At 46.6% G+C, this 127,237-nt stretch overlaps 1 protein-coding gene and 1 pseudogene across 5 annotated transcripts; one reads left to right on the forward strand and one right to left on the reverse strand.

Moving 5' to 3' along the window:
* Positions 1 to 250: 250 nt before the first annotated feature.
* Positions 251 to 101,068, reverse strand: BLM (BLM RecQ like helicase). Of its 5 annotated transcripts, none has more exons than XM_038767463.1 (22): positions 101,049 to 101,068; positions 79,842 to 79,948; positions 75,669 to 76,393; positions 72,958 to 73,171; positions 70,486 to 70,607; positions 66,724 to 66,856; positions 60,436 to 61,208; positions 55,772 to 55,963; positions 49,426 to 49,544; positions 48,660 to 48,773; positions 48,206 to 48,304; positions 47,208 to 47,356; positions 42,106 to 42,212; positions 40,911 to 41,071; positions 31,872 to 32,067; positions 28,436 to 28,626; positions 24,554 to 24,701; positions 23,574 to 23,773; positions 20,912 to 21,104; positions 19,334 to 19,456; positions 11,041 to 11,257; positions 251 to 579 (listed from the first exon to the last, which is right to left on the reverse strand). In XM_038767463.1, exons 2-22 carry the CDS (start codon positions 79,937 to 79,939, stop codon positions 399 to 401), a joined length of 4,455 nt encoding a protein of 1,484 aa, XP_038623391.1. In that variant the 5' UTR covers positions 79,940 to 79,948; positions 101,049 to 101,068; the 3' UTR covers positions 251 to 398. The 5 variants fall into 5 exon arrangements, with proteins under 5 accessions (XP_038623391.1, XP_038623393.1, XP_038623389.1 ...); XM_038767465.1 differs by lacking the exon at positions 101,049 to 101,068 and adding an exon at positions 89,318 to 89,395 and having other exon boundaries at positions 11,041 to 11,254; XM_038767461.1 differs by lacking the exon at positions 101,049 to 101,068 and adding an exon at positions 89,318 to 89,395.
* A 1,169-nt stretch (positions 101,069 to 102,237) lies between these two features.
* Positions 102,238 to 118,045, forward strand: LOC119945830 (annotated as a pseudogene).
* The last annotated feature ends 9,192 nt before the right edge of the window (positions 118,046 to 127,237 follow it).

The raw sequence follows: 127,237 nt of genomic DNA on the forward strand, positions 1-127,237 counted from the left end.
TCCTTGTCCCGCATGGGACTCAGTTTAAGTAGGACTGAACCCGTTTTACAGATGGGGTAACAGAGGCACAGAGAAGTGAAGTGACTTGCCCAAAATCACTCAGCAGACACACGGCAGAGCCAGGATTAGAACCCAGGTTCTTCTGACTCCCAGGCCCGGGCGCTTTTCCACTAGGCCATGCTGCTTCTCAGCGCTGCTTTCCAGAAGACTAGAAAGAACCAACCAAAAATGACCAGCCCCTCCGTTCCTTTCTAGACGTTTATTGAAATGTAAACGCTTCTTGAGGAGCAAAATGACAAGTCGTGTATGCTTAACATGCTCAGTACCTTTTAAACCCATCAGATGGTGAGGGGTGCAGAAGCATTAAGTCCCATAGAAGACACACCTTGGGTCGGCGGTTACAGGAACGTGTACGAAGGCTGGAGGAACTGTCTATTTTTAGGCTTCGGTAGGGCCATCAATCCTAGCTTCCTACCGCTTCCCGATGTCATCTGAATGCCATCTGACGTTGACTGGGAGCCGAGTGAACGGGAAGCTTTGATTTTGGAAGACAGTGTCTTTCTGCAGGTGTTTGGACCCCTGAGGACGTGACGGAGAGAGACCGTTGAATGTTCAGGACCCCCCCAGCCCCAACCGATTACCCAGCAGGCATACTTCCTCTGGGTCCTCCACCAAGCCCTCTCCCCGAGAGGAGCGAGATTAGACCCCCTTGAAGATGGCTCAGATGTCAAGCCCATCAGCCTGCCTTTCTTCCCCAGTCTGCCAGATTTTCTTCTCTGCGGACTGAGCAAGTGGGAAGTTCCCACTTACCCCGATCCCGTTCCGGCAAAGCCCACTCAGCTCACCGGCCCCGCCCCTCCAGATCCCACACGGCCTCCCCCGACCCCCGGAGACAGGAGGGAGATGGAGGAGGCCAGGGGCTTTGGGGTTCTACTGAGGGCAAGGGCAGCACAACTAAATTCGCGGATTCCCCTGGCAAGAGGAGGAAGTGGAGCTGAGTCATTCAGTGGGAATTCTGGGGAGGGGAAGGGGAGACCAGACCCCCCTCCCTTCAATTTGTTCTAGTCCCACCCCTCCAAGCTCCACAATCTGGAACTCCCCTTCCCCACTTCTCCAGCTTTAGTCTCTCTCCATCCTATCCCACCCCAGAGGAAAGTGGAGGGAAAATGGAGGGTGAGAGGGGGGGTGGGGGGGGGGGGGAAGAGAGAGAAGGAGAGAGCGAGAAAGAGAGAGAGAAAGAGAGAGAGAAAGAGAGAGAGAAAGACCTGTCTCACTCAGCCACTACCCCACTGGCCTGATTCCCAAGTCTTCCTCAAACCTCACTTCCCAGCTGCACAAGAAATAGTTTTTTTTCCCCTCTTTAAAAAGAACCTGAGTGGAAAAAAAAAAAAACCCCAAAAACCGAAAACAACTCCTCCCCCCGCCCCATCGCTCCCAGCCAGAAGGCCCACAGCGATAACGGCAGTGTTATCTGCTTGAGGCCTTTCGCCGCAGAGCTATTTCCTGCTCCATTGTGACCACGTTGAATGTGCGCCCAGGCTCAGACGGGTGGCCTTCTGGCCGGCGGGCAGCCAGGGTCCCCGGTCCACCCCCAGGGCGGGAGTGGGGGGTGGGACACTGCGCGCATTCGATCTCAGTGGCCGTGTCACACTTCCTTCATTCATTCATTGGTACGGATTGAACACTTCCTGTGTGCAAAGCACTATACTAAGTGCTTGGGAGAGTACGCTAGAATAATAATAATAATAATGAGAATAATAGTCATATTTGTTAAGCGCTTACTGTGTGCCTGGCACTGTACTAAGCACTGGGGTGGATCCAAGCAAATTGGGTTGACACAGGCCCTGCCCAACATGGGGCTCACAATCTCAATCCTCTATTTTACAGATGAGGGAACTGAGGCACAGAAACAAACACATGAGTGGCTCTTCTGTGGGATGGGTTCAGGACCTTGAAAAGCTTTGGGTCCTCCATCCAAACAGCTACCATGCTGATCCAAGCACTTATCCTATCCCACGTTGATTGTTATGTCAGCCTCCTTGCTGACCTCCCTGCCTCCTGTCTCTCCCAACTCCAGTCCACGCTTCACTCTGCTGCCCGGATCATTTTCCTATAAAAACGTTCAGTCTGGGTTTCCCCACTCCTCAAGAACCTCCAGTGGTTGCCCATCCACCTCTACCTCAAACTCCTTACCATCAGCTTCAGAGGCCTCAATCACCTCGCCCCCCTACTACCTTCATTTCATTCATTCAATCGTATTTATTGAGCGCTTACTGTGTGCAGAACACTGTACTAAGCGCTTGGGAAGTAAAAGTCAGCAACATATAGAGACGGTCCCTACCCAACAATGGGCTCACAGTCTAGAAGGGGAAGACGGACAACAAAACAAAACATGTGGACAGGTGACAAGTCATCAGAACAAATAGAATTAAAGCTAAATGCACATCAATAACAAAATCAATAGTAGAGTAGCTTTTCTACTATGATCAAGTCTGCGCTGCTGCAGGTCACTTCACTTCTCTGTGCCTCCGTTCCCTCATCTGTAAAATGGGGATTAAGTCTGTGAGCCCCATGTGGGACATGGACTGTCTCCAAACTAATGAGTTTCTATCTAACCCAGCATTTAGAACAGTGCCTGGCGTATAGTAAGAGTTTAATAAATATCTTTCAAAAAAACCAAAAACCCACACAAAACCTGGCAGAGAAGTTGCCTCTCAGACAGCTGTGTGCTAAGAGCTTTTGACAGCCAGAATCCTCAGATGAACAACCTGCTGTTTACAGTGGACTGAAGTGAAGTCTCCGTTGGCAAGTAGCAACCTCCGCGTTGCCTGGGGCTAAATCTTCCCTCGCCTTCTGACTGCCAAACAGGCCCATGGCCCGCTGGCCCTGCCCTCCTCCAGGACCTCCTCTAGACTGGAAGCTCACTGTGGGCAAGGAGTGTCATTGTAAAATTGTTCTAGGGGACTCTCCCAAGCGCTCAGTAAATACAAGCTGACTGACCTGTAGAGTGCCTCAGGGCGATAGAGAAGCCCAGGTCAGGGTGCTGGAAGACAGGGCCGGATGTGTACATCCAGTAAGCGCTCAATTAATACAACTGATAATAACTGTGGTATTGTTAAGTGCTTACTTTGTGCCAGGCACTGTAGTATGTGCTGGGATAGATACAAGGTGATTGGGTTGGACGGTCCCTGTCCCATTTAGGGCTTGCAGTCTTAATCCCTATTTTCCAGATGAGCAAACTGAGGCCCAGGGAAGTGAAGTGACTTGCCCAAGGTCACACAGAAGACAGGTGGTGGAGCCAGGATTAGAATCCAGGTCCTTTCGACTTCCAGGCCCAGGCTCTATCCTCTAGGCCACATTGCGTCTCTGACTGATATATTGATGCTCTCTACCCTGGAATCTCCTTGAGGGCAGGGAACATGCCTACCGACTCTGTTGGTAAGTAGGTCCCCGACTAAGCCTCATTTCCTTTTCTCCCACTCCCTTCTGCATCGCGCTGATTTGCTCCTTACATTCACTGCCTCCTCAGTCCCACAGCACTTATGCACGTATCTGTTATTTATTTCTATTAATATCTGTTTCCCCCTCTAGACTGTAAGTTCGCTGTGGGAAGGGAATATGTCTGCCAACTCTGTTTTGTACTCTCCCAAGCATTTAGTACAGTGCTCTGCATACAGGAAGCACTCAACTGGTACCATTGATTGACTGCATGGCATTCTCCCAAGCACTTAGTACAGTGCTGTGCAGACAGCAAGTGCTCAATAAATACCACTGACTGCCAAGCGGGACTACCTCCTCAGCAGGCCTGCCTTTCCCAGTAGTTTTGTCACGATGGTCGAACACACAATATGGATCGCTAGGCCGCCCCACTGGCCGGTGCTCCATGGCAGGGGTGGGGGGAAAAGAAAGACAATTCCTGGTTGGCCGAAAAGGCAGGCTGCAGTAGGGATGAGTGGGTGATGATTGCAGAACGGCCCGAGGGCTCTTCACCGTTTATCGACCAGCTCCAAGTGCCCCTGCTAGACGACCTAGATAACCAAGTCATTTCTGAGGGGCCGGCCAGAGAAAATGAAAAAAAGCCTCCTTTCCCTCTAGCGCTGACCCCCATGTAGGAGCATTCACCTGTTAACCCTTGATTCCCCAGCCTGTCACCCACCCCTCCCCACCCCGAGCAGCAGAGTGATGGAAAAGAAACAAACCTGTTGGCCCCACAGGGTCTCCCCTGCCAGGCTCCGGCGTATTGCAAAATACCGAGTGGTTTAGTGTTTAAAGCCCGGGTCTAGGAGTTCAGAGGACATGGGTTCTAATCCCAGCTCTGCCTCTTGTCTGCTGGGGGACCTTGGGCAAATCACTTCACTTCTCTGGGTCTCGGTTCCCTCATCTGTAAGATGGGGATTAAGACTGTGAACCCCATGCGGGACAGAGACTGTGTTTAACCTCATTAGCTTGTCTCTTTCCCAGCGCTCAGTACGTAGGCTGTAAGCTCATTATGCGCAGGGAACGTATCTGCTTGTTTATATTTTAATAACAATAATGATGGCATTTATTAAGTGCTTACTATGTGCAAAGCACTGTTCTAAGCGCTGGGGAGGTTACAAGGTGATCAGGTTGTCCCACGGGGGACTCACAGTCTTAATCCTCCCCATTTAACAGATGAGGTAACTGAGGCACAGAGAAGTGAAGTGACTTGCCCAAAGTCACATAGCTGACAATTGGCAGAGCCGGGATTTGAACCCATGAGCTCTGACTCCAAAGCCTGTGCTCTTTCCACTGAGCCACGCTGCTCAGTGTACTCTCTCAAGCTCTTAGTACGTTACTCTGCACATAGTAAGTGCTCAATAAATACCACTGATTTGATTGACTGACAATAAGCACTTAAGTACCATTAAAAAAAAGTTCAATCAGCGTTCGGTGATGAGCTCCAATCTCTGGCGGAACGATTAGCGTAGAACACATTTATTTACTTATGGTTCCGGCCAGAAAGAAGCATCACGAGGAACCGTCTGTCCTTCTATCTTTCAATTTTCTCATACGGGCGGAGACTTGGGAGGGGGAAGAGGCTGTATGAGGAAGCACGACAGCTTGTGGAGCGTGAGGAGGACTTTTTTTTTTCTCTCTCCCCGATCTGAAAACAATTCTGTCAAAGTGCCGTTATTTTTAGGGCTGCATTCTAGAACGTTCTGAGACGGCCCATAAAGGCTGCTAGGACCATAACTGAAGAGCAAAAAAAGCGTGACGTTTCTGCAGGTGACAGGGAAGGGCTCTGGTTGGCTGAGAGTGGCCCCGGGTGACAGTCGACCAATCGCATTTATTGAGCGCTTACCGTGTGCAGGGTGCTATACTAAGCGCTTCAGAGAGGATGTTACAACATACTTGGTAGGCACATTCCCTGCCCACAACGAGCTTACTTAGTCTAGAGAGCTACGCGGGGTCACCGCGAGAATGCTATTAGGATTCTTACCTGCCCTTCTCCAGAAAACTTGAAATGGCCGATTTTTTTCCTTCCCGACGTATGACTGAGTTCCAGCTTCTTTCCTCCCTACAGCTTGTCTACTGTCAATTCGCCCTACATACCCCCCGCCAGCTACGCATTCTAAAAGACTCCTCAAAAATACCAAAAGTGTGACAGCAATTTAATGGATCTGAGCGTCTTATCTCAGGCCCCACGGGTGGGTGAGGCTCCTAAGCCCAAAAACCTGTCAGTGCAGGGGGATTTAAACAAAAGTTGTGGTAGTGATGGTATTTATTAAACGCTTACTGTGCACAGATCACGGGCCTGAGCACAGGAGAGAAGAGGCAGGTGGGTCTTAGTCCCCGGTGGAGCAGTGTGGCCTAATGAAAAGAGCATGGACCTAGGAGTCCGAGGACCTGGGTTTGAATCCAAGCTCTGCCAAATGCTTGCTGGGTGACCTGGAGCAAGTCACTGAACTACTCTGTGCCTCAGTTCTCCTGTTCTCCCTCCTACTTAAACTGTGAGCTTCATCTGGGACAGGGACTGTAACCAACCTAATTAAATTTGTATCTACCCCAGGGCTTAGAACAATGTTTGACACACGGTAAGCACTTAAATGCCATAAATATATGGGGTACATATTTTTAATATGTGATGCTTAATGCCACACACAGTATACAGTGAATTAAGAAGCTGTAAGTCTAGGGGAAAACATAATAATAATAATAACAATAATAATGATGGTATTTGTTAAGCGCTTACTATGTGCAAAGCACTGTTCTAAGCACTGGGGGGGATACAAGGTGATCAAGTTGTCCCACGTGGGGCTCACATCCCCATTTTACAGATGAGGGAACTGAGGTTCTGAGAAGTTAAGTGACTTGCCCAAGGTCACACAGCAGACATGTGGCAGAGTTGGGATTCGAACACATGACCTGACTCCAAAGCCCGTGCTCTTGCCACTGAGCCACACTGCTTATCGTGAACACGGTTCACAATACACTCACATTTTCCCAGGTAATCTTTTCCCCCAAATCCCCGCCTGTACGAGAAAGATGAAAGATGGAAGGACAGACGGTTTCTTGTGGTGGTTCTTTTTGGCTCGGACCTTAAGGAAATAGATCTTTTCTATGCTAATCCTTCCGCCGGAGATCACCACCGAACACTGGTTGAATGTTTTGTTTTTTGTTTTTTTTAAATGGTATTTGTTAAGCGCTTGCTATCTTGAGGGACATTCAGGATGGAGGTGGGGAGGCAGGGGGAAAAGGGGTCCAGGAGGGCAGAAGAGTCACTAGGAACAAGGAATGAGGAGAGGGAGCATGACTCAGTGGAAAGAGCACAGGCTTTGGAGTCAGAGATCATAGGTTCGAATCCTGGCTCTGCCACATGTCTGCTGTGTGACTTTGGGTAAATCACTTAACTTCTCTGAGCCTCAGTTCCCTCATCTGTAAAATGGGTATTAAGACTGTGAGCCCCACATGGGACAACCTCATTACCTTGTTTCCCCTCCCAAGCGCTTAGAACAGTGCTTTGCACATAGTAAGCGCTTAACAAATGCCATTATTATTATATATCCTGTATATGTTTGTTCGTATTTATTACTCTATTTATTTATTCTGCTTGTACATATCTATTCAATTTTATTTTGTTAATATGTTTTGTTTTGTTCTCTGTCTCCCCCTTCTAGACTGTGAGCCCACTGTTGGGTAGGGACTGTCTCTATATGTTGCCAACTTGTACTTCCCAAGCGCTTAGTACAGTGCTCTGCACACAGTAAGCGCTCAATAAATACAATTGATTGATTGATCTACACGCAGAGCCTGGCCATGTTGTTTGGACTGGTTCTAGAAGAGAACCTAAAGCTTGGCTCAGTGGAAAGAACATGGGCTTTGGAGTCAGAGGTCATGGGTTCAAATCCCAGCTCTGCCAATTGTCAGCTGTGTGACTTTGGGCAAGTCACTTACCTTCTCTGGGCCTCAATTACCTCATCTGTAAAATGGGGATTAATAATAATAATGATGGCACTTATTAAGCGCTTACTATGTGCAAAGCACTGTACTAAGCCTGGGGAGATTACAAGGAGATCAGGTTGTCCCACGGGGGGCTCACAGTCTTAATCCCCATTTTACAGATGAGGGAACTGAGGCCCAGAGAAGTTAAGTGACTTGCCCAAAGTCACACAGCTGACAATTGGCAGAGCCGGGATTCGAACCCATTACCCCTGACTCCAAAGCCCGGGCTCTTTCCACTGAGCCACGCTGCTTCTCTAAGACTGTGAGACTGCGTAAGACTGTGTAAGACTGTGAGCCCCCCGTGGGACAACCTGATCACCTTGTAACCTCCCCAGCATTTAGAACAGTGCTTTGTACATAGCAACTACTTAATAAATGCCATTATTATTATTATTATTAAGCTGTGTGAAAGTCTATGGAAAGCCAAACCCCATGATATAGCCAAATTTTTGAGGACACATCCTGACTGTAACACGAGGTATTCCTGTATTAATGTCTCGAATCAGTGGTATTTGTGGAGCACTTACCATATGCAGAGCACTGCGCTAAACCCTTGAGAGGGGAAACTGTGTTAGAGGTGGGTACACACTATCCCTGCCCTCATGGAGCTTACAAATCTTAACCCTATGGCCACTTCTTGCCCCTATGTAGCTGTGTGTACCCAACTTCAGCACTTGTGAATCAACTGAACCATGGTGTCATGGTACCATGGTGTCAAGGTAACCATTTATCGAGTGCTTTCTGTGTACAGAGCACTGTACTAGGGGCTTGGGAGTGAACAATAGAGAATTGGTGGACACGTTCCCTGCCCACCAATGAGTTTACAGTCTAGAGGGAACATGACGTTTCTTCAACAGAATGCTCACCTTGGTTTATTCTGATTTCCCTCCTTGTGAATTGTGCCCGTCTCCCTCCTGAGAAATGTGAACTTCCTGTTTCCATTTAGGTCTTGGATCTGTACCCATTAACGCTTTTGATCCCCATCCCGTTCCCAGCCCCACAGCACTGATGTCCACATCTGTACACTCTGCTGCTTCCTCAAACTGGAATTTATTTTAGCGTCTATTACACTGTAACCTTCTTGAGGTCAGAGTTTGTGTCTACCCCTCTACTGTACTGTGCTCTCCCAAGTGCTTAGTACAATGCCCTACACACAATAATCAGCATGGCCTAGTGGAGAGAGCTCGGGGCCTGGAAATCAGAACCTGGGCTCTAATTCTGGCTCCGCCACTAACCAGCTGGATGAGTCACTTTACTTCCTTGTGCCTCAGTTACCTCACCTGCAAAATGGAGATTAAGATTGTGAGCCCCATGTGGGACAGGGACCGTGTCCAACCTTATTAGCTTGTGTCTACCTCGGTGCTCAGTACAGTGCCCATCACATAGCAAACGCTTAGCAAATACCATTAAAAAAAAAAGTAAGCACTCGATTAACTGTACTTTCCAAGCGCTTGGTACGGTGCTCTGCACACAGTAAGCGCTCAATAAATACGAATGAGTAAATAAATACCACTAAATTTGTGAAGCGTTCCATATTTTTCTATTTGTTCTGCCAACTTGACACCTGTCCACATGTTTTGCTTTGTTGTCTGCCTCCCACTTCTAGACTGTGAGCCCATTGTTGGTAGGGACCGTCTCTATATGTTGCCAACTTATACTTCCCAAGCGCTTAGTACAGTGCTCTGCATACAGTAAATGCTCAATAAATACGATTGAATGAATGAATGAATGTAAGCACTTAGTACACTCCATTCAGGAGATACTCCATCAATCAATCAATCGTATTTATTGAGCGCTTACTGTGTGCAGAGCACTGTACTAAGCGCTTGGGAAGTACAAGTTGGCAACATATAGAGACAGTCCCTACCCAACAGTGGGCTCACAGTCTAAAGGGGGAGACTAAGAACAAAACCAGACATATTAACAAAATAAAATAAATAGAATAGATATGTACAAGTAAAATAAATAAATAAATAGAGTAATAAATATGTACAAACATATATACATATATACAGGTGCTGTGGGGAAGGGAAGGAGGCAACGAGGGGGAGAGAAAGGAGGGGGCTCAGTCTGGGAAGGCCTCCTGGAGGAGGTGAGCTCTCAGTAGGGCCTTGAAAGGAGGAAGAGAGCCAGCTTGGCGGATGGGCAGAGGGAGAGGATTCCAGGCCAGGGGGATGACGTGGGCCAGGGGTCAACGGTGGGACAGGCGAGAACGAGGGACGGTGAGGAGATCAGTGGCAGAGGAGCGGAGGGTGCGGATTGGGCTGTAGAAGGAGAGAAGGGAGGTGAGGTAGGAGGGGGTGAGGTGATGGACAGCCTTGAATCCGAGGGTGAGGAGTTTCTGCCTGATGCGCAGATTGATTGGTAGCCACTGGAGATTTTTGATTATTATTACTGGTCGGCTCACCCAACCCTGAGCTCAACTGCATTTGTATTTTCAAAAGCCTCGGGAAGGCATGCAAGAGCAAGATGGAGGCAGCAGGGGGCCTACTGCGTGGCTCAGTGGAAAGAGCACAGGCTTTGGAGTCAGAAGTCATGAGTTCAAATCCCGGCTCTGCCACTTGTCAGCTGTGTGACTCTGGGCAAGTCACTTAACTTCTCTGCGCCCCAGTAACCTCATCGGTAAAATGGGGATTAAGACCGTGAGTCCCCGTGGGACAACCTGATCACCTTGTAACTTCCCCAGCGCTTAGAACAGTGTTTTGCACATAGTGAGTGCTTAATAAATGCCATCATTATTATTATTACTAAGGAGACTTGTGGGTAGGGAATGTCTCTACCGACTTGGCTGGACTGTTCACTCTCAACCGCTCTGTACAGTGCTCTGCACGCATGAGCGCTCAACAAACACCATGGATTGATTGATCAAAGGAGGGGGGAGAAAACAAAGCTCTGGGTTGACTATGAGGATGCACCCACCAGACATCTTTCCTAACAGCTCTGTATTCATCAAAGGGAAGGTGTTATTAAAAACCAAAAAAAGCAACGAAAAAAGATAAAATCATACTTCCCCCACTCCCCACCCTGCAAAAAAAATCAACCACAATAACAAAAAAAACAAAAAACACACCAAACCTGGTATCTGGCTGGGGACAGATACTTTAAGAAGGAGAAATGTATTTAGGTGTAATTTAGTTATATTAACCTTTGTCTCCCCCTTCAGATTGTAAGCTTGTTGAGGGCAGGGAATATGTCTGTTTATTGTTATAGAGCACTACTGTTTAGTGCTCTCCCAAGCACTTAGCACAGGGCTTCGTACTCAGTAAGCGCTCAATAAATACAACCGAATAAATGAAAGATGAGATCTTAGTCTCAATCTATAAGCTTGTCGTGGACAGGGGGTGTGTCTGTTTACTGTTGTATTCTCCCAAGTGCTTAGTACAGTGCTCTGCACACAGGAGGTACTCAATAAATATGACTGACCGATTGACCAGCCTGTTCGTGGGAAGATGAACTTCAAGAGAAAAATTCTAATTACTCGAATACCACCTTCAACTCAAATAGAAACCCCATCAAGCCGACGTCTCTCCCTCACAATTCAGATTGGCAAATGAAGGCCGAGCACAGGAAACCTACCCTTTGGCATTTGACTTCTGGCCGCCAGGTCCGGTTTTCTTCCTCTTGACCCTCTGGAAGGCCGGCGTCCTTTTCCTCTTTGTTCCACTTTCCGTTTTTCTCCCAAAATAGCGAGAAGCGACGTGGACTTCTTCGCCATCCTCTTGGCTGACGGATCTCCCGCCAAATTCTTCCTCGTGGGCACTGACCCAGGAGGGGTCCTTGTCGCCACCACCTGCTAGGGATGGACGGACAGCATCACATTTTAATCCAACGGCAGCAACCGACTGTAAGGTCGACACTTTGTGGGTGTGGGGAAAGTCAGATATAGGCTTCCCTGAGAGTCCGGAGAGAGAATGTAAGCTCACTGTGGGCAGGGAATGTGTCTGTTGATACACTGTACTCTCCCAAGCGCTTAGGTACTGTTCTTTGCACACACTGAGTGCTCAATAAATACGAAGGAATGAAGTGACAAGGACCACTGCCACCTTCAGGATTCATGTACCACTAGGGCAGGGATCACGACTAGCGATTCTATTGTATTAGCCTAAGCGCTTAGTACAGTAAATACTCAGCATATGGTAAGTGGCCAATAAATACCACTGGCTGTCTATCAATCAAATGCTATTTATGGAGCGCTTACCGTGTGCAGAGCACTGTACTGAGCGCTTAGGAGAGAACAATACAGCAGAGCAGGTAGACATTTATTCATTCAATCGTATTTGAGCGCTTACTGTGTGCAAAGCACTGTACTAAGCACTTGGGAGAGTACAACACAGCAATTAGACACATTCCCTGACCCTAACGAGCTTACCGTCTACAGTCTCTCTCCTACTTAGACTGTGAGCCCCATGTGGGGAGAGCGACTCGGTTAGATCTATCTCGTTTAGTTCAGTGCTTTGCACACAGTAAGCGCTCAATAAATATGATTGAATTGAATGAATGAATCTCATATTTAGTCCAGTGTTTAGCACATAGAAAGCACTTAACAAAATATCACTATTCTTTCTATTCACCACAGGGCATTATGTAAAGAGGGATCCAACTACAGCAGTTACCTATTTCTTAGGCTTTTCACAGAGCTGTTAGATATCATGACAGGTAGTATAACATATATACAGTATGTTTCTTCATTTTGACACCTGTCTTCCTGTTTTGTTTTGTTGTGGGTCTCCCCCTTCTAGACTCTGGGACTGTTATTGGGTAGGGACCGTCTCTATATGCTGCCAACTTGTACTTCCCTAGTGCTTAGTACAGCGCTCAATAAATATGACTGAATGAAAACAGTCAATTGATTGATCGATTGAGTTGGAAGAGATGTTCCTGCCCACAATGAGCTTGATTACCAAATGCAGCCAAGGGGCTAGGGGATATGTCATTCATTCATTCATTCAATCAATCGTATTTACTGAGGGCTTACTTTGTGCAGAGCACTGTACTATGCACTTGGAAAGTACAATACAGCAATAAAGAGAAACAATCCTTGCCTACAACGGGCGGTATATCCTGACTGATCTCCTTGTATGGCACAATGGAGTCACCAATGCGCCATTCTTTCCTTGAAACAATCGCAGACAGATTATGGCCCTCCGTGAGCCTTGCATCAATCAATTGTATTTACTGAGCACTTATTGGGCACAGAGCACTGCGCTGAGCACCTGGGAAAGTACGATATAACAATACAACAGACACATTCACTGCCCACAACGAGCTCAAGTCCTATAGGGGGGAGACAGTCATTAACAGAACTAAATCAATCAAGGATATATACGTAAACGCAGTGGGGCTGAAGGAGGGGTGAATCAAAGGAGCATATCCAAGTGCAAGAGTGATGTAGAAGGGAGCAGGAGAAGAGGAAATGAGGGATTAGTCAAGGAAGGCCTCTGGGAGGAGATGGGCCTTTGGTAAGGCTTTAAGGTGAGAAGTGCTAAACAAACAAACCCCCAAAAAGAATTCACAGGACTGGAATTCTCCCTAACTCGACACCATGCCGCTAGCCAATGATAGCAATTATGAAATTCTGATTAGTTCGTATCTACCCCCAGCACTTGGTATACTGCCTGTGACACACTAAGTGCTTAACAAACACCATAAAAAAACAAAACAAAAAAAAATTCACAGGGCTGGGATTCTGCCTAACTCAACACCGTGCTGGTAGCCAACGTTAGCATTTATGAAATTCTCGAGCATCTTTTCCTCTTTTCACGCCCACCCACTCACGCCCATAACAGCTGTGAAGTTTTCCTCATGGCGTAGTCAGAGGCTGACTAGGAATGTACAAACTTCCACTGAGGATCACAATTGGTGAAGCGACTGGTCTCTCCCGACCCTTTGCGATCACTCCATTTCTCCCCTGACACTACCGCGACCGGGCCTCATATTTGGCAGAGAGAATAATCGCTCCGTCTGTGGTCTGGGAGGACGGGTCCCGAGCTCGCCCCGCGGGCCAGGGGCAGAGGTGGGGATCTCGAGGAATCTCAGCTTCCCCTCTGTGTGGTTTTCTTCAGCTGGCAGCTCAAACGGTTGCCCTACCCGGGAAACCTGTCTGGGCCAGGCTTGTGACCTTTTCATATCTGCACAAATGAAAGTCCCCTGTCGAGCACATCCTGGGGCCCGCTGGGAGAGTGCCACAAGTTCTCAGTGCTGGTATTTGTTAAGCTCTTACTATGTGCCAGGCACCGTACTGAGCGCTGAGCAAATACAGTTGGAAACAGTCCCTGTTCCATTTGGGGCTCATAGTCTCAGCTCCCATTTTACAGATGAGGCAACTAAGGCCTAGAGAAGTGAAGTGGCTTGCCCAAAGTCACGCAGCAGACAACCGGCAGAACAGGGATTAGAACCCATAACCTTCTGACTCTCAGGCCTGTGCTCTGCCCACTACGCTACCTCTCCTCAAACATCAAGTGGCAAGACAAACAACCTGAGTGGGGAGGAGGGATTGAACAACTCTTCGAACTGTCCACTTGTGCTAAATATGCTCACAGCCATCTGGCTTTCACTATGAGCAGAGTCTTTACGGGTTTTTTTCTTTTTTGCTGTAATTTGGGCACTTTTCCCACATTCTAATGGTTCTGTTAAAAAAAAAAAAAGAGGAAGGCAAGCATAAAACTTCACAAATGGGGAGAGTCTCAATCCTCTGGTGAGAGCTGAAATGATGGAAAACCTGTCAGAGAGGATAACCCTCAGGGACTGGAGAGGGCCCCCAATTAGCATATTACGATCATGTCTTTTTATATTACATATTTGCATGTACGTATCTTTAAATGGTATTTTACCAATTACCTATTTATAATAATGATAATAATTATGGTACTTGTTAAGCACTTACTATGTGCTGAGCGCTGTTTTAAGCACTGATGTAGATACAAGTTGACCAGGTTGGACACAGTCCCTGTGCCACATGAGATTCACACTCATTCCGCACTCTTCATTTTACAGATGAGGTAACTGAGGTCCAGAAGTCAAATGACTCACCCAAGGTCACACAGCCTGACTTCCAAGCCCACACCCTATCCACTAAGCCAAGCTGCTTCTCATTTTAATGTCTGTCTCCCCCTCTAGTTGGGAAGCTCGCTACGGGCAGGGAGCATGTCTGCTAATTTTGTTGGATTAGAGTCTTCCAAGAGCTTAGTACAGTGCTCTGCACATAGTAGGTGCTCAATAAACACCATTGATTGATTGATCTGCCTGCCCTGAAACGCAACAGATGTGACCGAGGATATTACATCACTCGGTCCCGATGGGTGGCTGGTTGTCCTTCGACCTTTTAACCTCTACGGGCTGAATAGTGTTCTGTAGTCAGGTCTACAGGGTCCTGTCAACTGGGTGTTCTGGGCCTCCATCCTGTCCCCTCGCCGCTTGTCTCCGAGAATCAGCTCCGATTCCCAGGGGCGCTCCCTGAGGTCTGTTATGGAGCAACAAGCTCAGATTGCAGGGAGAATATTCCCCTATGTTTGTTTTTGTTTTTTTTTTAAATGGTATTTGTTAAGCACTTACAATGTCCCAGGCACTGTACTAAGCGCTGGGGTGGACACAAGCTCATCGGGTTGGACACATGGGGCTCGCAGTCTTCATCTCCATTTTACAGATGAGGGAAGTGAAGTGACTCACCCAAGGTGTCACAGCAGATGAGTGGCGGAGCCGGGATTGGAACTCAGTTCCTCTGACTCCCAGGCTCAGGCTCTATCCGCTAAGCCACTCTACTTTTCAACTTGAGACAACTGTGAGACCAAGGACTTGAACTCCTTGTAATCATCACCTCCCTCTCCTCCATCCTGGTGGTTGTGGTGCTTAATTTTCTAAGATTTAAGTCATTCATTTATCTCCATCCATTTGACTGCTCTACTGGACCTCTGGAGGAAGGTCTTACTTTTATGGTAGTCTCTTTTAGTGCTCTATTTTTATGAAAGAGCACATGGAAGGCACCCAAAAAATACCACTGAGGGAAGGACTCCCCTAAGCTTGTTCTCTAGACTGCAAGCTCGTTGCAGGAACGTGCCTACCAACTATGTTGTATTGTACTTCAGGAGCTGAGTATAGTGCTCTGCACATAGTCAGAACTCAAACACCACTGACTGTAAGCTTGTCTCTAGACTGTAAACTTGTTACGGGCCAGGAACACGACTACCAACTCTGTTGTATTGGACTCCCCCAAGTGCTTAGTACGGTGCTCTGCACAGAGTAGGAGCTCAATAAATATGCCTGATTTCTTCCAAATAAGGTCTACTCCCAATTGATTAAACTCCCCTCCAGGGGGTCCTTCCCAGAGGCCTGGAGAAAGCGCTCACCCACCCCGCTCCAAGGGCAGACCCCTACACCGCTACCCAACTTAGACCAGGAAAACGAATCCCTCTGTCCCACTGTCCTCTGGCCGCTGGGAGGGGAGGGGGCACGAAAACCACAAACACCCCAAAAACATGAGACGGAAGACCCATGGGGCTCAGAGAGGAGAGAATGTACTGCAGGTTTTTTGTGTGGGCTCAGCTAGATTCATTTGAAGTCGAACTCAATACAGGCTATGACTGATTCAAACAAGTCCCAGGAAATTGAGACTATTACATTACAACTGTATAATTAACAAAAAGAGTTTTGATTTTCTATAAAGCGTTAGTACCATTCAAATAATGATTACTCAGCTGAAAATCCCACTTCGAACAAATATTTAACATTATGAGAGGCCCAAGTACCTTTTTTAAAAGAAAGTTTGAAATAATTCAATCACGAAAGTCGGTGCCACTGAAAGTACCGGGCTGGAGTAAGGCTGTTAGCCTCATTGTAGCTTGCTAGAGTGATGGGCCGGGCCAAATTCATCCATGGTCCTTTCAACTAATCAGTGGTATTTATTGAGCGCTTACCATGTCCTAGGCACTGTATTAAGCACTTGGGAAAGTACAATACACCAGAATTACCAACACATTCCCTGCCCATAATGATCTTACAGTCTAGGGGGAGAAGCAGCATAGCCTAGCAGATAGAGCACGGGCCTGGGAGTCAGAAGGATCTGGGTTCTAATCCCAGCTCAGCCACTTGTCTGCTGTGTGACTTTGGGCAAGTCACTCCACTTCTCTCATTTGGATAACGGGGATTAAGGCTGTGCACCCCATGTGGGACAAAGACTGTGTCCAACCTGATTAGCTTGTAATGACCCCAGCGCTTAGTACGGTGCCCGGCACATAGTAAGTGCTTAACAGATACGATTACAGAAAAAAACCCCCACAAAACAAAACAAAAAAACCAAAAAACCACAGATTTGATAGGCATAATCCCTGTGCCTTGCCTTCCCTCTGGCTGAAAGTTCTCTACCAGTATCCTCTCAGGATACCGGGGTGGGGGAGAGCAAAACGATAAACTCCTGTCCCGACTGATCAATCAATGTGTGTTCAACATTGTACTAAGAGCTTGGGAGAGTCCAATACAATAGAGTTGGCAGACACGAACCCTGCCCACAAGGAGTTTACAGCCCACAGGGGAATGAAAACCATGCAGACTTCCAAATTGAGGGAGGGCCCTCTGTTTTAGTTTGTTTTTATGGTATTTGTTGAGCACTTACTATGTGCCAGGCACTGTACTGAGCGCTTAGGCCAATCAGGTTGGACATGATACTTATCCCACCTGGGGCTCACAGTCATCACCCCCGTTTTCCAGATGAGGGAACTGAGGGCCAGAGAAGAGAAGTGCCTTGCACACAGCAGACAAGTGGTGGAGGTGGGATTAGAAACCAGGTCCTCTTGACTCCCAGGCCCGGGCTCTATCTACTAGGCTTTGCTGCTTCTCACGCTAGGCCACGCTGCTTCGCATGCTATTCTTCCCGTCAGCACACTGCTTTAGTCCCAGAGGGCTCGCCGCTGGAACTTAACAGGCAAATTTCTGTACCCGAATAAATCTGATCGTGTCCAGAGGGAGCTTGGCAGGACTTAGTATTGCTAGATCCCAGCATTTCTATCCATTCATTCATTCAATCGTATTTATTGAGTGCTTACTGTGTGCAGAGCACTGTACTAAGCGCTTGGGAAGTACAAGTTGTCAACATATAGAGATGGTCCCTAGCCTACAATGGGCTCACAGTCTAGGGGTTCTTGAGGAGTGAGGAGAACTGGACTGAACTTTTTGGAGAAACATGATCCAGGCAGCAGAGTGAAGTATGAACTGGAATGGGGAAAGACAGGAGGTAGGGAGGCCAGTGAGGAGGCTGATGCAGTAGTCAGGGCAGGAAATGGGGATCAATCTGTGGTATTTACTGAGCACTTACTGCGGGCAGAGCGCTTCGAGTACAGTACAACAGAGTTAGTAGACGCATTCCCTGTGATGTGTGCTTGGATCACTGCAGAAGCAGTTTGGAAGCGTTTCTCTGCGAGCCTCCCTGGCCCCTTGGGCCTTGAGCTTTCCACCCCTCTTTAATAATAATAATAATAATAATAATAATAATAATAAGATTTATTAAGCACTTTTTATGTACCAAGCACTGTTCTAGAGATCGTGTCCCAGTGTTAGCACTTGTCCACCTTTCCCACACTTTCATTTTCAGATGGCGGGGTCCTTTAGAGTCTGGGACTCTTCCACACTTTGATCTCTCCCTCAGAGCCGGTTCTTGAACCCTCTTTGACTGACTGTTGGTTTTTGGGTTTGGTTTTTGTTAGGTTTTTTTGGTATTTGTTAAGCGCTTATTATGTGCCAGGCACTGTACCAAGCTCTGGGGTAGACACAAGCTAATCGGGTTGGACACGGTCCATGTCTCTTGTGGGGCTCCCAGTCTTAATCCCCATTTTCCAGATGAGGGGACTGAGGTACAGAGAAGTGAAGTGACTCGCCCAAGGTCACAGCGCAGACAAGTGGCAGAGCTGGGATTAGAACCAAGGTCCTTCGGACTCCCAGGCCCGGGCTCTATCAAGTATGCCATGCTGCTTCTCAGGGTTGCTTGATAATAATAAGAACAATAATAATAATGATGATGGTATTTGTTAAGTACTTACTGTGTGCCAAGCACTGTTTTAAGCGCTGGGGCAGATACAAGGTAATCAGGTTGTCCCACTTGGGGCTCACAGTCTTAATCCCCATTTTACAGATGAGGGAACTGAGGCACAGAGAATCTAAGTGACTTGCCCAAGCTCACACAGCAGACAGCAATGGTAATGATGGCATTTGTTAAGTGCTATGTGCACAGCACTGTTCTAAGCGCTGGGGAGGATACAAGGTGATCAGATTGTCCCACGTGAGGCTCACAGTCTTCATCCCCATTTTACAGATGAGGTAACTGAGGCCCAGAAGTTAAGTGACTTGTCCCAAGTCACACAGCTGACAAATGGCAGAGCCGGGATTAGAACCCAAGATCTCTGACTCCCAAGCCTGTGCTCTTTCCTCTAAGCCACACTGTTTGATGCTATTCACCTCTGCCTCATTGCCATCAGCGGGGGAAAGAATAAAATAAAAAAAACAACAGTACTTGAGAAGCAGAAGCCGAGGCAATGGAAATGGAAATGACGTGTGAATTATTGAGCAGTTCAGTGGATCAGACTCTCTCCCTCCTGAGACGCTCTCTTTTTAAAGCCAGGGCATCTTGAGAAGCAGTGTGAAGTCACTCAGACCACTGAGGCACTACACTTCAAGCTCTGTGTATTAGTGCTTTGGTGATTAAAATAGCACTCATGATTCCGGGTGGCTTTCAGAGGTGCCTAGCAGGAAACCACTCAACTAGACACCCCTCACTTAACAGCCCAGAACAGATATGTCCCTAACCAGAGGAGGTTTGCAAACATGCTGTTTACAGAAGTTCAGAAACCAGATGTCCCATGTTCAGTTATATTTAGAGATAGTAAACCTGGTAATGTCCAGTCGGAATATTTCTGCAGGACTCCAATCACTTCAGCACCGTATTTCTCTAGTTTATCTTCCGTAACTCCGTCGATCTGAAGCAAAACCTCAGGGTCGGACGATAGAGATTCTGTGAATGGAGACAAAAGAAACGACCGTTTGAGAGACCCTGATCTCTCTTCGGGTATCAACTGTACCCAAGACGCTTTCTGTAAAACAAGAAACTTCCAGTTTCTCATCGAGATGAAAACGGGCATCATTCAGAGGAAGGACAACCCAACTTCTCCAGAGACTTCACTTGAGGATTTGGGAAGGGAACATCAAAGGCTCAGCTAATTCGGTCGGGAATCTGGCCAATGGCCTTTCATGTTTCCCAGTTTTTTTGTTAAATTTTATCTGTTAAGTGCTTACTCTGTGCCAGGCACTGTACTAAGCATTGGGCTAGATAAAAGTTAATCAGTTGGACACAGTCCACGTCCAACATGGGGCTCAAAGTCTTCACCCCCATTTTCCAGATGAAGGAACTGAGGTCAAAGAAGTGAAGTGACTTGTCCGAGATCGCACAGCAGACATGTGGAGGAGCTGGGATTAGAACCCAAGTCCTCTGACTCCCAGGCCAGTGCCCTTTCCGCTAGGCCTCATTGCTTCTCTTCTTGCCTGCTGCATGACTCAGACTAGTTGCTTTACTTCTCTGGGCCTCAGTTTCCTAACCTGTAAAATGGGAATTCATTACCTGTTCATTCCTCCTCCCTAGACTGTGAAGTCCCATATGTGAGACGAGGATGGTGTCTGTCCTGCTTTGTATTGTGCAGGGAATGCGTCTGTTTATTGTTATATTGTACTCTCCCAAGTGCTTAGTACAGTGCTCTGCCCCACAGTAAGCGCTCAGTAAATATGACAATGAATGAATGAACTTGTACCTATGGGATCTAGCACTTAAATACTTTAAAAAAAAACGTGGACAAAATTCACATTTGTCTTTGAACTCCGACACCAAGAACTTTTTTTTTTTTATATATGGTATTTGTTAAGCACTTATTATGTGCCAGACACTATTTTAAGTGCTGGGGACGATACAAGCTAACTAGGTTGGACACTGTCCTTGTCTCTCGTGGGGCTCAGAGTCTTAATCCTCATTTTCCAGGTAAGTCAACTGAGGCCCAGAGAAGTGAAGTGACTTGCCCAAGGTAACATGGCAGACAAGCGGCAGAGCCAGGTTGAGAACTCAGGGCCTTCCGACTCCCAGGCCTGGGCTCTAGCCACTAAGCCACTGGAGAAGCAGCATGGCTCAATGGAAAGAGCACGGGCTGTAGAGTATCAACTGTGGAGGTCATGGGTTCAAATCCCAGCTCCGCCAATTGTCAGCTGTGTGACTTTGGGCAAGGCACTTCAGTTCTCTGTGCCTCAGTGACCTCATCTGTAAAATGGGGATGAAGACTGTGACCCCCCCGTGGGACAACCTGATCACCTTGTAACCTCCCCAGCGCTTAGAACAGTGCTTTGCACATAGTAAGCGCTTAACAAATACCATCATTAGTATTATTATTATTATTATAAGCCACGCTGCTTGGGGACCCATCTTTACCTGCAATCTTCTTGAGAGTAACGGTATTAAAAATATTGAAGTAATGGACACCAAACACTTTGCCCAGAGCTTTGCAGACTTCTGTCAGTTCCCCGAGGCACTTTTTCACCATTTCTTCTCGTTCGGACACCTTGGCCACTAGTGCTTTCTGCTTTCTGATGCTGCTTGCGTTCTCCGTCTCTATAAAGTCCACCTTCATAAAAGCGGGGGGAGAGAAGGCACAAAAGGCAACGATACAGGCATGTCAACGGAAAGCTCTGAAAGGCTACGTGTCGCTTAATAATGATGCTATGCTCTGCCATCAGTTTAGAGGTTTATCTATCACTTAATAACGGGTTTGATTTTTGGCCAAGGCTGCCGTGAACACATTTCACCCTTGCGAGTCACGAAGGGGGACACCCCTCCTCCCCCGGCCTCCACCCCTACTTGGCTCTTCAGTTTCTTTAATGATATTTGTGAAGCACTTACTACGTGCCAGGCCCTATTCTACGCACTGGGGTAGATACAAGGTAATAAGGCTGGACTCAGTGCATGTCCCACATGGGATTCACGGTCACAATCCCCATTTTCCACATGAGGGAACTGAGGCCCAGAGAAGTGACGTGAGTTGCCCAAGGTCCCTCAACAGACAAGTGGCAAAACTGGGGGCCAGAACCCAGGTCCTTCTGACTCCCAAGTCCAGGCCCATCCCCTAGGCCAAGCTGCTTTGAAACAGAAATGCTGTCTTTCAGAGAATAATCACTACTCAGGCAGTGATCATTTATGGCTGCTTGGCTTGCAACGCCAAGCCCCTACGTTTGTTTGCCAGGGGTTTTCATTTTTGATTCTCCACAGTTCCCCTTTTGAAAGAGCAGGGCTTGGTTTGCAGGAGAGGCTTGCCTCTTAGGGATTGGAATGGCATCTGGTTTGCGCCTGGGGCGAGAATGTGTCCTACTGGGTGCGGTTCCCCCACCATCCCGTTCCCCAATTCTCCTAATGCAGCAGAACTGCCCCTTTCTTCAGGCCCCGGGGCCGTGAGCCCGTCTGGAGAAGACACGTTCACTGGCCTCACCCCAAACACGGCCGTGGCAGCCCAGGTGTGTGGCCTAGTGAATCGAGCACAGGCCTGGAAGTCAGAAGGGCCTGGGTTCTAATCCTGTCTCCGCCACTTGTCTCCTGTGTGACCTTGGGCAAGTCACTTCACTTCTCTGTTGCCTCATCTGTAGAAATGGGGATTAAAACTGTGAGCCCCATATGGGATGGGGACTGTGTCCAGCCTGATTAACTTGTATCTAACCTAGTGCTTAGAACAGTGCTTGGCACACAGTAAGTACTTAATATGTCACACAATAATGATTATTTCCCCAAAATAAGGAGGCCTGTGTTGGAATGTTAGGGATGGGACTTATCTCCCTGCCCAGCCCCCAATCCCCTCCTCTGGCACCCCTAATCTTCACTCTTCTTGCATAAAGCCGATATACACGTTTCCCTTATCCTCCATGGGTCGGTGGGGGGAGGGTGGCAGTTTCCTGTACAGTGCCTGTGATGGACAAAACCACATATTGCCAAGAGAAAAGGCCGATGGATTAAAGGGAGCCGGGGACTGCTCCTAATGAACTAGGTGAAATTCACGGTTTGTGGAAAGGCAACCCTCAAAACAACATTCTCAGGTTAACTGCGGCTCTGGAAAACCATGGCTACGCAAAACCATACACGTTTCAGAAGGATGTTGGCTATTTTAGGTGCAGAATAAGTAGGTGGGGATGTAAGCAGGCAGGAGGCCGGATTCTGAACAGCGCTTGACACATGATAAGAGCTTAACCATGAGAAGCATGAGAAAGAGCATGGCGTAATGGATAGAGCACGGGCCTGGGAGGCAGAAGGTCATGGGTTCTAATCCTGGCTCCACCATTTGTCTGCTGTGTGACGTTGGGCAAGGCACTTCGCTTCTCTGGGCCTCAGTTACCTCTTCCATAAAACAGGATCGAGACTGGGAGCCCTAAAAGGGACAGCGACTGTGACAAGCCGATTTGCTTATATCCACCCCAGTGCTTAGTACAGTGCCTGACACACAGTAAGCACTTAAATACAATTACTATTATTGTTAATAACCAATATCCTAATTACTAAAACCAGATTCATCAGAGCGTGAATGAGGCACGTTAGAAGACGCCTTATTTATTTACATTAATGTCAGTCTCCCCTGTAGACTGTAAGCTCATTTGTGGGCAGGGAATGTGTCTGTCATATTGTTATTTAGTCCTCTCCCAAATGCTTACTACAGTGCTCTGCACACAGTAAGTGCTCAGTAAATATGACTTACTGACTGACTGATTCAACTCTTAAGCCAAAGCAAGAGGAAAAAAGTAGAGAAAAATCCAAAGTGGATTCTTGCAAACCCACTGGAAAATTCCCTGGCTGGGAAGGATTTATTCTAGCCTGGTCACCTCTCCTGCAGGAAGGAGAAGAGTCACATTAATCTGCACCCTGAAATCCTTCTAGACTGCATGCTTCTTGTGGGCAGGAAATCTGTCTGTTTAGTGTTCTATTATACTCTCCCAAGAGCTCAGTACTGTGATCTTAACCCAGTAAGCGTTCAATAAACACGACTGAATGAACGAACTTCACCTCTAGTTTTGTCTTGAGATTACAGACCCGAGAAGGAAGCACGGACTGAAATTACCTTCAAATACCCATTAAGGACAGCCTGGGCTCTCTCTCCGGCTATGATATAGGCGATCGGTTGGTCATTAGCATTGATGAACAAATCTTCATCCAGAATCTTGTCCAGGACCAGTTTTTTGAAAAGCCTTTCAGCATTGTGCCTGGAGTACGAACTCCCCTTCCCAAATATACCTGACTGAACCTTGGCACTTTTGCTACCTGATCAGAAAGAAAATACACTTGGTCATTCATTCACAAGTACCGGCACTGAAACATTCGCCATTCATAAACAGATCCTCAAGATACGGATCTGGACACATCTTCTATGTGCAGCCTCGGTTTCTGGAGCGACCCAAAGTGGAAAACTGGACTTCGGGAAAGTGACCTTTTTCTGTTATGGAGCAAACTGCTCGAAAAGCGGGGAGTATGTAAGATTCAAAATACTAAGATTGCCCAGACTTTTTATAAATGGAAACCAGCATATTGCTCCCACTTCCCATCAATGAAGGCATTCATACAAGGCTGATGACTTCTTCACCAAAACTGCATTAGCTTTTGTGACCTCAAAATGAATCGTTCCTAAGCCATGAAAAATAACTTTTGCCAAAATGCGCATAACACATCTGAATGAATACCTATACATTACATATTGTGAATTCTTTATTTCTATCGATGTCTTTCTCCCCCTCTTCATCGTAAGCTCGTTGTGGGCAGGGAACGTGTCTGCCAAGCCTGTACTCTCCCAAGTGCTTTGCACATAGTAAATGCTCGATCATAATAATAATAATAATAATAATGGCATTTATTAAGCGCTTACTATGTGCAAAGCACTGTTCTAAGCACTGGGGAGGTTACAAGGTGATCAGGTTGTCCCACAGGGGACTCACAGTATTAATCCCCATTTTACAGTTGAGGTTACTGAGGCACAGAGAAGTTAAGTGACTTGCCCAAAGTCACTTAATAAATACCACTGAATGAATGAATCATTATGGGCCTTACCCAAGAAAATATCGACCAACATGTTCATGGTAAATCTTCCAGGGGAAGTTAAATTTCTCATATTTCTTCTTCCCTGCAGTAAATCAAGTTCCTGGACAAATCTGACAATATTTTTCACATCCTCTGTCACATCTCTTGATTTGTAATCCTATGAGCAAGAATACAATTTTGTTCTTGAGGTTTACGACTGATTTTCAAACCTATAAAACTTTACCAAGGTGACGCTTAATCCGATGACATCCTTTTACTCTATATTCCGTTTCTCAAGACATCCATTCCCACAAGGCCACAAATCATGGCTTTTAAGATGAATGCACATCATTTCAGCTGCTGAAGAATTAGCTGAGGACATTGATAGACAGGCCAGGGGGCTGGATTCTGAGCAGTGCTTGACACACAGTGAGTGCTTAATAAATGTCACAATGACTCTAAGCCAGATTCAGACTGAAAGTGAGGCACGTTTCAAGGTGCATTTACTCTTTCAAGCCAAGTAGACCTAAAATGCACATGGGGAATAAACAAAACAGCTCCCTTGTAGCCCCTGCCAATAGCTTGCATTGATTTTCCTGTCATTCCGCATTGGTCGACATGATATGCAGCATTAACACACCATTATTAAGCACCTTCTGCCAGAGGCTTTCTATTTCATTGGACTCGGCTAATTTCATCTGCTCTTGCCTTTGCTGTTCCTCTTCGATTGAAGCTGGGTATTTTTTTGGAATGTAGAAGTCCGTGCTTTCCCTTCTTTCAAAAACAACTGGGTAATTTACTGCAGTTTTATAAAGTTCAGAATTCTTATGCGTTTACATTTTTTATGGTATTTTTTAAGCATTGAGTGCTGGGGTAAATACAAGCCATTCAGGTTGGACACACTCTACGCCTCACAGAGGGCTCACAGTCAATCTCCATTTTACAGATGAGATAACTGAGGCACAGGGAAATGCAGTGACTTATCTGAGGTCACAGAAGACAAGTGGCAGAGCCAGGATCAGAACCCAGGTCCTTTTGACTCCCAAGCCCGTGCTCTAGGCCACTAGGCCATGCTGCTTCAACTCTAAAAACTAATGATTACATTTAATGTTTCTTTTTCCTCACACAAGACTGGATCGTAAACAGCCATATTCATTCAATCGCATTTATGGAAATTATAGCCCGATGATATTACCAGGGAAAACCACTAAGGATTATGTGAAACATTAAGAAACTGAGAAGCAACTGGAGAGCCTTTCTTCTGACTCACTCTTCCTAAATGACACAAAGATAAACATCAACTTACATTCTCTAACCTGTATGCTTCTTGTGGGCAGGGAATGTGTCACCTGACTGTTCTTTTGTCCTCTCCCAAGCGCTCAGTACAGTGCTCTGCACATAGTAAGCGCTCAATAAATATCACTTGATTGATTAAGAAAAATATTCAACTTCCCAGGATCATGGGGGGTGGGGGTGGGGGGAGAGAAAGAGAGAGATATGTTGGGGCTCCCGTGAATAGCAGCCCAACGCGTACTACAGGGCCTGAGGAGCCGTGGCTTTTGGAAAGAGTCTGGGCCTTGGACTCAGGAGAGCTGGGTTCTAATCCCAGCTCCACCACTTGTCTGCTATGTGACCTTGGGCAAGTCACTTCACTTCTCTGGGCCTCTGTTTCCTCATCTCTAGAAAGGGGGATTCAATCCCTGTCCTCCTTCCTACTTCAGACTGTGAGCTTCATGCGGGATTTGATAATTTTGTCTGTACCCCAGTGCTTAGTATAGTGCTTGGCACAAAGAAAATGCTTTCATATACCGGTTCCTCCCCCTCCTCCTTCCCTCACTCCCAACGATCTGGCCTCCTACGTCATTAACAAAATTAAATCCATCAGGTCCGATCTCCCCAATGTCACTTCCCCCCCATCTCCAACCCCCTGGCTCTCAACACTCTCTGCTACTCTCCCATCCTTCCCAGCAGCATCCTCAGAGGAGCTCTCCTCCCTCCTCTCAAGTGCTACTCCGGCCACCTGTGCTTCTGACCCCATTCCCTCTCATCTCATGAAATCTCTCGCTCCATCCCTTCTCCCCTCCTTAACTTCCACCTTCAACTGCTCACTCTCCACTGGTTCCTTCCCCTCTGCCTTCAAACTTGCCCATGTCTCTCCCATCCTAAAAAAACCCTCTCTTGACCCCACCTCACCTTCTAGTTATCGCCCCATATCCCTCCTACCATTCCTTTCCAAACTCCTTGAACGAGTTGTCTACACGCGCTGCCTCGAATTCCTCAACACCAACTCTCTCCTCGACCCCCTCCAGTCTGGCTTCCGTCCCCTACATTCCATGGAAACTGCCCTCTCAAAGGTCACCAATGACCTCCTGCTTGCCAAATCGAACGGCTCATACTCCATCCTAATCCTCCTCAACCTCTCAGCTGCCTTCGACACTGTGGACCACCCCCTTCTCCTCAACACACTATCTGACCATGGCTTCACAGACTCCGTCCTCTCCTGGTTCTCCTCTTATCTCTCCGGTCGTTCATTCTCAGTCTCTTTTGCAGGCTCCTCCTCCCCCTCCCATCCCCTTACTGTGGGGGTTCCCCAAGGTTCAGTGTTTGGTCCCCTTCTGTTCTCGATCTACACGCACTCCCTTGGTGACCTCATTCGCTCCCACGGCTTCACCTATCATCTCTACACTGATGACACCCAGATCTACATCTCTGCCCCTGCTCTCTCCCCCTCCCTCCAAGCTCGCATCTCCTCCTGCCTTCAGGACATCTCCATCTGGATGTCTGCCAGCCACCTAAAGCTCAACATGTCCAAGACTGAACTCCTTGTCTTCCCTCCCAAACCCTGCCCTCTCCCTGACTTTCCCATCTCTGTTGACGGCACTACCATCCTTCCCGTCTCACAAGCCCGCAACCTTGGTGTCATCCTCGACTCCGCTCTCTCATTCACTCCTCACATCCAAGCCGTCACCAAAACCTGCCAGTCTCAGCTCCGCAACATTGCCAAGATTCGCCCTTTCCTCTCCATCCAAACCGCTACCCTGCTCATTCAAGCTCTCATCCTATCCTGTCTGGACTACTGCATCAGCCTTCTCTCTGATCTTCCATCCTCGTGTCTCTCCCCACTTCAATCCATACTTCATGCTGCTGCCCAGATTGTCTTTGTCCAGAAACGCTCTGGGCATGTTACTCCCCTCCTCAAAAATCTCTGGTGGTTACCAATCAATCTGCGCATCAGTCAGAAACTCCTCCCCCTGGGCTTCAAGGCTCTCCATCACCTCGCCCCCTCCTACCTCACCTCCCTTCTCTCCTTCTACAGCCCACCCCACACCCTCCGCTCCTCTGCTGCTAATGTCCTCAACGTACCTGGTTCTAGCCTGTCTCGCCATCGACCCCCGGCCCATGTCATCCCCCGGGCCTGGAATGCCCTCCCTCTGCCCATCCGCCAAGCTAGCTCTCTTCCTCCCTTCAAGGCCCTGCTGAGAGCTCACCTCCTCCAGGAGGCCTTCCCAGACTGAGCCCCTTCCTTCCTCTCCCCCTCGTCCCCCTCTCCATCCCCCCATCTTACCTCCTTCCCTTCCCCACAGCACCTGTATATATGTATATATGTTTGTACTTATTTATTACTCTATTTATTTATTTTACCTGTACATATCTATTCTATTTATTTTATTTTGTTAGTATGTTTGGTTTTGTTCTCTGTCTCCCCCTTTTAGACTGTGAGCCCACTGTTGGGTAGGGACTGTCTCTATATGTTCCCAAGCGCTTAGTACAGTGCTCTGCACACAGTAAGTGCTCAATAAATACGATTGATTGATACCACAGTTATTAGATCATCAAAAAGCAAACTTATGAGAGAGAGACAGAGAGAGAGAGAAAACACTTCCCATTTTCACCCCAAATTGCAACGTCTACCTTCTTCTGGCAGCAGTTATCGCAAGCCACATCCAGATGTTCCTTACAAAAATTCGGATTGAACCCATTTTCCCCAAAGTAGGACAAAAGCTGTATCCTCCGGCATTCTGCGATGTTTTCACAATAATGCACCATGCTATACAGGTTATTAAAGTGGGTTTGTCGGGTGTGACTATTTCCATCTTTCTCCACTGAAAGAAACAAAAATATCTAATCAATCCATCAATGGTAATAGTAATAATAATAATAACAATTATGGCCTTTGTTAAATACTTACTATGTGCCAGGGCTGGATACAAGCAAATTGGGTTGGACACAGTCCCTGTTCCACTTGGGGCTCACAGTCTCAATCCCCATTTTACAGAGGAGGGAACTAAGGCCCAGAGAAATGAAGTGACTTGCCCAAGGTCACAGCAGACAAGTGGCGGAGCCAGGATTAGAACTCATGACCTTCTGACTCCCAGGCCCGCGCTCTATGCACTATGCCAAGTATTTACTGAGCGCTTAGTGTGTGCAGAGCACTGTACTAAGCTCTCGGGAGAGTACAATATAACAATATTTATTCATCTAATTACATTTATTGAGTGTTTATTGTGTGCAGAATGCTACACTAAGTGCTTGGGTCTGGACTGTGAGCCCATTGTTGGGTAGGGACCATCTCTATATGTTGTCAACTTGTACTTCCCAAGCGCTTAGTACAGTGCTCTGCACACAGTAAGCACTCAATAAATACGACTGAATGAATGAATGAATAAGCAGACACATTCCCTGCCCACAATGAACTTAAGAGTCAAGAGGGGGAGACAGGCATTAATAGAAATAAATTACAGATATGTACATAAGTGATGTAACGGAACATTACTGATGAGCTGCTAGAAAGGCAGATGGCAGACCTAAATGGAAATGAAGTTAACGTACGATAACCGTGAACAAATAGTGATTGAGTACTTGGTTGGGGAATGTTATCGTTGAGAGACCAGAGCCAAGGGAGATCGACGGCTTGGCCGTTTTTCTGTTCTATCTAGTTCCCCGCCCCTTCTCCAGGTGCAGATACCCAAACTTGGGGCTGGGGGAAGGAGGGGTATGTGAAAGCCAGTCCATGTTTCTCGTCCCCATGCTTACTATTATTATGATTATTACTAATAATAACAGTATCTGTTAAGCACTTATTATGTGCCAAAAACTATTATGTGCCAACAAGTACTGTTTCCTTCTCATTTCGGCAGGATTCATTCATTCATTCAATCGCATTTATTGAGCGCTTACTGGGTGCAGAGCACTGTACTAAGCGCTTAATTCCAATGAAATAGGGGGCTTTTCTATCACAGTATCATGGACTGGGCCTTCACAAGCACAGCTAAAAGGGACCCAGCTGCCTGGTCTGATTTGCATGGCATACCAGATAGAGCATGGGACTGGGAGTAAGGTCATGGGTCCTAATCCCAGCTCCAGAACACATCTGCTGTGTGACCTTTGTGACACTTCACTTCTCTGTGCCTCAGTTTCTTCACCCTTAAAGTGGGGGTTGAGACTGTGAGCCCCACGTGGGACAGGGACTGCGTCCAACCTGATTTGCTTGTATCTTCTTAATATGGTGCTTGGCAAATAGTAAGTGCTTAACTAATACCAAAGAGTTCAAGAACTCTTCAGTCCTCCCATGGGAGGGCCTCACCATCGGATACGATCACGATATGCTCCTGTGGCCTAGAAAAGTAGTGTAGCCTACTGGCTAGAGCCTGGGCCTGGTAGTCAGAAGAACCTGGGTTCTAGTTCTGGCTCTGCCACTTGTTTGCTGTGTGACCTTGGGCAATTCACTTGACTTCTCTGGGCCTCACTTCCCTCATCTGGAAAATGGGGGTGGTGAAGACTTTGAGTCCCATGTGGGACATGGATGGTGTCCAGCCTGATTAGCTTGTATCTACCCCAGCACTTAGAACAGTGCCTAGCACGTAGAAAGCACTTAACGTACCATTTTAAAAAAAAAAAAGAAAGAAGAAGAAACCAGTTGGGGGAAATGTTCTCTTCGCAACAGTCCGCTTAGCTGGACTTGTGAAGAAATGGGCAGTAGTGTGGTTCAGAAGGCACCCTGGAGAGAAAAAACATACTCGCCTTTGGAAGTTCACCACCAAAGCACCAAAAGGGCAAGATTTACTGTGCCAGGCTGAATAACAGGTGTGTTATTCTCAAGGTAATATGACTACGTCCAACAAGTCATTGCCAATGGGATTAGATTCCTGTTATAGAATGGAAGGACACCATAATGTCCCGCAGAGAGAAGCTGGACTTACCTAATATAAGCCTTTTAACACTGAGACTTGCAAAGAACTGTGGCTGGCTCTCTGATAATCTTGTGCCTTGGCCAAATGCAATTACAAATATGACATTTCTGATTACAGAACTATCATGCTCTAGATAGAAAAATCAGGCTCCAACTCACTTTAAGTGGTATGAGAAAAAGTCATTTACACGCCCTCCCCACCCTAACCTCAGTTACGTTTCCATGTCTACTCTAGTCATAGGAAACTGGTTAATTTCACCACATCCATAAATCTTTCGGTTGATTTTCTCCATATCTGATCATTTCAACTCTGTTTTCTCTTTTTTTAAAAAAATGGTATTTCGTAAACGCTTACTATGTGCCAGGCACTGTCGTAAGCGCTGGGGTAGATACACGCTATTCAGGTTGGATACAGTTCACGAGAAGCAGCGTGGCTCAGTGGAAAGAGCCCAGGCTTTGGAGTCAGAGGTCGTGGGTTCAAATCTCAGCTCCGCCAATTCTCAGCTGTGTGACTTTGGGCAAGTCACTTAACTTCTCTAGGCCTCAGTTCTCTCATCTGTAAAATGGGGATGAAGACTGTGAGCCCCCCTTGGGACAACTTGATCACCTTGTAACCTCCCCAGCGCTTAGAACAGTGCTTTGCACATAGTGAGTGCTTAATAAATGCCATCATTATTTATTTATTATTATTCATGTCCCAAAGGGGGCTCACAATCTAAATCCCCATTTTGCAAATGTGGTAACTAAAGTTCAGAGAAGTGAAGTGACGTGCCCAGGGTCACACAGCAGATGAGTGGCAGAGCCGAGATTAGAACAGCATGGCTAGTGGATGGAGCCTGGGCCTGGCACTCAGAAAGAGCCTGGTTTCTAATCCCAGCTCCACCACATGTCTGCTGAGTGACCTGAGGCTGTGTCTGACCTGATTAACTTGTATCTACCCCAGTGCTTAGAACAATGCTTGTCACATGTATGCACTTAACAAGTACCATAATTATTAACCAAGGTCCTTCCGACTCCCAGGCCCGTACCCTATCCACTAGGCCACAGTGCTTCTCAAGGTAATATGATTGTATCCAGCAAATCATTGCCAATAGGATTAGATTCCTGTTTTGGTATGGAAGGACAACATAGTGTCCTGCACAGGGAAGTTGTGCTTACTTAATATAAGCCTTTTAAGCCGGATTACATCATGGTAGCTGTAGAAGAGGAGACAGCGAGACATTTCACCATCTCGCCCGGCTCGTCCAGATTCCTGATAGTAACCTTCCACGGATTTCGGGAGCGAGGCGTGGATGACATAGCGCACATCTGGTTTGTCAATCCCCATCCCAAAAGCGATCGTCGCACAGATAACCTGAAACAAAAATATGAAAATCAGACGCTGCTAGTGTTACAATTTGCATGTAATAGAGGCCTCCAATAATAATGATGATTTTGGTATTTGTTAAGAGCTTACTCTGTGCCTGGCACTGTGCTAAGCACCGAAGTAGATACAGGGTAATCAGGTTGGAAGTGAAGTGACTTGCCCGAGGTCACACAGCAGACATGTGGAGGAGCCAGGATTATAACTCATGACCTTCTGACTCCCAGGCCTGGGCTCTATCCATTAAGCCACGGTGCTTCTCCAGTGAGCCCTGTATGGCGACCTAATTATTTTGCCTCTACCCCAGTGCTTAATGCACTTGTCCTGAGGACTTGGATGAGTACAATGCAAAGAAGTTAGCAGATATATTCCCTGTTATTGAACGTTTACAATGTGCAAACAACTGTATGAAGAGTACAGTGCAAAGGAGTTAGCAGACAAGGAGCAGGGTAAGCGCTTAAATGCCACACTTATTCTAAGAGTTGGATTGAAAAAAAGTCTAAGCATGAAAAAGTTAGATGTCTCCTGTCCTTCTGTCGCAAGAAGAAAATAGTAAATCCCAGAATATGATTGTCCCACAAACGCCCATCTCATAACGGGTGAGTTTATTCTAGGAATTCATTTGGGAATAAAACCACAAAAAAACAGAAACAACTGTTGCAAAACTGATTCTCCCATTGCTAACTTGCCAACTCAGTAAGCCTCACAAAGTCGTCAGGAGAAGGGACCGTGCTCCCTGACTCTACTATACTCTCCCAAGTGCTCATTCCAGTGCTCTGCACGGAGCAAGCGCTCAATAAATATGACCAATTAACAAGCTTGATGATGTAGAGACGAGGTATCTCACCAGTTCTCCCTGATCGGAATGAGTCCTGCAATGACAAGCCAGCCCTAAAATCAATCAGAATTAACCCGTGGTGACCTGTTACCATCTGTTTCCTCAGCTTTCGGTACTATGGAACGGATGGGGCGAGGGGGTGCTCTCTCAGCCGCTAGTAGCATTTAAGCACTTGCTGCGACTGTTCATCAGTGTGAAGTGGTGTGGTCTAGTGAAAAGAACATGGGCTTTGAGTAAGAGGACCCAGGCTCAAATCCTGGCTTCGACACATGTCTGCTGTGTGACTGGGAAAGTCGCTTTACATCTCTGGGCCTCAATCTCCTCATCCGGAAAACGGGGATTAAGACGGTGAGCTCCTTGTGGGACAGGGACTGTGTCTGACCCTATTATCTTGTATCTACCGCAGCCCTTGGTACAGTGCCTGGCACATAGTAAGTGCTTAACAAATACAAACATTATTAGTTGTTATTATCATTAGTTCTCAGCCAGTTTTCGGTGGGGTGATAGTTCTGGGAGCTTGTTGCTGTTTTTCAATAACACAGAGTCCACCTGCCTTTCTCACCCACTCCGGTTTTTCCGGACATCTTAGCTCGGGGGCTTGTTTGTTATTTGATTTAGCTGTTTCCGTTATTTATTTATACATGTTTTGTTTTGTTGTCTGTCTCCCCCTTCTAGACTGTGAGCCCGTTGTTGGGTAGGGACCGTCTCTATATGTTGCCAACTTGTACTTCCCAAGCACTTAGTACAGTGCTTTGCACACAGTAAGCGCTCAATAAATATGATTGAATGAATAGCTATTTTCTCCCCCTCAACTCTGGTTCATGCACAAATGTAGATGGCTTCTGTTTCTCCCCATTAGATGGCAAGCTCCTTGAGGGCAGGGATAATCATCATCATCATCACGGGGATTTTTTGAGCACTTACTTGGGAGAGAACAATACTGAGTTTGTACCCACGTTCCCGCCCACAACGACCACCTCTTTTACATCTCCATCCCTTTTTAAAACTTCTGTACACTCCCCAAGTACCTTGTTTGGTGTTTTGCACTCAGATGAATTCTGTGGACACATTCAGATCTCTTAGAATGTGGGGCTTATGTAAGAAACAGCCCCCTCTCCACCTCCTGATCCCCCACCCCTGCATTAAGAAAAAACACTTACCTCTGCTTGAACCATGCACATGGGCATTATTATTTCTTCCACCATCACTGTATGATGAATTCTTTTCAGGCTTGTATGATCTGAAGAACTTTCTCAACTAACCTAACAGTGGCCTAAGAGGTGCAGTGTACTGTGCTAAGAACTAGGGAACAAAAAGTGACACGTTCCCTGCATACAAGTAGCTTACACAAGTCACTTCACTTGTCTGGGCCTCAGTTCTCTCAAATGCAAAATGGGGATTCAATCCCTGTTCTCCCTTCCACTTAGAATGTGAGCTCCCTCCACCCACAGTGGGATGTGATTATCAGTCCCCTCATCTGTCAAATGGGGATGAAGACTGTGAGCCCCATGTGGAACGGGCAAACCTGTGTCAAGATGATCTGTGCCTGGGCGTGTGGTAGAGGTTGGAGTGCGGAATAGGCCAGAGGCTAGGAGGCCGGTGAGGAGGCCGACGGAATAGTCGAGGACTCTCATACCAGGGTGACACCACGCAGGGCAAGGCAGGATGTGATTTGAATGAGAGCGAAGGGTAGAGGCCAGTGCCGCTATCCTAATAATAACGATAATAATAACTGTGGCATCTGTTAAGCGCCTACCACCAGCTGGGCACTGTACTAAGTGCTGGCAGTGGGGAATACAAGCAAACTGGGTTGGACACACAGTCCCTGTCCCCTGTGGGGTTCATGGTCTCAATCCATGACGGAACTGTGGCCCAGAGAAGGCCCAGGTAAGTGGTTACCATGTGCCGGGCACTGTACTAAGTGCTGGCAGCAGGAGAATACAAGCAAATCGGGTTGGACACAGTCCTTGTCCCACTTGAGGTTCACAGAGGCTCAGGGAAGACCTTTGACTTGCCCAAGGTCACACAGCAGACAAGTGGCGGAGTCGGGATTAGAACCCATGACCTTCTGACTCCCAGGCCTGGGCTCTATCTATTAGGCCTTGCTACTTCCCTAAACCCCAGGACAGGGAAGGGGGAAGATGGGAAGGAGGTGATAGAGGAGTTCTGTGTTAAATGTGTTGACCTGAAGGTGCCGGCAGCTCATCGATGGGGAGATGCGGGTTCAATGAAAGGACTAGGTGGGAGAGATTTGGGAGTCATCCGTATAAAGATGTGCTCCAGCTCAAAATGACACCTTTTAATGGTGACCATATTCTGAGCTTTAGGGTTGGCGAGTTCAATAAGGATGAATGCAAGGGATATGCACAGATCAATCAGTGGCATTTGTTGAGGGCTTACTATGTGCAGGATACTGTACTAAGCGCTTGGGAGAGTCCAATGAAACAGTGAGCAGACACGTTCCCTGCCCATAGTGAGCTTACAGTCTAGAGGGAACATACAGTCTTGAGGCCCTGGTTTTCTCAGAAAACAAAAACAACCTAACTACTGGATAGGGGGGAAAAGCTATCTATCTATATATGGTATATATATATATATATATATATATATATATATATATATATATATATATATAATATATATATATCTGAGCACAAGAACAGCCAAAAAAGATCCAGCATGGGGCAGTAGATAGAACACAGGCCTGGGAGTCAGAAGGTCATGGGTTCTAATCCCCGCTCTGCCACTTGTCTGCTGTGTGACCTTGGGCAAGTCACTTCACTTCTCTGGGCCTCAGTTACCTCATCTGTAAAATGGGGATTGAGACTGAGCCCCACGTGGGACAGGGACTGTGTCCACCTGATTTGCTTGTTTCCACCCCAGCGTTTAGTCCAGAGCCTGACACATAGTAAGCGCTTAGCAAGTACCATAATTATTATTATTAATAATAATAATTTAATTATAATTATAATAATAATATATTATATTTCATGTATAATATATAATAATTATTATTATCCAGGGATCAGAATGGACCACAAGATAAGCCTTGGGTATATATATTTTTAAATGGCATTTGTTTAGCACTATTCAATCGTATTTATTGAGCGCTTACTGTGTGTACAGCACTGTACTAAGCGCTTGGGAAGTACAAGTTGGCAACATATAGAGACGGTCCCTATCCAACAGTGGGCTCACTATCTAGTTATATGCCAAGTGCTGTTCTAAGTGCAGGGGAAGTTACAAGTTAATCAGGTTGAACACAGTCTCTGCCCCAGATGGGGCTCATAGTCTTAATCTCCATTTTACAGATGAGGTAAATGAGGCCCAGAGGAAGTGACGGTGACTTGCTCAAGGTCAGACAAGTGGTGGACCTGGGATTAGAACCAGGTCCTGACTCCCAGGCCCAGGCTCTAGCCACTAATAATTATGGTACTTGGTGAGCACTTACTATGTGCCAAGTACTGCTCTAAGCACCGGGGTAGATACAACTTAATCAGGTTGGACCCAATCCCTGTCCCACATGAGGCTCAGTCTTAATTCCCATTTTACAGATGAGGTAACTGAGGCCCAGAGAAGTGAAGTGACTTGCCCAAGATCAGCCAACAGTCAAGTGGAGGAGCCAGAATTAGAACCCACTATCGTTATATCCCACAGGCTCTATCCACTGGGTCGTGTGCCCCCACAGGGGGCACCGCTATCGTTATAACCAAGGAGCCAGGAGACAAACCCCGTTTTGCCAAACATTAAGGATCTGGGGACCCCAATCTAGCTGGGAAAGGCAATTCCACCACGACCAAAGGGCTCGTTTAAGACGGAAAGAAGAACTTTGGAACTGAAGGGTGATCGGACCCTGAGAGGCAAACTCTGGAGTTTGCCGGAGTTACGAAATACCTGTCCGGGGAGATCTCGCAAACCGCAAACCGAAGGGACAATACTGTGCTTTGTAAGGGCTTGCTCTTCTTTTGCCAGCATGCTGGGGATAGGACCTCTGGGATTCTGGCCAGCCTTTGAAGCGGATAGAGCGGGCACATGAAAGCCCAGGGTGGCTGATCAGGGCAGACTGCATTTCAAAGGGAAAGTGAATGCTGTTTGTCCAGAGTACAAAAGTTTTAATGACTCCATTAGCCATGAGACCCTTTGTCTTGTGAAAAGAAGTGACACATTTTCCCCCCTTAAAAAGTCACTGAATCATCAACTCCAGAACATTTTTTTTTTAAATAGTATCTGCTAAGCTCTTACTATGTACCAGGAACTGTTCTAAGCGCTGGGGTAGATACAAGGTAATCAGGTTGGACATACTCTCTGTCCCACATTGGGCTCACAGTTGTAATCCCCAGTTCCCAGATTAGGGGATTGAGAGCACAGAGAAGTCACCCAGTTGCCCAAGGTCACCCAGCAGATGAGTGGCAGAGACAGAACCAGAACCCAGGTCCTTCTGACTCCCAGACCCCTGCTCTTTCCACAAGACCATTTGTTCCTCCGCTTAAGCACTCATTAAGTGCCAGGTACTGTACTAAGCACTGGCATTGATACAAGCTAAGCAGGTTGGACACAGTCCAGGTTCTACAATGGGGCTCACCACCTTAACCCCCATTGCACAGATGAGGTGACTGAGGCCCAGAGAACTGATGTCTAGCCAAGATTAGAACTCAGGTCCTTCTGATTCCCAGGCCCGGGCGCTACCCACTAGCCCACGCTGCCCCACATCCCCACTGTCCTCCGTGAACGCGATTTGGCCGGTTTTGGCAGGCGGGTCTCCCACCTTCGAGAAACACGCTGCCGTGGCTGCAGGGATGCCTTCTCTAGACTGGAAGCTTGTCATGGTCAGGGAATGTGACTTTGTTGCTCTGTTGTCATCTCCCAAGTGCTTAGTACAGTACTCTGCACACAGTAAGCGCTCAATAAATATGACTGAATGAAGGTGCTGGTGGTCTGACCGAGGCTGAAGATACCGTGACTGATGTCACGGGGAAAGAACTGCAGATGGGCTACTGCGGCTAGTGAATGCAGACACTGGACACTCCTTGCTCTCTGTCCTTCCAAAACCTTGGGGTGCCGTACCAAGGTCGAATTTCCTTGAAGGGACGAGAATCCCGGAGCCTCTCATCATTCAATCAATTGTATTTAATGAGCGCTAACTGCATGCACAGCACCATACTAAGTGCTTGGGAAAGGACAATACTGCAATATAGAGAGACAATCCCTGCCTACAACGAGTTCACAGTCTGGGGTGGGGGTGGGGGGGCCCAGAGACAGAGATGGAGTCAAAGACAGGTTCAGTGACAGAGTCGGGTTCAGAGACACGGTTAGTGATGGAGACAGGGTTAGATACAGAGATGGAATAAGAGACAGGGTCAGAGATGGAGACAGGTAAGCTATAGGGTCGGGGTAGAGATAGGGTTAGAGAAAGACGGGGGTCAGAGACAGAAAGGGTCAGTGATAGGATAAGGGGCAGAGACAGGTTTAGAGACAGGCTCAATGACAGAGTTAGGTTCAGAGACACGGTCAGTGATGGAGACAGGGTTAGAAACAGAGATAATAATAATAATGGCATTTGTTAAGCGCTTACTATGTGCAAAGCACTATTCTAAGTGCTGGGGGGGATACAAGGTGATCAAGTTGTCCCACGTGGGGCTCACAGTCTTAATCCCCATTTTACAGATGAGGCAACAGAGAAGTTAAGTGACTTGCCCAAGGTCACACAGCAGACGTGGCAGAGGCAGGATTCGAACCCATGATTTACTCCAAAGCCCAGGTTCTTTCCACTGAGCCACGTGGGACCAGAGACAGGGTCAGAAACAAAGAAAGGTCAGCGATTGGGTTGGGATAGAGATAGGGTTAGAGAAAGAGACGGGTCAGAGAGACTGGGTCAGCGATAGGTTAAGGGGCAGAGACATGTTTAGAGACAGACGGGGTCAGAAGCGGGGTCAGTGACAGAGTTGGGTCAGAGACAAGGTCTGTAAGAGACAGAGTCAGAGATAGCCTCAGGGACAGAGACAAGGTCAGGGACAGGGTCGTGGACAGAGACTAAGACAGAGACAGAGAAGTGGAACCTGTCTCCCTCATGCAGCCCCAACCTCAGTTTCCCAACCCCAATCTTTTCTGCTCCTACCTGCAGTTTGGCCTCCCTTGGCTACCCCCGCCCTGCTGCTCTTGTTGACCCCCGCTGACCTCGCTGACCCCAACCCTCCCTGCCGACCACGCTGACCACTGCTGAGCCCCGTTCTCATGAGAAGCAGCGTGGCTTAGTGGATAGAGCCCAGGCCTGGGAGTCAGAAGGACCTGGGTTCTAGTCCCGCACTGCTGCTTGTCTGCTGGGTGACCTTGGGCAACTCGCTACACTTCTCTGGGCCTCAGTTACCTCACCTGGAAAATGGGGATGAAGATTGTGAGCCCCATGTGGGAGATATGGACTGTGTCCAACTTGATTACCTTGTATCTACTGCAGCACGTAGAAGAGTGCCTGGCACATAATAAGTGTGGCATATAATACATATTTATATATATATATATATAAATATATATATAAATATAAATATATATATATATATATATATGTATACATATTAAGTGCTTGGCATATAATAATAGAGAAGCAGCGTGACTCAGTGGAAAGAGCACAGGCTTTGGAGTCAGAGGTCAGGGGTTGAAATCCTGGCTCTGCCAATTGTGTGACTTTGGGCAAGTCATTTCACTTCGCTGTGCCTCAGTTCCCTCATCTGTAAAATGGGGATTAAGACTGTGAGCCCCACATGGGACAACCTGATCACCGTGTATCACCCCAGTGCTTGGAACAGCACTTTGCACATAGTAAGCGCTTAACAAATACCATCATTATTATTATTAAGTCAGCGTGGCTCAGTGGAAAGAGCATGGGCTTTGGAGTCAGAGGTTGTGAGTTCAAATCCCGGCTCCGTCACTTGTCAGCTGTGTGACTTTGGGCAAGTCACTTAACTTCTCTGGGCCTCAGTTCCCTCATCTGGAAAATGGGGATTGAGACCGTGAGCCCCCCGTGGGACAACCTGATTACTTTGTATCTACCCCAGAGCTTAGAACAGTGCTTTGCACATAGTAAGCGCTTAACAAATACCAAATAACAAATACCATAAAAAAATATGGCAGATGAAGGGGGAGCTGGGTATCCAGGAAGCATCTGCCCAAACAATTCTGATTCTGGCGGAGGGAGCAAGTGAGGTTTACATCAAGGGTTGGCTGCGAGTTTAAGGTCATTCTTGAGCATAAGATTTTGGGAGGGGAAGGGGGAGAGAAAGGGGAAGGAGTCCCAGAACCACTAGCTTCCTGAAAGTCTGTGTTTCTGGGAAATTGGGAAATCGTCCTTGCTTAGTCTCTACTTCCCATTTTCATCCCTGACTGACCCGCTCCCATTCTGGCAAACCCCAAACCACTTGTGCCAGAATCACTTGATGGGGAGGTTTGAATGGAGAATGAAAAAGCAGCGAAAACCAGAAATTTTCACCCCTGTGGGAAGTCCAGCAAGCCTAGAAGGTTGGCTCATCGAGGGCAGGGAACATGTCTGTTGTATCGTCCTCTCCCAAGAACTCAGTACAGTGCTCTGCATGCAGTTAGCATTCAACACTGAATAATGTTGATCGACTGAAAGGCAACTCAGCCAGACTGCCCTTTAACTGTGAGTTCACTGTGGGTAGGGAATCTATCTGCTAATTCTATCGTACTGTATGCTCCCAAGCGCTTAATCCAGTGCTCTGCACATAAACAGTTGGGTGAAGCGGGCTCCCTGCCCGAACGAGGAAGCTAGGACTTAAAACAGCATTTCCTAGTAGGCCGACTAAGTTTTGCACTGGGCCGGTCCTTCAAAATGGTATTTTTCCCATCTAAAATCATTCCCATATTTGAACGGCACTCTTGTTTGGATGCGTGCTGCCACGAAAATGTAAATATTTGTAGTTTTTGCTCAGGCTCTTGCCTGGAAACTGTGCACTCCAGCACATTTTTGCATGTCTCTCCCCGTTACCTGGCAGCCATCCTGATTAATCCATTTGTGCTGTACTTCGTCTCGAGCGGAATCGCTGAGACCAGCGTGGTAAGCCAGGGCGGCGAGGCCGTCCTTCTGCAGAGTGAGAGCCATTGTGTCACATTCACGCCTGGAAAGGCAGTAAATTATCCCTGAATCATCTGTAAATAGACCAAAATAGCCTATATTGAGAAAAGGGCTCTTTTACAGAGGAACATCAACTCTGACATATTGATACAACTGAGAGAGGTGTTAGCATATTAAACAGTGCACACTGAAAAACTTCAGAGAAAATAGAAAAATGAATCACCTGTCAATTCTGTTGCCTTTTCTGTTGGTGGGGGGAGGAGAGAAAAGATGAAGCAATAATCATGGTGGTATCTGCTTTAAGCGCTCACTATGTGCCAAGCACTCTACTAAGCGCTTGGGTGCATACGAGCAGATTCAATCAGCCCAGACAAAGTCCCTGTCCCACAAGTGTAAGGAGCAGGGAGGATGGTACTGAAGCCCCATCTTAAAGATGAGGAAACCGAGGCATATAATCGGATCAGAGGCAGTCCCTGTCCCACAAGGGACTCAAAGTATCAAGGGAAGGGAGAATGGGTATGAAAGCCCCATTTTACAGATGAGGAAACTGAGGCCCAGAGAAGGCAAGAAGGACGAGGTGGTCATCTTCGTCCTGGCAGGGATAACGGGTCAGGGGGTACGGGCCGGTTTGACCCACTGTGCCCATAGCTTAGCGAGGCTGATCCGCGAGCACCTGTCCTCGACACAATTACCCATGTAGGACTGCAGCTCTATATCTTCCTGGGATTATTCCTGCTGGGAGTTTTCAAATTTCAGGAATTTAAGAATCAAACTATATATCACATTTCCATATAGCGGAAAGAGCACCGGCCTGGGAGTCAGAGGACCTGGGTTCTAATTCTGACTCTGTCGCTTGTCTGCTGAGTTACTTTGGGCAAGTCACTTCACTTCTCTGGACCTTGGTTTCCTCATCTTGAAAATAGGGATTAAGACTGTGAGTCTTTTGTGAGACAGGGACTGCGTCCAACTTGAGAACCATGATTCTACCCCTGCGCTTAGTACAGTGCTTGGCCCATAGTAAGTGCTTAACAAAGACCAGAAAACAAACAAACACACACCAAACAAGAGAGCGAGCATTCACAAAATCAAGTCATGGATTTATACTCACATGGATGATGTTTTCTGATCCATGACAAACAGTCAAAGGCTACCTTTTTTGGCTTTTTGGGAAGTACATCATATTTCAGGTTATGCCTATTAAAGCTCATACTAAACCTGAAAAAAATCCAAAGTTCAAAATTTATATTACAAGTCAAATGAATTTCAATTCAGTTGTCGACTTCAGAAGACAAGGCCCCCCATTTCCTACAGTGAGAACTCCAGGTGTTCCAGACCACTGATTTAGCCCTTATTTGAACCTCTAACCAAAAGAGCCACGGTGCCCATGTTTACACAGAGTAGCAGGAAAGTGGATAAAGACGTCTGAACCCTGGGTTTAACTTACCCAGGAATCTAAAACAATCCTGCATAGCTACAGAATGGATCATCATCAATAGTATTTATTGAGAGCTTACTGTGTGCAGAGCACTGTACTAAGCGCTTGGGAAGTACAAATTGGGAACATATAGAGACAGTCCCTACCCAACAGTGGGCTCACAGTCTAAAAGATGCCGCGTACCACGTTTTGTTTTTTGTTTTTTACAATTCTTGTTTCACAATTTTTAATGGATACCACTCCACTTGGATACCCAAGTGCTGTGGGATTGGACATGGGGCAAATAAGTGTCATTTGCCCAGCTTCCCACCCCACAGCACTTATATACATATCTTTAAATTACATTTTATACACTATTTATTCATAATAATAATAATAATAATGGTATTTGTTAAGCATTTATTATGTGCCTGGCACTGTACTAAACACTGGGGGAGATATAAACAAATCGGGTTGGACACAGTCCCTGTCTCAGATGGGTCTCACAGTCTTCATCCCCATTTTCCATATGCGGTAACTGGAACAGAGAAGTGAAGTGGCTTGCCCAAGACCACACAGCAGACAAGTGGCGGAGCTGGGATTAGAACCCATGACCTCCTGACTCCCAGGCCCACGCTCTATTCCATGTTCTACTAATGTCGGTCTCCCCCTCAAGACTGTAAACTCGTTATGGGCAGGGAATCTGTCTGCTAATTCTGTTGTGGTGGACTTTCCCAAGTGCTTAGTACAGTGCTCTGCACACAGTAAGCACCCAATAAATATGATTGAATGAATGAATGAAGACCTGAGTTCTCATTCCAGCCCTGCCATTGTTCTGCTACGCGAACCAGGATTAGTCACTTTACTTCTCTGGGCCTCGGTTTCCTCATCTGTAAAAAGGGGATTGAAACCCTTTTTGATTGAAATGGGGACTGTTTACAGCCGATTACCTTGCATTTACCCCAGTGCTTAGTGCAACACTGGGCAAATAGCAAGTACTTAATAACTGCCAAAGTTATTTTATTACAAGTCAAGGAATGTGTCTGTTACATTGCATTCAATATACACTGTATATTGCACAGTGCTCTGCACAAAGGGCTCAAAAAATTATTTATTTAATCATATTTATTGAGTGCTCACTGTGTGCAGAGCACTGTACGAAGCACTTGGGAGAGTTCACTACAACAATAAACAGATGCATTCCCTGGCCACAACAAACATACAATGGACCGATTGATTGCTAAGTGGATAGAGTCAAACTGCCTTACATAGTCAAACCCACTTTGGATTGGTGATCTGAATCTGCTGAATACCTGAACCAGCCCTGGAATCTGCCGATATGGAAAAATTGACCCTCTGCTGTGCCCACCTCTTTGGCAGCAAGGTATAATTACGATCAACTCTGCTGCCAGTGTCACAGGAGAACAGGTGGTCTTGAGACTGGGTAAGTATGCCCGTGAGGCCGGAAAGGACAAAGGAGGGAGGAGAAGGAATACCTTCTTTCCACTGTACCTGGCCCAAGGACTTTTGGAGAACCCCAGGAATCTGGACACTTCCCACCCCTCTAGAATGGAAACTAGGAGCCTGGGACAGAACAGAATCCCCTGGGGAAGGTGATGACAATCATGGTCTCTTGGTTGCTCCTGGAAGACTGAAGGCTACAGTCAACAGCCTAGACTGTAGGCTCGATTTTTTCTTTAAAATGGTATTTGTTAAGCGCTCGCTATGTGGCAGATGCTTTACTAAGCACGGGGGTAGGTTCAAGCTAATCACATTAGACACAGTCTGGGTTCCACATGGGGTTCCCAGTCTTAATCCTCGTTTTACAGATGAGGTAACTGAGACTTGTTCTCTGGAACCTGATGCTGGTTGGAACTTCCCTAGCTGGACTGTAACTGAGACTTGAGAAATGAAGTGACTTGCCCAAGGTCACACAGCAGACAAATAGAGCCCAGGTCCTTCTGACTCCTAGGCCGGGGTTCTACCCATTAGACCATGCTGTTCTTTGTGGGCAGGGAACGTGTCTACCAAATCTGTGGTACTATGCTCTCCCGAGCAGTTAGTACAGTGCTTTGCACATGCTAAGCACTCAACAAATACCATTGATTGACTGAATGGTTGTTGAAGGTGCCACTTTGTCTGACTCTCAAGAGGAACTTGCGAGAGTGGAGAGCTACCTACCTGCCTTTGTCTTTGCTGGGTGGGTCTCCTCACTTTCTCCTGAGACCCCTCACATTCTCCAACGTAGCAGGGAGGACAGCAGAGTAAATAATAATAATAATTCTTGTGGCATTTGTTAAGCGCTTACTTTGTGCTAAGGACTGTACTAAGTGCTGGGGCAGACACAAGATCATCAGTCCCCATGTGAGGCTCCCAGTCTAAGTTGGAGGGAGAACAGGGATTGAATCCCCATGTGGAGAAGCAGTTGGCTAGAGCCCAGTCCTGGGAGTCAGAGGGACCTGAGTTCTACTCCCAGATCTGCCACTCATCTCCTGTGTGATCTCGGATGAGTCACTTCACATCTCTGTGCCTCATCTGTAACAATGGGGATTAAGACTGTGAGTGCCAGGTGGGACAGGTACTATGTCCAACCCGATGCTTGTATTCACCCCAGGGCTTAGTACAGTGCCTGACACGTAGTAAGCACTTATCATTAGTATAATTATTATCTGGCAGATGAGGGAACCGAGGCCCGGAGAAGTGAACTGACTTGCCCAAGGTTCACACAGCAGATGAGTGATGGAGCTGGGCTGGGAACCTAGGTCCTCTGACTCCCAGGCCCAGGCTCTTTCCACTAGGCCACACTGCTTCTCAGAGAAGCTGTGGACCTACCCCGACCCTTCTGAATTCTTGTCTTCCCAGTGCTCTTTCTGGGCTGACCCGGGGTGCTAACTGCCTGAGTAGTAGTGATAGTAATAGTATTGATTAATCAATCAATCAATCAGTGGTATTGACTTGAGTGCTCACTATGTGCACAGCTCTGTACTAAGCATCTTTTTTATAATGGCATTTATTAAGCGCTTACTATGTGCACTGTTCTAAGCGCTGGGAAGTTTGTAAGGTGATTAGGTTGTCCCATGTGGGGCTCACAGTCTTAATCCCCATTTTACAGATGAGGTAACAGGCACAGAGAAGTTAAGTGACTTGCCCAAAGTCACACAGCTGACAAGTGGCAGAGCCAGGATTTGAACCCATGATCTCTGACTCGAAAGCCCATGCTATTTCCACTGAGCCACGCTGCTTCTCTAAGCACTTAGGAGAGGACAATTCAACAGGATTTTAAACAGACAGACAAGTGCCCTTACCCATAACGAGCTGAGGGTCTAGAGAAGCACTATGTGCAGAACACTGTACTAAGCACTTGGGAGAGTCCAATCCAACAAAATGGGCAGACATGATTCCTGCCCAAAACGAACTGACAGTCTACAGATGAGCGAGCTGTGCGCAGAGCACTGTACTGAGCGCTGGGGAGAGAATTCGCAGGTGGGAATTCAACTTAGTCCCTGTCCCTCTGGAGGTGAGGGGCTCGCATCTGAAGTTAAGTAAATATGTCCAGCTAGGGAAGTTCCAACCAGCATCAGGTTCCAGAGAACACATGGAGCACAATCGGCTCTCTCATCTGTTCATGCATGAGGGGAAAACACCAGGACTAAGTGTGCTCAGCAAATGTCAACAGCCACCGCACCTGGGTTAGCAAAGGGAGAAAAGTGTTGTTTTTTTTTTAAATGAAAAACAAGGAACTCTCTTCCCCTGCTCTGAACAAAATGCTGTTCAGAGCCCCCATGTACAGGGTCCAGGGCAACTGATGAAACTTGCTCTCTATATTATCTCGCGGCCAAACTCAGACCGAGACGATCGAGAAGTTGGCGATTCTGGGATCTCGCGATGAGGAGGACTACCGAAGGCACTGAAGGACGTTTTCCCTCAAGATTTTTTTATATTTATCAGCAACTCTGGGGGCAGAGAGGAACGTTTTGGTCCTGAAATGTGAACAAGGTTTAAAAAAAAAAGTATTTTTACATGGTGACCTGGTGACCGGTGATTTTCCAAAATGTTTCAAACCTCGTTGGGAGCAGGAATCCTGTCTGTCAACTCTGTTGTACTGTACCCTATCTCGTTGCGGACATCTCGCCTGCATCCTGCCTCTGGTTTGGAAATCCCTCCCTCCCCACATCACATCCGGCAGACCATCACTCTCCCCACCTTCAAAGCACGCCTATTCCAAGAGGCCTTCCCTGACTAAGCCCTCATTTCCTCTTATCCTACTCCCTTCTGCATTTGGATTTACACCCTGTGTTCACCCCATCCTCAGCCCCACAGCACTTCTGAACATATCCACAATTAATTCATATTAATACCCGTCTCCCCCTCTCAACTGTAACCTTGTCCTGAGCAGGAGATGTGTCTACCAACTCGATAAAACTGTAGCGTGCCAACCGCTGCAAAAGAAGCAGCATGGCCTGGTGGATAGAGCATGGGCCCAGGACTCAGAAGGTCGTGGGTTCTACTAGCAGCTCCGCCACTTGTCTGCTGTGTGACTTTGGGCAAGTCACTTCACTTCTCCAGGCCTCAGTTACCTCGTTTATAAAATGGGGATTGAGCCTGTGAGCCCCTCATGGGACAGGGACTGTGTCCAACCTGATTTGCTTGTATCTATCTCAGTGCTTGGCACAGAGTAAATGCTTAACAAATACTGCAATTATTATTACACCTCTAAGGATTATCTAAGCCGAGGGGGAGGTACACTTCAGCCTCTAGGGTTTAAGGCATTACCACAATTTCCAATGGTCACTTACACTTGGGGTTTGAGAATCTTCAGCTGAGTGAGAATGTCCTTCTGCACCCTGGGGTTAGCAGTGGCGGTGAGGGCCATCACGGGGACCAAAGGGAACTTCTGACGCAGCACGTTCATCCGCTTGTAGTCCTGCCGGAAATCATGGCCCCACTGGTTGAAAGAGGAAAAAGATACTGTTTTTCAGTTCAGCGGGCAGGCCCTGAAAAGAAGCCTCTAGCTATCCCGATACCTTATTGGGCAATACTAATAATAAAGTCTCCAGACTGTAAGTTCATCATGGGCAGGGAATTTGTTTATTGTTGCATTGTACTCTCCCAAGCGCTTAGTACAGTGCCCCATACACGGTAAGCACTCAATAAATATGAGTGACCGACAGAAACGGCAACATTTAGAAAAGGAATGTTAAGGTACTGAGTAACATCATTTACACATTCTTTTGAAAAGCAAGAAAAGCAAATTTCACCAGCAAAGCATTTTCATTAAAAAAAGAATTTACTCCCAAGGAGTTCATTTGACTTTTTTTTTTATTTGAAACGGTATTAGTGAGTGTTTGCTATGTGCCAGGAACTGCTCTAATTGCTGGGGTAGATACAAAGTAATCAGCTTGGACCCGAGCCGTGTTCCACAGGGGGCTCACAGTCTTATTCCCCATTTTCTAGATGAGGCCCAGAGAAGTCAAGTAACTTGCCCAAGGTCACCCAGTGGGCAAGTGTCGGAGCCGAAATTAGAACCCAGGTCCTTCCGGCTCCCAGGCCTAGGCTCTATCCACTAGGCCAGCCTCCTTCTCCCCCTCTAGACTGTACAGGCAGGCTACACCTCCTCCGATTCTGTTGGATTGTACTCTCCCAAGTGGTTAGTTCAGTGCTCTGCACATAGTAAACACTCAACGAACAGTATTGATCAATTGACTGATTTGACTTCTACTTTGGAAAACAGTGTGGCAGTTGCCCCTCTAGGATTTCGACTATTTCAGAGCCTAAATTAGGAAGCAGTCGTTACCTGACTGACACAGTGTGCTTCATCAATAACAAAACGGGCCAAAAATTTCCTTTCGTACAAGTTTTCCAGGGTAGAAATTAGCCGGTTACTTGCACAGACCTGGAAGAAAATGCAAGAAGGAATACTTTGGTCGATCGAAAAATTAAAGACGTGGGTACTAGCCTGAATGTTTTCCCTTCCGTTTCAACAACAATTTATGTTGCACTACAGTTCATTTGATAAACAGTTCCCCCTTTCAGGACAGAGTAGGTTACATTAGCAATAAAACATAGAAGGGAGGGGTTTTCCTCATGAAAATCTGGCTCATAAAATATTCAGGTTAAGTGTTCAGTACAGTACCATTTCCTAAGAACAACGGTACACAGGAAAACAGATGCTAAGATTTCTTGATCAGCAGCAAAAAGGCATTTTGTGAGCTTTGGCCTCTTCTTCGAAAAGAGCTTTACAAACACACCTTCTCCGGAGTAACGTATAGAAGTTTTATTATGGGATCCTTCTTGGATAATTGCAGGTAGATACTGGCAGCTTCAGAATCTGTCTTATCACCAGTGAGATAAGTCGCTGGAATCTGAGGTATAAAATATAAACCAACTGAATTTTGCCAATCCAGTTTCCCCAAAATCAAATTTACCCCCAGGTTCAAATAGTTTCTTTAAAACATTTACTGCATGAAGACTATAATAATAATAATGATGGCATTTATTAAGCGCTTACTATGTGCAAAGCACTGTTCTAAGCGCTGGGGAGGTTACAAGGTGATCAGTTTGTCCCCCGGGGGGCTCACAGTCTTAATCCCCATTTTATAGATGAGGTAACAGGTGCAGAGAAGAGTGCGTGGCTCAGTGGAAAGAGCCCAGGCTTTGGAGTCAGTGTTCATGGGTTCAAATCCCAGCTCTGCCAACTGTCAGCTGTGTGACTTTGGGCAAGTCACTTAACTTCTCTGTGCCTGTTTCCTCATCTGTAAAACGGGGGTTAAGACTGAGCCCCATGTGGGACAACCTGATCACCTTGTAACCTCCCCAGTGCTTAGAACAGTGCTTTGCACACAGTAAGCACTTAATAAATGCCATTATTATTATTATTACTCCTCGCACAGAAAATCCTCAATAAATAAAACTGATTGACTTTGTTCAAACCCGTTCTGTTATGAGGGCGCACCTCTGCGGCTTTTATTAATCACTTGAGAAAGATTAAAAAAAAAAGTTTCTGTTTGAACTTACATCTAAGGAAGTTAGCTTCTGGACTTGATCCACGATCAGCGATCTCAACGGGGAGATGATGATAGAGACTCCAGGAGAAACACAGGCCGGTAGCTGATAACAAAGACTTTTGCCTCCACCTGAAGAAAAAATTAAGGCACAGAATTTTTCACTGGGCTAGGTCTTGGAGCCATGGAGCCAAAAGGGTCATGGCTATGATTTGGTCGTGTGATTTCGGACTTCTGGGCCTGAATGGAGCAATATGATACAGAGGGAAAAGGTTAATGCCTCAGGGAGGCACCCGGAATCCAGACGCGTCCACGAGGAGTGCACAAAAGGTCAAATTGGAACAATGATTGAGTGTTCACTGTGTGCAGAGCACTGGTGCTAAGCACCTGGGAGAGTCCACTACAACACAGAGCCAGCAGATCCGTTCCTAAGTATTCGGGCTGGATGTTGGAGTGCTAACTGCTTACCTCTCCCAAGAGCCAAGCCTACAGACCTCTCAGGTACCATCTCAATTGCCAAACAGATCACTACAATTCGCTTGGTTGAGGATTTCAACTACCCCCAGCGACTGTCCGAGGTTCTGCCGGCTCCAGCATCGAAGGGTACAGAACGTTGGCTGGACAGCTCTTAAACCAGATCCAAGAATAACGGCTGACCCCAGATTTGGTACTTGCTCCCAGTTTACAGCCCCCTTCCACCAGAGTGGCCTGTTGGGAAGAGCTTGGGTCTGGGTTCTAATCCTGATTCTGCCAACTGCTTGCTGTCTTGGGCAAGTACTGAATTTCTCTGTGGCTCAGTTTCCACAACTGTAAAATGGGGATGAAATCCTACCTCCTCCTACCTGGACTGTGAGCCCAAACTGGGACGGGGAGAAGCAGCGTGACTCAGTGGAAAGAGCACGGGCTTTGGAGTTAGAGGTCATGGGTTCAAATCCCAGCTCCGCCACTTGTCAGCTGTGTGACTTTGGGCAAGTTACAACTTCTCTAGACCTCAGTTCCCTCATCTGTAAAATGGGGATGAAGACTGTGAGCCCCACGTGGGACAACCTGATTACCTTGTATCTACCCCAGCACTTAGAACAGTGCTTTGCACATAGTAAGTGCTTAACAAATGCCAACATTATTATTATTATCCCGTATCTTCCCCAGTGCTTAGAACAGTGCTTGACACTGAGGAAGCACGTACCAAATACCATAAAAAAAATAAATAAAAAAGGAACTATCATACATCTCACAACCTGCAGAATGAAAGGCATTTTCATTTAATATGGCAAAAATCACAACACCTCTATGAATAAAAATTGTGGTACTTGTTAAAGCGCTTGCTATGCACCTCAAGAACTGTGCTAAGCACTAGGGTGGATATAACATAGTCAGATCGGACACAGTCCCTGTCCTGGAGGGGGTTCACAGTCCAAGAGGGTGGGAGAACAGGTACCGAACCTGCATTTTACAGATGGGGAAACCAAGGCCCAGAGAAGTGAAGTGACTCACCCAAGGCAGAAAAGTGGCGGAACTAGGATTAGAACCCCAGGATTCCTGACTCCAAGGCCCAGGATCTCTCTACTAGGGCCTGCCGATCTGAAGATATACGGCATGAGAGCAGGAACAAATCCCAGGGGAAATAGCGTGGCCTTGTGGAAAGAGTCCAGGCTTGAGAGTCAGAGGAACCGAGTTCTAATCCTGACCCCTCCCCTTGTCTGCGGTGTGACCTCAGGCAAGTCCCTTAACGTCCCTGGGCCTCAGTGACCTCTTTGGTAAAATGGGGATGAAGATTTCAAGCCCCACTAGGGACATGTACTGTGCCCAACTTGTTTAACTTGTATCTGTCCCAGTGCTTAGTACAGTGTCTGGCACATAGTAAGCATTTACCAAATACCATAAAAAACAAATGCACCAAAAAACCCCACCCAGATCCTCTGAGCCTTAAGGGTGCTACAACTTCCTCTGCCCCTTCTCTGTCTCTCCCCGAGAAGAGGGCTTATGTCTGCTTTCCAGAGAGACTTCTGCTGGGGGCAGCAGGGACCCAAGGAAGTTATGTTCCAGGAAAATGGCCTGGGCCAGCCTCTCATTGGGCTGGAGAAGTCACAGGAGGAAATCTGGCCATCTAGATCACAGGAATGGGTAAAACTAGAAGATTAAGTGGGATGACAACCAACTTAGCCAGCAAATCAAAGAAAAACGAAACCAATAAACACGTACCAACTGACAAAGGCACTGAGCTAATAACCTGGCCCCTCTGATGGAGGCCTCGTGGTCCAGCAGGCTAGCTCCTTATGTGGATGAGGGGGAACTGGTCCGGAGTTTTCTAAAACTGAGAATCAGCTTAGGCCCCAGGGCCCCTCCTACAGGGAAGGGCTCTTTTGCCTGGGATATCAATCATTCATCTGGTGACACTAGCTAGAGTGCAGCTAATTACATCGGCAGAGTCAGGCAAAGAGGGGGTTGAGACAGTAGTTCACGAAGAGCCACAAAGAGAGGGAGTCCCTGTGAGACAGCCCAAGGGAATAGGCATAAGGTGTTCACTGGGGGTCACCAGGATGTTTGTTTTATAGTCCTTGTTAAGCCCTTAATATGTGTCAAACACCGTTCTAAGCGCTGGGGTAGGTACCTGTTAATTAGATCGGACACAGTCCCTGCCCCACATGGGGTTCACAGTCTTAAGCAGGGGAACAAATATTGAATCCCCATTATACAGCTGAGGAAACAGAGGCATAGAAGTTATATCATCATCATCAATCGTATTTATTGAGCGCTTACTGTGTGCAGAGCACTGTACTAAGCGCTTGGGAAGTACAAGTTGGCAACATATAGAGACAGTCCCTACGCAACAGTGGGCTCACAGTCTAAAAGGGGGAGACAGAGAACAAAACCATACTAACAAAATAAAATAAATAGAATAGATATGTACAAGTAAAATAGAGTAACAGATATGACTTCATTCAATCGTACTGAGTGCCTACTGTGTGCAAAGCACTGTATTAAGCGCTTGGGAGAGTTCAATAGAACAATAAACAGACACACGCCCTGCCCACAATAAGGTTGCCCAAGGTAACACAACAAGCAATTGCCTCAGCATCCAGCAAGAGCCGAAATTAGAACCCAGGCCCGTGCTCTTTCCACCAGGCCACACTGCCACGGGAAAGTGCTTGGTACAGTGCTCTGCACACAATAAGCGCTCAATAAATACGACTGAATGAACTGAATGAATGACCAGAGGAGGGAACATCCACGGGAGGGCTGCTAGGCAAATGACCAAATGATCAAACAAGAGCAGCGATCGAGGCAAGCCCCTACATTGGGGGCAGCTACCAGATCTGGTATCGGAGTTTGGTTTAAGATTCTGTCTGGCCAACATTCTGTACCTTTTTACCCTGGAAGGACCTAGGATGGTCAGGGCAGGGGCCGACGGAACCCTCAATGAAGCAAATTCTACTGATCTGCTCCATCCTTGAGACCGTACCTGAGATGTCTTTGGACGTGGAGCTTGAAAAGGGAAGGCAGTTAGCCCTCCTCTAATGCCTAGCCCCAATACTTGGGAACGGGTCTACCGGCTTTGTTACCTTGTCCTTTCCTGGGCGTTCAGTTCTCTACATAGTGAGCCTTCAATAAACACCATTGACAGAACACGTCCCTTCCCCTAAGACAGTTCCAAACCTAAGAGTGAGAGGATGGTGGCAGCCAACTACTGAGGCAGCGCAGAGGGTGTTAACATGGCCACCTTAAGAATCCCTATCCTGAACCAAAATTGTCCTGGATATGGGACCCTGGGGGCTGGAACTGGGAGTCCACTAACCTCCAAAGTCACTAGAAATATCACGAGGTGTGTAGGTTTAGGGGCGTGGGGGGAAGGGTGTCAATATCATGTATTAACAGGACTTGCATGTTTTATTATACATCATGATAATTCTTTTTTTTCTTAATGGTATTCGTTAAGCACTTACTATGTGCCAGACACCATACTAAGTGCTGGGGTAGATACAAGTGTATCAGGTTGGACAGTGTCCCTGTCCCACAGGGGGTTCACAGTCTTAATCCCCATTTTAAAGGTGAGGGAACTGAGGCCCGGAGAAATGAAGCAATTAGCCCACAGTCGCACGGCAGATGAATGGCGGAGCTGGGATTAGACCCCAGGTCCTTTTGACTCCCGGGCCCATGCTCTATCCTTTAGGCCACACTCACTATAAGCAAGGTTTCCCTTTCTGCTACAGACCGGAAGTAAAAAAGCAAGACTAAAAATGACCAGGGAGCTGGTGAAACTTGGACTCTGGGGATGGAAAACAGTCTGCTCTCCATAGTCTTTGAAGACAGCTCTCTTTTAAGAGCCAACAGTCAGTAAACGTTTTTGCCGGGTGGGAAAAAAAAGTTCTAAAGCACAGTTTGCTCTTACTCATGTTCAAGACTGCTTATGTGATGCCACAGTAGAGTCATCTTGCAGTTTTATTAAACATTTAAAGGGTGTACCTTCACTACTTTAAAAGGTTTCACGAATGCACTCATTGCCATAAAGTTTGGGATAAATGAAGAAAGGAAAACAACCTTGCTTCAATCTTGAAAAACAACGCGGAAAAAATTAGGTCCAGCTTTCAGTAAATAATTCGCCCAGCCCTACATAACTTCGTAACACTTATGGATATGTCCATAATTTAATATATTTATTTATAGTAATGTAGACTGTAAGCTCATTGTGGGCAGAGAACATGTCTACCAACACTGAGTAGCATGCCCTACTGGAAAGAGCACGGGCCTGGGAGTCCGAGGACTTGGGCTCTAATCCTGGCTCCGCCACTTATTTGCTGTGTGACCTTGGGCAAGTCACTTTACTTCTCTGGGCCTCCATTACCTCATCTGTAAAATGGGGATGAAGACTGTGAGCCTCATCCTCCTCCCTATCCCCCCGTCCTACCTCCTTCCCCTCCCCACAGCACCTGTATGTTTGTGCAGAGTTATTGCTCTATTTATTTTACTTGTAAATATTTACTGTTCTATTTATTTTATTAATTATGTGCATATAGCTATAATTCTATTTATTCTGATGGTATTGAGACCTGTCTACTTGTTTTGTTGTGTGTCTCCTCATTCTAGACTGTGAGCCTGCTCTTGGGTAGGGACCATCTCTCTATGTTGCCAACTTGTACTTCTCAAGCGCTTAGTACAGTGCTCTGCACACAGTAAGCGCTCAATAAATACGATTGAATGAATGAATGTGGACACGGACTGTGTCTACAAGGACTTGTATCTACCCCAGCGCTTAGAACAGTGCTTGCCACATGGTTAGCACTTAGCAAATACCACTATTATTATTATTACTTTCCCAAGTGCTTAGTATAGTGCTCTGCACACAGTAAGCATTCAATAAATTCCACTGAATGATTGATAACTCCTTTGTGGCTATAAACAGGAGTGCAGTTAATAATATTAAGAGCACAAGGAAAATGACCATATTGTCCTTAGAAGTGGATGGTGATGAATTGGTCATGGGACACCAAGTAAGTAGACATCAACTCCCCTGCCTCCCTCTCCCTGTCATTTTCCCCTCCCAGGACAAATTTTCCCCAGAGGAAAACCGACGCCGTCGTCACCACCCTTGGGATTAAGAATCCACCGACCAATCTCGGACCTGTCCTCGGAGGATCGAGAAGAGAAATTTTGAGAGCAAGCAGTGTGGCCTAGTGGAAAGGGCCAGGGCCTGGGAGTCAGAGGACTGCTTCTAAGCAGCGTGGCTCAGTGGAAAGAGCCTGGGTTTTTGAGTCAGAGGTCATGGGTTCAAATCCCAGCTCCATCACTTGTCAGCTGTGTGACTTTAGGCAAGTCACTTCACTTCTCCGGGCCTCAGTTCCCTCATCTGTAAAATGGGGATGAAGCCTGTGAGCCCCCCGTGGGACAACCTGATTACCTTGTACCCCCCAGCGCTTAGAACAGTGCTTTGCACATAGTAAGCACTTAATAAATGCCATTATTATTATTATTCTAATCCAGGCTCTGCCACTTGTCTTCTGTGTGACCTTGGGCAACTCGTTTAACTTTCCTGTGCCTCAGTCTCCTCCCCTGTAGAATGGGGATGATGACCACGAGCCCCATGTGGGACAGGGCCTGTGTCCAACTTGATTCCCTTACATATCCCCCGGCCCTTAGTAAAATGCCTGGCACCCAGTAAGTGCTTGAGAGTACCCGCTCCCCCTCCCCGCAAAAAGGGGCAAGACTTTGCATCCTGACTAGAGTAGTGAGTTACAGTAGAAGCCCCAAAGGACTGAAATATTGTGATGACATCCTTCTGGTTGCTCGTTAAAGAGCCCTGATGAGCCTTAATTTAACATCTGCCCATGGGTTCTTGCCAAGTCATAGCTATAAATGCCTACCGGTGGGCATTAAGATGAAACAGTCTTCGCCAAGCAGAGCCGCATTGATAGCCTCCAACTGATTTGTGCGGAAATGATGGAGACCAAATTTCTTGTGAAAAATCTTCATCATTTCTTTCGAGTGAGAAAAATCAATCCGTTTGAAGCGTTCGTGTTCGAAGTTCCTCGAGGGCGAATTCTGAACCCACCCACCTTTAATATAAGGAGAAGAGACGGTCGTAAGAATCAGCGCTTGGAGACAGAATAACATAAGATGATGGCGAGAATTGACACGTGGACAGAAAAATAAAATATGTCAAGAAAAACACGACAACAACTGGCACTGCATTTCGGCAGCAAAAGGCTCCGCTGCTTATCTGCGGTGGGACCTTGGGCAAGTCTATGCACTTCTCTGGGCCTCAGTTGCCTCATCTGTAAAATGGGGATTAAGACTGTGAGCCCCACCTGGGACATGAACTGTGTTCATCCTGATTAGCTTGTACCTACCCCGGCGCTTAGTACAGGGCCTGGCGCATAGTAAGCACTTAACAAATACCATAAAAAAAACAAAAAGGTGATTCTCTTGTTCACCATCCCAAAGGTTCTTATGTTTTAATCCCAGTTTGGCCTGCAGGTGAGAGTTCAGTTTCTTTTCCTATAAAACGAAAGTATCGGATATAATCCCTCACGGGGCTAACTGAGGAATAGTTAATTAAAAGAACAGTCACCATTTTGCCAATGGGGAATGTCTTTTATGTTAACAAATGATAACCACTGATAAAAACACCCCAAACCAATCACACTATTTTATATTTCCATTTCACGGTAGAATACAAAAGCATACGGAATTCACAATGGAAGCAATTTATCAAGCGCAACTCTATTGTCTGGCATGCAGTAGCTGGGTATTTGACATGAAAAACCTGGTGAAAATTCAGCACAGAGGACTCCGTGCACTAAGCTCAGCCCTTATCCCAGAAGTACAACATAGACTGGCAACTCATTAGATTTAAGAAAGTGTAATTTTGAAAGTGGGAGCCTAAAATGATAATAGCTCTCCATGCCGCTTTGTTCAAAGTAAATTAAAAAAAAAAAATCAGATTTTTCAATATGCACTTCCAACCCCATGTGTACTGTATACGTTTTAACGAAATAATTTTGGGCTGTTATCTGCAGCCCTGAAATAAATAATCTCCTTTCTTTACTGGCTAATTAACACTTCCAAAATCTTCCAGTAAGAACTGTAAGACATAATGAAGAAAGAATATTGCTTATTTCAAGGAACTTGTGGTTTCACATTTCATTGGGCATAATGGCATGATGGTACATCGCATTGATATCTTTAAATTATATATTATACATTACTTTTTTATTCATACTAATGTTTGTTCCCCCCACCCGAGACTGTAAGCTCATTATGGGCAGGGAACGTGCCCGCTAATTCTGTTGTACCGTACTCTCCCAAAGCGCTTAGTATCATGCTCTGCGTGTAAGAGCTCAACTGCCTTCAAACATGCCTTCAAATATGCCCATCTGCCCCATCCTCAAAAAAACCCTCCCTTGACCCCATAGTTCCCTCCAGTTATCACCCTATCTCCCTCCTAGCATTCTTCTCCAAATTCCTTGAGAAAGTCATCAACACCCACTGTCTCAAACTCCTCTCCTCCAATTCTCTCCTGAATCCCCTCCAATCTGGCTTCCGTCCCCTTCACTCCACGAACTGTCCTCTCAAAGGTCACCAATGAGCTCCTTCTTGCCAAATCCAATGGCTCCTACTCCATCCTAATCCTCCTCGACCTCTCAGCTGCCTTTGACACTGAGGACCACCCCCTTCTCCTGGATATGTTATCCAACCTTGGTGTCACAGACTCTGTCCTCTCCTGGTTCTCCTCATCTCTCTGGCTGTTCATTCTCAGTCTCCTTCGTGGGCTCCCCCCACCCGCCACCCCTGGCTAACTGTGGGGGTTCCTCAAGGTTCAGTTCTAGGTCCTCTTCTATTCTCTATCTACACTCATTCCCCTGTAGAACTCATTCACTCCCACAGCTTCAACTACCATCTCTATGCAGATGATACCCAAATCTACATCTCCTCCCCTGATCTCTCTCCTTCTCTCCAGGTTCACACTTCCTCCTAACTTCAAGACATCTCTACTTAGATGTCCTCCCGCCACCTAAAACTCAACATGTCCAAAACAGAGCTCCTTATCTTCCCACCCAAGCCCTGTCCTCTCCCGGACTTTCCCGTCACTGTAGATGGCACCACTATCCTTTTTTCAAAAGCCCATAATCTTGGCGTTATCCTTGACTCGGCTCTCTCATTCAATCCACATATCCAATCAGTCACCAAATCCCATCAGTCTCATCTTCACAACATCACGAAAACCCGACCTTTCCTCTCCATACAAACTGTTACCAGGTTAATACAATCACTCATCCTAACCCCCCTAGATTAGCCTCCTTGTTGACCTCCAACCTCCTGCCTCTCCCCACTCCAGTCCATACTTCACTCAGCTGTCCAGATCATCTTTCTACAGAAACATTCATGGTATGTCACCCCAGTCCTCAAAAATCTCCAGGGGTTGCCGATCCACCTCCGTATCAAACAAAAATTCCTCACCACTGACTTTAAAGCAGTCCATCACCTTGCCCCCTCCTACCTCACCTCACTTCTCTCTTTCTACAACCCAGCCCGCACACTTCACTCCTTTGTTGCTAACCTTCTCACTGTGCCTCCATCTCACCTGTCTTGCCGCCGACTCCTGGCCTACGTCCGACCTCTGGCCTGGAATTCCCTCCCTCCTCAAATCCACCAGACCATTATTCTCCCCCTCTTCAAATCCTTACTGAAGGCCCATCTCCTCCCAAGAGGCCTTCCCAGGCTAAGCCCCATTTTCCCTCATCTCTCACTCCCTTCTGTGTAGCCCTGACTTGCTCCATTTTCTCTTCCCCCCTCTCCCTGCCCCGCAGCTCTTATGTATATATCTATAATTTTATTTATTAATATTGATGTCTGTTTATTTGTATTGACATCTGCCTCCACCCCCCCACCAGACTGTGAGCTTGTTGTGGGCAGGAATTGTCACTCTTTTTTGCTGTATTGCACTATCCCAAGTGCTTAGTACAGCACTCTGCACACAGTAAGCATTTAATGTGATTGAATGAATGCCAATGATTGATGAAATGGTTTCCCCTCTGATTGTGACTAATCATTACCCTGACCATCTAAAGACATGTTCCAGTAATGTACATTCCTTTTTTTTTTTTTTTTTTTTTTTTTTCCCCTGAACACTCTTCCAACCCTAAACCCTGAAAATACATATAGACCTATGGAAATTTTTAAGTTTTATTCTATTTTATGACATAAATCTCTTTTAAGCCAAACTTTACTTGGACTGACTATAGAATCTTAGCATAAGAAAATACTGGCTATTACTTCCAGTTGGCGAGATCGCAGGGCCTAGGAGACAGAGCACGGGCCTGGGAGTCAGAAGGACCTGGGTTTTAATCTCAGCTCCGCCACTTGTCTGCTATACGACCTTGGGTAAGTCACTTCACTTCTCTGTGCCTCAGCTTCCTCATCTGTAAAATGGGGCTATGGACTGCGTCCAACCTGATTAGCTTGCATCTACCCCGGAGCTTGGTACGGTGCCTAATGAATACATAGTAAGTGCTTAACAAATACCATAAACATATAGTTGCTCTTAAGTTATAAAAGCAATTTGCCCATTAATTGTGATGTACCACTCTTAACCCTGGTAGAAATCTGCATGGAAACAGTGTTGTTTCTAAAATGTAGACTCTGTACTGCACACCTTTTGTGGGCAGAGAATATGTCTACCAACTCTGTTATATTTCAATCGTATTTACTGAGCGCTTACTGTGTGCAGGGCACTGTCCTATGGGCTTAATTGTACTCTTCCCCGCACTTAGCACAGTGCTCTGCACACTATAAGAACTCAATACCACTGATTGATTCTAGCAAAAGAAAAATCACAAAAAAACAGATTATGATCTCCTTAATAAAATTGATATTTGTTAAGTGCTTACAATGTGTCAAGCTCTGTAATAAACTCTGGGGTAAAGACAAGAAAATCAGGTCCCCACATGGGGCTCACAATCTGCCTAGGAGGGAGAACTGGTGTTGAATCCCCAATTTGCAGATGAGGGAACTGAAACACAGAGAAGTTAAGTGACTTGCCCAATGTCACATGGCAGGTAAATGGAGGACCTGGGATTAGACTCCAGGCCTCTGACTCCCAGGCCAGTGCTCTTTCCACAAGGCCATACTGCTCTTTTTGGTCTATTTTTTTTCCCCCCACAAAAGATTCAACAAACCCAATTGTAACCCCTGTGTTTGAGGGGCCAGAATAAGGGATTAAGGGGACTGTTGTTCTGTAAGCAGCGCGGCTTAGTGGAAAGAGCACGGGTTTGGGAGTCAGAGGTCATGGGTTCTAATCCCGGCTCTGCCACTTGTCAGCTGTGTGACTTTGGGCAAAACACTTCACTGCTCTGAGCCTCAGTTACCTCATCTGTAAAATGGGGATTAAGTCTGTGAGCCCCACGTGGGACAACCTGATCACCTTGTATCCCCCCCCCAGCGCTTAGAACAGTGCTTTGCACATAGTAAGCACTTAAATGCCATCATCATCATTTCACAGGACTCAAAATATGAAAATATAACTCACTGGTACAAGTCTGGACTGGCCCTGAGAAATGTGTATTTTTGGCAGCAGAATACACGGGGAGGCAATTTCCTTTGGTGGGAGACGTTTTCTTGGACAATGATTTCGCTGGCTGGCCTTCTCTGATGGGTGGATACGTGCCCACGGGTGATGGTCCGGCTGGATCCTCCCAGTCTTCATCAAAGTCATCTATATCAAAAGCATCTAGGTCAAAGATGGGATCCTGGTCTTCTGAACTGCCTCCTTGGTCCAAGTCGCGCAGACCAGGGGTCGTGGCGGAATGCTTTTTGGGAATTTTCAAGGCGGTGCTCGTTAAAACTCCCTCTGGGAAATGATGCCTTTCATCCTTCTGTCCTGTCCTTGATCTATCACCGCAGCTGCTACTGACCAGAGACACTTCTTCGGATGGGGAATTGAAAAATGTCCTTTCTGAGACATTCTGCTTAGAAGATGGCCATCCTGGCTTTGCAGGGGTGTTGGTTTCTGGAGTCCTATTTACTGAAGTATCTAAATTCGGAAGTTCCCTTGGAGTTTGACCGAGACCACTTCCTTGATGTTCAGCAGCAGAAGCAACACAGAGAAGGCGTGGAAGCTTGAAGTCTTTAGCAGAATTCCCAGGGGGGCGGAAGTCGGTCTTTGGAAATGAAGGAGGAGAAGAGAGAGATGGCGGCCCAGCCCGACCATAGCCAATAGGACTGGACTTCCAGTTGGAGGCGAGAAGAGAACTGATATCGCTGTGGTCCGAATCGGCAAAATAGTTAGTTAAGAGACTTTTCCTGGAAAGGGTTGGAGGAGAAAAAAAAAAAGAAAGAACGCTAGGTGAAACTATCTATAAGCAGCATGGTGTAGTCAATAGAGCATGGGCCTGGGAGTCAGAAGGTCATGTGTTCTAATATCAGCTCCACCACTCATCTGCTGTGTGACCCTGGGCAAGTCACTTCACTTCTCTGCATCTCAGTTACCTCATCTATGAAATGGGGATGGAGACAGGGAGCACCATGTGGGATGGGGACGGGGTCCTACCCGTTTCCTTGTATCCACTCCAGTGCTTGGTACGATGACCGGCACACAGTAAGCGATTAAATACCACAATTATTATTACTATTATTATCTACTGAGTCTTTACTATGTACAGAGCACTGCACTAAGCTCTTGGGGAAGCACACCAGAGATAAGAGACAGTTTCCTTGGCCTCATAGAGCTTACAATCTAACAAGGGAGCTGGGCAGACACAAATTATACACAGCTGGGATGAAAAACAGGTACAACTTGCAATCAGAGGTGGAAAAAATAGAGAGATAAGGGGAGAGGTGACAATCAGAATACGCCAGATATGTATGTATCATTTATATTTTGTCTATAAGCTCACGGTGAGAAGGGAATACATTTGTTATACTGTTTACATTGTGCTCTCCCAAGCCCTTAGTACAGTGATCTGTGCACAATAAGCACTCAATAGACTGACTGACTAACCCAGACTACAGGTTACAGACCCATGTAACAGAAAAATTGCATTTTAGTCCTCATGCTTTGCCAGATGCCACATTTGTGAGCAAACCTGATTACCTTGTATTTACCCCAGCACTTGGAACACGGTTTGACAGATAGTAAGTGCCTAACAAATACCATTTATTATTATTATTATTATTATTATTAGTTTATTATTATTGTGACAAAATATCCAACACATTGTATTGAGACAGATGCCCACTGTGAGATCCTCCCTGGCTTCTCCATCATCACCACCACCATTAATAATGGTACTGAGTGTTGTGTGCATAGCACTGTGTACTAAGAGAAGCAGCGTGGCTCAGTGGAAAGAACACGGGCTTTGGAGTCAGAGGTCTTGGGTTCAAATCCCGGCTCCGCCAAATGTCAGCTGTGTGACTTTGGGCAAGTCACTTAACTTCTCTGGGCCTCAGTTAACCTCATTTGTAAAATGGGGATTAAGACTGTTGCCCCCCGTGGGACAACCTGATCACCTTGTAACCTCCCCAGCGCTTAGAACAGTGCTTTGCACATAGTAAGTGCTTAATAAATGCCATCATTATTATTATTATTAGTGCTTGGGGGAGGACAATACAACTGAGTTGGTAGAAACGCTCCCCGCCTACAAGAGCTTACAGTCTAGAGGAGGAGACAGACATTAAATACATAATATATAATGTATAATTTATAGATATGTACATAAGTGCTGGGGTTTTGAATGCGGGGGTGAATATCAAAAGCCCAAAGGTCGGAGAGCCAAGTGCACAGACGACGCAGAAGGGAGAGGGAGCTGGGGAAATGGGGACTTAACTGGAGAAGGCCTCTTGGTGGCCGTCTCAATGCCCTTCCATCCATAGCGAAGGCACTTTTTTAAAAAAAATGACATTTAAGTGATTACTATGTGTCAAATGCTGTTCTAAGCACTGGGGTAGACACAAGTTAATTAGGTTGGAAACAGCCCCTGTCATCCATAGGGGCTCAGGGTCTGAGCACATGAGAAGAGAATGGACTTCCTGTTGGTAAATCAATATAATAATTATGGTACTTGTTAAGCGCTTACTTTGTGTCAAGCACTGCTCTAAGCTCTGGAGTAAATACAGGTTAATCGGGTTGAACACGGTCCCTGTCCCACCTGGGGCTCACAGTCTAAATCCCCATTTTACAGATGAGGTAACTGCGGCCCTGAGAAATGAAGTGACTCGCCCAGGGTCACAGAGCAGACAATATCTAGCGAATGTGCTCGAGATGGCTGGAAATGCGCCTGGCCTGAGGTGTCTGTTGGGTTGTCACAACCTGAGGAGGAGGCAATTCGTTTGGAAAAATCTTCCCAGAAGAGGTGAGATTTCAGGAGGGCCTTGAAGCTGGGGCGAGCTGTGATGTGGCAAATGGCAAAGGCAGGGTGGGGAAGTTCCAAGGCAGGGAAAAGGATGAGAGCAAGGAAGTAGAGGAGGAAGACCACTGAGTCAGGGACCGGGAAGGGGTTACTGTGGGAGAAGCCAAGAGCCCGAGCTGGGGAAGGGCTGAGGACAGCCATCGTGTCAAAAGGGGAGAACGGGTGGGAATGCCTTAATAAAAAGCCAGCAACTTCTGCTTGGGGCGGGGGGAAAGCAGGTGGTCACCGGAGCAGAAGGGAGAAGGGAAGAGACGAGCGCTGAGCCGTGTTTGAGGAGGATGACCCAGGCTCCCTGGAATGAAGCTGGAAGAAGGGAGAGGTTGGAGGCAAAGAAGTCAAGACAATGGCCCGCCTTCAAGAGAACTCCCTAAAACAAGCTGAGACTATGAAAGGAACCAGGAAGAAAAACAAAGATCAACTCATTCCAAACAGGAATATCGCCATTAATGGTAGAACTAGTTCTCTTGGCGACTGGGACAGGTTTTCCAACTTCCTGACTTCCTTCCTGTGGGCTTCTGACTCTATACCTTTCCCCCACCGGGGCCACCAGTGGTGTGTTTTTTTTTCTTTCTTTTTAATGTTATTCATTGAGCACTTACTATGTGTCAACCGCTGCTCTAAGCATTGGGGTAGATATACAATAATCTACTTGTACATAGTCCATGCTTTTAGATCATAGACAAGTTCTCTCTCTCCTTCCATGGCCTTCTTAATAAATACTCCTACTCCATCTGGGATGGGGGAAGGCCAGGTTTCTTGTGCACCCTCTGTCTCGCGCTACATTGATCATTTCAGTTATTCGACAGTTTACTTTAACAAAATAAATATTAAACTGCACAGTGGCAAATGGTTCTCCCTCAGCACTGTACATATCCCCTTGGATTCCACAATAACAAAATGAATCTACACCAGTTGACAGCATCCCTTCTTAGAAACAACAAAGATGACATTCTTTAAATGTGTCATGTGCTGGGGCAAATATTGAGATAATCAGATTGGGACAGAGCTCCTTATCTTCCCACCCAAACCCTGTCTTCCCCAGGACTTTCCAGTCACTATAGACAGCATCACCATCCTTCCTGTCTCACGAGCCCGTAACTTTGCCGTTCTCCTCGACTCATCTCTCTCAGTCAACCCACATATTCAATCTGTCACTAAATCCTGCCAGTTCACCCTTCACAACGTGGCTAAAATCCACCCTTTCCTCTCCAAACAAACTGCTATCACATCAATCCAAGCACTTATTCTATTCTGCTTTGATTAATTGTATCAGCCTCTTCACTGACCTCCTAGCCTCCTGTCTCTCCCCTCTCCAGTCCACAATTCACTCTGTTGTCCAGATCATTTTTCTACAAAAAACGTTCGGTCCACATTTCCCCACTCAAGAACCTCCAGTAGTTACTCATCCACTTCCACAAACAGAAACTCCTCACCACTGGCTTTAAGCACTCAATCACCCTCCCCTACCTTACTGCACCATGCTGCTCTACTGCAACCCACCGGGCATACTTCACTCCTCTAATGCCAACCTACTCACTATACCTCAATCTTTTCGCCGACCTCTTGCCTAAGCCCCCGCTCTGGTGTGGAACGTCCTCCCTCTTCACCCAACAGACAATCACTCTCCCCACCTTCAAAGCCTTACTGAAGAGACATGTCCTCCAAGAGGCTTTCCCTGACTAAGGCCTCAATTCCTCTTCTTCCACGCCCTTCTGCCCTACCCTTGCACTTGGATTTGTTGCCAACTTGTACTTCCCAAGCACTTAGTACAGTCCTCTGCACACAGTGCTCAATAAATATGATTGAATGAATGAATTTCCACCCTTTATTCAGCCCCAAAGCACTCATGTCCACATCTGCAACTTTTTATATTAATGTTCATCTCCCCCTCTAGACTGTAAATTTGTTTTGGGAATGGAACGGTCTACCAACTCTCTTATACTGAACTCTCCCAAATGCTTAGTACAATGCTCTGCCCAAAGTATACACTCAATAATAAATACCACTGATTGACTGAATAGTCCCTGTTCACACAGGATTCACCATCTAAGGCAAGGAGGGTATTTTATTACCACTTTGCGGACAAGGAAACTGAGGCCCAGGAAGTTAAGTGGCTTGCTCAAGGTCCCTCTTCAGGCAGGTAGCAGAGCCGAGACTACAACTTGGGTCAAGCAATCAATCAATGGTATTTACCGAGCATTTACTGCGTGCAGAGCACTGTATTAAGCGCTTGGGAGGGTATGAAGCGCTGTATATGTTTGTACAGATTTATTACTATTCATTTTACTTGCACATATTTACTATTCTATTTATTTTGTTAATGATGTGCATTTAGCTTTAATTTTATTTGTTCTGATGACTTGACACCTGTCTACATGTTTTGTTGTCTGTCTCCCCTTTCTAGACTGTGAGCCCGTTGTTGGGTAGGGACCATCTCTATATGTTGCCAACTTGTACTTCTCAAACAATTAGTACAATGCTCTGCACACAGTAAGCGCTCAATAAATACGATTGAATGAATGAAACAAATCGGTAGAAAACTCCTGCACACTGGGAACTCACAGGTTAGAGGGGAAGACGGACGTTAAAATAAATTACAGAAAAGGAAAATGGCAGCACAAGGCTAAGGATGATGTAAGGGGTGAATATCAAGTGCTTATGTCCAGTGCGAATGTCTAGTGCTTAGGGGGCGCAGATCCAAGGACAGAGGCGATGCAGAAGGGAAGTCGAGTAGGGAAATTGAGGGTTTAGTCAGGGATGGCCTTTTGGATGAGATGTGATTTTAGGAGGGTTTTGACGGTGCTGGTCTGTCAGATACAAAAGAGGACAGAGCTCGAGACTGGAGGGGAGATGGAAGCGAGACAGATGAGAACAGGTTGGCATTTGAGGAACAAACTCTGTGGGCTGGACTGGAAGCGGGTCTCCTGTCTCTCAGTCCTGGGCTATTTCTACTTGGCCAGCCCACATCTGCATAAACACGGTCATCTGGGTTTCGGGTCGTGCAGGCTGGAATTTGTGGTCAGACTGATTATTTACTGCTATATAAAATGCTCAGATGCCACTCCCCAAATCCACGCTCAGTTTCACCCAAAGGCTGATGTAGACTGTAGACTGTCTTGACTGCCATCTCATCGTGGGCAGAAAACATGTCCATTTATTGTTAGAGTGTCCTCTTTCAAGCGCTCAGTACAGTGCTCTACAAACAGTAAGAGCTCAATAAATACGACCGACTGATGACTCTGACCAGAAATTACAACCCCATTCCTTGCCGGCTATGCTTGTTTAGGACTCAGGTCTCTGTGCGAAGTGAAATTTCAGAATGGTAAGGGAGAGGTGATGTTTTAAATACTTAACGCAAGGCAATAAGATGATCTTATACAGAAAAAGAATGTGAAAAATCCATCAGGCACCTGTGCTCTCGCTTGCGAAGAAGTTCATTTCCACAGTGCAAAGCTTGAAGTTCACAAATAGGAATGGTGTCCACAATCTCACACATCTCTTCCATCACCCTGAGCAGCTGCTGGGGCAGTGGAGGTTGTTTATCTGCGGAGAAATGATTCGGTCAGATTCATTTCCACACTAAGTAGCCTTTTGGAGCATACCAGCTAGCTGTGGCTACCGTTTTTTTTATGGTATTAAGTGCTTGCTATGTGTCAAGTGGAAAGAGCCCGGGCTTTGGAGTCAGAGGTAATGGGTTCAAATCCCGGCTCCACCAATTGTCAGCTGTGTGACTTTGGGCAAGTCACTTAACTTTTCTGTGCCTCAGTTCCCTCATCTGGAAAATGGGGATTAAGACTGTGAGCTCCCCGTGGGACAACCTGATCACCTTGTAACCTCCTTAGCACTTAGAACAGTGCTTGGCACATAGTAAGTGCTTAATAAATGCCATTATTATTTTTTTTTTTATTACAAGTTAATTAGGTTGAACACAGTTCCCTGTCCCACATGAGGCTCACAGTCTAAGTACGAGGGAGACGGGTTTTGAATTGCCATTTTCCAGTTGAGGAAACTGATGCAGAGAGTGGTTAAGTGACTTGCCCATGGTCACACAGCAGACAAGTGGCAGAGCTGGGATTAGAAACCAGGTGCTCTGACTCCCACCCGCGCTCTTTCCACTAGGTCATGCTGCTACTTCAGCGGTTCCTCACGGAGGAAAAGACTACCCCAACAGGAATCAGCTTGGGGTGACTAAGGTCTTCTCAGTAGACACGAAACTCCTTTATACGTTGTTCCCCTTTTTGTTTCCCTATTGGCAGACTTGTGTGACCCATCACGAGGAAGCCTGAAATTATGGACTATGTCATTTCTGTGCTCTGTCCACTGCATTCAGCAGGCGCTGGTGATCCATAACGATGTCTGTGCTCATCCATGGGACAGTCCAGGGATGGTGCGGGTGGCGGGGAAGAGAGAGGGAAGAGGGGGATGGGGAAGTGCTGGCAGTGAAGCTTGGCTTGCCATTCTTTTTTATGGTATTTTTGAAGAATTTACAACTTCTCAGGTACTGTACTAAGCACTGGGATAGCTACAAGCTAGACAGATAGATGCAGCGTGGCTTAGTGGAAAGAACATGGGCTTGGGAGTCAGAGGTCATGGGTTCAAATCCCACCTCCGCCACCTGCCAGCTGTGTGACTTTGGGCAAGTCGCTTAACTTCTCTGTGCCTCAGTTACCTTATCTGTAAAATGGGGATGAAGACTGTGAGTCCCACATGAGTTAACTTGATTACCTGTATCTACCCCAGTGCTTAGAACAGTGCTTGGCACATAGTAAGCGCTTAATAAACTCCATCATTCATTAATTCAATCATATTTATTGAGCACTTACTGTGCACTGTACTGAGCACTGTACTAAGCACTTGGAATGTACAATTCGGCAACAAATAGAGACAATCCCATCATTATTATACAAGCTAGTCAATCGTACCTATTGAGTGCTTACAATGTGAAGAGCACTGTACTACATGCTTGGGAGAGTACAACACATGATAATTAGCATATACTTTCCCTGCCCTTTAACGAGCTTACAGTCTAGAGGGGGAGGCAGACATTAATAGGAACAAATGTAGGAAGAGGCAAGGTGATTAGATGCTTTAAAGCCAACAGTACGGAGCACTCAATCATCTTGCCCTCTTCTTTTTCACCTCACGTCTCTCCTACTACAACCCAACCTGCACACTTCACTCCTCTAATGCCAACCTACTCACCGTACCTCAAGCTTGTGTATCTCGCCACCAATTTCTCACCCATGTCCTGCCTCTGGCCTGGAACGCCTTTCCTCTTCGTATCCAACAGATAATTACTCTCCCCTCCTTCAAAGTCATCTCTTCCAAGAGGTCTTCACTGATTAGGACCTCTTTTCCTTCTCTTCCACTCCTTTCTGAATCACCCTGAGTTGCTCCCTTTAGTCAACCCTCCATCTCAGTCTCATAGATCTTATGTACATATCTGTATTTATTTATATTAATGTCTGTCTCTCCCTCTAGACTGTAAGCTCATCGTGGGCAGGGATTGTGTCTGTTAAGCTGTACTCTCCCAAACACTTAATACTGTGCTCTGCACCCAGAAAGCACTCAACTACAACTGATTGATTCTGTTTGAAGTGGAGGTGATGGGCAACCCCTGGAGGTTCCTGAGGAGTAGGGATACCTGGACAGAACGTTATTTTAGAAAAATGATCCAGGCAGCAGAGTGAAGTATGAAGTATGGAGTGGGGAGAGACACACAGGAGCCAGGGAGGTCAGTGAGGAGTCTGATGCAGTAGTCAAGGCAGGATAGGATAAGTGTTTCGATTACCATGGTACCAGTTTGGATGGAGAGGAAAGGGCTGATTTTAATGAAGTTGTGAAAGTAGAACCAACGGGATTTAGCGGCAGATTGAATATGTGGGTTGAAAGAGAGAAGAGTCGAGGATAATGCCAAGCTTATGGGCTGAGAGACAGGGAGGATGGTGGTGCTGTCTACAGTGATGAAGGACAGGGTTTTGGTGGGAAGATAAGGAGTCCACTTTTGGACACACTAAATTTGACAGGACAAGGCAGAAAGCTGTGCTGATGGCAGGAGAAATGACAGGGCTGGAGATGTAGACTTGGGAATCGCCTGCGGAGAGATGGTAGTAGAAGCCAAGATAGCATTTCCCCACTCCTCAAGAACCTCAAGATGAGCATTGCCCATCCATCGCCACATCAAACAGAAACTCCTCACTGTCGGTTTTAACACACTCAGTCACTCTGCCCCCCTCACCTCACTGCTCTCCTACGACAACTCAGCCTACACACTTCACTCTTCTAATGCCAATCTACTCACTGTACCTCAATCTCAACTATCTCGCCGCCGATCCCTCACCCATGTAACCTCACACTTCTCATCTGACAGACCACCCCTCTCCTCACATTCAAAGCCCCACAAAAAATCCCATCTCCTCCAAGAGGCCTTCCCTGAATAAGCCCTCATTTCCCCTCTGCGTCACCCTTGCATTTGGATCTGTACCCTTTAACAAGGATATTCACCCCACCCTCAACCTCATGGTGCATTACCCTTCTTTTTCTTTTTTTAAACAGCATTTGTTACGCTTTTACTATTTGCCAGGCACTGTACTAAGCACAGGGGTTGATAGAAGGTAATCAGGTTGGACATGCTCCCTGTCCCACATGGGGCTCAGTCTTCATCCCCATTTCATAGATGAGGTGACTGAGGCCCAGAGAAGAGAAGTAACTTGCCCAGGGTCACACAGCAGACAAGTTGAAGAGCCGGGATGAGAACCCAGGTCCTTCTGACTCCCAGGCCCGGGTTCTATCCACTAGGCCATGGTGCTTCTTGCGGCTACCCAGGGCAGTTCAGAAGCCATGTAGTAAGGGAAAGGAGATTATTCCATTCCCTGAAAGAGGATGCAAAGACCCATAAAGGCACATAGTTAATACTACCTGAGCTGCTAGAAACGTCACCCCCCTCTCGTGGCCTCCCCTCACAAAGTTATAATAAAATACTAAAAATATGAACTGGAATCTTGTACTAGAAGGTCCCCGTAAAACAGTCACACATTCATTTTGCATTATGACTGACAAAAAAAGACCTACCAATATGTTAGCAGGAGGAGAATAATGACACACACTAGGCTGAATTGCTTCACCTCACTGAAAAGAGAATCACCATAACATCTGGGAAATGTTTTTCATACCATCACGTTCCATGGCGGTCTCGATTTTGCACTCCTCTGAGGTCGTTCTCTTGGGTTTTGACAAAATGTTGGATTCAACAGGGGTAGTTCTCCCACTGTAAACAGTGGATTCCTTTAATACACTACAAATCATAAAAGAAAAAAAAAAAACACGAACTGAAAACAATGGACTTTCACTCTTGCTATCTCAGACCTCCTTTCCCCAATGCTCTCTCATGGCTCGGTTCAAGGGGAGAGGAAGGGATGCTGTCTTAGATTCAGGAGGCAACATTGCTGCTGCTCCTTTCTACACGGCCTTCTTGGTCAAAATCGTGAGAAGCACTGTGGCCTAGTGGAAGGAGCCCAGGCCTGGGAGTCAGAAGACCTGCGTTCTAATCCCTGCTCTGCCACTTGTCTGCTGTGTGACCTTAGGCAAGTCACTTCACTTCTCTAGGCCTCAGTTCTCCTGTACTCCTCCCTACTTAGACTGTAAGCCCCATGGAGGACTGGGATTATGTCCAACCTACTTCACTGGCATCTACTCCAGTGCTCAGAACAGTGTTTGACACATAAGCACTTAATTACCATAAAAAAAGTAAAAAAAATCAAATACCTAAATATACCCAAGGAAACAAATTCTCCACCCCTTCCCCAACCCCCAAATAAGTGCTATTTATGCCCTCACAGCCTGTTGATGCTTTCGGAAGATTTACAAGGGGCCAGAAGATGCTTCTACTCCATGTTGGAAGTGCAGGACTTTATGTCCTGAGACCAGCAACTGGGCTTAAGACCATAGGGGGACAAGAGGTCTGCAAGGAAAAGGCATCAACTCCAAACCAGTCTTCCCCTCTGGACTGTCAGCTCTTTGAAGACAGGGAACGTGTCTCCCAACTCTGTTCTACTGTCCTCTCCCAAGTGTTTAGTACAGTGCTCTGCAAACGGTAAGCACTCAATAGATATGGATGATCTGCTGATCGGCATAGCGGTCGCTGCTCCACTCTCCAGTCTGGCAGCTTCCCAAAGTATCAGTAGTGGGAGATGCCAAGCGGGTGGCCATGCATGTTGCTGCCACGTGGGAAGTAATTCTTCCCTGTAATAATAACGGTATGGTTGAGTGTTTATTGTGTGCCAAGCACCGTACTGAGCTCTGGGGTAGATACAAGATCATCAGGTTCCACATGAGGCTCTCAATCTAAGTAGGAGGGAGAACAGGGATTGAATCTCCATTTTGCAGATGAGGAAACTGAGGCCCAGAGAAGCTAAATGACTTGCCCAAGGTCACACAGCAGGCACATGGCAGAGTTGGCATTAGAACCCAGGTCTTCTGCCTCCTGGGCTCTTCCCACTAGGCCACAGAAACAGGCCAAAGCTTCCCAAGAAAAACCAGGGATCCAGGGAGGAATAAATTAATCAATGGTATTTATTCAGTGATGTGGGCAGTGTCCACTAAGCACTTAGGAGATGACAACAGAGTTGGTAGACACGCTCCCTGCCCACAAGAAGCTTGATCAATCAATCCATCATCTATTGAATGCCATGATCAGAACACTGTACTAAGCACTTGGGAAAAGACAATACCACAGAGTTGGTAAACACATTCCATGCTCATAAGGAGCCTCCGGTCTAGGAAGAAGGAGGCTGCTCTACCTTCTCAGCCTTGGAGGGTGCTTTGCCCCTTCCTGGGGAGCATGGGTGGGAGAAGAGGGGCAAATAGGCTCAATAAAAATTTTGAGTTTACTTTTCTCGTACCTGGCGGAGGAGGGCTCTGTGGACACACAACAAACAGCTCAATTCCCCCCAGCTCTGAAGGATCAATTTGGTTCTGTGAATGTGCTTTGGGACACGGACCATACCAATCACTATCATGAAAATAATAATAAATAATAATGGCATTTGTTAAGCGCTTACTATGTGCAAAGCACTGTTCTAAGCACTGGGGGGGGGGGGATACAAGGTGATCAGGTTGTCCAACATGGGGCTCACAGTCTTAATCCCCATTTTACAGATGAGGCAACTGAGGCTCAGAGAAGTTACGTGACTTGCCCAAGGTCACAGGGCAGAGCCAGGATTAGAACTCATGACCTCTGACTCCCAAGCCCAGGCTCTTTCCACTGAACCACGCTGCTTCTCTGAAAAGCAACATGGCCTAGTGGAAAAAGCCCGGGCCTGGGAGTCAGAGGACACGAGTTCTATTCCCGGCTCTGCCACTCACCTGCTGTGACCTGGGGTGAGTCATTTTGCTTCTCTGTTTTGGTTCCTTCAACTGCAAAACATGGATTCAATAGCTGCTCTTCCTCCTACTCAGACTGTACGCCTCACCAGGGACCTGATTATCTTGTACCACCCCCAGTGTTCTGTACAGTGCTTGGCACACAGTAAACTCTTAACAAATATCACAATGATTATTACTTCTTCCCAGCAGCTGGATTTCTCAGCAGCAAGAGGAAGGCTTAAAATGTCAAGAGGCTTAAACAAAAGAAATCTTTGCTTTACCTAATGCACTTCAAGGAGGCAGAGGAGGAGGAGGAAGAAAGCACTTCTTCCTCTGGAGAGGGGGGGACGTAGTCCACGTCATAATCGTCTTCCTGGATTACTCCATCAAAAGGTTTCTCGTCCCATCCGCTATCCGATTCCTGAATGAAGCAGCAGTCCTCCTCACCCTTAGGGAACTCAATTTCCTCAGAATTCTTCTGCTTCTCTCTGTTACCTAAAACAAAACCGATTTCTCCACATGGATTATTTATCTAATTGACTGAGAGAAAAAGAAATCGGTAGTGCCAGATCAAGACAATGAGTAAATAAATGGAAAAGAAGATAGACATTTAGCCCTCAATTCATTCAATTGTATTTATTGAGCACTTACTGTGTGCAGAGCACTGTACTAAGCGCTTGGGAAGTACAAGTCGGCAACATATAGAGATGGTCCCTACCCAACAACGGGCTCACAGTCTACTTCCCAAGTGCTTAGTACAGTGCTCTGTACACAGTAAGCGCTCAATAAATACAATTGAATGAATGAATGAAGTATAACTCAATGAAAGAGTACCGCACTCATTTAATAAATCCAGTTTGCTCCTTAAGTTCTCTACTTGCTCCACAGCCTGGTGGTATTAGTACAAACATTGAATCTATTACTTACGTAGCACAAAACTCAATAGTACTTGGTCTAAAATTTTTTTTAAAATACACTTTACATTGTTTACTGCTGTGTTTTCAATAAGAAAGATAATCCCTTTGCTCTAATATTTAACCAACAGAACTCATCAAAAACTCATCAGGATTTCCCCAGGTTTCTTTAGGAGCTACTTGAAACAAAAATATCGGTCTTTAAGAACCTTTGATGGCACCTTTACAGGTAATTGAAATAACTTTAACAGTAGGAAGCTACACTACATAAAACTTGGGCAAGTCATTACTCCAGACATTACCAAGCTAATGGGAGCAGTAACCAGCCAAGAAATGGCTGGGAAAAATATCGATACAATTATAGCAGGTTTGCAAATCTCTAAAAATAATGAAGTGTGTTGTTCCTTGACTTTCATTTATTTGGAATCAAGGGTGCAAATCCTATGTCACAGCCTCACTCAGATTTGAGTAATGGTTTTAAAAAGAAATCTTAAATCAATCAATCAATCAATCGTATTTATTGAGCGCTTACTATGTGCAGAGCACTGTACTAAGCGCTTAAATCACATAGCTCCTCTGCCAAAGCTCTTTACTTTTCCAGTCACGACACTGTACTTAATGCATTAGGCTCTCTGTAGATGCTTCTGCTCAACTAAAGGAACTCTTTCCCCTAGGGCAAGAGTGGGCAATTTTTTTTTTCTGCAGAAAAGCCGAACAAATTGAGACCTAGGTGCGGTTGGTGTGCAAAGAATCTCCTAAGTGCTGAGTACAGTGCTCTGTACATAGTAAGCACTCAATAAATGGCACTGATTGATTGAAAGAGCCATTCGTAAAACTTTAACACATCTTAATCTTGATTATTCCATTCTGATGACACTGCCTCATCTCCTACCACACCCGTCATTCAGTCGGTCAGTGAAAGCTTTCAGGTTGGGTTGACTGTAAACTCACTGTGGGCAGGGAATGTGTTAGAATATTCCACTGTCCTCTCCCAAGCACCTAGTACAGTGCTCTGTACACAGTCAGCATTCAATAAATACCATTTGCTGATGGAATGGGGGTTCCCTTCCACAGAGGGTGGGAACACCCTCCTTGGCCGGAAAAGGAAAGTAGACTGTAAGCACGTTGTGGGCAGGACAGAGAATATGTCTACTGTTATAACAATAATAATAATTGTGATATTTGTTAAATGCTTACTATGTGTCAGGTACTGTTCTAAGCTCTGGGGTGGATACAAGCAAATTGAGTTGGACACAGTCCCTGTTCCACAGCGGCTCCAAGTCTTCATCTCCATTTTACAGATGAGGGAACTGAGGCACAGAGAAACGAAGTGACTTGCCTGAGGTCACACAGCGGACAAGTGGCGGAGTTGGGATTAGAACTCAGGCCCTGCTGATTCCCAGGCTTGGGCTCTGCTACAGTGTACTCTCTCAAGCACTTAGCACAGTGCTCGGCACACAGTAAGTGCTCAATGAATATGATGGACTGACTGACTCCAGGGGTTTCCCTTCCACAGATGATGGGGAATGCCCTCCATGGCTGGAAAAGGACTGTACACTGTAAGTTCGTTGTGGGAAGGGAATGTGCCTGTTTATAGTTCTATTGTACTCTCCTAAGCCCTAGGTACAGTGCTTGGCCCAAAGTAAGCACTCAATAGATAAGATTAACTGACTGACTCTCCCTGTCTAAAGGGTCCCACTCTGAGGCCTTGGGGTCCCCAGGCCAGTTGCCTACTGTACTTTCCGGTCCCCCGGCCGCGGTGAACCAGACGACAACCTTTAGGCGATGTCGTGGGCAGCAGAAGCTCCTGGTATTGTGGGGTGCACAGCGGAAGAGTGTGGGGGTCCCCTTAAGCCCGAGTTTCTAGGAGGCGGCTTCAAATGTCTCACTCCGCCCAACCCCCGGCTCGATAAACACACTTGTTTCCCAAGAGAGTAGGAAATGGGTTCCGAGCCATAGGCTTCAGGCCCCTGCCCTTGGGGAGAGGAGGATGTCCAGCTGAGCAGACCCCTCCCCAAAACGCCTCGGTTCCACCGTCAGCCCACCAGCTGCCCAGACCCTTAAATCCAGAACGCTACCTGTATGATTCTTTTCCTGCTCATCGTGTGAGTTAGCTTCGAAAGAACATGCTTCTTGAATGTCTTCGGCTGTGATCCCTCTGGAGGCCGTCGTGTTCGCAGAGACCACAGAGTCGCCCGATGGTTCCAGTTCACGCAACGGATCGCTCGTCTGTGCCACCCGATTCCCTCCCTCGGGACAGAGCTCCACAAGCTCGACGCCAACCTCCCCCATCTTCACTTTCGATACCCGGGTATTCGGCACGTTGGTCTTTCTACTTGACGTTGGAGTCCAGCCTGCTTTGACGGCCTGAGACAAGGGTGGGGTAACAAAAGCTTTCGGACAGTTCTTCCCGGAAGTGTCAAAGTCATCGAGGTCATCCCAGTCATCGAGGCTGAGGATCGTGTCCAGCGCGGAACTAAAGTCTAGTTTCTTGGAAACGATATCGGGTGGATCCGGTGTGATCGTCATACCTTTCACGGGAGGCTGCAAACCACAGGAAACTGCAGTTTGCGTCTTCTGAGAACTCGACGCCTCCTGGTTTGTGCCCAATGGCTGGGTTTCTTCGGCTCTCAAACTCTTCTCGAAGAAGCCACCGGTCCTTTTCTGCTGGTTCCCCCGAAGAGACGAGGCTGAAGCAGAATTCACATCCTTATCCCTTAAGACGGCAGTGGCGTTCGGTACCTTCAGACAGGCTACCGATACGCTACTACCAGGAGATAAGTTCTTTTTAAACGTGAAGCCTCTGCAAGATATTTGAAGACATGGTTATAAGGCTGACGGTTCAACAAGAATACTAACACGACTTACAGAGGCTTACAGATTTTCACTTTAAGTAAATTCGGGCCAAAGGAGTCTTCACGGGTGGAAAGATGGATTGGGAAAGGAGCTTGCTTCTTTGCCACGATTCCTCACCCAAGGAAATTTCCCAGCCCTCAGGGAAATTGCCAATCTGCCTCAGTATACTGCAGACGGATCAAATCCCAGTACACAATTAGAAAAAAGTCCGAGTGCCCAAACTGTGCCCTAGTGGAAAGAGCATGGGCCTGGGAGTCAGAGGACATGGGTTTTAATCCTGGGCTCTGCCATGTGTCTGTTATGTGACCTTGGGCAAGTCACTGTGCTTCTTTGGGCCTCAGTTTCCTTATCTAGAAAACAGGGATTCAACCCTCACCCTCCCTCCTACTTAGACTGTGAACCCTACGTTCATTCATTCATTTGTGTTTATCGAGCGCTTACTGAGCGTAAAACACTGTACTAAGCGCTTGAAAGAATGTGTCAGCTGGGTGACTTTGGGCAAGTCACTTAACTTCTCTGTGCCTCAGTTGCCTCATCTGTAAAATGGGGATTAAACTGTGAGCCCCCGGTGGGACAACCTGATCACCTTGTAACCTCCCCAGCGCTTAGAACAGTGCTTTGTACATAGTAAGCACTTAATAAGTGCCATTATTATTAATAATAAGAATACAACAATAAACAGACATTCCCTGCCCACAGTGAGCTTACAGTCTACAGGAGGATACAGACATTAATATGTGGGACTGGGAATGTGTCTGACCTAACTTGTACCTACCCCAGGGCTTAGAACAGTGTTTGCCACATAAGACGTGCTTAATGGACACAAAAAGTGAAAAAGAGGGAAAGGTCCAAGAAGAAAGCCCTCTCCAAAACTTAAGAGACGGAATATATACCCACAGTCTTGTTGTATTGTGGCTAGGCTCCTGGGGCTCTTCCATAGACTTCCAACCTCCAGTTTTGCCTATCTTCACATTTCCCCCCCAAAAGCACCCAAAGCCCCCCACCTCTCCCCATCCCGGTGGGTCAACTCTGAGAATCTCCATCAACACTCCCCCATCTTCCACATCAACTCTTTACCTGATCCACCTCAGCTTGCTTTGCTCTCAAATTTTTTGTGCCTCTGTTTCTTTAGCTGTAAAATGGAGGCCTGCTATCCCCATATCTTCAATCAACCAATGATATTTATTGAGTGCTTTCAGGGTGCAGAGCACTGTACTAAGCGCTTGGGAAGTACAAGCTGGCAACATATAGAGACGATCCCTACCCAACAGCGGGCTCACAGTCTAGAAGGGGGAGACAGAGAACAAAACCAAACATACTAACAAAATGAAATAAATAGAATAGATAGGTACAAGTAAAATAGAGTAATAAACATGTACAAACATATAAACAGGTGCTGTGGGGAAGGGAAGGAGGTAAGACGGGGGGGGATGGGGAGGGGGAGGAGGGGGAGAGGAAGAAAGGGGCTCAGTGTGGGAAGGCCTCCTGGAGGAGGTGAGCTCTCAGTTCGGCCTTGAAGGAAGGAAGAGAGCTAGCTTGGCGGATGGGCAGAGGGAGGGCATTCCAGGCCAGGGGGAGGACGTGGGCAGGGGGTCATCTCCCCTTCCCGCTTAGGGCCTCAATGGGAGGGGCGGGACAAGTGTCCAGAGTGGCCCCCATCCCGCGTTATGAGAAGGGTGGCGCATTTAAGGGCGGGGGGGAGAGGGAGCAGCCCTTCGTGTGGCGTCCAAGCCGTCACCAAAACCGGCCGGTCTCACCTCCGCAACAATGCCAAGATCTGCCCTTTCCTCTCCATCCAAACCGCTACCCTGCTCATTCAAGCTCTCATCCTATCCCGTCTGGACTACTGTATCAGCCTCCTCTCCGATCTCCCATCCCCCGTCTCTCCCCACTTCAATCCACACTTCACGCCGCTGCCCGGATTGTCTTTGACCAGAAACGCTCTGGGCATGTTACTCCCCTCCTCAAAAATCTCCAGTGGCTACCAATCAACCTACGCATCAGGCAGAAACTCCTCACCCTTGGCTTCAAGGCTCTCCATCACCTCGCCCCCTCCTACCTCACCTCCTTTCTCTCCTTCTACAGCCCAGCCCGCACCCTCCGCCGCTAATCTCCTCACCGTGCCTCGTTCTCACCTGTCCCACTGTCGACCTCCGGCCCAGGTCATCCCCCTGGCCTGGAATGCCCTCCCTCCCCACATCCGCCAAGCTAGCTCTCTTCCTCCCTTCAAGGCCCTACTGATAGCTCACCTCCTCCAGGAGGCCTTCCCAGACTGAGCCCCCTCCTTCTTCTTCCCCTCCTCCCCCTCTCTATTCCCCCGGTCCTACCTCCTTCCCTTCCCCACAGGACCTGTATATACGTATATATGTTAGTACATATTTATTACTCTATTTATTTTACTTGTACATATTCTATTTATTTTATTAATATGTTTTGTTTTGTTCTCTGTCTCCCCCCTTCAAAGACTGTGAGCCTACTGTTGGGTAGGGACCGTCTCTATATGTTGCCAACTTGTACTTCCCAAGCGCTTAGTACAGTGCCCTGCATACAGTAAGCGCTCAATAAATACGATTGAATGAATGAATGAACAGAATTAGAGGACACGCTTTCTGTCCACAAATGAGCTTACAGTCTAGAGGGGGAAAAACTAAAGTTACGGATATACACATAATCAATCAATAGTGTTTACTGGGTGCTTACTATGTGCAGAGCACACGGGAGAATACAACGGAATGAGCAGACATGTTTCCTGCCCATAATGAGCTTAAAGTCTAGATGGGGAGACAGACGTTAATATGAATAATTTATAATAAAGAATTTAAAGACATGTACGTAGGTACTGTGGTGTTGGGGGTGGGGAGAATATCAAATGTCCAAAGATCACAGAACCAAGTGCAAGTGCTCTGAACCTCGTATGGGACAAAACCTGCATCTGATCTCATGTCTTGTACATATTCCAGGTTTTGGCTCTGCTTAGCACATACTAAGTTCTTAAAATTGACGCTAAGCTGATCTTTTGGAGACGCCCTGCTTCAACTTTGTGTTGAATTTATTTTACACACATATCTACTTAAATTCCTAACAAGCTGTTTCTCCCCCTCTAGACTAGAAGCTCACTGTGACCACAGGATGTGCCTGCTAATTCTGTTGTACTGTACTCTCCCAAGTGCTTGGTACAGTGCTCTGCACATAGGAAGCACTCAATGAATACCATGGATTGATTTTCTAGGGGCAGTTCAGAAGGCAGTGAGTATTTCCCTCCTCCAGAATCAGGCCCTATAACTGAAAACGAAACGTTTGACCAAGCTTACGAAGAAAAGGCTGGTAAACAAAAATTATTTAGCTTCTGGATGATGAGACAGTATGTTTTAGGGCAACGAGGCTGATGTACTTACACAGATTTAGGTTTCTGAAGGCTTAATTTATTGTGCGTGTCTTTGGCCGAATAGCGTTCCAGCTGCTGTTGCAGATTGTTCTGGGGAACAGCAGCCATAATGCAACCCTGCAGAAACAAAAAGGAACAAAACATCAAGCACTATGCACTTACAGTTAATGTTTGTAGAAGAAAAACAAAAACAGCTAACGACCGAAATATGCAATATTCCTAAATGCAGATAAGTGAGATACACTTTTTTGGCTACCGCATTAGCCTATTTATACAATGTGCTGTGACATTTGAGATTTGTGGCTTCACAAATTTGTTTGTGAAGTCTTCAACTAACCACAATTTCAATATTTGATAAGGAGGCCAAGTCTTCCCTATCCTGAGCACACGTGACAAGATGGAGGCGATTTCAAAATCTAGAATTCTAATTAGGCTATGATGGCTACCTGTACCTCTCCACATCAAGCAGAAATTCCTAACCGATGCCTGAAAGCCCTCAGTTCAGTTGTATTTACTGAGCACTTACTGTATGCCGAGCGCTGTACTAAGCGCTTGGGAGAGTACAATATAACAGTAAACAAACACATTCTCTGCCCACGATGAGCTTACAGTCTAGAGGGTTCCTCAGCTCTCTCCCTCCTACTTATCCACTCCTCCCCGCCATTATACCTCAGCTTTGCCCTGTCCAAACCTCCCAAGCTAAGCTAGTCAATGGGTCTTCATTTTTTTTTTTTAAGGTATTCATTAAGTGAATACCATGTTGCAGGCACTGTACTAAGCACTGGGTAAATACAAGGTAATCAGCTTGGAAACAAGTCCTTGTCGCATTTTAATCCTTATTTTGCAGATGAGGAAACTGAGGCACAGAGAAGTTAGTGACTTGCCCAAGAACACACAGCAGACAAGTGACAGAGCCACGATTAGAACCCAGGTCCTTCTCTATCCACTAAGCCATGCTGCTTCTCACAAGGCCTTGTTTTCGCCTCTCCTGCGTCGAACTCCTTCCCACTTCAATCAATCCATGGTATTTACTGAGCGCTTACTGAATGACCCACCCCCTGCCCTCATGAGGCCTGTCAACCCAGGAGAGTCAGCATTTACATTTTTTGTTTCCAATGGTCTCCAAGATGTTCATGACTCCTTATTTCCCTAAGATACCTCGGGATGACTGCTACGAAAGCTGAGCTCTTTCTGCTCATTGTCTCTGAGGGAGCCAAGAGGAGGCATAAACTGCAGCCAACCGTGCATTACACATCGAGCCCAGGGGAAAGGGCACAGAGGACTGTGTCACCTGAAGAAAATATGGGCAGAAAATGGGCATACGGCAGTTATTATGCCATCCAATTCACTTGTGTTAACTGCTTTGGGCATGAAATGTTCACGTCATACATAAAAGTCCAGAACTGACCTCCTCGTCTTCCTTCTTCCCTCCTAAACTCTCTCCTCTGTCCTCACTTTCCCATCACTGTAGACACCACCACCATCCCTTCCGTCTCAGAAGCTTTAGCATCGACTCCTCTCTCTCCTGCAACCCAAATTCACTCATTCAATCGTATTTATTGAGCGCTTACTGTGTGCGGAGCACGGTACTAAGTGTTTGGAAAGTATAATTCGGCAACAGATAGACAATTCCTACCCAACAATGGACTCACAGTCTAGAAGGGGGAGACAATCAGCCTGTCACTAAACCATGTTGATTCTATATTTTTTTGGTATTGCTAAGAGCTTACTATGTGCCAAGTACTGTGCAAAGTGCTGAGGTAGATACAAGCTAGTCAGGTTGGACATAGCTCAGGTCCCACATGGGGCTCACATCTTAACCCGCATTTTAAAGATGAAGTAACTGAGGCACTGTACTAAGCATTGGGGTAGATACAAACTACTCAGGTTGGACACAGTCCTTGAACCTGCCGGTCTCACCTCCACAACATCGCCAAGATCTGCCCTTTCCTCTCCATCCAAACCGCTACCTTGCTGGTTCAATCTTTCATCTTATCCCGACTGGATTACTGCATCAGCCTCCTCTCTGATCTCCCATCCTCCTGTCTCTCCCCACTTCAGTCTATACTTCACACTGCTGCCCGGATCACCTCTGTGCAGAAACGCTCTGGGCATGTTACTCCCCTCCTCAAAAATCTCCAGTGGCTGCCTGTCAACCTACGCATCAAGCAAAAACTCCTCACTCTCGGCTTCAAGGATCTCCATCATCTCACCCCCTCCTACCTCACCTCCCTTCTCTCCTTCTACAGCCCAGCTCACACCCTCCGCTCCTCTGCTGCTAACCTCCTCATTGTACCTCGTTCTCGCCTGTCCCGCCATCGATCGCCAGCTCACGTCCTCCCCCTGGTCTGGAATACCCTCCCTCCACACATCCGCAAAGTTAGCTCTCTTCCTCCCTTTCAAAACCCTACTGAGAACTCACCTCCTCCAGGAGGCCTTCCCAGACTGAGCCCCCGTTTTTCCTATCCTCCTCCCCATCCTCTCCGCCCTACCTCTTTCCCCACCCCACAGCACCTGTATATATGTTTGTATAGATTTATTACTCTATTTTGTTAATGATGTGCATTTAGCTTTAATTCTATTTATTCTGACAACTTGACACCTGTCCACATATCTTGTTTTGTTGTCTGTATACCCCTTCTAGACTGTGAGCCCGTTGTTGGGTAGGGACCGTCTCTATGTCACCAACTTGTACTTCCCAAGAGCTTAGTACAGTGCTCTGCACAAAGTAAGCATTCAATAAACACAATTGAATGAATGAATGAATAAGGAGCTCATAGGATTGATCACCACCTTACAGATGAGGGAACTGAGGCACAGAGAAATGAAGTGACTTGCCCAGGATCACACAACAAACAAGTGGCAGAGCCAGGGTTAGAACCCAGAGTTTTCTGACTCCAAGGACGTGATCTACACACTAGGCCACGCTGCGTCTCCAGTCACTATATACTTTTTGCCTTCAGCAACTCTGAAATCCCTCTATCTGACCACAATCTCCTCACCTGCCTTGTCTTCCACACACCTCCTCCCCGCAAATCTGTACAGTTCCCCTACAGAGACCTCTGATTTTTTGACCCCATCCAATTTTCTCAACTCATCAAGTCCCACTTAACCTCCATAGCCGAACTTGATGACCAAATTGGCACTCAACACTACCCTCTCTGCTTTGCACATAGTAAGCGCTTAACAAATGCCATCATTATTATTATTATTATTACTGAACTCAACTCACTCGTTCCCCTATCCCTTCATCGATCTCCTACCACTAGCCCACAGCCCTGAATCTCCTGCACGGTCCACCTCCTTCTCTCTTGTGCACGAGCCACTGAGCGCTGCTGGCGGAAATCAGGCCGGCCTCGTCCACTGCAAGTTTATCCTTGCGTGCTTTAACTCTGCCCTCTCCTCTGCCTGGCAAAATTATTTCTCCACCCTTACTTACAGCCATGCCCATAGCTCTCGCCAGCTGTTCCAGACGTTTAACTCCCCCGTCACCCTGTCTCCCTCATCCCTTGCTCCTAATGACCTGCCCATCTACTTTGAGAAAATCAAATCTATCAGGCATGATCTCTCTAAAATCTCCCGACACTCCCCAGTCCTTCCCACCTCTTGCCCCTTCTTCAACTCTCCCATCTTTTCCAGCGGTATCTCTAGAGATCTCCAACCTTCTCCAAAATCCACCCCCTCCACCTGCACATCCAACCACCTGCCTTCACACCAAATCAGAACACTTGCCCTTTCCCTTCTTCTCTCACTGACCACCAGCTTCAACTGCTCACTCTCCAAAGGCTTCTTCCCACTGCTTTCAAACATGCCCGTGTCTCCCCTATCCTAAAAAAAAAAACCCTACCCTTGACCCCAAGGCTCCCTCCAGGTATCACCCCATCTCCCTCCTACGATTCCTCTCCAAACTCCTTGAGGGAGTTGTCTATACCCACTGTCTCAAGTTCCCCTCCTCCAATTCATTCTTGACCCCCTCCAATCTGGCTTCCATCCCCTTCACTCTGCAAAAGCCACCCTCTCAAAAGTCACCAACTATCTCCTTGCCAATCCAACCGTTTATATTCCATCCTAATTCTCCTCCTCAACCTTTCAGCTGCCTTCAACACTGTCGACCACCCCTTTCTCCTGGAAAGTTTATCCAACCTTGGCTTCACTGACACTGTCCTCTTCTTGTTCTCCTCCTATCTCTCTGGCTGCTCATTCTCAGTCTCTTTCACAGGCTTCTCCTCTGCCTCCCACCCCCTAGCTGTGGGAGTGCCTCAAGGTTCAGTTCTGGGTTGCCTTCTAGTCATCATCTACAAGCACTCCCTTGGAGAACTCATTTGTTCACATGGCTTCAACTACTTAACTACTATGTGGATGATATCTGCCCTGACCTCTCTTTCCCTCTTTGCAGTCTCCCATTTTCTCCCGTCTTCAAGTCATCTCTATTTGGATGTCCTGCCATCACTTCAAATTTAATGGGTCCAAAACAAAACTCCTTATCTTTCCACCAAACCCTGTCCTCCCCCTTGATTTTCCCCATCATTGTAGATGGCACTGCCATCCTTCCTATTTCACAAACCCATAACGTTAATGTTACCCTTGATTCCTCTTTCTCATTCAACCCACATATTCAATCTATCACTAATTCCTTTCACATCGCTAAAATCCGCCCTTTCCTCTTCATCCAAACTGCTACCACATTAATCCAAGCATTTATCCTATCCTGCGTGGATTACTGCATCAGCCTCCTTGCTGACCTCCCAGCCTCGTCTCTCCCCACTCCACTCCAGTCCATACTTTACTGCCCAGATCATTTTTCTACAAAAATGTTCAGGCCACGTTTTCCCAATCCTCAAGGACCTCCAGTGGGTGCCCATCCACCTCTGCATCAGCCAGAAATGGCTTACCATCAGCTTTAAAGCACTCACCTATGCCCTTGGATTTGTACCCCTTAAGCACCCAATATTCGTCCTACCCTCAGCCCCACAGCACTCTCCCATTTCCCTTACCTGTAATTTAGTGTAACACCTGTCTCCTCCTCTAGATTTTATGCTCCTTTGTGGCAGGAATCCTGCCTACCAACATCTTTGTACTCTTCCAAAAATTTTTTTTAATGGTATTTGTTAAGTACTTATTTTGTGTCAGGCACTGTTCTAAGCATGAGGATGAATTTGAGCTAATCAACTGCACATTACAATGCTCTGCATACAGTTAAGTGTTCAATAAAGGCCACTGCTTAGATTGATTATACTTAGTTGCTTCCCCTACCCGTAATTCATCTTAATGTCCATCTCCCCAGTTGGACTGTAAGTTCTTTGAGGGTAGGGATCATGCCTATCCACTGTACTGTACCCTCCCTAGAGCTTGGTATAGTGCTCAGCACAAAGTAAGGGCCCAATAAATTACACTATCTAATTGACTTATCTCTCAGCTATGGAATCTCTGAATTGGAACCAAAACCCTGAGGAGCTTCTAAATCTTTTACAAGTAGTCATACTTAACTGGAAATTCTACAGCTTAACTGTACATGCTTAGTAGTATGACTGAACTAAGTAGTATGTCTGACCTAATAGAAAGGGCACAAGCCTGGGAGTAGTCCCGAGACCTGGAATCTAATCCCTACCCTACCTGCTCATCTACTGTGTGACCTTGGGCAAGTCACTTCACTTCCCTGTTCCTTCATTTCCTCATCTATAAAACAGGAAGTCAATTCTTGAGACTGTAAGCCCCATGTGGGCCAGGGAAACTCTCTGACCTAATTATCTTTTATATACCCTGGTGCTTGGTAGTGCTTGGAATATAATAATACCACTAAGTTTGTTGTGGGCAGGTAATGGGTCTACCAACTCTGCTGTATTCTCCCAAGCACTTAGTATAGTGCTCTGCACATAGTAAGTGCTCAAAAAATACCACTATTATACTTTAATAGAAAGGAAGCATTTAGGACAGAACAGAGGATACACAGTTTTCCAGGCTAACTAGGCCTCAAGAGACTTCCAAAACTTCCAGAAGTGCAGATATACCAATTCCCTTCTTCCAAGGACATTTAAAGATGTCTTTTCTATCATTCTAAAAACTCATCTGACCATACATCTCAGTATCCCATGATCCTCGTGGCCAGGTGGTTCTAATACTCCCACTGACTCTCTTCCATTCCAACTTACATCCAATTTTTTTAAGTCTGTCTCCAGTAAGAATGGAGAAAAAACATTGCTCACCTGACTCTAAACAGCACCACATGATATGCTTTCAGACTATTGAAGTCTCCCTTCCACTGTCTTTGTGCTAGACTCCCAACCCCCTGCCCTGCCAATCCCTTTAACTTTTTCTCACAGGTTACATTTTCCAACCCTTCAATCATTTCTGTTTCTGAATTTTCAAGCTCCTAGCATATTGTTCACACTACTGGGAACAAACTCAAAAATCTAACAAGGCCTCAAAACAAATCACAAAAAAAATGGTCAAGGTAATGAAAAGCCACGGTTCACGGGCAATAACTGTAAACTCGTTATGGGCAGGGAATGTGACTTAATTCTGTTGCATTGTACTCTCCCAAGCACTCAGTAGTGCTCTACACATAGTAAGTGCTCAATAAATACCAATGATTAGCAACAAAATTTTGATTCAGTCATCAACAAAAATCAACCCCTGAAAGAGTGCAGTAAGATGGAGTTAAGTTTGATGATTGATTTGGTTAATTCTATGCATGCTGCTGAAAAGATGGGCCAATACTTAAACCAATGATTTGTAACGTATTTGCTCTAATAAAAAAAAAACCTCGATATATTAGGATTTCTTCCCAGCTGCCCCACGCTGTATTCCTTTTTATAAAGCATCATACTTGCGTTATAAACAGCTCATACCAGTTAGGGTTGTACCTCAATGCAATATGCAAAGAACTTTGAAATGGATGGTGTGGGATTTTTTTTTTAATGGTATTTGTTAAGCACTTAACTAAGCGCTGTTAGATACAAGATGATCAGGTTGGACACAGTCCTTGTCCTACATGGGGCTCACAGACACAATCCCCCAGTGCTTAAAACAGTATTTTGCACATAGTAAGCACTTAATAAATGCCATCATTATTATTATTATTATCCCCACTTTACAGATGAGACATCTGAGGCACAGCAAAGTGAAGTGACTTGCCCAAGGAACCAAAGCAGAGAGGCAGAGGCAGAATTAGAACCCAGGTCCTCTGACTCCCAAGCCCATGTTCCATCTCTGCCAGGGGCCCTGCTGGGTGAAGCTGGGTAAGTTACTTTACTTCTCTATGCCTCAGTTACCTCCTCTGTAAAATGGGGATGAAGACTGTGAGCCCCACGTGGGACAACCCAATTACCCTGTATCTACCTCAGTGCTTACAACAGTGCTTGGCACATAGTAAGCACTTAACAAATACCATTATTATTATTATTATTCTCTGTGCCTGTTTCCTCACCTATGAACTGGGGATAAGATACACATTCTCCATACCTGGCTGGAACAGGGACTGTGTCTGATCTTATTATCTTGTGCCAACTCCCACATTTAGCACAGTGCTTGGCACATACTCAGTAACCCACAAAGGCACCACACTAGCTCCAAACATGAAAACCTCAAGGGATGTAAGATCCCCCGCTAGACTGTAACCTCCTATGGGCAGGGAATGTGTCTGCTGAGTCTACTGTTTTGGACTGTCCCAAGCACTTAGTACAGTGCTCTGCACATAGTAAGCACTCAGTAAATATGAATGATTGATGGCTTCCCCGTCACCCTCAATAACAGGAGATGAAACAATTCTTTCAGCTCTTCAGAGGCCACACCCCCTTCCTCTCTTGAGCCACCCGAAACTGGGGAGGTCGTGACTGGGTCCTAATGTCGTCTCTACCATTCATTCATTCAATTGTATTTATTGGGCGCTTACTTTGTGCAGGGCACTGTACTAAGCTTTTGGGAAGTACAAGTCAGCAACATATACAGACATGCCCTACCCAACAGCGGGCTCACAGTCTAGAAGGGGGATTCAGGCAATAAAACAAAACATGTAGACAGATGTCAAAATCATCAGAACAAATAGAATTAAGGCCATAGAAAGTGATGGACAAAGACCACCATAGTTATTATTATTATTAATATGGTGTAAGCCCACTCATACATAATAATAATGATGGTACCACTGGACTGCTGTGTGATCCTGGCCAAGTCACAACTTCTGAGGGCCTCAGTTTCCTCATCTATTCAATGCGGATTAAATACCTGTTCTCCTCTCCCCTTACTGTAAATCCTGTGTGTTTATGCTAAAATAATAATCCCTCCTTACTGTAAGTCCTGTGTGATTATCTTATAATAATAATGATGGCATTTATTAAGTGCTTACTCTGTGCAAAGCACTGTACTAAGCACTGGGGAGGTTACAAAGTGAGCAGGTCGTCCAATGTGGGGCTCAGTCTTAATCCCCATTTTGCAGATGAGGGAACTGAAGCTCAGAAAAGTGAAGTGACTTGCCCAAAGACACACAGCTGACAATTGGCAGAACCAGGATTTGAATCCATGACCTCTGACTCCAAAACGCAGGCTCTTTCCACTGAGCAACGCTGCTTCTCCCATATCTGCCCCAGTGCTTGGCACTTAGTAAGTGCTTAACCAAATAATGCCACCGTCATTATTATGTGGTAAAACCCGGTGGGGAGGGCTTTTTATGGAATTTGTCAAGCGCTTACTATGTGTCAGACACTCTACTAAGCGCTGCTGTGGATATATGATAGAAGCAGTGTGGCTTAGTGGAAATAGCACGGGCTTGGGAGTCAGAGTTCATGGGTTCTAATCCCGGCTCCGCCACTTGTCAGCTGTGTGACTTTGGGCAAGTAACTTCTCTTCTCTGTGCCTCAGTTCCCTCACCTGTAAAATGGGGATTAGGACTGTGAGCCCCACATTGGACAACATGATTACCATGCATCTACCCCAGCGCTTAGAACAGTGCATGGCACACAAGGCCTTAACAAATACCAGCATTATTATTATTATATAAGACAGTCAAGTTGGACACAGTCCCCGTCCCACATAGAGCTCACAGTCTTAATCCCTATTTTCCAGATGAGGTAATGGAGGCCCAGAGAAGTGAAGTGACTTGCCCAAGGCCCTAGAGTAAACAGGTGGTGGAACCGAGATTAGAACCCAAGTCCTTCCTCATTCATTCAATCGTATTTACTGAGCGCTTACTGTGTGCAGAGCACTGGACTAAGCGCTTGACTCCCAGGCCCCTGGTGAGGCGCCAGAACCCTCGGGCCTCTCCCCTGACAGGACCCCGCTTCTTCTCCTCTTCCGGTTCCGGCCTTCCCCCCTTCCCATAATGCTCGCTGCTCGGACAGCTGAGCCAGGGGCAAACACGTTCCCGCGGGGGGGCCGAGGGCGGGAAAGGGAAACTGAGGCACCGGTAAGTACGGTCAGGCCCGTTCCCTCAGGTGAGGGAAAGGGGGGGCGGCAGGGACGCCCTCCACTTTCCCGCGCACGCGCACTCACCTCACAATCGCGCGGGGGGAGGGGTGGTGGTGAAGGAGACCACACTACCCCCTCGCGCCCCGCGCCTGGGCCAGCTATAACTTGGCGCGTGCAGGAGGTCGACTCCCGATTGGCTTGGCCCCGCGAGGGCTGGGACCAATAGCGCCGCGCCTTGGCCCTTGGCCACGCCCACTCCGCCGGCGGGCGCCGAGGCCGGCCAAAGTCGGGGGACGGCGGACGGGAAGCGAGTTGGGACAATTCCGGTAACATCCGGAAATTTTTATTTATTGATAATAGGAATAATAATACCGGCATTTGTTAAGCGCTTACTACGTGCAAAGCACTGTTCTAAGCGCTGGGGAAGATACAAGGTGATCAGGTTGGGGCTCGCAGTCTTCATCTTCATTTTACAGATGAGGTAACTGAGGCACAGAGAAGTGAAGTGAACTTGCCCAAAGTCACACAGTTGACAATTGGCGGAGCCGGGATTTGAACCCATGACCTCTGACTCCCAAGCCCGTTCTCGTTCCACTGAGCCACGCTGCTTCTTGATGGTGTTTGTTAAGTGCTTCCTAGGCGTCAAACACCGTACTAAGCGCTGGTGTAAGTACAGGTTAATTAGGTCAGATACAGTCTCTAGCCTGCATGGGGCTCACAGAGTAATAGGGAGAACAGGTATTTAAACCCCATTTTACAATTGAGGAAACTGAGGCACAGGGAAGTGACTTGCCCAAGTTCACACAGCAAGCAATAATAATTTTGGTATTTGTTGAGAAGCAGCATGGTGTAGTGGTTAGAGTGCGTACCTGGGAGGCTGAAGGTCATGGATTCTAATCCTGGCTCCACCGGTTGTCTGCTGTGTGACCTTGGGCGAGTCGCTTTACTTTGTGCCCCAGATACCTCATCTGTAAAATGGGGATTGAGACTGAGCACCACAGGGGACAGGGACTGTGGCCAACTCAATTTGCTTGTATCCACCTCAGCACTTAGTAGAATCAATCAATCAATCAATCGTATTTATTGAGTGCTTACTATGTGCAGAGCACTGTACTAAGCGCTTGGGAAGTACAAATTGGCATCACATAGAGACAGTCCCTACCCAACAGTGGGCTCACAGTCTAAAAGGGGGAGACAGAGAACAGAACCAAACATACCAACAAAATGAAATAAGTAGGATAGAATTGTACAACTAAAATAAATAAATAAATAAATAAATAGAGTAATAAATATGTACAACCATATATACATATATACAGGTGCTGTGGGGAAGGGAAGGAGGTAAGATGGGGGGATGGAGAGGGGGACGAGGGGGAGAGGAAAGAAGGGGCTCAGTCTGGGAAGGCCTCCTGGAGGAGGTGAGCTCTCAGCAGGGCCTTGAAGGGAGGAAGAGAGCTAGCTTGGCGGATGGGCAGAGGGAGGGCATTCCAGGCCCGGGGGATGACGTGGGCCGGGGGTCGATGGCGGGACAGGCGAGAGCGAGGTACAGTGAGGAGATTAGTGGTGGAGGAGCGGAGGGTGCGGGCTGGGCAGTAGAAGGAGAGAAGGGAGGTGAGGTAGGAGGGGGCGAGGTGATGGACAGCCTTGAAGCCCAGGGTGAGGAGTTTCTGCCTGATGCGCAGATTGATCGGTAGCTATTGGAGGTTTTTGAGGAGGGGAGTAATATGTCCAGAGCGTTTCTGGACAAAGATAATCCGGGCAGCAGCATGAAATATGGATTGAAGTGGAGAGAGACACGAGGATGGGAGATCAGAGAGAAGGCTGGTGCAGTAGTCCAGACGGGATAGGATGAGAGCTTGAATGAGCAGGGTAGAATGCCTGATACATAGTGTTATCGACAAGTAGGGGGCAAAATAAGTTAACCGGTGTAAATCTGCCGCAGGGTTCGAGAACCCAACATGGTGAAGCAGATAGGAAAAATGATTCGGAGACATGAGTTCAGATAGAGCAGCAGAGGTAGGAAAGCTCACTGCTCACCCGTTCACCTCCTGATAGGTACCAGTGATGAACAGCCCCGATTCCAGCAGCTTCTTCCCTTTTATTTGGTTGCCCATCCGAGCTACACAAAGGATTACCACACTCGCGAAACTTTGGCACCCTGTTGTGAGGAGATGTTAGCAGGAGACATTGCCATACACTATGGGGTTGTCTCAGACAGGGCATAGCCGCTTTGATCAGTGTCAGCCCCACTCGATTACAGGATCTTCTGCGAGGCCGGTCCTCTGGGACTCAGTTCCCTCATTTGGAAAATGGGGATTAAGTCTGTGAGCCCCACGTGGGACAACTTGATTACCTTGTATCTACCCCAGCGCTTAGAACAGTGCTTTGCACATAGTAAGCACTTAATAAATGCCATCATTATTCCTCACATATCCTGTTGTTAAGCCCTGCATACAATGGAGTCAGTTCTGCTAGGCCTTTAGGGAAAATGCAGTCAATGCCGCTTCTGCATACTGGAGTATGAGGCTAGGGTGGAGAACAATAGTAAGTGCTTAACAAATGCCATTATTATTATTATTGATACCTACTTACTAAGTGCCAGGCACTGGGGTGGGGTGGATTTAAGATGATCAGGTGGACACAGTCCCAGCTGGGGTGGATACAAGGAAGCAGTGTGGCTCAGTGGAAAGAGCACGGGCTTTGGAGTAAGAGGTCATGGGTTCAAACCCCGGCTCCACCAATTGTCAGCTGCGTGACTCTGGGCAAGTCACTTCCCTTCTCGGCCTCAGTTACCTCATCTGTAAAATGGGGATTAAAAACTGTGAGCCCCCCGTGGGACAACCTGATCACCTTGTAACCCCCCCAGTGCTTAGAACAGTACTTTGCATATAGTAAGCCCTTAATAAATACCATCATCATTATTATTATTATTACAAAATGTCCAGCGCTTAGAACAGTGCTTGGCACATAGTAAGCGCTTAACAAATACCATCATTATTGTCTGGTTGGACACAGTCCCTGTCCCACACAGGGCTCACAGTCTTATTCCCCATTTTACAGATGAGGTAACTGAGGCACAGAGGAGTGAAGTGACTTGCCCTAGGTCACACAGCAAACAAGTGCCAGAGTTGGGGTTAGAACCCAGGTCCTCTGACTCTCAGGACCTTGCTCTATTCTCTCTACTATTCGTTCATTCATTCGATCGTATTTATTGAGCGCTTACTGTGTGCAGAGCACTGTACTAAGCGCTTACCAAGCTTCTTCCCCACCTCCACTTGGGAGGGTCCGTTAAGACATCCAGGTGATTGGGCTCTAAACCCCACTCTGGATCAAATCAGTTCCGACTTCACAGCATCCCCATTCCTAAAAACTGCTAACATATACTTGTTCCATGTTCATCTTCTGAGGCTGCTCACAAAGATCTCCAAGGTCTTCCCTCTGACTAATGCTCTGCTCTCGTTCTCCTTCAATTGATCAGTCAATCAAAGGGGTTTATTGAGCGCCTACTGTGTGCAGAGCACCGTACTAAGTGCTTGGGAGAGAACAATAAAACAGAGTTGGGAGGTGCGTCCCCTGAAGAAGTGTTGCCTAGTGGGTAGAGCACAGGCCTCAGAATCAGAAGGACCTGAGTTCTAATTCCTGCTCTGCCACTTGTCTGCTGTGGGACTTTGGGTAAGTCACTTAACTTCTCTGTGCCTCAGTCACCTCGTCTGTGAGCCTCCTGTGGGACATGGACCGTGTCCAAACTGATTAGCTTTTATCTTCCCCATTCATTCATTCAATCGTATTTATTGAGCGCTTACTGTGTGCCGAGCACTGGACTAAGCGCTTGGGAAGTACATGTTGGCAACATATAGAGACGGTCCCTACCCAACAGTGGGCTCACAGTCTAGAAGGGGGAGACAGAGAACAAAACAAAACATATGAACAAAATAAAATAAATAGAATAAATATGTACAAATAAAATAAATAAATAAATAGAGTAATAAGTACGTACAAACATATACATAGATACAGGTGCTGTGGGGAGGGGAAGAAGGTAAGGTGGGGGGATGAGGGGGGAGGGGGCTCAGTCTGGGAAGGCCTCCTGGAGGAGGTGAGCTCTCAGTAGGCCTTTGAAGGGAGGAAGAGAGCTAGCTTGGCGGATGTGCGGAGGGAGGGCATTCCAGGCCAGGGGGATGACGTGGGCCTGGGGTCGACGGCAGGACAGGCGAGAACGAGGCACGGTGAGGAGATTAGCGGCAGAGGAGCAGAGGGTGTGGGCTGGGCTGTAGAAGGAGAGAAGGGAGGTGAGGTAGGAGGAGGTGAGGTGATGGACAGCCTTGAAGCCGAGGGTGAGGAGTTTTTGCCTGATGCGTAGGTTGATTGGTAGCCACTGGAGATTTTTGAGGAGGGGAGTAACATGCCCAGAGCGTTTCTGGGCAAAGACAATCCAGGCAGTGGTGTGAAGTATGGATTGAAGTGGGGAGAGACAGGAGGATGGGAGATCAGAGAGGAGGCTGATACAGTAATCCAGACAGGATAGGATGAGCGCTTGAGTGAGCAGGGTAGCAGTTTGGATGGAGAGGAAAGGGCGGATCTTGGCAATGTTGTGGAGGTGAGACCAGCAGGTTTTGGTGACGGCTTGGATGTGAGGGGTGAACGAGAGAGCGGAGTTGAGGATGACACCAAGGTTGCGGGCTTGTGAGACGGAAGGATGGTAGTGCCGTCAACAGTGATGGGAAAGTCAGGGAGAGGGCAGGGTTTGGAAGGGAAGACAAGGAGTTCAGTCTTGGACATGTTGAGTTTTAGGTGGCGGGCAGACATCCAGATGGAGATGTCCTGAAGGCAGGAGGAGACGCGAGCCTGGAGGGAGGAAGAGAGAGCAGGGGCAGAGATGTAGAGTTGGGTGTCATCAACGTAAAGATGAGAGTTGAAGCCGTGGGAGCGAATGAGTTCACCAAGGGAGTGAGTGTAGATCGAGAACAGAAGGGGACCAAGAACAGACCCTTGAGGAACCCCTACAGTAAGGGGATGGGAGGGGGAGGGGGAGGAGCCCGCAAAAGAGACTAAGAATGAATGGCCGGAGAGATGAGGAGAACCAGGAGAGGACGGAGTCTGTGAAGCCAAGATTGAATAGCGTGTTGAGGAGAAGGGGGTGGTCCACAGTGTCGAAGGCAGCTGAGAGGTTGAAGAGTCTTAGGATAGAGTATGAGCCATTGGATTTGGCAAGCACGATGTCACTGGTAACCTTTGAGAGGGCAGTTTCCGTGGAATGTAGGGGACAGAAGCCAGATTGGAGGGGGTCGAGGAGAGAGTTGGTGTTGAGGAATTCGAGGCAGCGCGTGTAGATGACTCGTTCAAGGAGTTTGGAAAGGAATGGTAGGAGGGAGATAGGGTGATAACTAGAAGGTGAGGTGGGGTCAAGAGAGGGTTTTTTTAGGATGGGAGAGACACGGGCATGTTTGAAGGCAGAGGGGAAGGAACCAGTGGAGAGTGAGCAGTTGAAGATGGAAGTTAAGGAGGGGAGAAGGGATGGAGTGAACGATTTCATAAGATGAGAGGGAATGGGGTCAGAAGCACAGGTGGCCGGAGTAGCACTTGAGAGGAGGGAGAAGATCTCCTCTGAGGATACTGCTGGGAAGGATGAGAGAGTAGCGGAGAGCGTTGAGAGCCGGGGAGTTGGAGAAGGGGGCGGGGAGTGACTTTGGGGAGCTCAGACCTGATGGATTTAATTTTATTAATGAAGTAGGAGGCCAGATCGAGGGAAGGAGCAGGGGGAGGAACTGGGGGCCTGAGAAGGGAGTTGAATGTATGGAAGAGCTGACAGGAATGATGGGCGTGAGTGTCAATAAGGGAGGAGAAATAGTTTTGTCTGGCAGAGGAGAGGGCAGAGTTAAGGCAGGAAAGGATGAACTTGAACGAGGTTGGCATGGTGTTTAGACTTTCGCCAGCAGCGTTCAGCAGCTTGAGCATAAGAGCGAAGGAGACGGACAGTGGCAGTGATCCAGGGCTGTGGGTTAGTGGTACGAGAGCGGCGAAGGGAAAGGGGAGCGAGCGAGTCTAGCTGAGTAGAGAGGGTAGAGTTGAGAGCAGTAATCTGATCATCAAGATTGGGTAGAGAGGAAAGGGAGGCAAGGTAGGGTGTGAGGTGCTCAGAAAGATGGATGGGGTCAAGAGAGCGGAGAGCTCTGTGAGGGAGTAATATAGATTTACAGGGGAAAGGAGTGTGAGTGAGGAGGCAGGTGAGAAGATTATGATCAGAGAGAGGGATTTCAGAGTTGGTGAGGTTGGAGACAGTGCAGCGGTAGGAGATGATGAGGTCGAGGGTGTAACCAAGTTGGTGAGTGGGCGAGGTGGAGTGGAGCAAGAGGTTGGCAGCGTCAAGGAGAGATAGAAGGCAGGCGGCAGAGGAGTCACCAGGGATATCCATGTGGATGTTGAAGTCTTCGAGGATCAGAGTGGGCATGGAAAAGGAGAGAAGGAAGGTGAGGAAGGGGTCAAAATTGTTAAAGAAGTTAGAGGTGGGACCGGGGGGGGGGGGGGGGGCGGCGGTAGATGACGGCTACAAGAGTCTGGAGGGGGTGGTAGAGGCGAATAATGTGGGCTTCAAAGGAGGGGAAGGAAAGGGAAGGGGGAGGAGGGATAGTGTGAAAGCGATCTTAGGGGGTGAGAAGGAAACCAACACCTTCTCCTTTTCCGGTGAGTCTGGGGGAGTGGGAGAAGAGGCCTCCACTGGAAAGAGCAGCAGAAGAGACCGTGTCATCTGAAGACAGCCATGTTTCAGTTAGGGCGAGGAGGAGTAGAGACCTGGAAAGGAATAGGTCTAGGATGAAAGGGAGCTTACTTATAATGGAGCGGGGGTTCCAGAGGCCACACTTGACAGCAGCTGTTGAGGGAGGGGAGGGAGGGGGACGGGTGCGAGGGATGAGGAGGGTTTGGATTGGGATGAGTTGGTGGGGGCCTAGGCGGGGAGAGTTGGAAGAGGGGTGGCGATGGGAAAGGAGAACTGGGGTGGGGGTGGGGAGGAAGGGAGGGAGGGGGCTGGGAGGGAGGAGTTGAGGATTGGCGCTGGTACAGAGGGATCCCCAGTGCTTAGTTCAGTGTCTTGCTTATTGAAAGTGCTTAACAAATGTCATACATGAAGAAACACAAGGAGCTTACAGTCTAGAGGGGGAGACAGTATAAATAAATTATGGTTATCAATCAATGATACTTATTGAGCGCTTGCTGTGTGCAGAGTACTGAGGCAAGCCCTTGAGAGAGTACAATATAACAGAGTTGGTAGAGACATTCCCTGCCTTCAAAAAGCTTACAGTCTAGAGCAGGGGAAGACAGATATTAAAATAAAGAAAATATGACTATCAATCAATTGTATTTATTGAATGCTTACTGTGTGCAGAGGACTGATCTACGTGCTTGGAAGAGTATAATATAATATAGTTGGTAGACCCATTCCTGCCCACAATAAGCTTACAATCTTGAGGGGTTATGTACACAAGTGCTGTGGGTCTGAGGGTGGGGTGAATAGCAAGTGTTCAAAGGGTACTGATCTCCAAGTGATGCAGAAGGGAGAGCAAGTCATGGAAGAGGGCTTAAACAGGGAAGGCCTTTTGGAGGAGGTGTGATTTTAGGAGGGCTTTGAGGGTGGGAGGAGTGGTGATCTGGTATATAAAGATGGGGAGGGTATTCCAGGCCAGAGGAAAGATGGGGGAAAAGGGGCAGCCAACCAACTTCCTGGGACACCGCTCACCACTCCCTTCCCCTCCTGACCTTGATTACATAATAATAATAATAATAATAATAATATTGGTATTTGTAAAGCACTTACTATGTGCCAAGCACTGTTCTAAGTGCTGGGATAGATACAAGGTAATCAGGTTGTCCCATGTGGGGCTCACCCCCATTTTACAGATGAGGGAACTGAGGCCCAGAGAAGTTAAGTGACTTGCCCAAAGTCACACAGCTGACAAGTGGCGGAGCTGGGATTTGAACCCATGACCTCTGAAATCTACATCTCTGCCCCTGCTCTCTCCCCCTCCCTCCAGGCTCGCATCTCCTCCTGCCTTCAGGACATCTCCATCTGGATGTCTGCCTGCCACCTAAAACTCAACATGTCCAAAACTGAACTCCTTGTCTTCCCTCCCAAACCCTGCCCTCTCCCTGACTTTCCCATCTCTGTTGACGGCACTGCCATCCTTCCCGTCTCACAAGCCCGCAACCTTGGTGTCATCCTCGACTCCGCTCTCTCATTCACCCCTCACATCCAAGCCGTCACCAAAACCGGCCGGTCTCAGCTCCACAACATTGCCAAGCTCTGCCCTTTCCTCTCCATCCAAACCGCTACCCTGCTCATTCAAGCTCTCATCCTATCCCGTCTGGACTACTGCATCAGCCTCCTCTCTGATCTCCCATCCTCGTGTCTCTCCCCACTTCAATCCATACTTCACGCCGCTGCCTGTATTGTCTTTGTCCAGAAACGCTCTGGGCATGTTACTCCCCTCCTCAAAAATCTCCAGTGGCTACCAATCAATCTGCGCATCAGGCAGAAACTCCTCACCCTCGGCTTCAAGGCTCTCCATCACCTCGCCCCCTCCTACCTCACCTCCCTTCTCTCCTTCTACAGCCCAGCCCACACCCTCCACTCCTCTGCCGCTAATCTCCTCATCGTGCCTCACTCTCGCCTGTCCCGCCAACGACCCCCGGCCCACGTCATCCCCCTGGCCTGGAATGCCCTCCCTCCGCACATCCGCCAAGCTAGCTCTCTTCCTCCCTTCAAGGCCCTACTGAGAGCTCACCTCCTCCAGGAGGCCTTACCAGACTAAGCCCCCTCCTTCCTCTCCCCATCATCCCCCTCTCCATCCCCCCGTCTTACCTCCTTCCCTTCCCCACAGTACCTGTATATATGTATGTATGTTTGTACATATTTATTACTCTATTTATTTATTATTTATTTTACTTGTACATATCTATTCTATTTATTTTATTTTGTTAATATGTTTGGTTTTGTTCTCTGTCTCCTCCTTCTAGGCTGTGATCCCACTGTTGGGTAGGGACTGTCTCTATATGTTGCCAACTTGTACTTCCCAAGCGCTTAGGGTGCTCTGCGCACAGTAAGCACTCAATAAATATGATTGATTGATTGACTCCAAAGCCCGTGCTCTTTCCATTGAGCCACGCTGTGATTACCTCAATAGAGCACCCTCCCCCTCAAGCTGTGAATCCCCATATGGGACAGGGACTATGTCCATCCTGATAAACTCATATGAACCCCAGCACTTAGAACAGTCTTGACATGTAGTAAGCACTTAACAGATATCATTACTGTTATTTTTATTACATGGGATTTCCCCCTCTTTCCCTGCTGCTTCTTTCCTCGGTGTCCTCTGCTGGCTTTTTGATGTTGCTTCACTCATTGACCTGGGAGACCCCACAGATTCACTTCTGTGTCGGCTCCTCCTCTAAATACGCAGTCTCTTGGAGAGCTGAGTACGGTGATCTGCCCACAGTAAGCACTCAATACATACGAATGATCTACTCATGCGGTTTCAGCAACCATCTCTACTGATACTGGATCTCAGATCTACCTCACCAGCCCATAATCCACCCATCAATCAGTGTGTTGTGAGGAGGAGAAATCTTGTTGTCTTCTTTGACTCCTTGTGGTTATTTGCCTCCCACATTCAACCTGTTGCCCAACCCTGCTGATTTTTTGATGGTAGTTGTTAAGTGCTTACTATGGGCAAAGCCCTGTTCTAAGCACTAGGGTAGATACATGGTCATCAGGTTGGACACAGGCCCTGTCCCACCTGGGGCTCATAGTCTTGATCCCCGTTATACAGATGAGGTAACTGAGCCATGGAGGAAGCAAAATGACTTGCCCAAGGTCACACAGCAGACAAGTGATGGAGCCAGGATTAGAACCTAGGTCCTTCTGACTCCCAGGCCTGTGCTCTTTCCACTGGGCCATGCTGCTTCTCCCAGAACCCATTAGTGCCCTTCAGAGTCCATTAGTTACCTCCTCCAAAATATCCACTAGCTCCCCTTTTCTTTCAGCATTAAACAGAAACTCCTGATGATTGAATTCAAAGGTTTCTTCACCAGCTGTCTTTTCTGTTCTCTTTTCCTGCTCTCTCCCAGCTTGATTTCTTTACTCCCCTCAAGTTAACCTTCTTTCTGTGCCTCACTGTTTACTCTCCTGACTCCGGTCCAATCATACCTGCCTTCCTCCCTGCATGGAATGTTTTCTCCATTCAGATTTGCCAAACCACATCCCTAGCCACACACACAGCCTTGTTGAGAAGCCACTCTGACCGATCCCCCACACTCCTGGTCAAACGTCCCTTAATGCTTATTGCATATCTTTTTATTTAATCTGTGTTGGATTTTATTTGCATCAGTTGTATCAATGTGGAGCACTGTTCTAAGCACTTGGTAGATTACCGTAGAGTTAGAAGACGATGTACCTCATGGAACTCAATGGGGAGATAGAAACAAAACAATTAAAAAAAGGAGGAAGAATCAATCATTCAGTGGTATTTATTGAGGGTTTACTCTGTGCAAAGCACTGTATTAAATGCTTCTCCCCCTCTAGTCTGTAAACTCATTGTGGGCAGGGAACACATCTGCTAATTTTGTTATATTGTACTCTCCCAAGAGCTTAGTGCTCTGTACATAGAAAGTGTTCAATAAATATGATTGATTAATTGATTGCTAACTCTGTGGTACTCTCCCAAGAGCTTTGTACAGTGCTCTGCACATAATAAGTGCTCAATAAATACCATTGATTGATTGGGAGAATACAGCAGAGCTGATAAGTCGCATTCCCTGCCCACAAGGACCTGACAGTCAAGAGTGAGAGGCAGACATTAAAATAAATTATGGATAGTCAGTGAGTCAATTATATTTACTGAGCACTTCTGTGTGCATAGCACTGTACCTAGTGCTTCGGAGAGTACAATATAACAATATAACAGACACATTCCCTGCCCACAAGGAGCGTACAGTCTAGAGGATGAGACAGATATTAATATAAATAAATTACAGATAGGTACATACATATATGTACACAAGTGTTGTGGAGCTGAACATGGGGTGAACACCAAGTGAGAGAATTGAAAGCTATGTAGAGTACTTTAATAAAATGCATTCATATGTATATGTACATTTTGCTTTCATATTCGAAGACTTAATCAATTTTAGCAATGTTGTGAAGATGGAACTGACAGGATAAAGTGATGGATTGAATACGTGGGTTGAATGAGAACGAGGAGTCATGAATATTGCCAAGGTTAAGGGCTTGTGAGACAGGAAGGATGGTGGTGCCATCTACAGTGATGGAAATGTCAAGGAGAGGACAGGGTTTAGGTGGGAAGATAAATTCTGTTTTGGACATGTTAAGCTTGAGGTGATGGCAGGACATCCAAGTAGAGGTGTCTAGAAGGCAGGAGGAAATGTGAGACTGTAGAGGCAGAGAGAGATCAGGGCTGGAGATGTAGAGATGTGGAAGGTAGGAGATATCCTTGTGAGAGTGTTGGAGACGAAGTCGAGGCCTGGATGGATCAGGAATGGCCTTGCTGATGGACTGACGGTTTTAGATAATTTAAATGCTCTGAAAAAGAGGCCTCAGGCAGAGACGATAGTAATGATGAATAAAACATAGGATCCTCTATTTTGACACTGAAATAAGTTTTCATGTAATGGCTTCTAATTTACCCTGTGAGTTATGGGGATCTCTAGGAGCCTTTTAAATATATATATGGAGAGAGAGAAAAGAATCATTAGGCCATATGTTCTCCCTGAAGTCTTCCCATCTTCCCCTCACCACATCACTCACCAGCAGACAAGTGGCAGAGAGTAGAACCCAGGTCCTTCTGACTCCCAGCTCCGGGTTCTAAGCATATATAGAGAAAAAAAGCATTAGGCGAAAAAGTTCCCCCATCCTCCCCTCACCACTTCACTTCCCCCACCCTGTCCTTAGTATTAGGATTATTGTGTTTGATGTCTTTTAACTGTATGTGTCAGGCACTGTTCTAATCCCTGGTGTAGGTACAAGTTAATTGGGTTGGACACAGTCCCTGCCCCACATGGGGCTCCCAGTTTAAGTAGGAGGGAGAATGAAGATAGAATCTCCATTTTACAGATGAGGAAACCAAGTCACAGAGGTCACACTGCAGACAACTGTCGGAGCCAGATTTAAAATTCAGATCCACTGACTTGGGCTCTTTCCACTAGGCCACACTGCTTCTTGATGGTCTCTACATTCCAAGATTTTCAGTTATGGACTAGGGTGTGGATAGCTTGGACATAATTTCCCTGGAAAACAATCAATAAAAATGAAGCGGTCAGCCTAATCCGCCACCCAGGTCACTCCTAGAACATTCCCGCCGCTCCCAGGCAGGTATCTAGAGGAGAATTCAATTGTGAGCTTGTTGTGGGCAGGAAATGTTCGTTCATTCGATTCTATTTATTGAGAACTTCCTGTGTGCAGAGACTGTACTAAGCGCTTGGGAGAGTACAGTAGAACAGTAAGCAGACACCATCCTTGCCCACAATAAGTGTACAGTCTAGAGATGAGTGTGTCGGTTATATTGTTCTATTGTACCCTCCCAAGCGCTTAATGTTCTGCTCCCAGTAAGCACTCAATAAATATGACTGATTGAATGATTTAACGTCTTTTCCAAAGGAACCCAAAAGGAGCCTCATGATGTCCCATTTTCCTGACGAGCAGAGCTGACCTCTAGAAAGCTGCTTCCACGGGCCTCATTAAACAGGGCCAGATGAATCTACAGATACAGAGCCTAGAAAGACAACCTTAACCACTCTGGCATCTGGGGCTGAGGGAAAGACCAATTAATCAATCAATCAATTGTATTTATCGATCACTTACTGTGTGAAGAGCACTGCATAAGCGCTTGGAAGAGTACAATAGAACAGAGTTGGTAGATACGTTCCCTGCCCACAGTGAGCTCACGGTCTAGACATTAATAGACATTAATAGAAATAAATAAATTATGGATATGGACATGAGTACCGTAGGGCTGAGAGATGGGAGTGAGCAAAGGGAGCAAGTCAGGGCAACACAGAAAAGAGTGGGAGAAGAGGAAAGGAAGGTTTAGTCAGGAAAGGCTTTTGGGAGGAGATAATAAATAATAATAATGACATTTAATAAGCGCTTACTATGTGCAAAGAACTGTTCTAAGTGCTAGGGAGGTTACAAGGTGATCAGGTTGTCCCACAGGGGGCTCACAGTCTTAATCCCCATTTTACAGATGAGGTAACTGAGGCCCAGAGAAGTGAAGTGACTTGTCCAAAGGCACACAGCTGCCAATTGGCAGAGCCCGGGTTTGAACCCATGACCTCTGACTCCAAAGCCCGTGCTCTTTCCACTGAGCCACGCTGCTTCTCTGCATAGGAAATGTGTCTTCTATTAGGTTTTGAAGGAGGGGAGAGTCATCGTCTGTCAGATATGAAGAGGAAGGGCATTCTAGGCCGTAGGCAGGATGTGGGCGAGAGGTTGGCAGCGAGACAGACGAGATGGAGTTTCAGGGAGTGAGTTGGCATTACAGCAGTGAAGTGTGCGGGCTGGATTATAGTAGGAGAATAATTCTAGGAATGAATTGGCAGGGCACCAAGTGGCTGTGCCCCTGGGGGGTGGGGAGGGGGTGGGAGGGTTCACATGGAAGCAGTGGAAGATGCCCATGGGTGCCTCCCCCAGGGCAGTGGGTGGTAGCTTCTGCCGTTGCTTCTGGAGACCGGAGCATTTCCACTGAGGTCATTGCCCTGCTAAGGCTCTCCGTACCTATTCCAGGGGTGAGAAGCAGCATGGCCTAGTAGATAGGACCCAGCCCCAAGACTCAGAAGGACTTGGGTTCTAATCCCAGCTGCTCCACTCATCAGCTGTGTGACCTCGTACAAGTCACTTCACTCTTCTAGGCTTCAGTTCCCTCATCTGTAAAATGGGGATGAAGGCTGTGAGCCCCACCTCTTTCAGCTGAAGATTTGTGCTCCTCACATCAGCAGAATTGGTCCTGTGCCCCTAAGGAATTAATTTGAAGCCATCCAAAATCTATTTTGGATATTACTCCTGCAGCATCAGTTAATGCGAATGTGAACCCTCAAATATGCAATCCCAGAGAAATAATATTACTGCAATTTACACTGATTAAGATGATGATCAAAAAAATACTGACTCCAGAAACAGAGTTGAGCGTGAAAAAAAAGTACATTCAAATCATTGAAACTCTCCTTAAGCCAACTGAAATTGACTACAAATTAGTAAGGTTTTTTGATTTTTTTTAAAAAATGATTTTCAATTCTTTTCTAAACTAAAACAAAAAAAAATGATTTTTTTTATTTTACAGATCAGCTTATTTGGAAGTTCTGATAAATTGTTATCTCACATGGCTGCAAATTGCCATGCCTCACTTTTATATTTCCAGCTACGAGAAAAAGTAAGTAAAAGATTATGAATAAATTTGGTTTGTAAACTAAATATTTCCAAAACATGAAATGTTTTCATAATCTTTCACCATTCATTTTACCTTTAAAAAGTTTTTACAAAAGGCATTAACTTAACAACATTGCAGATTTGTCCAAGTACTCTCCTTGTGTATATTGTCAGCATTTTGGTGGTGGTGAAGTCATCCAAAGAATAAGAATTAGGATCTGGAAACGTTTGAGTATATTCTGTGTGAAGATCATGATTCTGTACTAACCAGTTTTGTACTGTATAGTTTGCTTTACAAAAAGGTCTTAGAATGGTCATTAATAGAGCATCAGATATTTGTGACAAGTTCAGCTTCTGTTTTATGTCTTATGTCCTAATTCACTTATAAACAAGTCTGACCATCTAGCACTCCTTTCAGCCATCATTAGTATGTGTTTTGACTTGAAAAAATCACGTCTTATCTGCTAAGCAAGTTACCCTACCTCCCACCCCGTGAAACACGCATCAAACATTACCATAACCAGCTTTTCATACTTCTGTACTAATGACCATTTTTTATTGTAACATTTTTATTAGATTAACAACTAAATATAACATTTGAGTGATTTATGGAGTAATGCATTGTAAATCTTTGTATGAAATTTGTGGTAATATACATAAATGCAAATTTGACTCTTTTCTTTTTCCCCCTTTGTAGACAAAATTAAATGACACCTGGCTGATTTATTGTCTTAAAAATCTTTCTGACTACCCTAAGAGTGATCAAGTAGCAAACTGTCTCTGGTTCCTTACAGCTGTCATAAAAGAGGCCTGTCTGAATAAAGCAGGTGGGAATTCTTTGATAAAATTAGCCACCAATACTCTACCAAGGGAAGGCAAAAGCTTATTTATAGTTAGTAGTCCCTGTCTCACAATTGTCATTCAGCCTTTGAATTACAAAAGGAGCTCCCTCCCACTCCCCCACCAAAGTACCATAGAAGGATTTCTGTTAAAAAATTGGAAAACACTCCAACAATTACTTGGGCCAGGTCTGAGCCTCATTGTATTTGTTCACAAAGATCCTGTTGAAAGTAGGGCAGGAGGGCTACAATTCCATCTGATTTTCCTATGTGATGGGAACATAATTAGAAACCTCTAGGAAACTAAAAAGCATTATTTAAGTATTCATAAAAACTGACTGAAAAAAGTGTGTTTACTTTCTGATGATCAATACTTTGTTTTCATTCCAGAAGTACTGAAGCAACTCCTCATCCCCTTTGACCTCATTTTTGAAAAGTTTTACAGTTCAGTTTTGTCAGAGCATTTTGAGAATAGCCAAGATACTTCGTTAAACAGATCGCTTAGTTTCATGGATTTGCTTGAAGTTCTCGTAGCTTCCAGAATCCATCTAAAATTACATTCTACATGTCAGCAAATTTTGTTTTGTCAGCCTTCTTATACTTTGGGCATTATTACCCGGACTACTCATGGTTTAGTGAAAAGAAAGGTCATTGTATTCCTTAAAAAGTGTCTTCAAAAAGTGGGTAAAGATCTGATAAAGAGATTACCTTCCAAACCATTTGAACAAGATCCTCATTTAGATGTGGATATGTTAGCTCTGGCTAATGCCATTTTGCAGGCTATGACTGTAGGATGACTGAAGCAATTGCCTTTTAGGGGAAAACCTAGTCATTTTGGAGGAAGTGAAGGTGGCACTGACCTCCTCGACCTCTCAGCTGCCTTCGACACTGTGGACCACCCCCTTCTCCTCAACACACTATCCAACCTTGGCTTCACAGACTTTGTCCTCTCCTGGTTCTCCTCTTATCTCTCTGGCCGTTCATTCTCAGTCTCTTTTGCTGGCTCCTCCTCCCCCTCCCATCCCCTTACTGTAGGGGTTCCTCAAGGGTCAGTTCTTGGTCCCCTTCTGTTCTCGATCTACACTCACTCCCTTGGTGAACTCTGTCGCTCCCTCGGCTTCAACTATCATCTCTACGCTGATGACACACAAATCTACGTCTCTGCTCCTGCTCTGTCTCCCTCCCTCCAGGCTCGCATCTCCTCCTGCCTAAAACTTAACATGTCCAAGACTGAACTCCTTGTCTTCCCTCCCAAACCCTGCCCTCTCCCTGACTTTCCCATCACTGTTGACAAGCTACCATCCTTCCCGTCTCACAAGCCCGCAACCTTGGTGTCATCCTCGACTCCACTCTCTCGTTCGCCCCTCACATCCAAGCCGTCACCAAAACCTGCTGGTCTCACCTGCCAAGATCCGCCCTTTCCTCTCCATCCAAACCACTACCCTGCTCGTTCAAGCTCTCATCCTATCTTGTCTGGATTACTGTATCAGCCTCCTCTCCCATCTCCCATCCTCCTGTCTCTCCCCACTTCAGTCCATACTTCACGCCACTGCCCGGATTGTCTTTGTCCAGAAACGCTCTGGCCATGTTACTCCCCTCCTCAAAAATCTCCAGTGGCTACCAATCAACCTACGCATCAGGCAAAAACTCTGCACCCTGGGCTTCAAGGCTCTCCATCACCTCGCCCCCTCCTACCTCACCTCCCTTCTCTCCATCTACAGCCCAGCCCACACCCTCTGCTCCTCTGCCGCTTATCTCTTCACCGTGCCTCGTTCTCGCCTGTCCTGCCGTTGACCCCCGGCCCACGTCATACCCCTGGCCTGGAATGCCCTCCCTCTGCACATCCGCCAAGCTAGCTCTCTTCCCAAACCCTGCCCTCTCCCTGACTTTCACATCTCTGTTGACGGCACTACCATCCTTCCCGTCTCACAAGCCCGCAACCTTGGTGTCATCCTCAACTCCGCTCTCTCATTCACCCCTCACATCCAAGCTGTCACCAAAACCTGCCGGTCTCAGCTCCGCAACATTGCCAAGCTCCGCCCTTTCCTCTCCATCCAAACCGCTACCCTGCTCATTCAAGCTCTCATCCTATCCCGTCTGGACTACTGTATCAGCCTTCTCTCTGATCTCCCATCCTCATGTCTCTCCCCACTTCAATCCATACTTCATGTTGCTGCCCGGATTGTCTTTGTCCAGAAATGCTCTGGGCATGTTACTTCCCTCCTCAAAAATCTCCAGTGGCTACTAATCAATCTGCGCATCAGGCAGAAACTCCTCACCCTTGACTACAAGGCTCTCCATCACCTTGCCCCCTCCTACCTCACCTCCCTTCTCTCCTTCTACAGCCCACCCCACACCCTACACTCCTCTGCCGCTAATCTCCTCACCGTGCCTCGTTCTCGCCTGTCCTGCCATCAACCCCCGGCCCACGTCATCCCCCGGGCCTGGAATGCCCTCCCTCTGCCCATCCGCCAAGCTAGCTCTCTTCCTCCCTTCAAGGCCCTACTGAGAGCTCACCTCCAGGAGGCCTTCCCAGACTGAGCCGCTTCCTTCCTCTCCCCCTCGTCCCCCTCTCCATCCCCCCATCTTACCTCCTTCCCTTCCTTACAGCACCTGTATATATGTATATATGTTTGCACATATTTATTACTCTATTTATTTATTTATTTATTTTACTTGTACATATCTATTCTATTTATTTTATTTTGTTAATATGTTTGGTTTTGTTCTCTGTCTCCCCCTTTTAGACTGTGAGCCCACTGGTGGGTAGGGACTGTCTCTATATGTTGCCAACTTGTACTTCCCAAGTGCTTAGTACAGTGCTCTGCACACAGTAAGCACTCAATAAATATGATTGATTGATTGATTCCTCCCTTCAAAGGCCTACTGAGAGCTCGCTTCCTCCAGGAGGCCTTCCCAGACTGAGCCCCCTCCTTCCTCTCCCCTTCTTCCTCTCCCGATCCTCCCTGCCTTACCTCCTTCCCCTCCCCACAGTACCTGTATATATGTATATATGTTTGTATGTATTTATTACTCTATTTATTTATTTATTTTATTTGTACATGTTTATTCTATTTATTTTATTTTGTTAATATGTTTTGTTTTGTTCTCTGTCTCCCCCTTCTAGACTGTGAGCCCACTGTTGGGTAGGGACTGACTCTATATGTGGCCAACTTGTACTTCCCAAGCACTTAGTACAGTGCCCTGCACACAGTAAGCACTCAACAAATACGATTGAATTGAATGAATGAAATAATAGCCCTATTGGACCAGATCAAGGAATTCTAAGAGCTTCAAGTTTAGCTGTACTCAAGTCTTTAGAACTCAAGATCCAGAATTGTCCATCAGCAAAGGAAATGAAAGGTAATTTTGTAAACTTTGGTGTTTCAAATAGAGCAGTTTTTAGTTAATTGAATATGTTGTGGAGTCCCCAAAACATGTGCAGTGTTTTTCTAATGGGAACCAATTTCAGAATTTTATCATGTAATTTATTGATTTGAAAATGTGTTTTGGAATGACAGGAGTTTTTCATCATAAATAAAACCTGTCATTGCATTTATGCTGCACAGTGTGCTGTTGAAACATTGGTGTTCGTTGTCATGTTGGTGTGTCTATTGAAATCAATTTACTGCAGATTACTGGGTTAGTCTGGTCGAAGTGCTTGTGGAGAGTTTGGTGTTCTGCTAAGGTTTTGACCATTTAATAGAATTTCTCAGGAACAACCATGTTGTTATCTCTCCGGGAGTTGGATGGACCTGGGTTCTAATCCCGGCTCCATGACGTGTCTGCTGTGTGAACATGTGGGACAGAGACTGTGTCCAACCTGATTTGCTTGTATCCACTCCAGAGCTTAGAACAGTGCTTGACACATAGTAAACACTTAACTAGTACTATTTATTATTATTGTTATTGTTATTTTACAAGTTAGCTTCGGTTGATAAACTACTTCAAAATTTTTTTTTATATAGGTCTTAGAGAAACATTGTCCAGAGATTTACATCTGTTCATCAGTCAACATCTCTTGAGCTGCCCCTTGGGAATAATCCTTTCTGGGGATTGTAAGGAGTGAAAAAAGAAACCCTAACTTTGCATAGCTGACAATTTAATAAGAAAGGACAGGAAACAGGAACAAATCTTCAACCCACTAATGTAATCAGACTTCCCCAAATTGGTCGGATGACAATAAATTTTGGGATAGGTGACCTCTCAGGCCCAAAGTCTCACTGGTGATGGCATTGGGGCAGCAGCAAGGAGATGGAGAAAGGCTGTCTTATCTTTTGCTGTCCAGTTGTCTCCAACCCATACTGATTCCATGAACACATCTCTCCCAGAACACATCCCACCCTTCATCTGCAATTGTTTGGTGGTGTATCCGTAGAGTTTTCTTGGTTCAAAGTATGGAATTGGTTTACTATTGCCTTTTTCCATGCAGTAAACTTGAGTCTCTACCCTCAACTCTCTCCCATGCTGCTGCTGCCCAACACGAATGAGTTTTGACTTGTAGCAGATTGCCTTCCACTCACTAGCCACTGCCCAAGCTAGGAATGGAGTGGGTATGCCTTTGCTTGACTCTCCCTCCAATAGCTGAGACAGGAAACTCTCCAGGTGCAGTCTTGAGAGGGTGGGGAAAGATTAATCAATGTTATTCATTGAGTGCTTACTGTGTGCAGAGCACTGTACAAAGCACTTGGGAGAGTACAATACAACAGAGTTAGCAGGGACATTCCCTGCCCAAAGATTCCTCTTCTTCAGTGACATCCATTGCCACTGCAGTTGTTCTGGGCTGTGTATGATGGAAATTTCTGTGACAAGAATTACGTATTTTGGGCTGCTTGGGAAGCTCCCATCCGCCAGATTCACTTGCTTAAGTGAATCTATAAAAAATTACTGAAAGCACAGAAACTACTGTGAAATATTCAGAAACTCCTTAAATAATTCTTGGATATATTAAGTAGAAAGAAATCATAATCATTGTACACATTGTCATCCTTTACGTTAAATCGTAATAAAGATAATTCATGAACATCCCTTTGGCTAACCCTAACTCCACCTTTGCCAAAGACCCAGTTTTCTATGGGAACATTCTTTTGCCATTCACATCCTCTTTGGAAAAACCTTTGTAACAACTGATACTAATGGTTTTAGTTGACTCAAGTCATGATCTCCATGAGGGACAGAGACTATGTCTACTTTCCAACTGCAAAGTCTTTCCCAGCGTTTTGCCAGTACTCAACACACAAGAAACTGCTTCATAAATGTTACTGCTACTCTAAGGACACCTCTTCTAGACTGTGAGTCCGTTGTTTGGTAGGGACCATCCCTATATGTTATCTACTTGTTCTTCCCAAGTGCTTAGTACAGTGCTCTGCACACAGTAACTCCTCAATAAATATGATTGAATGAATTTGGGACATGGACCATGTCCATCTGATTGGCTTGTATCTACCCCAGTGCTTAGTTCAGTGTCTGGCACAAAGTAAGCACTTAACAAATGCATTAAAAAAAACATGCTCATCTGAGAGTTGTATAACGGGGAAATTATGAAAAAAAGTCAAAGAGAAAATGAGGAATGGTTATTAATACAGCTGACTGTGCCACCCTAAATATTCTGGGTATCCTCAAACAGTGGGGTGGCAGAGAAACACCTCCTGATTGGCATCCATGGCATGGGGGAGTAGTGCATACAGCCCAGGCTTGGGAGTCAGAAGGACCAGAGTTCTTATCCTGGCTCTGCCACTTTCCTGCTGTGTGATCTTGGGCAAGCCACTCCTCACTATTGGCTTCAAAGCTCTCCATCATTTCATCCCCTTCAATCAATCAATCAATCGTATTTATTGAGCGCTTACTGTGTGCAGAGCACTGTACTAAATGCCTGGGAAGTACAAGTTGGCAACATATAGAGACAGTCCCTACCCAACAGTAGGCTCACAGTCTAGAAGGGGGAGACAGAGAACAAAACCAAACATACTAACAAAATAAAATAAATAGAATAGATGTGTACAAGTAAAATAAATAAGTAAATAAATAGAGTAATAAATATGTACAAACATATATACATATATACAGGTGCTGTGGGGAAGGGAAGGAGGTAAGATGGGGAGGATGGAGAGGGGGGCGAGGGGGAGAGGAAGGAAGCGGCTCAGTCTGGGAAGGCCTCCTGGAGGAGGTGAGCTCTCAGTAGGGCCTTGAAGGGAGGAAGAGAACTAGCTTGGCGGATGGGCAGAGGGAGGGCATTCCAGGCCCGGGGGATGATGTGGGCCGGGGGTCGATGGCAGGACAGGCAAGAATGAGGCACGGTGTGGAGATTAGTGGCAGAGGAGCGGAGGGTGCGGGCTGGGCTGTAGAAGGAGAGAAGGGAGGTGAGGTAGGAGGGGGCGAAGTGATGGAGAGCCTTGAAGCCAAGGGTGAGGAGTTTCTGCCTGATGCGCGGATTGATTGGTAGCCACTGGAGATTTTTGAGGAGGGGAGTAACATGCCCAGAGCGTTTCTGGACAAAGACAATCTGGGCAGCAGCATGAAGTATGGATTAAAGTGGGGAGAGACAAGAGATTGAGGATGGGAGATCAGAGAGAAGGCTGATGCAGTAGTCCAGATGGGATAGGATGAGAGCTTGAACGAACAGGGTAGTGGTTTGGACGGAGAGGAAAGGGTGGATCTTGGCAATGTTGCGGAGCTGAGACCGGCAGGTTTTGGTGATGGCTTGGATGTGAGGGGTGAATGAGAGAGCGGAGTCGAGGATGACACCAAGGTTGCGGGCTTGTGAGACGGGAAGGATGGTAGTGCCGTCAACAGTGATGGGAAAGTCAGGGAGAGGGCAAGGTTTGGGAGGGAAGACAAGGAGTTCAGTCTTGGACATGTTGAGTTTTAGATGGCGGGCATCCAGATGGAGATGTCCTGAAGGCAGGAGGAGATGTGAGCCTGGAGAGAGGGGGAGAGAGCAGGGGCAGAGATGTAGATCTGGGTGTCATCAGCGTAGAGATGATAGTTGAAGCCGAGGGAGCGAATGAGGTCACCAGGGGAGTGAGTGTAGATCGAGAACAGAAGGGGACCAACCACTGAACCTTGGGGAACCCCCACAGTAAGGGGATGGGAGGGGGAGGAGGAGCCTGCAAAAGAGACTGAGAATGACCGACCGGTGAGATAAGAGGAGAACTAGGAGAGGACGGAGTCTGTGAAGCCAAGGTCGGATAGCGTGTTGAGGAGAAGGGGGTGGGCCACAGTGTCGAAGGCAGCTGAGAGGTCGAGGAGGATTAGGATAGAGTATGAGCTGTTGGTTTTGGCAAGCAGGAGGTCATTGGTGACCTTTGAGAGGGCAGTTTCCATGGAATGTAGGGGACGGAAGCCAGACTGGAGGGGATCGAGGAGAGAGTTGGTGTTGAGGAATTCGAGGCAGCGTGTGTAGACAACTCATTCAAGGAGTTTGGAAAGGAATGGTAGGAGGGATATGGGGTGATAAATAGAAGATGAGGTGGGGTCAAGAGAGGGTTTTTTTAGGATGGGAGAGACATGGGCATGTTTGAAGGCAGAGGGGAAGGAACCAGTGGAGAGTGAGTCGTTGAAGATGGAAGTTAAGGAGGGGAGAAGGGATGGAGCAAGAGATTTCATGAGATGAGAGGGAATGGGGTCAGAAGCACAGGTGGCCAGAGTAGACTTGAGAGGAAGGAGGAGAGCTCCACTGAGGATACTGCTGGGAAGGATGGGAGAGTAGCAGAGAGTGTTGAGAGCCGGGGCGTTGGGGAAGGGGGGAGGAAGTGACTTTGGGGAGGTCGGACCTGATGGATTTAATTTTGTTAATGAAGTAGGAGGCCAGATCGTTAGGGGTGAGGGAAGGAGGAGGGGGAGGAACTGGGGACCTGAGAAGGGAGTTGAATGTATGGAAGAGTTGGTGGGGATGATGGGCATGGGTGTCAATAAGGGAGGAGAAATAGTTTTGTCTGGCAGAGGAGAGGGCTGAGTTAAGGCCGGAAAGGATAAACTTGAAGTGAACGAGGTTGGCATGGTGTTTAGACTTTCGCCAGCAGCGTTCGGCAGCTCGAGCATAAGAGCGAAGGAGGTGGACAGTGGCAGTGATCCAAGGCTGTGGGTTAGTGGTACGAGAGCGGTGAAGGGAAAGGGGAGCGAGTGAGTCTAGCTGAGTAGAAAGGGTAGAGTTGAGAGCAGTAATCTGATCATCAAGACTGGGTAGAGAAGAGAGGGAGGCGAGGTGGGGTGTGAGGCGCTCAGAAAGATGGATGGGGTCAAGAGAGCGGAGAGCTCTGTGAGGGAGTAAATATGGATTTACATGGGAAAGGAGTGTGAGTGAGGAGGCAGGTGAGAAGATTATGATCAGAGAGAGGGATTTCAGAGTTGGTGAGGGTGGACACAGTGCAGTGGTAGGAGATGATGAGGTCGAGGGTGTGACCAAGTTGGTGAGTGGGCGAGATGGGGTGGAGCAAGAGGTTGGCAAATGTCAAGGAGAGATAGAAGGCGGGTGGCAGAGGAGTCATCAGGGATATCCATGTGGATGTTGAAGTCTCCAAGGATCAGAGTGGGCATGGAAAAGAAGAGAAGGAAGGAGAGGAAGGGGGTCTGCTTCTCTAGCCCAGCCCACACACTCTGCTCCTCTACCGCTAACCTCACTGTACCTCGTTCTCACCCGTCCTGCAGTCGACCCCTGGCCCACGTTCTACCTCTGGCCTGGAATGCCCTCCCTCCACACATCCACCAAACTAGCTCTCTTCCACCCTTCAAAGCCCTCCTGAGAGCTCACCTCCTCCAGGAGGTCTTCCCAGACTGAGCCCGCCCATCGTCTCCTCCTCCTCCCCTCCCCATCGCCCCCACTCCCTGCCTCTGCCCTACCCACTTCCCCTCCCCACATCACTTGTGTATAATTTTACATATCTATTACTCTATTTTATTAATGATGCATTTATATCATTAGGGTGCTTAGATGCTTAGAGAAGCAGCATGACTCAGTGGAAAGCATCCGGGCTTTGGAGTCAGAGGTCATGGGTTCAAATCCTGGCTCTGCTAATTGTCAGCTGTGTGACTTTGGGCAAGTCACTTCACTTCTCTGGACCTCAGTTCCCTCATCTGTAAAATGGGGATTAAGACTGTGAGCCCCACGTGGGACTACCTGATCACCTTGTATCCCCCCAGCGCTTAGAACAGTGCTTTGCACATAGTAAGTGCTTAACAAATACTATCATTATGATTATTATCATTAAATATATCTATAATTCTATTTATTTTGATGGTATTGATGCCTGTCTACTTGTTCGGTTTTGCTGTCTGTCTCCCCCTTCTAGACTGTGAGCCTGTTGTTGGGTAGGGACTGTCTCTATATGTTGCTGAATTGTACTTTCCAAGTGCTCAGTACAGTGCTCTGCACACAGTAAGCACTCAATAAATATGAATGAATGAATGAATGAATGAAAGCCATTTCACTTCTCTGTGCCTCAGTTACCTCATCAGTAAAATGGGGATTAAGACTGTGAGCCATGGCATAGTGGATAGAGCATGGGCCTGGGAGTCAAAAGGTTATGGGTTCTAATCCCGGCTCTGCCACTTGTCTGCTGTGTGACCTTGGGCAAATCACTTCACTTCTCTGGGGCTCAGTTCCCTCATCTGGAAAATGGGGATAGAGACTTGGAGCCCCACGTGGGACAGGCACTGTGTCCAACCCGATTGGCTTATATCCACCCCAGTGCTTAGTACAGTGCCTGCCACATAGTAAGCACTTAACAAACACTGCAATTATTATTATAGGGACTGTTTCCAACCTGATTAGCTTGTATCTACCCATCTATCTATCTATCTTTTAGACTGTGAGTCCACTGTTGGGTAGGGACTGTCTCTATATGTTGCCAACTTGTACTTCCCAAGCGCTTAGTACAGTGCTCTGCACACAGTAAGCGCTCAATAAATACGATTGATTGCATCTACCCCAGAGTCCTTGGCACATAGTAAGCATTTAACAAGTACCATTAAAAAAAAAAGTCCAAAGAGATCACTAGACCAGTGACTTGGACCTTGTAAAGGAGCATGAGGCGATATCTGTGCCCGTTGTAGGGTTTCTGGTTATTGGGTAGTCTTGGTACCCCAATAAGCTCCTTGAGGGCAGGGATCAGAGAAGCAGCGTGGCTCAGTGGAAAAGAGCACGGGCTTTGGAGTCAGAGGTCATGGGTTCAAATCCTGGCTCTGCCAATTGTCAACTGTGTGACTTTGGGCAAGTCATTTCACTTCTCTGTGCCTCAGTTACCTCATCTGTAAAATGGGGATGAAGACTATGAGCCTCCCGTGGGACAACCTGATCACCTTGTAACCTCCCCAGTGCTTAGAACAGTGCTTTGCACATAGTAAGTGCTTAATAAATGCCATTGTTATTATTATTATTATTATTATTATTATCATGTCTACCAACTCTGTTGCTTTGTTCCTTCTAAAGCACTTAGTACAGTGCTCTCCTCTAGACTGTAAGCCCATTATGTGTAAGGAATGTGGCTCTGTTGTACTCTCCCAGGCACTTAGTAAGTGCTCAATAAATACCACTGATTGATTGATTGCTCTGCACACAGTAAGTGCTCAATAAATACCACTGAGTGGTTGATTGATTGATTGATTGATGCCCTCTCTCTTGCTCTCCCTGGCCATGGAGGAAGCAAGTCATGCCAACGTGGTCCCTGTTCTTCCTTGATCTCATGCTCACAGGCATCCTTAGTCAAGCAGCTCTGTTCTCCCACCTGCTTGCTCCAAACCCACGCTAGGATTCATATTCACTATCTGTAGACATTTGGTTGGAGAAGCGGCATGGCCTAGTGGGAAGAGCACAAGCTTAGGAGTCACAGGACCTGAGTTCTAATCCAGCTCCGCCCCTTCTTTGCTGTGTAACCTAGGGAAAACCACTTAACTTCTCTGTGCCTGTTTCCTCAGCTGTAAAATGGGGATTAACATTGTGAGCCCCACGTGGGACAGGGAGTGTGTTCAACCTGATGAACTTGTATCTACCCCAGTGCTTAGAACAGTGCTTGGCATGTAGTAAGCGATTTACAAGTACCCCAATAAGCCCTAGCAGCCAGGGCTTAGTCTGTAGTAAGAGAGAGGCCCCATGCATGAGGATTAAGGAATTTGACATTTTAATTTTATACTGACTTTGTTCTGGTGGCTCTGTTACCACGGAACAGTCCTGCCGCACGGTTGTTTTTTTTTTAATGGTATTTGTTAAACACTTACTATGTGCTGGGATAGATACAAATTAATCAGGTTGGACGCAGTCCATGTCCCACATTGGGCTCACGGTCTTAATCCTCATTTTACAGATGAGGTTACTGAGGCACAGAGAATTGAATTGACTGGTCCAAGGTCACCAGCAGGCAAGCAGTGGAGACAGGATTAGAACCCAGGTCCTCTGACTCCCTGGCCCGTGCTCAATCCACTAGGCCATGCTGCTTCTCCGATTTGAATGTTGGATGTTAAAAATGCACAGGAGGTTCACACATCGAAACTATCCGATTTATTTTTGCTTTTAAAACATAAATGCCAAGCCCAGAGTTGCCGGGGCTACTGACTGCCCAACCCAAAAGGGCTGGGGCTACGGACTGTCAAACCCAGAGGGACCCAGACTACTGACTGCTAAGTCTGGAGTTGTTAGGGCTTGTCTTGTCTTATGCCATTGAGTCTTTTCCAACCCATAGCGACACCACAGACACATCTCTCCCAGAACATCCTGCTCTCCATCTGCAGTTGTTCTGGTAGTGTATCCACAGAATTTTCTTGGTAAAAATCCACAAGTGGTTTACCATTGCTGCCTTCCACGCAGTAAACTAAAGTCTCCACCCTTGACTGTCTCCCGTGCCGCTGCTTCCCAGCATGGGTGAGTTTTGACATAGTGAGTAGTGAGTTTTTAGCAGATTGCCTTCTACTCGCTAGCCACTGCCCAAGCTAGGAGTGGAATGGATAAGCCTCTGCTTGACTCTCCCTCCCATAGTCAAGACTGGTGGAGTAATAATAATAATAATTTTGGTATTTCTAGACTGTGAGCCCACTGTTGGGTAGGGACCGTCTCTATATGTTGCCAACTTGTACTTCCCAAGCGCTTAGTACAGTGCTCTGCACACAGTAAGCACTCAATAAATATGATTGATTAACTGATTGATATTTGTTAAGTGCTTACTATGTGCAAAGCACTGTTCTAAGCACTGGGGGGATACAAGGTGATCAGGTTGTCCCACGTGGGGCTCACAGTCTCAATCCCCCTTTTACAGATGAGGGAACTGAGACACAGAGAAGTGAAGTGACTTTCCCAAAGTCACACAGCTGACAATTGGCGGAGTCGGGATTTGAACCCATAACCTCTGACTCCAAAGCTCTTTCCACTGAGCCACGCTGCTAGAAACTCCCTAGATGCGACCCTGAGAGGGGGGTTTTTAGGGCTACTGACTGCCAAAGCAAGAGTGGCCAAGGCCACAGATTGCTAAGCCCTAAAGGGCCAGGGCTAGTGACCACAAAGCCCAGAGACGCCAGGGCTACTGACTGCCAAACTCAGAGGTTCTGGGGCTACTTAAGGCCAAACCCAGAGATGCCAGGATATGAATTACCAAACGCAGAAGCACCAGGGCTCCTGACCACCAAACCTAGAGGTGCTGGGGATACTGACTGCCAAACCCAGAGGTGACAGGGCCAGACACCTGCTATGCCATGGCACAAAATAAGCCCTGCTTCCAGCTTTTCAAAACAAAGAGTCCCCTTCTCTAGTGATGTTAACATTTTTCTTCCGTAATTTAATTCTCCTGCAGGGACAAGGGGGCCAAAACTCGCTCTCAGGACCAGAGCTGGCCTTACAAATCAATCCATCAATGATATTTATCTTACACTTACTGTGTGCAGACTACTGTGCTAAATGCTCGGGCGAATGCAATACCAGATGCTGCCCACAATGAGCTCACATTTCAGAGTCTTATAGTCTTCAGTCTTACAAATTAAAGCTGGGCAACGGGTAGGTCCTGGGACAGGTTACTCAGTTCGTTTCCGTCCCCCATTCAACTGGGTACTTCCTGCTTTTGTTCACAGCCAGAGCAGAGCACCTGGGATCTTCTGGAAAAGTCTGATTTGATGGTCAGTGGTCTCTCTCTGGGATTCTTTGTGGGCAGGGAATGTGTCTGCTACATTACTATGTCGTACTCTCCCAAGTGCTTAGTACAGTGCTCTGCACATAGCAAATGAGCAATAAATATGATTGATTGATTGATTGATTAGGGCAGTCCAAAAATAGTGTAGAAACCTTTTTTGGGGGAAAAAAGAGAGAAAGAGGAGAGAGAGAGAGAAAGAAACAGAGAGAAAGAGCCTTTCAAGAATTCCTACTATAGGAACAAAGCTGATACTCATCAGAATGGAAGCTTGAAGGTTCTGAGATTTGCCAACCCAGAATTAAATTCCACTTGGAACACAATCTCGGTGAAGTGTGAAATTGCCCTGAAAATTGTAGCAAGACAAGCTCCTGCTGTATCTTTTTTCTATAGGTTACCCAATTGCAAAGAATTTTTCATCCAAAGCGGCCCATCTTTATGACCGAACCCCACCTGAGACAAACTTAATGATGGTTGGAAATTTGATACAGAGTCCATAGGTGTCTTAATGGGTTGAATAAAATCTGTCTCCGTGGGCTGCTAATGCTAGGGGGATTTGTTTCTCTTTTTTTTTTGCAATTCAGCAGGCAGGGGATGGATGAAAAAACATGAGATTGAAGTCCTGCAAGTAGATGGGTTTTGATTTTTTTTTGAAAGATGGCATCCTGGTGTCACCCAATCTGCTCAGAATTCTAGCCAATCAGCACTTGCTGCTTGGGGAGTCTGACAGCTCTGGGGAGACCCTCTTGCCCTACTGCCAGCCTGCCTAGCCCCCCACCTTTCCCAGGATGGCAGGGGGGTTGGGAGACAATGCTAGAGAGGTAGGAAAACCCCACCAATTCCACCTGCCTATCATGGGGAGGTGCTGAGGCCAAAAGACTTGGGTTGGTTCTGAGGCTGGAATGGGAACCTGCAGCTTCAGAAACTTGTGGCATCTATTAGTGACTACTTAGATTTGTTCCTTTATTACCCCAGATCAGAAGATCAGAAGAGGAGTTTTCCATTGGAAAATTCCACTCCACATCTATCACTTCCTCTACAGCCTCATAAATGTAGCTAGTGCTTTCAGAACGTGTTTTCATCAGGCATTTGGGATACAACTAAAGAGAAGCAGCGTGGACTAGTGGATAGAACATGGGCCTGGACATCAGGAGAACCTGGGTTCCAACTCCAGATCTGCCACTTGTCTGCTCTGTGACCTTGGGCAAGGCCACTTATTCTTTCTGTGCCGCAGTTACCTGATCTATAAAATGGGGATTAATCAATCAATCAATCAATCGTATTTATTGAGTGCTTACTGTGTGCAGAGCACTGTACTAAGCACTTGGGAAGTACAAGTTGGCAACATATAGAGACAGTCCCTACCCAACAGTGGGCTCACAGTCTAGAAGGGGAAGACAGAGAACAAAACCAAACATATTAACAAAATAAAATAAATAGAATAGATATGTACAAGTAAAATAAATAAATAAATAAATAAATAAATAGCTTGTATTAGATTGTATTGTATTAGATTAGCTTGCATCTACCCCAGTGCTTAGTACAGGACCTGGCACCTACTAAGCGCTTAACAAATACCATTAAAGAAAACTAAACCAAAACTAAATGACTAAAGAATTATGGAATGTCCTTCTGATTATACACACCTTTCTGGATAGAATGCTTTGCGATGTTGGAAGACTCAATCGATCACATTTATTGAGAATTTACTGTGTGCGGAGCACTGTCATTCATTCATTCATTCAATCGTACTTCTTGAGTGCTTACTGTGTGCAGAGCACTGCACTAAGTGCTTGGAAAGTACAATTCAGCAATAAATAGGGGCTCACAGTCTACAAGGGGGGAGATGGACAACAAAATAAAACAAAACAGGTACAAGTAAACAGGGATCAATAACATCAAATAAATAGAATTATAGATTTATACACATTATTGATAAATAGAATAATATGTACAAATATACAAAAGTCTTGTGGGGCGGGGTGGCAGAGGAAGGGAGTTGGGGCAATAAGGAGGGGAGGAGGAGCAGAGGAAAAGGGGGGCTTAGTCTGGGTAGGCCTCCTGGAGGAGGTGAGCTCTCAGTAGGACTTTGAAGTGGGGAAGTGTGCTAGTTTGGTGGATGTGTGGAGGGAGGGCATTCCAGGCCAGAGGTAGGACGTGGGCCAGGGGTCAACGGCAGGACAGGCGAGAATGAGCCCCAGTGAGGAGATTAGCAGCAGAGGAGTGGAATATGCGGGCTGGGCTTTAGAAGGAGAGAAGGAAGGTGAGGTAGGAGGGGGCGAGGTGACAGAGAGCTTTGAAGCCAATAGTGAGGAGTTTTTGCTTCATGCCAAGGTATATAGGCAACCACAGGAGATTTTTGAGGAGGGAAGTGACATGCTCAGAATGTTTCTGTAGAAAGATAATCCAGGCAGCAGAGTGAAGTGTAGACTGAAGTGGGGAGAGACAGGAGGTTGGGAGAGCAGAGAGGAGGCTGATGCAGTAATCCAGTCGGGATAGGGTGAGTGACTGAACTAACAAGGTAACGGTTTGGATGGAGAGGAAAGAGTGGATCTTGGTGATGTTGTGAAGGTGAATGCTTGGGGGAGTTCCGTATAACAGAGTTGGTAAACATGGTCCCTGCCCAGAAGGAGCTTGTTTACATGCTATATAGAGTACTAAAATACTTGTTTTTCTAGCATGGGGACTGTCACAGATCTAAACCCCATGTTAACATTGGAATATATTTCCCTTCATGGAGACCTCCACTGCTGCTTCCTTACATCTCTGATGTTGCTCCCCTGCCCCTCTCCCAGCGATATTGTGTGTCCACCCCTGCCCCCTACCCTTTAGATGTTAGGTCCCAAGATGGCCGCCTCACTCGCATTCTTCGTGAAGCCAGCCTCGGGGATCAGATGTCTCGCCCCTCAGCCTCCACTGGTGTCTCTCCCCAAAGCGGGTCTATGCCAGCTTCTTTCCCAGGTTTTCCCAGAAGCTGTGGGAATCAGGAGACCTGGGTTCTAATCCTAGCTCCGCCACTTGCCTGCTGTGTGACCTATGTGTACTCAAGTACTACTACTACTACTACTACTACTACTACTACTACTACTACTACTAGTAGTAGTAGTAGTAGTAGTAGTAGTAGTAGTAGTAGTAGTAGTAATAACAATGGTATTTGTTAAGCGCATACTATGGCCCAGGCACTGTACTAAGTACTGGGGTGGATACAAGGAAGTCAAGTTGGGAACAGTCCCTGTCCCATGTGGGGCTCACAGTCTCAATCCCCATTTTATAGATGAGGTAACTGAGGCACAGAGAAGTGAAGTGACTTTCCCAGGGCCACACAGCAGACAAGTGGCAGAGCCGGGAACAGAACTCATGACCTTCTGACTCCCAGGCCCATCCACTATGCCATGTATTCACTGTGCACCAGGTGCTCACTTGAGATTGCCTGAAGTAAAACGAGAAACCTGTGGAGGTTTGAGGCCTAGTCAGAATTTCTCCTGTGGCACTGTAAGATCACTGTGGGCAGAAATTATATCTACCAACTCTGTTACATAATAATAACAATGATGATGGTATTTGTTAAGCGCTTACTTTGTGCCAAGCACTGTTCTAAGCACTGGGGTAGATACAAGGTAATGAGGTTGTCCTACCTGGGACTCACATTCGTAATCTCCATTCATTCATTCATTCAGTCATATTTATTGAGCGCTTACTGTGTGCAGAGCACTGTATTAAGCACTTGAGAAGGACAAGTTGGCAACATATAGAGATGGTCCCTACCCAACAGTGGGCTCACAGTCTAGAAGGGGGAGACAGAGAACAAAACATATTTAACAAAATAAAATAAATAGAATAAACATGTGCAAATAAAATAGAGTAATACAGAGGCACGGAGAACTTAAGTGACTTGCCCAAAGTCACACAGCTGGTAAGTGACAGAGCTGGGATTAGAATCCGTGACCTCTGATTCCCAAGCCCGTGCTCTTTCCACTAAGCCACACTATGGTTATCTATATCTATATATCAGAGTTGGTATATATAGATATATATATGTATGTGTATATGTGTATGTATGTGTATATATACTTATGTATGTGTGTGTATATATATGTGTATCTATGTATGTGGGTATACACATAGTAAGCGCTTAACAAATACCATTGAAAAACAAAAACTAGAACAGTGTTTGACACATAGCACACATAGTAAGCGCTGAACAAATACCATTAAAAATATATATGTATATATATACATATACATAATGTTCTATGGTAATATAAAGTGCTTACTATGTGCCAGGCACTGTACTAAGCATGAGGGTAGATACAGGATAATCGGGTTGGACTCAGTCTCTGTCCCACATGGGGCTCCCAATATTAATCCCCATTTTACAGATGAGGTAACTGAGGCACAGTAACTGAGGTAACTTGCCAGAGATCCCACAACAGACAAATGGTGGAGCGGGATTAGGACCCAGCTCCTCCTGACTCCCTGTCCTGGGCTCTACCCACTAGGCCATGCTGCTTCAATATATTATGTCGGACTCTCCCAAGTTCTTAGTATGGTCCTCTGTACACAGTAAGTACTCAGTAAATACCATCGTTGGGATCAGAGGAGGTTGAGAGGGCACAATTTCATGCCCCCTTTTAATATAGCTCAAATGTATCTAACAATAACCACCGCCACACCTACCATCAAAGGCATCCTTGCAACCATAAATCATTCATTAACGTCGGTCTCCTCCTCTAGACTGTAAGCATGTTGTGGGCAGGGAATGTGTCTATGAATTCTGTTGTGCTCTCCCAAGCTCTTAGTACAGTGCTCTGCACACAGTAAGTGCTCAATAGATACCAGTGAATGAATAAATAAACCAGCAGGGTTGCAGAGGGAAAGGGGAAAGTGGGTTGGGAAGGGCAGAGGAGTTAGCCTGTGAATTCAATAGGAAGCAGGTTAGTCTAGTGGAAAGAGCACAGGCCTGGGAGTCAGAGGACCTGGATTAGAATCTAATTCTGATCCTGACTTTGCCACTTATCTGCTGGGTGACCTTGAGCAAGTCGCTTCACATAGTGGATAGAGTGAGGGCCTGGGAGTCAGAAGGTCGTGGGTTCTAATCCTGGCTCCGCCATTTATCAGCTGTGTGACCCTCGGAAAGTCAATTAACTTTTCTGTGCCTCGGTTATCTCATCGGTAAAATGGGGACTGAGACGGTAAACCCCATGTGTGGCAGGGCTTGTGTCCACCCTGATTTACATGTATCCAACCCAGCACTTAGTACAGTGCCTGGTGCATATTGTAAAGTGCTAACAAATACCAGTTATTATTCTCCATGCCCAGGTTTCCTCAACTGTAAAATGGGGATTAAATCTTACTTTCTCCTAGTTAGACCATAGGCCCCATATGGGACAGAGACTATGTCCAACCTGATAAAACTTGTATCTGCCCCAGTGCTTTTAGAGCATTCCTTGACACATAGTTAAGTGCTTAACAAATACTATTAAAAAAATCTCCAAAATAGAACAGTGCTTGACACATAGCATACATAGTAAGCACTTATTAAATGCCATCAAACAACTATGTTTCCAACTTGTACTTCCCAAGCTCCTTAGTACGGTGCTCTGCACACAGTAAGTGCTCAATAAATACGATTGAAAGAATGAATGAATTAAAAAACATAATAGAACAGTGCTTGACACAGTGTACATAGTAAGCGCTTAACAAATACTATTAAAAAACCCAAAATAGAACAGTGCTGGATACATAGCAAACATAGTGAGCGCTTAGAAATACCATTAAAAAAACACCAAATAGAACTGTGCTTGACACATAGCACATATAGAAAACGCTTAACAAATCCCATTACAAAGAAGAAAACCAAGCAGGTTTGGGATTCTGGTTCCCTCTGCTGGCTGTGATGGACAGGCTGAGGGCCAGGGGCTACTTCAGGCTACAAGGCAGGACTCTCCAGCATGAGCCAGACTCTCTCAGTTTGACCCAGACCCCAATGGGGACCCCAGCCCAGGAGGTAGTTGGAGTGAGGAGACCCAGACATAAGTCCGAGCCTGGTCAGGTTCCCCTCAGAATGGAGGTGGACTGAGATCCTTGCGGATGGTTGGGACATTTCATAATAATAATAACAATAATAGTGATGGCATTTGTTAAGTGCTTACTATGTCTGAAGCACTGTTCTAAGCGCTGCGGGGGGGAAATACAAGGTGATCAGTTTGTCCCACTTGAGGCTCACAGTCTTAATCCCCATTTTACAGATGAGGTAACCGAGGCTCAGAGAAGTTAAGTGACTTGCCCAAGGTCACACAGCAGACATGTGGCAGAGCTGGGATTAGAACCCATGACCTCTGACTCCCAAGCCTTCCACTGAGCCACACTGCTACTCATCGTTCAAGTCACCACACCATCTTTTTGTTATGGTATTCGTTATGGTATGGTATTCTTACTATGTGCCAGGCACTGTACTAAGCGCTGGGGCCGATACAAGCTAATCAGGTTGGACAAAGTCACGTCCCACATGGAGCTCACAGTCTTAATCCCCATTTTACAGTTGAGGGAACTGAGGCACAGATAAATTTTTATTTCATTTCATTTTATTTTACCATATTTGCTAAGGATTTACTATGTGCCAGGCACTGTACGAAACTCTGGGGTAGATACAAGATAATCAGGTCCATGACCCACATGAGGGAACTGAGGCACAGAGAAGTTTTTTCATTTTAAATTTTTTAAGGTATTTGTTATGCACTTACTATGTGCCAGGTACTGTACTAATCTCTGGGGTAGATACAAGATAATCAGGTTGGACACAGTCTGTGTCCCACATAGGACTCATAGTCTTAATCCCCATTTTAGAGATGAGGGAATTGAGGCACAGAGAAATTTTTTTATCATTTTTTTATGGTATTTGTTAAGTACCGGGCCGGGCACTGTACCAAGCTCTGGGGTAGATACAGGATAATCAGGTTGGACACAGTCCGTGACCCACATGGGACTCACAGTCTTAATCCCCATTTTACAGATGAGGGAACTGAGGCATAGAGAAGTTGGGGTTTTTTATGGTATTTGTTAAGCACTTACTAAGCACGGGGGTATATACAACTCCTCACTCTCGACTTCAAGACTCTCCATCACCTCGCCCACTCCTACCTCACCTCCCTTCTCTCCTTCTACAGCCCAGCCTGCACCCTCTGCTCCTCTGTCACTAACCTCCTCACTGTACCTCGTTCTCACCTGTCCCGCCATCGACCCCCAGCCCATGTTCTCTCCCTGGCCCGGAATGCCCTCCCTCCACACATCCGCCAAACTAGCTCTCTTCCTCCCTTCAAAGCCCTACTGAGAGCTCACCTCCTCCAAGAGGCCTTCCCAGACTGAGCCCCCTTTTTCCTCTCCTCCCCATCCCCCCACCCTACCTCCTTCCCCTCCCCACAACACCTGTATATATGTTTGTACAGATTTATTACTCTATTTTACTTGTACATATCTAATATTCTATTTATTTTGTTAATGATGTGCATTTAGCTTTAATTCTATTTGTTCTGACACTTGTCCACTTGTTTTGTTGTCTGTCTCCCCCTTCTAGACTGTAAGCCCATTGTTGGGTAGGGACCGTTTCCATATGTTGCCAACTTGTACTTCCCAAGCGCTTAGTACAGTGCTCTGCACAAAGTAAGCGCTCAATAAATAAGGCTGAATGAATGAATGAATGAATACAAGACAATCAGCTTAGCCACAGTGCATGCCCACATGGGACTCACAGTCTTGAGACACAGCATGGCTTCAAGGAAAGAGCCCTGGCCTGGAAGACTGTCAGCTCATTATACTAATAATAATGATGATGATGGTATTTGTTAAGCGCTTACTATGTGCAAGCACTGTTTTAAGCACTGGGAAGGTTACAAGGTGATCTGGTTGTCCCATGGTGGGCTCACAGTTTTAATCCCCATTTTACAAATGAGGTAACTGAGGCCCAGAGAAGTTAAGTGACTTACTCAAAGTCACACAGCTGACAATTGAACCCATAACCTCTAACTCCAAAGCCTGTGCTCTTTCCACTGAGCCATGCTGCTTCTCTAATGAGAAACGAAAGCTAATTCCCTGTCTGCTAATTCTGTTCTATAATAATAATAATGGTATTTGTTAAGTGCTATGTGCCAAGCACTGTTCTAAGCACTGGGTTAGATAGAAGGTAATCAGGTTGTCCCATGTGGGGCTCACAGTCTAAATCCCCATTTTACAGATGAGGTAACTGAGGCACAGAGAAGTGAAATGAGTTGCCCAAAGTCACACAGCTGACAAGTGACAGAGCCGGAATTTGAACCCATGACCTCTGACTCTCAAGTTCATGCTCTTTCCACTAAGCCACGCTGCTTCCCAAGCACACAGCCCTGCACACAGTAAGCACTCAATAAAAACATTTGATTGATTGATCTTGAGACACAGTATTGCTTTGTTGAAAGAGCCCTCACCTAGAAGACAGAGGACTTGGGTTCTAATCACAGCTATGCCACCTACCAGCTGTGTGACCTTGGGCAAATCACTTAACTTCTTGGTACCTCGGTCTCCTCATCTGTAAAATGGGGATTTGCTACCTGTTCTCCTTTATTAATTATATTTTAAGTGCTTACTATATGCAAAGCAATGTTCTAAGCACTTGGATAGATACAAGTTAATCAGATTAGACACAGTTCCTGTCCCACATGCAGTTCACATTCTAAGTAGGAGGGACTACAGGTATTGAATCCCCATTTTACAGTTGTGGAAAATGAAGCTCAGAGAAATTGACTTGCTCAAGGTCACACAGCAGACAAGTGGCGGAGCCACAATTGGAACCCAGGTCATCTGATTCCCAAGCCTGTGCTCTTTCCACTAGGCCATACTGCTTAGACTGTGATGCCCATGTGGGCAGGAACTGGCTCTGACCTGATTACCTTTTATCTATTCTAGTGTATAGCGCATAGTAAGTGCTTAAAGAATGCCACAATTATTATTATTAAACTCACTCCTAAATAACACTCTGTCCACAACCTCCTAACCTGTCTTTTTACCTACATTCCTTCTGGTCAGCTTAATTGTCCTCTCTCCTCACAAAGACCTCCAACCTCTAGACCCTCTCCTCCTCCTATCCCAAGCTATTATGTCCCTCCTTGCAGTCCCCACCAACCTTGTCCCTAAATCGCCTTCTTCCCACCATCATCTCTATTCATCCTAACTTCCTTGCCCACCTCCCTCCCCAGCCCAGCCCTCCTGGACTCTTGGACCTCCAGTTTTCAGCCACGGATCTCCCCCATAGCATGGCGTAGTGGATAGAGCACAGGCCTGGGAGTCAGAAGGTCATGGGTTTTAATCATGGTACTGCCACTATCTGCTGAGGGAACTGAGGCCCAGAGAAATGAAGTGACTTGCCCAGGGACACACAGCAGTCAAGTGGCGGAGCAGGTATTGGAACCCAGGTCCTTCTGACTCCCAGGCCCGTGCTCTAGCCACTGGACCGTGCTGCTTTTGTGAATATGGGTGTGTTGGTCCTACCCACGTCCTTCCCCCCATCTGGGCATCTTCTGAGCTGAGCCAAATGGGGTTCAGGGTCTGGGATGGGCAGTCTCCCCAAGCATATTGTGGGGATGGCTGGAGAAGCATGCAACTG

The sequence above is a fragment of the Tachyglossus aculeatus genome, chromosome 26, assembly GCF_015852505.1.
Source record: "Tachyglossus aculeatus isolate mTacAcu1 chromosome 26, mTacAcu1.pri, whole genome shotgun sequence".
NCBI lineage: Eukaryota > Metazoa > Chordata > Mammalia > Monotremata > Tachyglossidae > Tachyglossus > Tachyglossus aculeatus.

Excerpts from the sequence above, each read along its gene's own strand:
- BLM (XM_038767463.1), bottom strand. The coding sequence starts at position 79,939 with ATGGCTGCTGTTCCCCAGAACAATCTGCAACAGCAGCTGGAACGCTAT. Across the intron at positions 48,305-48,659 it reads TATACGTTACTCCGGAGAAG|GTCTGTGCAAGTAACCGGCT; the intron begins GTGTGTTTGTAA and ends ATTTTCTTCCAG. Across the intron at positions 47,357-48,205 it reads AAGCACACTGTGTCAGTCAG|TGGGGCCATGATTTCCGGCA; the intron begins GTAACGACTGCT and ends TCTTTCAACCAG.